Raw genomic sequence first — 144,179 nt, 5'->3', positions numbered from 1 at the left:
ATAGCATTGTGACTTCTGCTTAGATCTCAGATCCATTTTGAGACCACTTTTAAGGTGAGCGTAAGATATATTCCTCATTTCTTTTTTTTTATTATTTTTTTTGACTTTTTAAATATATGTTTATTTATTTATTCCTTTTTTTGTTTGTTTTTTTTGTTTTTTTTATTTTTTTATTTAAGAAAGGATTAATTAACAAAACCATAGGGTAGGAGGGGTACAACTCCACACAATTCCCACCGCCCAATCTCCATATCCCACCCCCTCCCCCGATAGCTTTCCCATTCTCTATCCCTCTGGGAGCATGGACCCAGGGTCATTGTGGGTTGCAGAAGGTAGAAGGTCTGGCTTCTGTAATTGCTTCCCCGCTGAACATGGGCGTTGACTGGTCGGTCCATACTCCCAGCCTGTCTCTCTCTTTCCCTAGTAGGGTGGGTCTCTGGGGAAGCTGAGCTCCAGGACATATTGGTGGGGTCTTCAATTCAGGGAAGTCTTGCCGGCATCCTGATGACACCTGGAACCTGGTGATGCAAACTCTAGTGTACTTCTGCTTTCTTACTTTGGTGCCATACTCCAAACTCAGTCAATTTCTGCTTTGCGTTTCTACTTCTTTTTTTTTTTTTACATGCATAACATTCCCCAGATGCCCATTTAACAATACAACCCCCACTATTTCATTAATCATTTTTCATGGACCTGTATTCTCCCCACCCACCCACCCACCCCAGAGTCTTTTACTTTGGTGTAATACTCCAATTCCATTTCAGGTTCGACTTGTGTTTTCTTTTCTAATCTTGTTTTTCAACTTCGGCCTGAGAGTGAGATCATCCCGTATTCATCCTTCTGTTTCTGACTTATTTCACTCAACATGATTTTTTCAAGGTCCATCCAAGATCGGCTGACTCCGGTCTTCAGGGAGTGGTCTCTTCCCCCGCCAGCGAAAGTACTAACATCTGCTGCTGTGGGGTGCAGCTCTAGACCTGCTGGGGTCCTGTCCAGATTTCCAGACAACTTGGGGAGAGGGGAGGAGCCCCAAGCTCCCAGCACAACACCCTGCGATGAGGGAGGTTGTGAGTGTGTGTGTTTCTGTTGACCAGCTTCTGTTTGGACACCTGCGCTGAGCTTTCTTCCCTTTTTTCCACTCTTTGTGTTTTTGGGAGTGGAACTGGATTTTCTGTATCTAAAATAAAAAAAAAGAAGTGCAAAAAAAAATATTCCTCATTTCTTTGCATGTGACTAGCCAGTTTTTCTAGTAGGATTTGTTGAAGAGCTAAGCTAATCTTTGCTTAATTATATCGTCTTTGCTGTTTTGTCAAAGATCAGTTGACTACATTTTAGGGTTGATACATGAAGTAATGGCTGATTCTGGGTTCCTTTGTTTCATTGACATATATTTTGTATTCTTCTACTGGTGACAAACTGTCTTGATTACTATAGCTTTATAATTGTAGTTGAAGTTGGGTAGAGGATTGACTCTACCCAACTATTCATATCTAGGCTGGGTTAGCTTATCTACCTATCTATCTATTATCTATCTATCTGCCTATCAATCTATCTCTCTATCTTACATAGAGGCAGAGAGATAGAGGCAATGAAGGAGATCATATCATTAAAGCCTCCTTTAATGGACTGGGGGCCAGACTTGAACTTGTGTTATGCACATGACAAAGAACAACACTATCCCAATGACTTATTTTGCTAACTCCAGCTTAGCTATTTTTAAACACAAAACTGAGGTGTTAATCACTGATCACTCTAACAAGCTGAGGATTCAGAGCTAATGGAAAGATAAAGAGGGTGAGAAAGTTGAGAAATGAGATTGAGATAGTTGATTTGGTTGAAGAATCAGTTTGGCTTTAGTACATTAGCTCTTGCTTCTGCCCTCTAAAAAAAAAAAAATGTGCTAATGATTATCCATTTATTTCCACAAACAATTTCTTCCTTCCATGGTTTATAGCTGGAGATAATGGGGACATGTTTCTCTCTTAGGCATGAATAATAAAATTACAGCCTCATTTTTATTACTGGTTCTCCTTTCTGAGGAACAGCAAGTAATACTTGTTTCATTTAGCCAGAAAACATCACATGTTATTAATGAGTGTGTCATTTTCTCCTTCAGATATAATATGTTTGGAACTTTTTCATTTCTATATAGGTTCTAGAAACATTTGCTTGGCAGAGGAAAATGCTTGCATTTTAGATGAATTTGTTTGAGCCTGGCCTTCACCATATTGAATGAAACTTCAGTGCTATAATTCCTTCACCCCCCTGCTCTATCTAAACAATAAATAAGAAAAGGATTTTGTGGGAGTTGGCCGGTAGCCCAGTGGGTTAAGAGCATGTGGCGCAAAGCGCAAGGACCCGCGGAAGGATTGCAGTTTGAGCCCGGCTCCCCATCTGCAGGGGCGTCGCTTCACAGGCAGTGAAGCAGGTCTGCAGGTGTCTCTCTTTCTCTCCCTCTCTCTGTCTTCCCCTCCTCTCTCCATTTCTCTCTGTCCTACCAACAACAACATCAATAACAATAATCACTGCAACAACAATAAAGAACAAGGACAACAAAAGAGAAAATAAATAAAATATTTTATAAAAAACAAAAGAAAAGGATTTTGTGATAGGGTTCTTTTTGGAGAACTTAACTCAAATGAACTGGAACATGTAGTCATTGCTAATCACACAAAACTGCTTCTTCTGCATCATTTTACTGAGAGGTTCATGGTCGACCACATAGTTGCTGACATGAGTACAGTTTCTCATCTACCTAAGATACTTAGTTACCTGCAAAACACGTTCACTCCCAACTTCTTAGGTTCTTTTCCTTTATTGCAGAAAGGAAACAAGTGACAACAGGAGTCAAGATGGCTGTGTAAAGAAAGACAGCACCTAGGCTGACTCTCCTGAAAAAAAAGAAACACTTCCAATCCTGGCAATTCTAAATGGAAGCAGGATTTCCAGGGCAGTAGGAGAGAAACTACAGAGGACAGGATGAAGAAAAAGCAGGGTGGGAAATTATAAACCATCTATGAATTGGCAAAAGGGTGGTGGAAAGGGCCAAGGAGAGCTGAGTGGTGCGTTCCCCACTGCAATCCCCAAAGCTATCTCCCTGCCAGGCCAGAGGTAGCTTCTCTGAGAAATAGGAGCAGCCAGAGAGAAAGAACACCACCCCACCATGGCTTCCTGGAGTCAAACTCCTCAAGCAAGATTCCAAGGCTGAACCGTTTGTCAGAATACTGAGGGGATCCATGTGACCTTTCCTGACTGGATCTGAGCTACAGACAATCTCAAGAAAGCTTCCAAACTGTTAAGTCTGTCCTCTTAAAAAAAACCTGGTATATATCTGCATATGTATCTTCTTCTTCTAGCGTTTGCCCTTCTTCCGTAGCCAGTCAACAGCGTCAGGTTGAGCCTGATGTAAAGTTTCGAGACCTCCTTTGAATCTGGAGAGGTGGCAGTCGTTGACTATGTGGGTCATAGTCTGTCTGGAGCCGCAGGGGCAGTTCGGGTCGTCTCTGGCTCCCCAGCGATGGAACATAGCGGCGCACCGGCCATGGCCTGTTCGATAGCGATTGAGGAGGGCCCAATCATAACGTGCTAGGGCAAAGCCGGGTTGACGCTTGCAGGGGTCTGTGATGAGGTGTTTGTTCTTTACCTCAGCTGACTGCCAACTCTGTTTCCAAGAGTCTGGAACAGAGAAGTTCAGTGTAGGCGTAGGGGACCAGATTGGGTGACGAGACGTCAAGCGTTGGACAGGGTGGGCGAAGATATCCGCGTATATTCTGTTAATCTGTTAATCCCTTCGCTGGTTTTCTGTGTATACCCTCTGTTGGCTGTCTTTTTTCCTTCTTTCTTCTTCTCCTTCTTTCTTCTTCTTCTCCTTCTTTCTTCTCCTTCTCCTTCTTTCTTCTCCTTCTTCTTCAATTTCTATTTAGTTTATGTTTTGTTTCATTTTTGTTGCTATTTGTTTTTCGTTTTGTATTGGGGGAGTTTTTTCTGTTTGGTTTGATGTGCAGGTTTTTTGTTGTTAGGTGTCCTCTCTCTCTCCTTTCTATTTTTTTAAACCTAGGTATCAGTTTAGATCTGGACTATAGGCAGTTCCAAGCAATTTGTCAGGCTGGAAGCTCTGCCTCATCAGACAAAGCTTCATCACCAACACACTGTAAGATTATATATATATTTTTTTTCTGTTAGCCTATTAATTTCTTCCCTGCTTCTCAGTGGATACACTTTCTGTTGACTGTAGTTGGCTGCCCTTTTTTTTTTTTTTGTCTTTGTTTTTGTTGTTGCTGTATTTGATGGGTGTTTTGTTTTGTGGTTGGAGTTTGATTTTGCCTTTTGGTTTGTTTTTTTTGTTTGTTTGTTTTGTAGCTGATTCAGTCATCTATCCCCCCATTTCAATTTGAACACAAGAGACACTTCCTCTCATCTTCCAAAGGCAGTGGCAGTGGTGTCACATCAACAGGCCCAACCACTCCTGAGACAGATCACAAGGTGACTGGCTTTAGTAGTCTAGGAACCAACAGACCAGAGGTCACCCCACACCATACCTGAACAGCAACAGCCAAGATACAGATGACCTCCACAGCAATGAACCAGGGCAGGAATCCAGGGAAAAAAACCAAAAAAAAAAAAAAAAAACAAAAAAAAAACAAGCTAGAAGCAACTACAAATGAGAAAGATATCCTAACATTAATCATAGGAGGAAAGCTTTTGAGGTAAATACTATCAGAAATAGGGAAATAACAAATGAGACACTGAAAGAAAACACAGACTATCTTGATGTAGTTAAAGAATGGAAAGCTTCTTCTTCTTCTAGCGTTTGCCGATGGAAAGCTGAAATAGCTGAGATAAGAGATCAACTAGCTAACACTATAAAAAAATAGCTGAAATATTTTTAATATAAAAATATTTTTATAACTAACACTATAAAAAATAGCTGAACTGAAGAATGATGCTGAGGAAACAAAGTGCAGAATAACAGAAGCAGAATCAGTCAGATCGAGGATGAATTATAGAAAACTAAGAATGAAGTAAGAGAGCTAAAAAAGAGTTTAAGACTCTGCAAACAACAACAGAGACATATAGGGTAGCCTCAAAAGAAGTAACAAACACAGAAATAAAGACCAAAATCTCCAATTGAATAAAAATTATTAAATTGTAGTTCAGAATCTACTGATATTAGCATATTAATTATGAAGGACAGACATTCAGAATCCAGGAATTCACTTAAACTCATTATACAATGTCCTTATTGAAAAATAAATAGACAAATAAATAAACTAAAGACCTTTTATCTAACCCTCTTAGCTAGCATCTTAGTGATTCTCTGCTACACAGAATCATACAGTTAACAGATAATCAATGACATTTATTTATTTAAAAGACGATTCCACATTCCTTTTATACCCTTATGCACTTAATGTTAAGAGGATGCATATATATATATATACATATATACATATATATACATATATATACATACATACATATATACATATATACATATATACACATATATACATATATACATATATATATATATATATGTCCTAAAATCTCCTCTATTTTCTTCTTTTTAAATATTCACAGGTCACATCAAAAATATGAGTGCAAACATTAAAAATTCTACTGTTCATTGGCAACTGTTATGAAGGTGTTGGTTCTTATGGCTGGGAGGCTATTCAAGAGGTAAAGTGAAAGACCTGACCGCATGAGGCCCTAGTTTTTCATTGTGGCACCATATGTACAGGAACTTTGCACTGGCCTGCATCTCTCTACTTGAACGCAAACATTTATTTATTTGTCTCTTTGTTTGTTTGGATAGAGATAGCCAGAAATAAAGAGGGAAGAGGGAAATAGGGAGAGAGATAGAGAGACACCTGCAGCCCTACTTCACTACTCGCAAAGTTTTCAACCTGTAGGTGGGGACCAGGATCTCCAACTCTGGCCCTTGTGTATTGTCACATGTGCGCTCAACCAGGTGTGCCACCATCGAGCCCAAAGCAAGTATTTTTAAATAGTAAAATAAAATAGTAGGTGTGTCAGGCGGTTGCACAGCAGGTTAAGCGCAGGTGGCGCAAAGCGCAAGGACCAGAATAAGGTTCCTGGTTCGAGCCCCCGGCTCCCTGCCTGCAGGGGAGTCACTTCATAGGTGGTGAAGCAGGTCTGCAGGTGTCTATCTTTCTCTCCCCCTCTCTGTCTTCCCCTCCTCTCTCCATTTCTCTCTGTCCCATCCAACAACAATGACATCAACAACAATAATAACCACAACAAGGCTACAACAACAAGGGCAACAAAAGGGGAAAAAAATGGCCTCCAGGAGCAGTAGATTCATGGTGCAGGTACTGAGCCCAGCAATAACCTTGGAGGCAAAAAAGAAAAATAAAAAAAAATTAAAAAAAAAAATTAGTTCTTCCTGATTTGTACATAAATATTTTACTCAATAAATTTTAAAACAAACTAAGAAATCAATCCCACTGTGCCTATTTTTATTTGGTCATCTTATGGATTGATTAATCTAACCTAATATTCTAATTTCACAGTCACACCACATTTATATGTTATATTTAACTTACTCTTACTAAAAAGTTGAAAGTTAAAATTGCTTCATTTACAAAAACATCTGAACAGTTATTGCTCTCTCTCTCTTTCTTTCTTTAGGATATATTTATAAAAGACAGATATCTTTTATTATTAATGTTTAAGTTTTCTCTTGGAAACAGAGTTGGCAGTCAGCTGAGGTAAAGAACAAACACCTCATCACAGACCCCTGCAAGCGTCAACCCGGCTTTGACCTAGCACGTTAGGATTGGGCCCTCCTCAATCGCTATCGAACAGGCCATGGCCGGTGCACCGCTATGTTCCATCGCTGGGGAGCCAGAGATGACCCGAACTGCCCCTGCGGCTCCAGACAGACTATGACCCACATAGTCAACGACTGCCACCTCTCCAGATTCAAAGGAGGTCTCGAGGCTTTGCATCAGGCTCAACCTGATGCTGTTGACTGGCTACGGAAGAAGGGCAAACGCTAGAAGAAGAAGAAGTTTGTGTTTTTTTATTTTTGGCATAGAGAGAGAGAGAAATCAACAGGGAAAGGAAAAATAGGAAACTGGAGAGAGAAGATGAGAGAGGGAGAGAGAGACCTGCTATACTACGTCACTGCTCATGAAGCTTCCCGATTGTAGGAAGGGACCAGGGGCTTGAACTGGAGTCACCGTGTAAGGTAAAATCTGTGCTCAACCAGGTCCACCGGAAGATAAATTTCTATACTGGATGGAAGACTCTGTAGCTTTTAATCACTGATAAATTTTATCAATTATTCTTTAACAGAACTATAGCAATTGCACTTCTCCTTAAGTTATGTAAAAGCACCTACCTACCCCATCTCATCATTGCCATACGTGTACTAATTTCCTTGTAAAGGATATTTTTTAATTGATACAAAACTGACATACAATATTATATTACAACATAATGATTCAATGTTAGTATACAGTGTTAATTCTTCAGTCTATCTAGCATCTGTGACCACGTGTACTTTCAAAAATCTTCTTCTTGTGGTAAAGGACATCTTTATATTGGGATATGGTCGATATAGGTTTAAACAAAACAAAGGAAAGAAGACAAATATCATTTAAAAAATATTTGTTTATTTATTCCCTTTTGTTGCCCTTGATGTTTTATGGTTGTTGTGGTTATTACTATTGTTGTCATCATTGTTGGGTAGCACAGAGAGAAATGGAGAGAGGAGGGGAAGAAAGAGAGAGGGGGGAGAAAGACAGACACCTGCAGACCTGCTTCACCGCCTGTGAAATGACCCCCCTGCAGGTGGGGAGCCAGGGCTGGAGCCAGAATCCTGATGCAGGTCCTTGCACTTTGCGCCACTTGCGCTTGACCTGCTGCACTACCGCCCGACTCCTGATAAGCATCATTTTTGTGAATCCAAAAGGAATCTTGGATGGTCCCCATTTACTGAACCACCATGGGATCTCACCTCAAATCTCCAACTATCTGAATGCAAATTCATATTTTAATCACTGCTGTGGTTAAATGAAATGCACTGACAATTGCTTGTTTTAACAAAGCCACATTAAACCTCAGAATGCTATTCCTTTTAAGATCTTGTAGATTTAAATCAGAAAATAACTTTTAAGCAAATACTTAAAACTGAATATTGACATTCCTTTGTAAAGGTTTAATGAGATAAATAACAACAACAACAAAGACCTAAAGTGGTTCACCTGCACAAACTTTACCGTGAACAAGGACCTGAGTTCAAACCCGCCAGTCCACACCTGCAGCGAAGATGCTTCATGATTGTTGGAGTGATGCTGCAGGTGTCTCTCCTCATCTCTCCCTCCTTCTCTTTCCTTCTTACCTCTATCAAGAAGAGGAGGAGAAGAAAAAGGAAGAAGGAGGGGGAGGAGATAGAGGAAGGAGGAGGGGGAGGGAGAAAAGAGGAGGAAGCAGTAAAGGAGGAGGAAGAGGAAGACGAAGAGAGGGATTTGTGCAGGTATGACCATGGATTAGATGCTGCTTCACATCGCTCCCCTGATAAACTGGTTAAAGCAATGAAAAAAATCACTCAAAAACTAAACCAAATTACAGCTGAGATTTTTTTTTTCCAGAAATTCACTAATTCACAGGTAAGTGACAGTGCCTACGGTCAGTGGATGGCCAAGCAGTGAAAGAGAGCATTTCAGGACTTAAGCAGCCATACTTAGTGGCCGTTGGTGTCTGTGCCATTTTAGTAGCTACTCAGTAGTTGGGGCGCTGGTTGTGTCAGTGGCAGGAAGTGAGCTAATTTCTGAATGCTCAACCTGTGAATTCAATGGCAATGGGATATTAAACTGGCCACACCAGTGTTTAAGGAAAAGACTTGAATGAGAGCTAAAGCCCTGTGGCCAGCTCAGAATGCTCCCCCGCCCCCCGCCCCATAATGGGCTAGGAAGCTAATCTCCATCAACTTCCTGACCAGCGGCCATAAAATAGCAGCTGCAGCACTTCTCTCCCTTGACCAACTAGTTAAAACAACGAAACAATCACCTGAAAACTCATCCGTTTATAACTGTGACCTTTTAAGAAACTTACTTAGCTACAAAAGAGAACGGTGGATGAGAACAGTGACACTGTACAGGCAGTGAGGTCCAGCTATGACCCAGATTGGAAAAAAAAATCAAAAAAACCCAATAACTGGTATTTCACATAGGAAAACTCTCACAGAGTTTAACTAAACTGGCAAAGAACAGACAGTAAGTAACAGAGTCCAGATTAGATATTTAGCAGTCTAACTTCAGATTGCATCAAGATCCATAGCTGAATATATATATATATATATTTAAATATTTTATTTACTTATTAATGAGAAAAATAGAGAGATAAAGAACCAGACATCATTCTGGTACATGTGCTGCCAGGGATTGAACTCGGGACCTCATGCTTGAGAGTTTAGTGCCTTAGCCACTGTGCCACCTCCTGGTCCACCATAGTTAAATATATTCACTAAAATTATAAAACTCAAATATCTGAAACTCTCCTTGGGTGGAAGATATAGGGAAGAACTCCTGGGAGCTTCAGGAATGGGGAGCAATCCGTTCTCCCTAGCACATGGCGTAAGGATATTGATGATTACCTGGGGGCTCTTGGTTTCTACTCATCATCTGAGGGTCAAACATCACATTTGCGGGAGTCGGGCAGTAGCGCAGCAGGTTAATTGCACGCAGCACGAAGTGCAAGGACCGGCGTAAGGATCCCGGTTCGAGCCCCCGGCTTCCCACCTGCAGAAGAGTTGCTTCACAGGCGGTGAAGCAGGTCTGCAGGTGTCTATCTTTCTCTCCCCCTCTGTCTTCTCCTCCTCCTCCTCTCCATTTCTCTCTGTCCTATCCAACAATGTTGACGTCAATGTTAACAATAACTACAACAATAAAACAACAAAGACAACAAAGGGAATAAATAAATAAATATAAAAAATAACACATTTGCCAAACTAAATCATAAGCCTCTTGAGAGGAGAGAAAGTGTAGTAATATATTTTGCATACGTTTACACACTTAAGACCCTAATGAGTTTCTATGGATGTTTACATAAGAACTTAATAGATCTTAAGGGAGAAAAGACAATTCTGATTTCCCTCTCTTGACTTTATGCTTAGGAGTTGTTGGATCTTATGAGAATTCTATTTTACATTTTTAAGGCTCCACTACACAGCTATATCATAGTGGTATATGCATCATTATACATTTCCACAGTACATAGAGATTCTGATTTCTCAACATCCTCACAAATACTTATCTTTTATTAAAAACCACCCTAGCAGATGTGCAGTGACATCTCATAGTGGAAGAAGGCACTCAAAAGAAGATGACAACCTTCTCAGCTTGCAAGCTACATCTAGGCGATTGGATGCTTCTTATTATCTTCCCCTGGGAATGCATGTTCCTGGAAGTTGTTGCAAGGATATAACCTTGAAACTATGAGTAACATTTGGTGTGTCATTGAAGCTATCTGGACTGCATACGTTATTGGATGCAGTTAAAAATCTTTTTAGAAGTTTATGAGATTTAGTGAAGTGTGTGGAAAGTCTCCAGGTGTGCATTAGCCCAAGATTATAAATTCCCTTAAGCTTATTAAAACTGGTGTTTTGTTCTGCTTTATATCTTAATGTTTTTTCAGACACCAAGTTACAAATGCTACCATGACGCCAACCTGACTTCCCTGGGCAGACGACCTCACTAATGTGTCCTGGAACCCCACCTCCCCAGAGCCCTGCCCTACTAGGGTAAGATAGAAGCAGGCTGGGAGTACAAATCCACCTGCCAACACCCATGTTCAGTGGAGAAGCAATTACAGAAGCCAGACCTTCTACCTTCTGCACCCCATAAAGATATTTGGTCCATGCTCCCAGCGGAATAAAGAACAGGAAAGCTTCCAATGAAGGGGGTGGGATACGGAACTCTAGTAGTGGAAATTGTGCGCAGTTGTACCCCTCTTATCCTATGGTCTTGTTGATATTTTTATTTTAGAAATAAAGTTTTTAAAAACCCGATATTTGGGGCTGGGATGTAGCACACTTCGCAAAACACAAATTATACTAAGCACGAGACCCTGAGTTTGAACCCTGGATCCACATGGGAGCACAATGGCACTGAGCAAAGCTCTGACATAGATCTCTGCACATGTTTGACCATCATGCACTTCTAAGGATAATGATGACCCAGGAACTGAAGGGAATTTAAGGGGAAGAGGATGATTTTTACTTAATTCTTTTGATCTATCCCTAATTCAAAATGGAGCTGTGGGGTCATACAGGAGTTCTATTTTTACATGCTTGAGGCACCATCACAGTTACACACAGAGGACTGACCATTTTACATTCCCACTGTGTATACAGAGGCTAGCTTTTCTACAGCTTTGCAAACACTTATTTGGCTCTAGTGATGACTTTTAAAAGAAGACTTTTCTTTTTTCAGCCACCAGGTGCCAGACGCTAACATGATGCCAACGGGACTTCCCTGGGCAGAAGACCCCACCAATGTGCCCTGGAGCTCCGCTTTCCCAGAGCCCTGCCCCACTAGGGAAAGAGAGAGACAGGCTGGGAGTATGGATCCACCTGTCAACACCCATGTTCAGTGGGGAAGCAATTACAGAAGCCAGACCTTCCACCTTCTGCATCCCACAATGACCCTGGGTCCATGCTCCCAGAGGGATAAAGAATAGGAAAGCTATCAGGGGAGGGGATGGGATACAGAGTTCTGGTGGTGGGAATTATATGTAGTTGTACTCGTCTATCCTATGGGTTTTGTCAGTGTTTCCTTTTTATACATAAAAATTTTTTAAAAAAGAAGAAGACTTTTACCACATAGGACAACATAGGTCAATCAAGAGGACATTATACTAAGTAAACTAATCCAGCACAGAAGATAAAATAATGCATAATTTCAGTGGGGTGAGAGGGAAGGGGTACAAAGTAGAAAGATATGGTTGTCAAGGACAGGGATCAAGAGAGATAGGAAGTCGCTGTTTTATGGACTCAAAGTTTCCATGACATAAGATGAGTAAGGTCTAAAGATCTACTCTACTATATCATGCATAAGCTTCAAAATCATGTGTTGTATACTTGAACTTTATTTTGAATTGCCAGCCAGATAGCCCAATTAGATACTGCACTGTTGTTGTTTTTTGTTTGTTTGTTTGTTTGTTTGCCTCCAGGGTTATTTCTGGGGCTCAGTGCCTTCAAGAATCCACTGCTCCAAGAGGCTATTATTTTCCCCTTTGTTGCCCTTGTTGTTTTATCGTTGTTGTTATTGATGTCGTTGTTGTTGGATAGGACAGAGAGAAATGGAGAGAGAAGGGGAAGACAGAAAGAGGGAGAGAAAGACAGACACCTGCAGACCTGCTTCACCGCCTGTGAAGCAACTCCACTGCAGGTGAGGATCCCGGAATCGGGATCTTATGCCGGTCCTTGTGCTTTGTGCCATGTGCGCTTAACCGGCTTCACTACCCCCTGACCCCCACCACACTGCTTTTCTGCCTACATGATTCAGTGTTGATTCCAGCCCTCATTGGGTTGAAGGAAGCTTCGGTGCTGTGGACTCTTTCACTCTCTCTCTGCCTTTGACTCTCTCTTAAAATAAATCATTAGGAGAGTACACTTCATGTTAAATATATCTGGCATAAGAAACGAAGACAGAAAGTGATAGTGCAGTGGATTAAGCACAAGTGGCACAAAGCACAAGGACCGGAGTAAGGATCCCCGTTTGAGCCCCCAACTCCCCACCTGCAGGGGAGTCGCTTCACAGGTGGTGAAGCAGGTCTGCAGATGTCTATCTTTCTCTCCCCTCTGTCTAACCCCTCCTCTCTCCGTTTCTCTCTGTCCTATCCAACAACAATGACATTAATAATAACTACAACAATAAAAACATCAAGGCAACAAAATGGAATAAATAAATTTTTTAAAATTTAAGAAATTAAAGGAAGAGGTAGTTGAACCCCCAAATAGAAGGTACTGAGTTCAGTCCCTGGCATTGCATATGCCAAGAAAGGAAGAAATACAAGAGGAAACTTTCGGATGATGTGATTATGACTTGGTGGCTATGGTCCCACAGGGATATAAATATATAAGAACATATTAAATTGCATATATTAAAATGTGAAATTTAATGTATAGATGATAAATCAATAATATTAAAATTTTAGGTAAAAAAATAAGAGTACAGGGAGTCGGGCAGTAGCACAGTGGGTTAAGCACAAATGGCACAAAACACAAAGACCAGCTTTAGGATCCTGGTTCAAACCCCAGGTTCCCCACCTGCAGAAAGTCGCTTCACAGGCTGTGAAGCAGATCTGCAGGTGTCTGTCTTTCTCTCCCCTCTCTGTCTTCCCCTCCTCTCTCCATTTCTCTCTGTCCTATCCAACAACGACAACATCAATAATAACAATAATAACTACTAGAACAACAAAAACAAGGGCGACAAAAGGGAAAGTAAATATTTAAAAAATTTTAAAATGAGTACATAACAAACTTTTTCTGTCAGTAATTCAAGCTTACTACAAGATAGATTTCCAGTGAAGTATAGTCTATTAACAACACAATATGATTTCTCCCACATATCTATTGCTTTGTGGGAGCTAATATTGACTATGGTATTGAGTGGAATTCGACAATTACTAAGCATCTATTATGAACCAGATGCTTTCGTTATAGATTATTAAAGAATTCTAGGAAGAAAGGCAATTAAGAGGTAATTATCATCTCCACTTGAGTAGTTTTTAGAAAGCTAGCACAGGTTAAGGCCTTTTCTTCATTAGACATTATTTCAATTTTAAAAGTAAGTCAATGATTGATACCAAAATGCTGTGTATTATTTATCTCCTTTTCAAATAACAGCACTAAGAGGTTAAAATAAAGTAACTTCCCCCAACATTTTGCCATTAAGACATGACAGAGCAGTAATTTAATCAGACAGTCTGGAGCAAAGCCCTCTCAAGGGTTCAACCGGTGAACTTCCTCACAGTGAATTAAACCGGAGTTCTGTTCACAATAGCTTTAACGTCTATGCCCTTCCCCAATTCACATGTTGAACACTATCACTGTCCAAGTATAGGTATATTATATAATATGTTACTGTCCATGGTAGTAAATAGAGGAGGCTCTGGGAATTTCTTAGACCATAAAAAAAAGGGGGGGAGGAGTCAGGCCATAGCACAGCGGGTTAAGCATACATGGTGTGAAGCCCAAGGACCAGCTGAAGGATCCCGGTTAGAGCCCCTGGCTCCCCACTTGCAGGGAAGTCCCTTCACTATCTTTCCCTCCTCTCTCCATTTCTCTCTGTCCTATCCAACAGTGATGACATCAATAACAACAATTTTAAAAAAACAGTAAGAGCAACAAAAGGGAAAATAATTTTTTTTTTAAAGGAGCCCTCATTAATAGGACTCCTGGTGTCCTTAAAGCAATTCTGTGGCGCCTCCTAACCCCTTTCATCCTATAAAGTCACAGTAATAAAGACAGTCATCTGGGAAGTGGACTCTTGCCGGAAGAAAAACTTTCTGCTTTTTGTAAACCGTTCAGTATGTGATATCTGATGTCAGAGGTAATCAACAAAGACACAGGGTATTTAAGTGCCTTTCTTAACTTCCTTCTACTCTACTCTAATGATTTAAAGGAGTCATTGCACTCTACCCTCCCCCAAGATGAGCATACAGTTCGATCCCTAAGTATCCTCTCTGGGATATCTAAGTTATCTTAGACACTGCAAGAACTCATTGGATCATTTTGTCCCTGTTCATATGCGAGTCAAAGTTGCTAAGGAACAGAATAAGAAATATTTAATGTTTCTTGGTCTTAAATACAAGAGAGAGTGTTTCGGTGTTCTGGGAAGAGAGCTCAGGTTCACAGTCCCATTCTTTACTCAACATCTACCTAGACTAGCAGTTGCTTCTGCTGATTGCAGAGCTAGCTCAAGGACTCAAGTCATGTTTCTTCTTTTTTTTTTAACTGAGTAAAAGAGAACCAAAGTGAGAGAGGGAAAGGAGGGTGAGTTTTCACAGCACTGCCCCACAATCCATTGAGCTCCCCGGCTGCTCTGCCCTTCATGGAGTGTTCCTGTGGTGCCAGGGCTCAAACCCAGGCCTTCAACCACAGTGAAACAAATGTTCTACTGGGTAAACTGTCTCCCACCATCCTAAACACATGGACCCAATTTTGTTTCAAAACTCAGCTTAAGGTTCAAGTCCCTGATACACACTTGGGGGGGAGAGGGGGGAGTTTCCCAAGTGGTGAAGCAGTGCTACAGTTGGCTCTCTTTCTCTCTACCTCTTTACCTTCCCCTTTTCATCTCAGTTTCTGTCTGTTCCTATCCAATAAATGAATAAACAAAATGTTAAAAAAATTGATATGCAAACCAGTAAGTCAGAACAGACTCCCAGCCAAACAGGATGGACTTCAGCTTCAATAGCTGAATATGATGACTGCATCCTCTCCTTGCCTACAGAGTTTCAGTACTATCTCCTCCTACTTACAGATAAGAACTCTAGAATTAGATCACCTGGGCTAAATCACGCCGTTGTTTAAGCGTTGCAGATTTTCTTTCCTTCTCTGCATTCAATCTCCTCTTTAAAAAGGAGTATAATAATAATAGTCCTTAATACTGTGGCTATGAATATTAACTCTTCTAGAGTAGGTAACATATTTACAATTATGCCCAGTATGTAAGTATTGGTTATGATTCTTGCTTTCCCCAAACTACAGTCTTCAACATGTGGAAGATACTAGGCTGAGGAGAAACATGTACACTGCCCATTAGCCAACTGTTATTAACACAAAGTCCCAACCAGTCAGTAAAATAACAGAATCCCAAGCCTAAGAATGAGGTCCCATTGTAATCGTTTAATAGGGGCTGGGGGGGGGGGGGTCACTGGGTCTTCAATGCTCTGCTCTGAGCAGACTTTTTCCAGATAGAAGCCAACAGTCTATGGGAAAGAAAGACACCATAGCAGAGAAGCTTCCTCTGGGGCTGTGGGAGCCTGGATCACTCACATGACCAAGCAGGCGCACTATCCAGGCAAGCTATCCTCAGGCCTCCAATTGGCATTTAATATTTTTTTAATGTTCATTTATTCCCTTTTGTTGCCCTTGTTTTATTGTTGCAGTTATTACTATTGTTGTTATTGATCTCATTGTTGGATAGGACAGAGAGAAATGGAGAGAGGAGGGGAAGACAGAGAGGGGGAGAGAAAGACAGACACCTGCAGACCTGCTTCACGGCTTGTGAATCGACTCCCCTGCAGGTGGGGAGCCCGGGGCTCAAACCAGGATCCTTATGTGGGTCCTTGCGCTTTGCACCACGTGCGCTTAACCCGCTGCACTACTGCCCGACTCCGGTATTTAATATTTAATGTTTGTTTGAATGTGTGAGCTCACATTCTCTCCTTCTGCCATTCTCCATCCTGATGATCACCTGTAGCAACCATTTTACTCAGCACCACGCTGCTTAGAATTTCCAGCACATTTGTTGTCAGGGCCCAAGCACATAGTTAGTATTAATAATATTTTTTTTTTTTAAGCAGAGCATATGTGTGCTGGGTGGTAGCAAAAGGAAACAACAGTCCCAGCATGACTGGGTCACTGAGTCCCTGCAGGCTGCCTTTGTGCTATCATTACCACTTTACCGCAAGTGGGAGGAAAAGGAAGTAAGAGACAGACTGCTTGCCGACCTGGGTGAGCCGAGAGCTGCTGATTAAAGCTGGAGATAAACCACTTTTCTCAGTTTCATCTTCTTGAACCTAATACCAGCTGTTTTGAGCTGAGAGGTACCATCCTCCTGCTGGGAAGCGGCCTGATGCTACGAAAATGACTTTTACTCCTTGGAGTGAAACAAGTGATCAGCTCTTTAAGAACCTAAAGGAAGAAAAAGAAAAAAAAAAAAAAGGCTTCAACTAGCCTTGTGCCTTTTACCCTCAGGCCAGTGGAAAAGTTAAAAGCAAAAGCACAGGAGACAGAGAGAGAGAGGAGAAAGGGAGAGGGGGAGAGTGAAAGAGAGAGAGAGTCTTGAGGTTCTGTTTTCAAAGCATCTATCACCGCAGGCTAATTCAATTTCACGAAATTGAAATGGCGGGTTCTGCACTGGCTCCTGAAGGTACTGCTGGCCAGAAGCCCTGGGGTCCTTTATCTTTCACCCCTCTGGCTCCATTTGGGAAAACTAGAATCCAGAAAGGAAGCGTAAACACTGCTTCAGCCTCCTCCACATTATTAAAAAGCATGATTTCTCACCTCAAAAGGACAGAGAGAATAAAGCTTCTCTTGACTGAGGCACAGCATGTTTACTTTCCAAGACCTTTTAGCCCTCACCCTGGAGAAAAAAGGATTCTGTGGGCTGTCCTTTTTTCTAAGGGGGAGGGGGGAGCAATGGGTGAATGTCGTATGCTTTACATTGGTTTGTTCTAGCCCCCCCCCCCCCCAAGAGAATTGGATCAGTCCTGTTAATTTCGCGGGCCTGCTTGGCCCGGCCCCAAGTAACCCCGGGAGAGGGTTCCTGAGTTGGAGAGTGCCAGAGTTCCGGAGTTCCTGAGTTCGAGAGTTTCAGGGTTACAGAGTAAGAGAGAGTTCCAGTGTGTCAGTTTCAGAGGGTTCTCAAGTACGAGAGTTTCAGAGTGCCAGAGTTGGAGGGTTCCCGAGTTACAGAGTAAGAGAGTGCTTGTGCCGTCGCAAAGAGACAGCCAAGTTCTGTTTGGTGATTAGTTTGTCTTAGTTTGTGAATCGTTGTTCCTGAATAAAGAAATACAGCTGCCCTGCCCAGCCGTTGTCTCTGCGTCTCTGTTACCCGCCTGTGAAGCAAGCCAGCCCGGCCAGAGCCTCCGAAATTTTAACAACAGGTGAAAATGGTTGTTTCTATTCAAACTTCGCTTATCACATCTGCTCTATATTCTAGGGAAAGAATCTTTATTGTATTTCTTCTTTGCAAAACTTCTCTTTATGATTTGAATTTACAGTTTTAGAACGTCCATGCTGCCTGTAGTTGACGGCTTTGGAGAACACGTTATGAAATTCATATTCTGAGATTTCTCAGCCTGGTTTCTAGGATACTAGCCAAACAAAGAGAACTTATCAGCTCCCCATCAAATCTAAATCATTAATCTTTCTTTCTTTCTCTTCCTCTCTTCCTCTCCCTCTCTCCCTCCCTCTCCCTCTCTCCCTTTCCCTCTCTTTCTTCCTGTTTATTTTTGTCACCACTAGGGCTTCACTGCTCCAAGGTGTTCCCAGACAGAGAGACATGGAGCTAGAAAGGCAGAGGGAGAGAAGGGAAAAAAACACAATACCAAAGCCTCTTCCAGTGAGGTAGAGCCTGGTTTAAGCAGGAGCACTATCCAGGAGAGCTCTCTTGCCAGCCTCTTGTTATTTCACCTCAGGTTTGATTTCAAGAGCATTAACTGTGGGAAGGCTTCACTACTCAAGCCAATTGTGTACAATTACCATCTTTTATTGGGAGGTAATCTCCTTAAAACAATACAGGCCCACGATTCAATCAGCAGAGAAGGGCAGAGGGAGGGGCCTTCCAGAAATCTCTCTGAAGAAAGCTGCTTTCATAAGGTCTCTTGGGTTTGCTTTCATCTGATGCCTAAATTTACAGCATATTTCAATGATATGTTATCAGGATGGCATGTGGACTAAATTTTGATAGGGCCTAGCTCACAGTTCTGGCCTCTCTCTTTCTCTCTTTCTTCCTTTCTTTTTAATCTTTATTTAATGGACAGAGACATCCTGAAATTGAGGGAGGAGGGGAAGATGGAGAGGGAGAGACACAGAGAGACGTCTGCTGCATTGCTTCACCACTCACAAAGCTTTCCCCCTGAAGGTGGGGACTGGGGGCTCAAACCTGGGTCCTTGCGCATTGTGACGTGAGTGCTCAACCAGGTGCACCACCACCCAGCCCCCCAATTCTGGTCTCTTTAGCAGGTCTGTGACTCCCAATTTTTTTTTCTAGCTTGGGGTGGGGGGGTTCCTATTTATCTGAGTGACTCCTACCTTTCCACCAGCTTGGGCGCCACTCTATCTATCTGAGGGGCTTCCTAAACTTTCACCAGCTGGAATTATTACAATGTCAACATGCATAATATTTTCACCTGTCAGGATTATAACAATGTATATGCCTAACACCATTTTCAGTGTAAGTTTGGGGGGATGAATACAATTTTTAAATGAACTAACAATGGTCCTGTTATCTGCCTCATAGAACATGCATTTGCACAGGGGTGGGGCAGAAAAAAATTCAAATGAATATAATCTTGGAATAGTGATCAGCATTGATAAAAAGAGAGAAATCTGCCAGAATGGGGGGGGGGGGGGGATTTGATCTTGCCGGGCGTCCTCTGGCCAGCAGAAAACATCAGCAACACGGGGAACCAGGAACCAGGCAGTGAGGGTAAGGTGCAGAGGAAAGGGCCTTTGGAATATAACTAAAATATGCCTACCAGCTATCTACAGAACAGAGAGCACCCCCCCCAACTCTTCATCTGCACTACTCCAGCCTTTAAGTTCATGATTAGTCAACAACTTGTTTGGCTTTATATGTCAGCCTGGAGTAGTTAGACCCCAGTGAGGACAAAAAAAAAAAAAAAAAAAAGAGAAGGTTGATGTGCTTAAGAAGTAATTCATGTGGTGTCGGGCAGTAGTGCAGCGGGTTAAGCTCACGTGGCACAAAGCCCAAGGACCGGTGTAAGGATCCTGGTTCGAGCCCCCGGATCCCCACCTGCAGGGGAGTCACTTCACAGGCGGTGAGAAGCAGGTCTGCAGGTGTCTATCTTTCTCTCCCCCTCTGTCTTCCCTTCCTCTCTCCATTTCTCTCTGTTCCTATCCAACAACAAATGACATCAACAACAATAATAATAGCCACAACAAAGCTACAACAACAAGTGCAACAAAAGGGGGAGAAAATGGTCTCCAGGAGCAGTGGATTCATGGTGCAGGCACCGAGCCCCAGCAATAACCCTGGAGGCAAAAAAAAAAAAGAAGTAATTCACTAAGCAGAGAAATGTTAGCTCAACTGGTAGAGAGCAGGACTCGCATGTCTGACACTTCTGGTTTTATCCCTGCACTGAATGTAAATGCACCATGCTCTGGCTTCTCTCTCTCTTCCATTCTCATGTGAAACTTTATCTCATGTGAAATGAAGAAAATAAATCTTTTTTTAAAAAAAAGAGAAGTGATTGATTTACTGTTTTGGATATGCAGGACGACTTAGATCATCACTATTGGCTCATTTATTCATCAGCTTATCAAACAATTTTATTTAACACCTGCTGTGTGCTGGACTGTAGACTAAGTACAAGTGATAATGATACAGTTCAAAGTGGGAAGTATTGCAAGGTTGCATCAAGAGAATAGATGAGAGTGTAGGCCTTAGAGACAGCTGTGTGAAAGGGTGGACAGGACCCTGTCAGCTGGCAGACTGTGTGACTGCCCTTCTCACCCATCTATCCACCACTCTGCCTAAGCCCTGATCCTCAGTAAAAGAGAAAGATGGTTTACTTGAGATATGAATCCACCATCTTCTTGGGTCCACTATCACCTGACAACAAGCTAGTTATCTTTGTACAACCCTTGTTCTATTTTATTTTTGAAATATGTTTTGTTTTATTTTAGTGAGGGAGAGAGAGAGAGAAATAGAGACAGGGAAGGCAAAACAGCTCACTTAAATAATGTGTTGCTTTGGCATATATGTAACATAGGTTTGGGCCCATTCCCATGGCACTGAGGAAGCTTTGGTGCTGTGGTCTCTTTCAACTACTCCTCTCTTGCTCTCTTCCTATCTATCTGAAAAATAAATAAAGCAAACTGCCAGGAGAGCCTGAGGGGGGCTTCTTCCCAAGCAAGTGCTCTCTGGGTTGGAGAGAATGCGACTGGAGCCAACCTAGGCTGCTGCGTGGGAGAGGGATCAGGAACCCGTCTTGGCAGGAGAGAGACTCTGGGACTCTCAGAGCTGGAAGGCAATCCCATGTGTCTTTAATCAGAAGAGCAGCTGTATTTATACTCGCCAAGAAGGAAATAGTAGGGTGTGAAAACAGGATGTGCTGTAGAGAGGGTGGAGCGAAAAGAGAGTGGTGGAAAACAGGGTGTGACTAGGAGAGGGGGCAGAGCCAAAAGAGAGTGCTAACCAGTGCGATGAAACCAGTTCCCTGCAGGCAGGATGGTTCTCAGGTAAAGAGTGATTATGTAAATAGACCACAGTGTTAAGCAGGGGGGAGCTGGTGTACTGCCCAACAGCAAACAATGAGAGAAAAAGACAAACAGAACTCGGGTTCTGTAATCAGCTTGCTTAGACATACACATTCTGAGGACATAACTACTTACCCACTGTGTGGTCGTGACAAGACACTTCATCTCAGAGTTTCAGTTATATTGTCTGTAAAACAGAAATATCATTTTCTACTTTCTATTTAGTTGAGTTAAAAATTAAATGAGACATTATATGCAACAAAAAAACTCAGAATAATGTGTTTCTTATAATAAGTATTCAAAGAAAAGTGACTGTGTGGTGGCATAAGCAGGTTATATAAGCCCTGTGAATTGGTGATAGTAAGTTGAATTTTAAATAAAGTCTGGGCTGGGCAATTATCTTTAATAGACAAAAAGGGAGTGTGATATTCCAAAAAGTGGGAATAGCATTTTAAATGTCCTAAGAAGGAAGATAGTGTCGTTTCTGTGACCAGCAACAATAGCCCATCCTAGCACGTAGGAATCACAGAAGAGTACCAATATAAAATGAACATTTCCCTGTAATTCCATCCTCCACAGATAATCACTGAGTAATTGCCAGTTTCCTTTTAAGCTATATCAAGCTCAAATATTAAAGCAATATCCCATAGTCTACTTTTTAGTTAGAAATTCATTATGAAAATTTTCACATTACTCTTCAGCAGAACATTTAAAAACTATTTCTTACTGCAGGCCACTCTGGGTTCCCCCCTCCCTCTGGCCACAAGGGGCAAGGGTCAGAGCATCTCCCCAGGGAGTCCCGGGGTAACTCTGCGTGTCAGGGGCAATGTGTGCAGAGAGAATCTCAGATTCATTCAACTCCGGGGGCAGTCTCAGAAAGGTGGGCAACCCATTTATTGAAAGAAAAGGCAGGCAGATATACCCCTAACTTGGCGGGTGTGGGGGGGCTGAGGTAACCATTAACCCAAACACAAAGCAATACAATGCATAGTCACATTTTGGCCAGCAGACTAATCATAAGTAAAAGGTTACCATACAAGGTTTGGTCACAAGCTTTACAATGTACATTTTTCTGGAGGTAGATTGCAGGCACTTTAGGGCAGCGGGGGAGGGGGGAGAAGGGAAGGCAGCTGAGCAATCAGGATGCTTTAAGGTTAACCGCACACAGTAATCCATGGCTTTTAATTAAAGAAGGAAAGGGGAGGGGTCGGGTGGTGGCACAGCGGGTTAAGCGCACATGGTGCAAGGTGCAAGGCCCAGCACAAGGATCCCGGTTTGAGTCCCCGGATCCCCACCTGCAGGGGAGTCGCTTCACAGGTGGTGAAGCAGATCTGCAGATGTCTCTCTTTCTCTCCCCTTCTGTCTTCCCCTCCTCTCTCCATTTCTCTCTGTCCTAGCCAACAACAAATGACATCAACAAAATAACCATAATAACCACAACAAGGCTACAACAACAAGGGCAACAAAAGGGGAAAAATGGCCTCCAGGAGCGGTGGATTCATGGTGCAGGCACCGAGCCCAGCAATAACCCTGGAGGAAAAAAGAAAAAGAAAAAAAGAAGAAGGAAAGGGGGGAGGTGGCACGCTCATGTCCAGGGGTCCAGCCATCCTAAATTACAGAGACGGGGGGGCGGGAGGGACCTGACATATCTCAATGCACAGGGGGGAGAGTTTGGGGTCAGACCCACTCAGACCTCATGGAAACTACAGCCTGGACTTTCCGGGACAGAGGGCCCATTCTCCAACATGTTATTAATAGAATATTACAAGATTTTACCATCACCATGTAGAGCCCCACACCACACTCACCACCAGAGTTCTGCATCATCACCCTTCCACCTCCCAAAGAGAACCACCATCATTCTCAAAAATCATAGAAGCAGTCTGCTTGCTTCTGAGCTTTTGTTGTTGTTATTATTTTTTTGGGGGGGCAAGTTCATGTGTATCAGATCTCTAGATTCCACATATGTGTGAAATCATCTGGTAGTTATCTTTTATCCCTTTACTTATTTCACTCAGCATAACTGCCTTCAGTTCTATCTATTATGTCCCAACGGACAAGATATTATATTTTTTGATTGCAGAGTAGTATTCCATGGAATATAGATCCCAACACTTTTTCAGCCAGTCACCTGTAGATGGGCATTTAGGCTGCTTCTACTCTTTGGCTAGTGTGAATAATGCAGCTATGAACATAGGGGTGTATATGTCCTTTCTAATTAGTACAGCAGAACATTTTTAGCAGTTCCATAAAGTTCCATTGCAAGTTTTAAGCAACATGCTCATTCATATATGGTTAGTATCTTTTAATTATTTCCCTTGAAAAATTTTGTAAAATTAAAACTTCTAAGTTAAAGTACATGCCCATTTTAAAGCTTCTGAGATGTATAAGAACAGTCTTCTTAAGGGCTTCCTGATTGCATATTTTAATTATGATAATGCAGATATTTAGTATGAGATAGAAGTCTATTCAGGAGTAATTTTTTAAAGATTATTCATTTATTTATTTGAAAGGTAGGAGGAAAGGCCAGGTGGTGGCGCACCTGGTTGAACACACATGTTACAACACACAAGGAGCCAGGTTCAAGCCCCTTGTCCCCACATGCAGGGAGAAAGCTTTGCAAGTGGTGAAGCAGTGTTGCAGGTGTGTGTCTCTGTCTCTCCTTCTCTATCACACCACTCCTTCTTGATTTCTGGCTGTCTCTATCCAATAAATAAAATAAAGATAAAAAATTTAAAAAGAAAGAAAGAAAGGTAGGAGGAGAAAGAGAAAGAACCAGGTATTACTCTGGTACATGTGCTGCCAGGGATCAAACTCAGGAACTCATGCTTCAGAGTCTAATTCTTTATCTATTGTGCCACCTCCCAGATCACAGGAGGAAATTTTTAGGGGTAAGCTCAACTGGGGACACAGTAGTCAATCCCATGTCCAGTTGGAAAGAAACCAGGAAGAGAGGAAAATGATGTTCAGTTTTGCCAGTTCTTAGACTTACAGTCTTATTTTTAAATGTCTTTGTTGAGGGATGCATTGTTTACAGTTGATAGTAAAATACAATAGTTTGTACATGTGTAATATTTCCCAGTTTTCCACATAACAATACAACCCCCACTAGGCCCTCCTCTGCCACCATGTTCCAGGACTTAACTTTTACCTATTCTTATTATTGGGGTTTTGTTGCTGTTTGTTTTGGTTTTTGATAGAGGCAGAGAAGCAGACAGAGAGTGAGAGACCACAGCATCAAGGCTCCCTTCCATATGGTAGGGGCAAGGTTTCAACCTGGGTTACACACATGGCAAAACAGTGCTGATTATTTCTTCTATAGAAAGGTATTCCTTTAAGCGCAGGTGGCACAAAGCGCAAGGATCGGCATGAGGATCCAGGTTCGAGTCCCCGGCTCTCCACTTGCAGGGGAGTCACTTTACAGGCGGTGAAGCAGGTCTGCAGGTGTCTATCTTTCTCTCCCCTTCTCTGTCTTCCCCTCCTCTCTCCATTTCTCTCTGTCCTATCTAACAAGGATGACATCATCAACAACAACAGTAATAACTAGAACAACAATGAAAAACAACAAGGGCAACAAAAAGGGAAAATAAATAAATATATAAAAAAAGAAAGGTATTCCTTTTGTCTAGTAAGTTAGTTTGCATCATGCTAAGTCTATTTCCTTTATTGACTATACTGTCTACTTCTTTCTTCCTTCCTTTCCTTCTCTCTTGTTGGAAATACATTGTCTACTGACCGTAAGCAAAAGGAATTATGGGCTATTTACATACTTAGCATATGGATGAGGTCACGAGCAAATGACAGATGCAAACTTGTGAGGGATTGTGGGTACTACAGACTATTTAATCAAACCTCTGGCATAGTCCAGCCCCCTCTTGCCTTTAGCTTTTCGTTTCTTCTTCACTCCCTCTGGTTTGTCCTTCACCTGGCTATCTCTGTCTTCTCCTGGGACCAGTCAGTGCCTGTTGCAGCTGACGCTGGGGAATAATGCTTAAGGACTGTGGCCCACACCTCCACACATGGCTGGCTGTTCTTATTTTGCTACTGCAGTTTTTATGTACCTAATAAACCTGCCACTTAATAAACATCAGAACTAAATCCCCCAGAAGTTTTGACTTTTTTAATTACAATCTCTTTTGGAGCGAGGCAAAGAGAAATTGATAGGGAAAGGGGGGAGATAGAGAGGGAGAGAAAAAGAGACAGACATGCAGCACTGCTTCACCATGCTTGTAAGAGAGGCCCAGGGGCTTGAACCAGGTACTTGCACATGGTATCATGTACATTCATCTGGGTGTACTGTGCCCAGCTCTCCCCATCCCATCTGCCTCCTATTTCATGTTCACTTCTCACTTCCTTCTTCAGTAGGACAGTAGGTGTTTGAGATTATTAGCAAATGAATTACGTCACACAGAGAAGGGAAGTTATAAAAGCAGGGACTTGGAGCAGCTGGCTCTCTCTTTGGCTGCTGCTTCTTCTCCTGGTCAGAAGCATCTCGATGGAGATGCTCCAGGTATCCGCCATGACTACTTCTCCTGGGAACTGAACACCTGTGACTCTGCTAGCCAGTAAATTTTTAGACCATGAGAAACCTATATACCTCAGCTGATAATTGTTTATCTTATGGGACTGAACTTTCTATACTCAGACTTTATGGGTCTAGCATACTCTTTTAAAAAAATATATTTGTTTATTTATTTATTCCCTTTGTTTTATTGTTGTAATTATTCTTGCCATCATTGTTGGATAGGACAGAGATAAATGGAGAGAGGAAGGGAAGACAGAGAGGGGGAGAGAAAGACAAACATCTGCAGACCTGCTTCATCGCCTGTGAAGCGACTCCCCTGCAGGTGGGGAGCCAGGGGCTTGAACCAGGATCCTTATGCTGGTCCTTGAGCTTTGTGCCACATACGTTTAATCCACTGCACTACTGCACGACTCCCAGGCCTAGCGTACTCTTTTTTTAAAAAACATATTTATTTATTTATTCCCTTTTGTTGCCCTTGTTCTTTTATTGTTGTAGTTATTATTGTCATCGTTGTTGGATAGGACAGAGAGAAATGAAGAGAGGAGGGGAAGACAGAGAAGGGGAGAGAAAGACAGACACCTGCAGAATTGCTTCACCACCTGTGAAGCGACTCTCCTGTAGGTGGGGAGCTGGGGGCTCGAACTGGGATCCTTACTCCTGTCCTTGCACTTTGCGCCATGTGCACATAACCCACTGCACTATAGCCCGACTCCCCCTAGCATACTCTTAACCCCTGATGATAATTGCTTATTTTGCCTTTTACCCATTTCACCCTAATAAAACCTTGTATTGTTACTATTCCCAGCTCTCCACTGTGACTCCTTAAGCACCAAAGTCCTATGTCTCTAGTTTATGTCTCTAGTTACAACACAGCCTCTAAGCCACCCCCTTTTTTATTTATTTTATTTTTGAAAGAGACGCACAGAGAGAAAGAGACAGAGAGAGAAACCTAAGCACCCCCTTTTTTAAGTTAAAGTTTCGACAAGTCTGCATGAAAGTGAATTTCACATTAGCTCCTGAAGCTTCTATCCTGAAGTGGGAACAGACCTAAACAGGGGTCTTCATACATGGTAATAAGTTCTCTCTATGGGGTGCGACACCACCCACAACTAACAATGTCCTTTTTTTTTTTTATTGGTTTTTCTTTGTCAAAAAATATTTATTTCCTTATTTTATGAGACAGCAAGATCACAGCATTTCTATTGCAAACAATATGCTGAGGCTGGAACCCAGAACTTCCCACAGACCAGTGCCTGCTGTCTGCGCACTGACCCACATTCCCAGCTTCCTCGTGTGTACTTGGAACATAATATATACACTTTTAAAGATTAAACGTTTTCTTTTCTTAACTCCATTAGCTTTTCATTTTTTTATTATCTGTATTTATTTATTGGATAGAGACAGCCAGAAATCGAGAGGGAAGGTGGAGACAGGGTAGACTGTCACTAAGGGAACAGTCATTGAGCTGGCCCGAGAGCAGCTAGATCACTGAGTGTAGAACTGTAGCGAAATGTCTGAACTAAAAAAAATAAATATCTATGTACCAGCTGAACAGACAATAATGTAAACTATGTAAATAGATCAGCTATTCCAGAAAAAAAAAATTAAAAAGTATGAAGACCAGCCAACCAAAAAGATTCATAAAGATAAAGGCAAAAGAGCCTTCATAAGATACTGAGAAGTAGGGGGGCTAGGTAGTGGCACAACTGGTAGAGTGCTCAAGGACCAGGGTTCAAGCCCTCAGTCCCACCTTCAGAGGGAGAGCTTTGTGAGTGGTGAAGCAGGGCTGTAGGTGTCCCTCTCCCTTTCTATCTCCCCCTTCCCTCTCAATTTCTGGCTGTCTCTATCCAATAAATAAATAAAGATAATACAAAAAAAAAGATACTGGGAAGACTGGCAAAAAAAAAAAGTGTATATATGTGGGCATGTGCAAAGGGGTAGTGATTCCATGAGGCTATGATGGGAGCCAGAATTATATCATGAGTAAAGACTAGGAGCATTGTCAAGAAAGTGAAATACTATCAGACAAAGAAAATAAGATCTGAAGCAAAGAGTTATGTTTCTGCTTAAATGCCTTCAAAGATTCTACTTCCCTGCAGAGAAATATTCACAAGCACAGTATGATAGTCAGAGACTGCTCAGGAAAGCCCAGGGCAGGTAATTTTTTTTTTTTAAGAGTGTATCTAACATCAGTAACTGGTTAGACAGTTCCCATATGGAGACTGAAAGAGCAAATGGAAGCTCTGTAGTAGTCTGAAGAATAAAAGTTGCAGGAAGCCATTGTTTTTTGTTTGTTTATTTGTTTTAATGGGGATCCTACAGAGAAAATATTGTATTTCTAGATTTGGGGAACTTGAGAGAAGTTCTGGGGGGTTTAGGATTCAGATTCCTTGAATGTAAACTGAGGCCAGAGAATCAGACCTTGGATTATGCAAAGACTTTCAAGACCCATCTGGAGAGACATGCTTAGCACAGCGGCCTCCTACATTGCCAAAAGGGTTGTCACTAATTACTGGCATCCACAGGACATAGAAAAGTTGAAAGCAGCTGTTTTGAAAATAAACTGCCCCACTCTCCGAAGGGAGGCTGGGTCAACATATTCAGTCACCCAAGGAAGATGGGTCCTGAAATGAGTGTAGCCTAGAATGTTCACAGCTATGACCCTGGAATGTGAGCTCAGGCCTATAGGGATGCAGAGGTTACACAGGCTCCTGTGCTGAATATGAATAAACATGGGCCCTAGGTCAGATGGATGGGGTTTATTTACAGTTAAAGGTACTTATATGCTTTCCCCACATTTGGGAGTTACTCTCTTCCCTGATGCAGCTTTCTAGTTCTATTCCCAACTCTGACATCATCTTTTCAGACGATATTTTTAGCTCACTTTCATGTTATCACTGGGGTTCAGGCAAAAATCAGTAAAGTCACAGCCCCCGTTGAATAAACCTAAAATAAACTTCCTAGCTTCTTCCAACATGAAGACCTCAAATTTCATCTGGTACATTCTTACCCTTTGGTTCCTGATTACTAAACAATTTGCTCTGCTTTGTATCTTAATGTTTTTCAGCCAGCAAGTTGCAGATGCTACCATGATGCCAACCTGACTTCCTGGGTAGACAACCCCACCAATATGTCCTGGAACCCCACCTCTCCAGAGCCCTGCTACACTAGGGAAAGAGAGAGACAGGCTGGGAGTGTGCTGAACCTGTCAACACCCATGTCCAGTGGAGAAACAATTACAGAAGCCAGAACTCCCACTTTCTGCATCCCATAAAGATCATTGGTCCATATTCCCAGAAGGATAAAGAACAAGGAACCTCCCAATGGAGGAGATGGGACACAGGACTCTGGTGGTGGGAGCTGTATGGATTATACCCCTCTTATTCCACAGTCTTGCCAATCATTATTCTTCCCTGATCCAGCTTTCTGGCCCTTTTTTCAACTATGACACCATCTCCCCAGACAATAACCTGTGTCCACCTAGATATCAGATGTCAGGCAAAGGCAAAAACTAGTAAAGGCATGGGCCCTTGGAGATGGCAAGAGGACAGAAGTCAACTCCCTTCCCTTTTCACTCTCCAGTCTTTTCCCAGGGTTTCCCACTAGCAAAAGCTGACAGGAAGGCAGCTGGAAAGGATACTGAGAAATGCAATTTGCAAAGTCTCAGGCCAGCATCACAGACTAGACATAAATGGCTGGCCTACTTGCAGAAACATGGCAGATTCAAAAAAAAAAAACAAACAGCCAGCCCACATGGCATGCAAGATCCTGTATAATCTGTATCCACAAAACAATGTAGCTTGAGCTTCAAGATCCAGCTTTACCACTTACCATCTGTGCAGAACCCAAGCAAGTTATATGTGTCTACGCTTCTCATTCCTCTTCTCTGAAATGAAAATTTGGAAGTGTATGTACTATTGTCTTATTGTACTCCATGTGCAACCCACAAGTGAAGTAGAGCCTGAAAATAATATATTTTTAAGATTAAGCATCAGTAACACACACAACCATTGGTAAGGGAAAGAAAAATAAAACTACTTAAAAAGAAAAAGGGAGAAAGTCATGGACTCAAATCAGGCCATTCCCTGACCCCCAGAGAAGACATGGAGAGCAGTTAACTCAAGTCGTCTCTAAAATCTAAACTCCCTCCCTCTCAGTGCGCTTTCAGTGTTTAATAAAGACTCCTCCCACTTCCTCTTACCAGTAGGACTTCAGTCAGTCAATATTTGGAAAGCTTGGGCCTTCTTTTCTTCAGTGTAGGATATATAAAAAGGCTTTAAGGAGAATTTTCTTCTTAACTTGGAGATCTTTTCTTAAAAGACAAGTGTTTTAATGGCTAACTAATGTCCTCTTGGTACAGACAGATACCTTAAACTTTTTATATATCGTTCTTTAAATTTTTATATATAGTTAGAATTGTAATCCTAATAGACATCTAGATTATAGGCTTTTCTTAACAATAATGTTATTTATACTAGAGTTCCTTTCCCTCCCCAACCAATAGGTGTAAAAATTTCTCTTTTTTAACAGTAACAATAATAGCTATAGGTCAAATTTTTCAGCTTAACAATAGTAATTGTTAACTAGAATTTTTTTACCAGGGTTATCACTAGAGCTCAGTGCCAGCACTATGAATCCATTGCTCCTGAAGGGAATTTTTCCCTTTTTCTAATTTTTTATTTTTTTTATTAGATAGGACAGAGAGAAATTGAGAGCAGGCAGAAAAATGGAAAGAGAGAGAGAGGGAGAGAAAAGATAGATACCTGCAAACTTGCTTCACCACTGCTGAAGTGGACCCCCTGCAAGGGGGAGGAGAGGGCTTGAACCCAGGTCCTTGCACTTGGTAATATCAGCTTAACCAGGTGCACCAATGCCAGGCCCCTTAACTAGAATTTCTTACCAATAACTTTTTATCTCCACTTACTCAGTTACAGGAGGATTTCATGTACAAAAGCACACAACAAAAATTAATGAATTGCTGGGGAAAAAAAAATCAGGCAACGCCCTACTCCCCCCCCCCCCCAAAGCTGTGAAATCTGCATCCAGAACACTAACAAAAGCAATAGTTAGAGGTCTGGCTAGATAGCTCACTAGCTCACCTTGGGCATGACTTCTTTGCCGTGCACACGGCCCATACTTGAGACCAGACTCCGCTGCACTTAAGAAAGCTTCTGCTGGGAGTTGGGCGGTAGCACAGCAGGTTAAGCGCAGGTGGCGCAAAGCACAAGGACCAGCATAAGGAAGAAAGCTTCTGCTGTGGCATAACTTTATAAATATGGCTTCCTTCCAGGCTGATGAAATGGCAACAACTCCAAGAGATAAGCCAGAGAAGCCACCCCCTCCCCTCACCTCCATCTTTAGAGTTTAGGGCTTTAATAAGCGAAAAGTTTGTGTCTTAACTGCTAGTCCCCTGATTTAAGAATCCCAATAAGGCTCCTTGTTCTACTCCAGGTAGAAAACATAAACAAACTCCTGTCTCCATACCTGGTAAATGAAGTAAGATAGGAAGCTACCCCCTGACACCACCTTGAAGGCAACAAATGTCTGTCTCTGCTCACCCAGCAGAGTCCAAATGGGAAATCCCAATAGAAATATGTAAGTAGTGAGCCCTTGTCCTTTGTCAATGTGCCTCCTGTCTCACTTTGTAGGCAGTTGTATCCTTTATCCTGTGTGCCCATTCCTTCCCTAGGTGACTGTTACTTAGCCTATTTAAGAAACTGTGTAACTTTTGCTTCCTGTTGATTTATTCTTTTGGGCCCCCTCACCCTTACTGACCAGAAGACTGCAAATATACTTTTCTCTAAAGAAATCTTCAGCTGCAGTGCTGTAATTAATGGCTCTTCCTCACTGTTTTCCATCTTTCTTGCTATTTGGAAAAGTCAGCTCAGAGTAGTGAGTGTCCAATGACAAAAATTCTTTTTAAAAAGTAACAGTCAGTCGGAATCTTGGGGAGACGATCGAGATGATACAGTCAGGCCATGACACATAGCTGGATGATACAGTCAGGCCATGACACATAGCTGAAGGCTGCTTCTGAGAATATTTTAAGGCATGAAATTATACAGTGAAAGTGCATTCATATAGGAGCATAGAAAATATAGAGGGACGCGGAGCTCTGAGCCAACCGATTGCAATGAGCATAGACAGTGAAGGAAATGTACCTGACAGGCACCAGAATACCCTTGAAGGCTGGGCTTTCCAGAGATCGAGCCTGAAACAGGCTCTCATTTCTAACTTCTTAAAAATAGAGCAGTAAGGACCCCAGCTTTAACCACAGTTGAGTTGAGAGCTTTCTCATTTCCTGCAGAAAGTTCTCATTTTACACCTAGTCTTTCGTTACCTTGTGTAGGAAAAAGCTGTGTCAGTACTAACTCAAATTTATTTGACTGAAACTATCCCTCATTATCTAATCAAGTGTGAGTTATCTGGAATTGTAAAAACACATATTGGAGCAGAACGATCTATACTGATGTCAGTGTCTTGTAGGAAATAAATAGGGAATAACAGGCAAAATGCTGTGTAGAATGGTTGGACCCTAGGAAAATGTTAACATTACTGCTGCTGTTCTGAGGTCTTCTCTTCAGCTGCTTTCCCTATGCTACCGAAACATATTTCCATTCCCACTCCAGCCAATCTAAGGCACGTATAGTAATAGCCTGTGTTGGAGTCTTACGATTCCATGCATGTGCTTGAGTTCTGCCTCTGCTTAATGTCCATCAACCACCTTGGTCCTTATCCTTACCCAAACCGACTAGTTCTCATGCCTATCTACCCGTGTGCTAAAGAAATATTTCCTGATGTTCTTTGGTCTGCACTCCTAGAGAGCCCTGAGCAGCCGTCTAGAGACTGACTCCTCTCTTTCTCACCAATGACTTAGAGCTGTGCCACAGAATTCTTGCTTACACTAGTATAGAAATTGTTGCAGGGGAGATGGAGGGAACAAGGCAAAGGGCACAGAGGTTCCCTTTAAGCTCCACTGATATGATTCATTCCCATGAATATCCATGTGGGAAAACCACAAGAGATGCTGTCAGTTTCAGAAAGACCAATGTTTACTGAAGCAGAGCAGAGATAGGAAAGGCAGAAAGGAAATAAATTCAAGGGCAAGTCACAGGATGAGGGCAGCCCAAGTTTCTGGGCTACCCAACTTAAATAGTGGATTCAGGGGATGTCGAATGAGACTCTGGGGTCATCATTTGTCCTTACTCAGCTTTTGCAGTCTTTTTCTCAGTCTGATAAGTGTAAACACATTTCCACACACTGCCCATGCCCAGAGCTCCATATCTAATCCCCTCCCCTGATAGCTTCCCTATTCTTTATCCCTCTGGGAGTATAAACCCAGGATCATTGTGGGGTACAGAAGGTGAAAAGGCTGGCTTCTATAACTGCTTTTCCACTGAACATGGTGAAGATAATATTTACCAGATGAGATTTAAAAAACGGTATAGAGGGGGTCAGGCAGTGGCGCACCAGGCTAAATGCATATAGTATTAAGTATAAGGACCCACACAAGGATTCCAGTTTGAGCCCCTGGCTCCCCACCTGCGGAAATGGGGAGGGGGAGGTCACTTCACAAGCGGTGAAGCAGGTCTGCAGATGTTTGTCTTTCTTTCTTCCTCTTTCTCTCCCCCTCCTCTCAATTTCTCTCTATCCTATCCAAATAATGTAAAAAATGGCTACCAGTAGCAGTGGATTTGTAGTGCATGCACCAAGGAATAGAACACTTTGTTCACTGTCTCTTATATAGTAAGAATTTAGCTGCCATCTTTCTGCCATTTTCCCTGGCTTCCAAGCTTACAGGGTCTAAGCTGAATCACAGAAGATTAATGACAAGTGCAGCATGCCCCTTGTATTGGTGGTGGTTGGCACTCAGGAGATAATCAGCATATATAAACAGAGATCTCATGCCTGCCTGGTTAAGAATTTAGTCAAATGGATTTTTAAACATCCTTTAGTCTTCATAAGAAGATCTGTATAATTCTGTTAAATAACAATGTCAAATTTGGTCAAAATAAAATTTTGGTCTAGCCTATCTCTAGTAGCACTACAATTCTATTTGTAAAAAATATATATATTTAAAATATTTTGTTCAGCAATTATGTCTTTTTAAATTCCAACATGCATTAAGTCCAAGCAATATTAAAGAGGGTATCTTGGGTGGAGGGTTGATAGCATAATGGTTATGCAAACAGACTCTCATGCCTGAGGCTCCAAATTCCCAGGTTCAATCCCCCGCACCACCATAAGCCAGAGCTGAACAGTGCTCTGGCTAAAAAAAAAAAAAAAAAAAAAATTAAAGAGGGTGTCTTATAAGTTAAACTCATTACCTTAAGCAGTCTGCCAGGGTTAAGAAATGTCCTAGGAGGGTAATTTTGGAGTAAAGTAAGTAAAACCCTTTACATTTTCAGTTTAAAATAATAATAATAATGAAACAGCTAAGCCACATACAACTTTGTGAAAACTCAAATCTGGGCTAGGAAGTTACGTTACCACTTGGAATTAAGAGTACTGACCTTTAACAGCCTAATATATATTGAAGAGATTACACTGACATTTGACTTAGCTTTTTCTTAAGGTTAAAACTGGAGCTTATAGAATTAATTAACATTTATTGACTTACTTAACCAAGGTAATAAACATTCTAAGATTAAAGCTTTTAGATAAAACGAAGTCTCATTTAGAAAGCTAGACATGTTTTGTGACAATGCTCCTCAAAATTTAAGATGCCAGGGGATTGAATTATGATGTGGAAAACTGTGAAATGTTATGCATGTACCAACTATTGTGTTTTGCTCTCAACTGTAAACCATTAATCCCCCAATAAGGAAATAAAAAAAAGAAAGAATGTAAGATGCCAAAAAAATCTGAATATGTGTGGGTTAAATTACTTCCTTTTTTTTTTACCAGAGCACTGCTCAGCTCTGGCTTATGGTGGTATGGTGGATTGAAACTAGAGCCTTGGAGTCTCAGCATGACAGTTTTTTTGTATAACCATTATGCCATCTCCACCTACCCTGGATTAATTTTCCACAGAGTTCTAATATTTTGTAGCCACTCAGAACATTCCAGATCTCTTACTGATTACACACTCTTTCAGTTTTAGAGATTCGAGGATGAAGAGCTGTCACATAACAAACATTTAAAATAATTTGATATTTGCTCTTAAAATGTTTTTATTTAGATTAACAGAAAGAACATTTTTGCCTTTATATTATCATAAATATGGGGTGGTGGTGCTTAAATTGCTTATAGCACCCTGATACATTGGATCAACCTTCTCGTGGTGCATCCCGTGAGTACCCATTCATTGGGGAAACTGACGATCCTTCCTAGCCGACTGAATCCACGTGGATCCCAGTCACTTTCAAAGCCAGCAACAAGCAGCTCCTGACAGCTTTCAACCTGACCTGTTGACTGGCTACGGAAGAAGGGCAAACACTAGAAGAAGGAGAAGCACCCTGAAGCCAAGGCAGGAGGCTCAAAGCTGACTCACATCACCACCACCACCACCACCAGCCCCCTATAGGGTGGCTATGGAGGAAGGGAGCCATGCTTGTTTCCCCAACATTTAAAAGTTTGTCACGCATTATCTCAACAAAGAATTGAGAGCATGATTTTCAGGAATTTTAAATTTTATTTGGAAAATTGAGGACATTCACATGCTAGGATGAGAGAGAGTGAGAGAGAAAAACAGAGGGAGAAAGAGAGAGAGAGACAGAGAGAGAGAGAGAGACCAGTACTCACATGATGACCTGAGCTGAGGACAAGCCATGCCCAGAGGTTTTTTAACACCCAAGCCCCGCCTTCACCTTTCTAAGCCACACCTGTCACCAATCCCATTTTCTGGCTGGTCCCCTCCAGGACCCTCCTGTCCCTCAACAGGGTAAGTGAAGGGCAGCCTAAGGAACGTATCCAACAGAATTTTTTTGTGGAAAGAAGCCAACAGTTGTGGGCGGGGGGGGGGGGGGGGGAGCCTAAAGCTTACCCTGGGGGTTCAAAGTTAAGTTACAGCTTTTTTTTTTATTATAAGAGCTGTTAAGACTAGAAGCAGGGAGTTGGGCGGTAGTGCAGCAGTGAAGCAAGTTTGCACGTGTCTATTTCTCTCTCCCCTCTCTGTCTTCCCCTCCTCTCTCCAGTTCTCTCTGTCCTATCTAATAATGACAACATCAATCACAACAACAATAATAACTACAACAACAATAAAACAAACAAGAGCAACAAAAGGGCAAATAAATAAAAAATAATTTTTTAAAAAAGACTAGAAGCAAAACCTAGTTGTATTTCATGCGGTGTGCCTACCAGAACCTTCTAGCCCTGACCTCAGCTGTGCAGATTTAAAATGACTGAGCCTCTTCCTTTTTTCCTCTGCTGTACATCCAAGGAACCTGGCCCTAAGGAAGAGAGAAGTGGTGGTGGCAATGAGGAAGAAAGTGAAGTGACGTGTTGCCTGTGAGGGGGGCAGCTGGAGGAGGGAATGTGAGCAGATTACAGAATTCGCCTACATGCTGTATTTGCCTATCTTTTCCCTCGCAGGAGCAGAAGAGATCTAATTGCAAAATTAGATCTTGAGGCCACACAACACTGCACCCAAAGGAAAGATAGAGGAAACTCCAGTTGGGAGAGCAGAGGAGGTAGCACTTATCAGATCACTCCAAAAGGAAGAAGGGTCCGGCACCTGCCCTCCCTGCGGAGCACCCAGAGCCGGGACTGCCCCACTCTCTGAAGGGAGGGGTCAGCTTTTCCTCAGTTGGTGCCATGTCAATGGACATAATGTTTATGAAAATACCTTTTATTATTTATTTATTTCATTTTAACAAGAGAGATACAGAGATAAAGATAGAGAGACACAGATGGGGTGGGGTGGAGGAGGGCACTGTTCACTTCTGGCTTATGACGGTACCAGGGTTTGATACTGGGACTTCAGAGTTTCAGGCATGAAACTGTTTTGCATAATCATGATGCTGTCTCCCCTACCCTAGACATGTTTTGATCTGTTAGGATTATTTTCTTTTTTATCAATACATATGATGAGAGAGTGAGAGAGTATTGTTATATGGAAAACTGGGAAATGTTATTCATGTACAAACTACTGTATTTACTGTCAAATGTAAAACATTAGAAATAAATAAATAAAATAATAAAAAATACATATGCTTTAATAAACCTCTTTGGCAGCAAAAAGAAAAAAGAAAACAAAATATATGAAAAAGAAAGAAAAGGTTCCTATTTTGTAAGTTTCTTTTTAAAAATATTTTATTTATTTTATTTTTGAGAGAGATGCAGAGAGAGAAACACACAGACAGAAATACCAGAGCACTGCTCAGCTCTGGCTTATGGTGGTGTGGGGGATTGAACCTGGGATGTCGGAGCCTCAGGCATGAGTCTGTTTGTATCACCATTATGCTATCTCCCCCGCACTAAATGTTTTTTAAATTTGTTTATTATCTTTATTTATTGGATAGAGACAGCCAGAAACTGAGAGGGTAAGGGGACACAGAGAGGAAGAGAGAAAGAGAGACCCCTGCAGCACTGCTTCACCATTGAAAATCTTTCCCCCTGCAGGCAGGGATGGTGAGCTTGAACCCTGGTTCTGCAAACTGTCATGTACCTCAACCAGGTGCACCACTACCCAGTCCCAAGAAGAGATTCTTGATGCCTTTCTCTCTCTGTCTCTCTCTCTCTCTCATACTGAATGAATAATACCTGATTCTAGCCACTTGCTGTGGTCTATCCCCTAACTTAAAAGGTGTATAATAATAAAGTGTAAATAAATAAGTGACCGTTTCTGTGGCAAATGGGAAGGAGACTGGAGTAAAAGAAGACAAGGGATGAGGGCCAGCGAGTGGGTGAGCTGAACAGAGAGCTGCCGGGAACCCAAGACCAGTTCCAGGGGCATGGAGGCCAGCAGTGCATCCCGCTGAAGGTACTGGAATCAGAGGACCCAAGCTCCTCAGAGCTGGTCTTCTCAAGATGCCCCTCTTAGAAATGCAGATTATTGTCAGCTGAGGACCATGGCAGCCCGGAAAGCTTCAGGACAGCCATTGTTCCCTCGCTTAGCAAAGTAAACTCTGCTTCCCAAACCATCATAAAAGTTAAACACTACTTCTCCAATCCTTGTGTTTTCCAGACTCTAAAAAGAATTCATTGTTACTTCTCAGGCTCCTGTAGATCTGACAGCCTGAGCCTCCTCACCTCTCAAAGTCCCGGATGCACTATTATTATTTTTCATTTGAAAAATGGCCCTTCTGCATCCTGCTGGGTGGCTGGACCCGCATAATTCATATAGCTCTCCCATGCCTGTTTTTGTAACATTTCCTTTACTTCTTCCCTTATCAATCTGCTTCATGTCTGATTGTTGGTCCAGTCTCTGTAGAGGCCAATAGCAGACAGAATAGTTATTCTCACCTGACTCAGCCAAGTTCGCTGTGACATCAGAGAAACCGAATAGCTCTGCCCACCGTCTCCACACAGCTGCCCAGAGTGGACAGCTATGCTGAAATATATTGTGAGAGACGGTCGGGTCTTCTCTTCAAATCAATATGAGTAGAACAACTGTTTAGTACAAAAATGCTTTTTATAAATTGTTATCTGTGACCACCTGTGGCCAGGAGTTCTGTATTCTTTAGGTCAGCTCCTTGCAGAGCTGCTAAGCCTCCAGCAGAGACCCTCAGACTCTTCCTCCTCTCCTTATTTAGGCAACAGGGAGACTGTGAGCTCTGAAGCCCAGCCCAGGGGTGGAGGAGACAGTTCCGCGTCAGGTTATAAAAGACTGGAGAAGGCTGAGGAGAAGGCTGAGGAGAAGGCTGAGGAGAAGGCTGAGGAGAAGGCTGAGGAGAAGGCTGAGGGCGGTGCACTGCTTCCTGACAGCCACTGTTGGTGACACACCCTTTTGCAAAAGAATAAATACCTTGCTTCAGCTCCTTATTTTTTGCCTTGACAAGTCATTTTAATTGGACGCCATTTACAGCAATATGCTGCCCCTGTTCATTGCACATTCATTTTTGGCCCTGACAACTCTGACCTGATCCTGCTGAAAACAAACGTCCCAGAACGTTTTTTTTTGTTGTTGTTGTTTTTATTTAAATTAAGCTTTCACTTTTAAGTAAAAAGATATTATTACACTAGGGGCCAGGCAGTGGTACACCCAGTTGAGCTCATATGTCATCATGCTCAAGGACCTGGGTTCAAGCCTCAGGGTCCCCACCAGCAGGAGGGAAGCTTCATGAGTGGTGAGGCAATGCTGAAAGTCACTTTCTTCCTCTCCTCTTATTAAAATGTATTTATTACATTTATTTATTGGATAGAGATAGCTAGAAATCGAAAGGGGGTTTGAGAGAGGGAGAGATACAAAGACACATACAACACTGCTTTACCAAGCACAAAGCTTTCCCCCTGCAGGTGAGGACCAGGGACTTGAACCTGGGTCCTTGTTCACTATAATGTGTGTGCTCAACCAGGTGCTTTACCACCTGGCCCCATCTCTTCTTCTCAATCTGCCCCATGCCTCAATTTCTTTCTGTCCTATCAAAGAAAGAAAAGATCAAGAAAGGAAGAGAGAGAGAGAGAGAGAGAGAGAAGGGGGTAAATGGCTGTCAGGAGTTGTGGATTTTTCACACAGTCACCGAGTCCTCAGCAATAATCATGGTGGCAATAAAAATAAAAGAAGGGGCCGGGTGGTGGCGCACCTAGTTGAGCACACATGTTACAATGCACAGGGTCCTGGGTTCAAGCCCCTGGTCCCCACCTGCAGGGGAAAGGCTTTGCTAATAGTGAAGCAGGGCTGCAGGGGTCTCTCTTTCTCCCTCTCTTATCACACCCATCCCTCTCCATTTCTGTCTCTATCAAATAAATAAAGATAATACAAGAGTCGGGCGGTAGCGCAGCGTGGCGCAAAGCGCAAGGACCAGCGTAAGGATCCTGGTTCAAGTCCTGGCTCCCCACCTGCAGGGGAGTCGCTTCACAGGCAGTGAAGCAGGTCTGCGGGTGTCTATCTCTTTCTCTCTGCCCTCTCTGTCTTCCCCTCCTCTCTTCATTTCTCTCTGTCCTGTCCGACAACGACAATAATAACTACTACAATAAAACAACAAGGGCAACAAAAGGAAATAAATATTTAAAAAAGATAATACAAATAAAACAAAATGTTATGTGTATGCACTTTATTTCTTACTACCAGCCCTCGCGCCGCCCAACACACACACAATGTGGCATGGAAAAATAGTAGACACTCATGGACACTTTCCAGTCCTGTCATGAACCTTAGCCAGGTACCACAGGAAAATCAAACATTGCTACAGCAGCTTTTACATCAAGGTATTGAAGGGCTGGGCGTGATGGGGGGAGGAGAGAGGTGAGGCTAACTTGGACATTTCCCAGCTCCACCTCGTTGGGTTCATCATGGAATCACTTGAGAAGATTATAAGTTAATACTCATGATAGGCATGCAGTTCCCAACCTCTTTTATTAAGTTATGCAGTAGATATGGTACAGAAATGAAATGAGAAGAAATAGAACTTGGGGATAGGACCGGAGGACCTGGGAAGATTCCTCTAAAGAAAAGCCCTCTCCATGTGTGTGTCCCCTTCTCTTGAATTCTACACACCTGGGCCAGTCTCCTACTGGCCTGTTGGAAACGCCAGGCAAGGTTACCTTACCAAAACTCCTCCCACAGTGAACATCCTTTTGTGCTTAAGTTCCAGCTTCCCATATGAACAGCGTCCTTGTGCTCAACTCCCATGTCCCATGTGTACAAATCGTCTGTGCCCTCAGGCTCTCTCTGTCCATTCCCTGACCTCAAGGAAGGGAACAATCATTGTTTAGGGCCACTGGAATCCACAATGTTGGCAAAGTTATTACTCAAATCAGCCACTAGCCTTGTTCTAAAGAGAGTGATCTTTTAAACTGTGATTAATAGTGGGTTACTGTTGTATGCTTTACATTGAGTTGTTCTAGCTCTCCCCCTGCCAAGAAAATTGGATCAGTCCTGCTAGTTTCGCGGCCCACTTGGCCCCGCCCCTAGGAACCCCGAGAGGGTTCCAGAGTTCCAGAGTTCGAGAGTGCTTGGCGCCGCTGTGGGGGTAAGAGGCAGCAGAGTTCTGTTTGGTGATTAGTTCAGTTTAGTTTATGAATCGTTGTTCTTGAATAAAGAAATACAGCTTCCCTGCCCAGCCGTATATCTCTGGTCGTCTCTGTTATCCGCCCGTGAAGCTAGCCCAGCCAGCTGGAGCCTCCGAATTTTAACAACAGGTTACAATATTTTAAGATGACGATGTCTAGTTTCACACCATACCCACCACCAAAGTTCTGTAACCCTACCCTCCCACTTTCCAGAGATAACCACCATCATTATCACAAGTCTTAGAAACAGTTTGGGGGCCAGGTGGTGATACACCTGGTTGAGCGCACATGTTATAGTGCACAAGAACCCAGGTTCGAGCCCCTGGTCCCCACCTGCAGGGGGAAAGCTTCACGGATGGTGAAGCAGTGTTGCAGGTATCTGTCTCTCTCCCTATCCCCCCCTCCCCTCTCAATTTCTGGCTGTCTCTATCCAATAAATAAAGATAATTTTTTTTTGCCTCCAGGGTTATTGCTGGGTCTCAGTGCCTGCACCATGAATCCACTGCTCCTGGAGGCCATCCCCCCCTTTTTTTGTTGTACCCTTGTTGTGGTTATTATTGTTATTGATGTCCTTCATTGTTGGATAGGACAGAGAGAAATGGAGAGAGGAGGGGAAGACAGAGAGGGGGAGAGAAAGACAGACACCTGCAGACCTGCTTCACCGCCTGTGAAGTGACTCCCCTGCAGGTGGGGAGCCCAGGGCTCGAACCGGAATCCTTACGCCGGTCCTTGCGCTTTGTGCCACCTGCACTTAACCCGCTGCACTACCGCCTGACCCCCAAATAAAGATAATTTAAAAATAAAAGCCTATATGGCAAGGAAAAAAATTCTAAAAAACACAAAACAAAAAAGTTTGCTTGTTTGTGTTTGCGTGTATGTTATAAGCTCATGTGTATCACTTCTTCAGATTCCACAAATGATAGAAACCTGGTAGTTGTCTTTCATCCCTTTACTTATTTTGCTAAGCATGCCCCCCTCCTGTTCTATCCATTTTGGTGCAAAAGACACATTGTTGTCTTCTTCTTATTATTATTACTATTATTATTATTAAGTAGCAGTCCACGGAATATATATCCTGTAATTTCTCAAGCTAGGGAGAAGAGGTTCCTCTCTGAAAAGATTTTCAGAAACACTTGAAAACACAAAAGCAAGCCAAAGATCTCAGAAAACAGGCTCCTTCAGAGCAACTGGAAGTAATCATTGAAGTCACTGCTGAACAAGATGGACTGTGGAAGTGTGAAACACTCGCCTGCCTTACCATAGACAACCAGCAGGTGCCAGCAGATCACAAGGAACGTTATATATTTCTCAGACTTGGCCAAGTCCAGAAGTCGGAACCATACTTTCCCTTTTTATTGATGGTCACTTCCTTTAACATATATATTAAAATATATATTACATATAGGTAAGTTAGTGAATTTTAATCTGTTACTCCATGGTTGTTTCTCCTTTCTTTCTTTTTTCTTCCTTTCTTTCTCTTTTAAATATGATGCAGAGTGAACTGAGTACTTCATGGATATGTAATAATATAACACCAAGAAAAACCTCTCTAGTTCAGTTTTCTTTCTTCCCCTTTCTCTCTCTCTCCCACCCCCTTTCCTTCCTTCTTTCCTTCCTTCCTGCCTTCCTGTCTTTCTTCCTTTCTCTCTTTCTCTTAACCCCTTGGAGAATTGAAATCTTGGAATCATCTATCCCCTCTCCTCACCCATATATTCAAGTTAGGGCTTTGATATTTATACTTTATACATAGATTCCTATAATATATTTATTCTGAAACCGACTAGTTCTGAGTTGTTGGAAGTTTCTCCCATTTATCTTGTTCAACAGCACTGAATAAAAATCTACAAAGAACCAAACACTATCACTGACTCCAGGTGCATAAGAAACCTCATGTCAAGTGTTTGGAAGTGATCGGATTAGCAGGAAAGCAACAGAACGAATGAAACAAACACAATCTTGCGATTTGGACTATGTGTACTTAACTCGGTGCGCCACCACCTGGCCCTGTGAAACATACATAAGCTTGTAAGAAAACTTTTCTCAACACTTAGCCATCCAGCAACTCTCTGAGAGTGAGTCTGAACTGGGCCAAGAGAGAGTGTTGTTGGCCCTCCTGATGACTACAAGAAACTGTAGTCCTCCTGTGTGACTTCCTCACCTGTCTTTACAGGTGTCTGTGCTCTGTGCGGAGGTCTACAAAAATGTCTTACAAAAACTATCACGTTGACAGTCACCTTGTGAGTGAGTGTCCAGCCTCTATATTCTTCCTTTCTTTATTTTGAGGAGGTCCCCTCCTAAGAAACGCACAGGCTGGTGTAGCAAGTTGAAATAGAACACAGATGCCTTATTTAGCATCAATAAAACGAACAGTATGGGAGTCAGGCGGTAGCGCAGCGGGTTAAGCACAGGTGGCGAAAAACGCAAGGACCGGCTTCAGGATCCGGTTCGAGCCCCGAGTTCCTGAGTTCCCCACCTGCAGGGGAGTTGCTTCACAGGCGGTGAAGCAGGTCTGCAGGTGTCTGTCTTTCTCTTCCCCTCTCTGTCAACACCCCCTCCCCTCTCCATTTCTCTCTGTCCTATCCAACAACAATGACATCAACAACAACAATAATAATAACCACAACAATGTTAAACAACAAGATCAAGAAAAGGGAAAATAAATAAATATAAAAAATTAAACAAAATCAGGGGAGGGGGTGGGATATGGAGATTGGGTGGTGGGAATTGTGTGGAATTGTACCCCTCCTACCCTATGGTTTTGTTAATTAATCCTTTCTTAAATAAAAAAGAAAAAAAAATTAAACAAAAAGAAACAATGTAATCATCTTGACCTCTGACCTCGGTCAAATCAAGTCTTTGCAAAGGTGAATTTTAGTTGCAGGTAACACTTTGCCATTACTGCAGTTCCAAAAGCTACATGTTCAACTTGCAAGTCCTAAGCACATATGTCCCCTAATGGCGAAAACACTAGTTTTTATTATATATATATATATATTACCAGAGAACTATTGAGTTCTAGTTTATAAAATGGTGCTGGGAAACTGATCCTGGGACTTTAAAGCCTCAGGCATGGAAGTCTCTTTGCATAACCATTATGCTATCTACCACCTCCCAAGATGTAACTCCTTAGCTGGCAAAAATTTAAAAGCAGGGCTGGGACTTGGGAAGGCAACATAATGGTTATGCAAAAAGACTTTCATCACTGAGGCACCAAAGTTTCCAAGCTCCATCCCCAACACCACCATAAACCAGAGCTGAGCAGTGCTGTGATTTAAAAAAAAAAAAAAAATAGGAAGAAAAAAAAAAAGAGCAAGAGAAAAGGGGAGGGGGAGAAAAAGGATTCTTTCATAATGGGGACCAAGGAGATAGCATAATTATTATGTAAATGACATTCAAGTCTGAGGCTCTGAGCTCCTAGCTTCAGTTCTCTCTGTATCTCTCATTAAATAAAATATTTCTTGGGGAGGAGGGGGAGACAGAGAGAGAGAGAAAGACAGACACCTGCAGACCTGCTTCACTGCTCATGAAACGAACCTCCTTCAGGTGGGGAGCCCGGGGCTAGAACCAGGATCCTTACCCCATCCTTGTGCTTCGCACCACAGTACATGTCTTTAAGAAACTTTTGAGAAAACTGTTGTTCTCATATGTGATGTTTTTCTGGGCAAATCTTTTTTTCTGGCTGACAAGTGTGTCTATTTCCAGCATCTCTTCTACTTCCTGGTAACATTCATTTTGGAGGCATCAACCTCTTGCTCCTGGGAGTCGGATGGTAGTGCCATGGGTTAAGCGCACGTGGCACAGAGTACAAGGACCGGCGTAAGGATCCCAGTTCAAGCCCCCACTCCCTACCACAAGTGGTGAAGCAGGTCTGCAGGTATCTATCTTTCTCTCCCCCTCTCTGTCTTCCCTTCCTCTCTCCATTTCTCTCTGTCCTATCCAACAACAACAACAATAATAACTATAACAATAATGACAAGGGCAACAAAAGGGAAAATAAATATTAAAAAAAAACAAAAACCTCTTGCTCTTAGACCTGATTGTTTTCTCTAAACACTTTCTGTCTTCAGCTCTACTCCCTACAGCCATTCAACCCCTGTTAACCCCCTTATCCAGCAGCACCCTTGGCTTCTGCATTTGGCTGAGTTACTGAATCCAACTGTAAATTTCAGCTGCAGGCAGCTGCTTTGCAAAAGCCACAGGACCAAGATGTGATGTGCGTGGCAGGCAAGCTTATGCCAAGTTATGCTGGGCACCAAGTGCTGATGTTGCTGAGAGTGAAATTCAGGGAATTCAAGGTGGGCGCTGAGCTCCAGAGACTCCAAATGGGCCAGCTGCCCTGGAGAAAACACATTCACCTTTCTCTATACTTTTGTGTCCAATGTCTCTCACCACTTAGGAAGCTTTCCCCTGGCAGGTGGGAACCAGGGCTTTGAATCTGGATTCTTGCATGTTAGAGACAGTTTTAAGTATAGTTGATTTTTGCCCTCCTGCCCAGTGAGGTGGAAAATTCCTTGCCCTTTTCCCCTTGACAAACAGGACCTAATCAGTGAAGGCCATCAGTTATTTTGCAAGTTGCTTGAAAGACCCTGCATTGGGCAAGCCTTATCAGGGCCTTTGTATAGGGTTTGAGGAATGCTGTTACCGAATAGTTACAGCAGATGGCTGGATAAAATTGCAAACAGATGGCCAGGTGGTCCCAGCAGATAGCAAAAGAATGTGGTGACCCCCGCTCTGGCCGGGTCCTATTGGTCTGGTTCATGGTATGATGTTTAGAACTAGCTCATGCTTTGCTTTGAATGGATCATGCTTTTGCTAAGTTTGAAATGATTGGATTTTGCATTTTCTATAACATGTTATTAGATGTAGGCTGATAAGGTGATGTGTTACCCCTCCCTGAGTGTAGTCTGAATTCCTATAAATTGTGTGGTTTGAGCCTTGTTCAGGGTCAAGCTGGTGGACTGCTGTCAGTCACCACTCGGCCCGGATTCGAATTCGTGAATAAACATCTTTTGCTTCCTTGCAGTGGATGGTGGTTTGATTTTAGCTCGCTAACATTGCACACTGTAATGTGAATGCTTAACCAGGTGCACCACTGCCTGGCCCCTGCTTTTTTTTTTTTTCTATCAGTAATACATTCTCCCTCCCCTCTTTGGTCCTTTAAGTTTCGTCACAAATCCTGGAATCAGGTTAACTTCTCCCATCCATCAGGATTAACCCTCAAATAATCTCCTCCCAGGCAACTCTTATCTACTTCACAAATATTTCATTTCCTTTCAGCTTTTTTTATTCCCAGTTTGAATCACATCTCTTGCCAGCTACGAATCATCCTAGCCCCTTGATGTTTTGAAAACATGAGGTGTCACAGAGGGATATTGCTACAGGTGGGTGGCACAAGATACTTTAGAGCACACAGTCCTCAAGGTGATTTTTCTTTTTACCTTCAGTTTCCTTTTGCCCCTCTTGTGTCCACTGTAACAGCAGGTGGTGGTGTCCATGATGGGCACATGGCCCAGGTGACCTGCCTCAAGCCTTAAGGACTGTGTGATGGACAATCATGTATCTGAAGAACATGGAGATGCTAATTCATAAACAATTGCACACACACTGGTTCACTGCAGCACTATTTTCACTAGCTTGGACATAGAAGCAACCCAAGGCCCGGTGACAGGTGCGTGAATTAGGAGGATGTGGTGTGTATTCCATATGGGACACCACTCAGCTATAAGAAAAGATACAATCTTGATTTTTTAAAAATATTTTTTCCTTTGGTACAAGAGGGATGAAATCAGAAGGGGTCATGCTAAATGAAATGACTCAGAAGGAGAAAGACAAATACAAGATGGTCCCACTTATAAGTGGGGTATAAAGAAACAAAGGAAGGAAACAGACAAAGGTTAGGGTTAGATACTGAAGTAAAGAAAAATAAATAAGACAAAATATTATTGAACAAAGTTAAAGAAAATCTAAATAAATGAATAGCTACACCATTTTCATGGCTTGAATGTGTGGACTTTTTTTTTAATCTTTATTTATTGGATAGAGACAGAAATTGAGATATGTGGATAAGAAAGGAAGAGAGAGACACCTGCAGCATTCTTCCCCTCTCATGAAGCTTCCCTCCTGCAGGTGGGCTTGAACCCAGGTCCTTGTGCATGATGATGTCTATGCTCAACTGGGTGTGCACTGCCCAGCCTATAAAATACATACACTTCACAGATTGATCTATAAAGTTAAGGGAGCCCCTCCCCCCCCAAATCCTGATTGATTGGAGAAGTCAACCTGATTCCAGGAATTGTGAGGAAATATAAAGGACCAAAGGGGGGGGATGTATTACTGAGAAAAAAAAGCAGAGGATAGGCAGTGGCGCACCTAGTTAAGCACTCATATTACAGTGTGCAAGAAACCAGGTTCAAAGCCCTGGTTCCCACCTGCCAGGGGAAAGCTTCCTAAGTGGTGAAGCAGGGCTGCAGGTGTCTCTCTGTCTCTTTCCCTCTCTCCTACCTCTCAATTTCTCTGTCTCTATCCAATAATAAATAAATAAAAGGGAGTGGGGCAGTAGCTCAGCGGGTTAAGCACAGGTGGCACAAAGTGCAAGGACCGGCATAAGGATTCTGGTTCGAGCCCCCGGGCTCCCCACCTGCAGGGGAGTCGCTTCACAGGCGGTGAAGCAGGTCTACAGGTGTCTGTCTTTCTCTGCAACCTCTGTCTTCCCCGCCTCTCTCCATTTCTCTCTGTCCTATCCAACAACGATAACATCAATAATAACAACAATAATAACTACAATAATAAAAAAAACAAGGGCAACAAAAAGCGCATAATAAATATATTTTTTAAATAAATAAATAAAATATTTATTTTAAAAAAGAACAAAGCAGAGGAGTTACAGTATCAGATTCTGTGACTTAAGATAGTTACAGTCAATAAGCAATATAGTATTGGCACTGGAGCAGACAAAGAGAAAACCAGGACAGAATAGTGTTCAGATGCAGACCCATATTGTTACGGCAAGATAATACTGCAACTCAGTGGAGGATGTGTTGCTTTAATGAGATAGACCTAGGCAAACTGTAAAAACAGGGAAAGAATCAAGTTTGTGGTGGAAAGAATCCTAAGATAGTCCCCTTCTGTCCCTGCTTCCTAGCATCCAAGCCTTTGTAAAGCTCCCTCCTCCTGAATGTTGGTAGGAACAGAAACGTGCTTTTAATCCACATACTACGGCAAATGTGAAGGATTCTTATACTTATTTATTTATTTACTTATTTATTTCGCTTCCAGGGTTATTGCTGGGGCTCAGTGCCTACACTAGGAATCCACTGCTCCTGGAGGCCATTTTCCCATTTTTGTTGCCCTTGTTGGAGAAGACAGAGAGAAATTGAGAGAAAGGGGAAGACAGAGAGAGGGAGAGCTGACCTGCTTCACCGCTTATGAAGTGACTCCCCTGCAGGTGGGGAGCCAGGGTCTCGAACCGGGATCCTTACACAGGTCCTTGAGCTTTGTACCATGTGCGCTTAACCCGCTGCACTACTGCCCAGCCCCCTCGAAGGATTATTTTTTTTAAGATATAATTAAGGTGCTAAAGGAATTGACTTTGAATTAACCCAGAGTTATGGGAACCATTTACAATAGATGCTAGAGCTAAGCAGTGCAGCGTAGCAAACTGTCTCTTTTTTTCCCCCTTGGTGGGTTTGAGTAAAAAGAAAAAAAAGAATAATAATCAGTGAGGTCACAGAGATGTTAAACTTATGCCACACCAAAATAAATAAATTAATTAAATAAATAAACAAATAAAACTCTGTGCTTACCATAATAATAACAAGACTATAATAACAATCCTAAAATAGATTACATTTCTTAAAGACTCAAGCACAATAACCATACAGAAAAGTCTTGAAGCCCAAGGACCCAGGCTCAAGAGCCCTTGCTCCTCACCTGCAGAGGGGAAGCTTTGTGAGTGGTAAAGCAGTGTTGTCTCTCTTCTTCTCTATCACCCCCTTCTCTCTTGATTTTTGGCTGTCCCTATTCAATAAAAATAATATTTAAAAAAAATAGAAAAATACCGTAACACATTTATATGCTGCTGTTAAGCAAAAGATTACATTAAAAATGTAGAAAAGCAAGCCCCAGAATGGTTAACTAGTTTTACAATTCATGCCTCTGACAAAGGATTGCCTTTTAAAACACAGGAGGAATTTTCACCTATAGTTTGGAAACAAAAGCAAAAACGTAATAGAATGAATGGAGCAAAAGACTTCATCATTTTACAAAGTGGCTATCTGTGTAACCAGAACATATCTAAAAAGATGTTTCAGCCCATTTCTCATCAGAGAAATGTCCAGCAGTTTACTCCCATCCTTACACACCCACTTGAATTCCTGAAAACAAAAGATAATCATTATCATCTAGTGAGGCATCATGGAGACCCAGACTAGAATGAGGACAGATGAGGTTGAAAGCTGTGGATAGGTAGCAGAGACACTCAAAAGGTCAATGTGGTAAGACGTACTGATATGTTGGGTAAAATAGTTAAGAGAAACAACAGAGTCCAAGTCCCTGGTCATGCCTCATACCATTAAAGCAAGAAGTTAATGACCCAGCAGTAGAAGTCAGTCAGCTGGCCACCATGGAGTATTTAAAAAGAGTCAGCCAGGGTGTTACTAAAATGTTTTTATTTTTGTTTACTAGCTCAGTAATTCTCCCTAACACCCTTTCAGTGAAATTTCAGAGTCTTGGTATATGGAAAATAGTTAAGATTATCATAAAGTGAGACCACTCGCATCTATTTGATTTACTCTGATGTCTTGGGTGGGGTGTGTGTGTCTTGCTTTGCAGGAATGTGTGTATAGCTACAGTTTTCACCCTTACATATCCTGGTGTGTTGTCAATAGAGCCTACGTGAAGTTGCAAGTAATTTCACCTGTTGCTAGCTCTAACTCCACCTACATTCAGCTGTTGATAGTTCCCATCAGTTCTAGCCACCTGAAGCTCCTTTCTCAGAGGCTGACACACATGTGAACCTTGTTCCAAAGCCTGGGAAGTGAGATTGCAGGAGAGGTCTTGAAATTAAAGTCAGCACAACAGAAAAGCCGACAGTATTGAGTCAAAAGTAAATAAACAAACAAATAAATAAAACACAACTGAAAGTGACCAGTAGCCACTAAGTCAACATCTATTTTTTTTTCTGTACTGTTAAGACTGATAGTCTCAGTCAAGGAAACCTATCTAATTAGATATATCACTCTATCTAATAGAAGAAAATGGAGATACTAAATATTCTTCAGCTATACTGCAGAGACATTTGTGCCATCTTTAAGACAGTGAGTTTCCTTCAATCTGAAATTGGTCTTTTTTTTTTCAGTTTAAAAGGACTGTTTCTCTGACACCAGAAACAGAATAATCATCCCTCCTTCTCCTGCAAATCAATGATATTATGTTGCCACTCTTATCCCAGTCACCCCATTTCCAAGTCTGTTCTTTTATTTCTCTATAAATTGAGATTTTTTCAGCTATAAATAGAAAAGTTAATCCAAATGGTTTATACCACAAGAAAAAAGAAATGTCTCAGGAGTTTAATCACAGATGTTCTAGGATTGATTCAGCAATTCACTTTATAGTTACCAGCCAACCTTTTCCATCCTCCTCAGAATTTGAAATCTGGGTCTGGTTGTAGACAGATTTTCCCAAAGGCTTTGCATTTGTTTCTGTGATGTACCTTAAAGACTCAGTCAATCTGAAACTCTTAAAACCCTTGTGTACTTCCACTGGGAATTCTGATCCAATATTCATATGAATGAAAACTCGAGGGGAGAAATCTGAATCAGTGTACAATACTGGAGAAAACTTCATCCTACTTAAAATGGAAAGTTCTTGAAAAGCACCTAGGAGATTCAGTTGTGACCCTAGAAAGGTCATGTTTAGGAACAACAGTAAAGACTATGGCCTGGGGTTGGATGAAACTGAACTATACTTTCCCTCAGAATCAAAGTGACCATCAATAATTTGGATGTGCACGGTATAAAATTCAACTTTGGAGGGATGGGGAAAATATAACATAACCCCCCCACACACACAAACACACACAATGCATTATTGATAATATCTGACATGTAAACAAAAGTAATTGAATATGTGAACAAACAAATATTGAGGTTTACCTCAATAGGTAAACCAAGAGAAGCAGACTCAGCAAAATTCACATAATGAAGTGAAGGGACAAGCATGTCCAAGATTAGAATTGACGAGTCATAGAAAGTAAAGTGGTCCGGGAGGTGGCACAGCGGATAGAGCATTGGATTCTCAAGCATGAGGTCCCAAGTTCAATCCCCGGCAGCACATGTACCAGAGTGATGTCTGGTTCTTTCTCTCTCCTCCTATCTTTCTCATTAATCAATAAATTCTTTTTAAAAAAAGAAAAAAGAAAGTAAAGAAAAACATAAGAAAAAAAAAGTATAGCACTTCATGAGATGAAGAAGACAAAAATTAAAAACAACAACAACTATATTATTAGAAGAATTTAGCTACTGATTGTTGAACTGGCATAACTGGTAACCTCAAATGTACATAAAGCAACCAAGCGATAGCTCAGTAGGGCTCATGCCTTACCATGCTCAAGGCCCTGAGTTTACTTTCCATCAACCCAGGGGAGCTCTATGGTTGAACCAGGACAGCTCCATGGATGGTGGAGTCATATGTTGGTTTTTTTCCTCTTAAGTAATGAAAAAGGACTGATACAGGGAGGTTTGCTCAGAAGTGGAATCATGCATGTGCAAGGCCAGGTGGTGGCTTACCAAGTTGAGCGCACATTATCATGCACAAGGACTTGGGTTCAATTCCTCCCCTGCTGGGGAGGGGAAGTTTCATGAGCAGTGAAGTAATTATGGTGTCTTTCTCTCTCTCTCCCTCTCTCTCTCTTCCTCTCTCTCTCTCTCTCTCTCACACACACACACACACACACACCTCCAGGGTTATGTTCCTGGAGGCCTTTTTTTTTTCTTCCTGTTTTGTTGTTGTTGGATAGGACAGAGAGAAATCAAGAGAGGACTGAAAGAGAAGTGGAGAGAAAGACACCTGCAGACCTGCTTCATGTCTTGCGAAGTGACCTCCTTGTCCCTGCAAATGGGGGTCCGGGGGCGCGAATCCGGAACCTTGCGCGGGTCCTTGCAGGTCGTATTATGTGCTCTTAACCGGGTGCACCACCGCCCAACACCCTTTCTCTTTCCTTCTCTACCTCTCCCTTCTCTTTCAGTTTCTCTCTTTCTCTACCCAATAAATACACAAGTAAATAAATCATTAAAACTTAAATATTAAGAGAAAAATCAAGGAACTGGGTAAGGTACCTGCCTTTTATGTGTGCATAGATCAGGTTCAAGTCCTGACGCCACATAGAAATGCCAAGATGCGAGTCAGGCAGCAAGTCTGCTGTCCTGGTGTTTTTTCCCTGTCTCTGCGTGTCTGTTTGTCGTGACCTGGGAAGGATGAAATGCTACAATTGGGGGGGGGGGGTCTTAAAGGGAACTAAGGAAACAGCCACTCTAGATGTTTAAAATGATTTTTTTTTTCATTGCAAGTGGTTATAATGCTGAAAGAAAGTTGGTGTGCATGATTTACTATATAACAGAGATAGTGAAAGAAAACGTTTGTAGTGGCCAAGTTCATAGCACAGTGGTCAGCGCATTGTGCTTAAAAGCATGAGGTCCTGGGAAGTCTGGTCCTCATCATGCTGGCGTCTGTAACCTGGTGGCTGAAAAGAGAGCTAAGATACAAAGCCAAACAAATTGCTGAACAATCATGAACCTAAAGGCTGGAATAGTGCAGATGAAGAGTTGGGGGGTCCTCCATTTTGTAGATGGCTAGTAGGCATATTTTAGTTATATTCCAAAGGGCCTGTGGCTATACTAGTTTTTTTGTTTTTCTTTCCCCTGAGCCTATGATATGCAGGTGGATCCAAGTTATTGTCTGGGGAGATGATGTCATGGCTGGAAAAGGAACAGCTGGATCAGGGAAGAGAGGAGCTCCCTAATGTGGGAAAGAGGTTTAAATATTGTTGACTGTAAACTGTGATTTGATTTGGTCTGGGGCCCATATTCAGCTTAGGAGCCTGTGTGACTTCTACATCCCTCTAGATCTGAGCTCACATTCTGTGGTCATGAGTAGGAACATTCCAAGCTGCCCCAATATCGACCCATCTTCCTCAGGTGTAGAATAGACTATATTGTCCATCCACCTACCAGACTTCCCTGGACAGATGACCCCACCAATATGTCCTGGAGCTCCGCTTCCCCAGAGCCCTGCCCAACTAGGGAAAGAGAGAGACAGGCTGGGAGTATGGATCCACCTGTCAACGCCCATGTTCAGCCGGGAAGCAATTACAGAAGCCAGACCTTCCACCTTCTGCAACCCACAATGACCCTGGGTCCATACTCCCAGAGGGTTAAATAGGAAAGCTATCAGGGGAGGGGATGGGATACGGAGTCCTGGTGGTGGGAATTGTGTGGAGTTATACCCCTCTTATCCTATGGTTTTGTCAGTATTTCCTTTTTATAAATAAAAAATAAAAATAATAATAAATAATTATAAAAGCACAAGGTCCTGCCTTTGATCCTGCATATCCCTTGTTAGTGATACTCTGCTTCTTTTTCTTTCTTCTCTCTTTCACATTAATAAATATATACACTTTTAAAAATGTCTTTAAACCCTTTCCCAAGACAAAGACAAGGCATTCTATTCATAGAAATTTGGAAGACAGGATTCGACTTCCGGAGGCGGAGCTACGAGCAGCAGATCGCTTTCTCTCCTCTCCTCTCCTCTCCTCTCCTCTCCTCTCCTCTCCTCTCCTCTCCTCTCCTCTCCCGGATCAACTAGGAATACCAAAGGAGACCACCCGGACCGAAACAAGACAGGACTAGAATGACCACAGAAACCCAGTAAATCACCCGTGAGTACAAACACGCGTGGCTGGTGACAGAGAGGAGAGAGGGGCCTAAGGAGAGATTAAGTGACTGCTAACAGTTCGACAGTTTGTCAGTGGAGACACCACCTCCAGTCTGCTCCACCAACAAGGGGACAGCTGAAGGGAGGAAAGGACTCCCCAGAGACTCACCAAGTACAACTCTGAGTCTCCATTGCTACTACCCTCAGAATCTGGAGCAGCAACAGGGAGGGCACAGAGATCTAACCGGGAAACTCAGGAGAAGACCTATACCTCGGTGGCATAGCTGAAGGGCTGTGAAAGTCTCTTTGCATAACCACTGGATTATGTCTGCCACACCCTGCTTTATCTCTTGGTCAGGAGTCATTGATTAAGCCAAGAAGCCTATTGATAGTTTAAAAGCCCTCAGGCTACCATAGCCTACAGGGGAAAAAAAAAAGGCTTTTACACCACTGAACTCCAACTCAGGGATTGAAAAAACTGTTAACTTATATAAAATGGTTAAAACAACAAGAAAAAAATAATGGAGACTCGAACCAGGACAAGAGTCCAGCTAAAAGTCCTCCAGAGGGCGAAGCACAAAACAACGAGTTCAACATCCAAACATTAGCTAAGGAAATAATAACAGGAGTGAGTAAAGAATTTGAAAAAATTGTAATCAGAACTGCAGGAACAACAAATGAGAATATGGAAGAAAATTCTAATAATCTCATGGTTAGTAGAGAGCTGAAAGCTGAAATTGCTGAGCTAAGAAGGCAACTAGTTGAACAAGCTAAAACAGTATCAGAGCAGGGCAACAAAATAGATGAACTCCAGAAAGCAGTAGAGGGCAGAGAGAATAGAATCAATGAGGCTGAAGACAGAATTAGCAAGATTGAGGATGAATTAGAGACAACTAAAGAAGAAGTAAGAGACCTCAAAAAGAGATTAAGAGATGCTGAAAACAACAACAGAGTCCTATGGGATGACTTCAAAAGAAACAATATACGCATTATTGGCTTACCAGAGGAAGAAAGAGAAGGGGAGGAAGAAAGCGTTCTCCAGGCCATAATAGCTGAAAATTTCTCTAGTCTGGACAACACCAAAGACATAAAGATTCAAGAAGCCCAGAGGGTCCCAAACAGAATTAACCCAGACCTAAAGACACCAAGACATGTCATACTTAGATTGGAAAGGAATAAGGATAAAGAAAGGATCCTCAAGGCTGCAAGAGAAAAACAAAGAGTCACCTACAAAGGAAAACCCATAAGATTAGCAGCAGACTTCTCCATACAAACACTACAGGCCAGAAGAGAATGGCAAGATATCTGTCGAGTGCTCAATGAGAAAGGCTTTCAGCCAAGAATACTATATCCTGCTAGATTGTCATTCAGACTAGATGGAAGCATCAAAACCTTCTCAGACAAGCAACAGTTGAAGGAAGCAACCATCACCAAGCCTGCCTTGAAAGAAGTTCTGAAAGGTTTCCTATAAACAACCAGACCACCACAAATAGAACATATATCAAAACACTCTAAAACTCTACAAGAATGGCGTTAAAATATCTTCAATCTTTGATATCAATAAATGTGAATGGCCTGAATTCACCTATTAAAAGACACAGAGTAGGAAGATGGATCAGAAAACACAACCCAACAATATGTTGTCTACAGGAAACTCACCTAACGCAACAAGACAAACACAGACTTAAAGTGAAAGGATGGAAAACTATCATTCAAGCCAATGGCCCACAAAAAAGGGCAGGAACAGCTATTCTCATATCTGACATGATAGACTTTAAAATACATAAGATTAAAAAAGATAGGAATGGACACTACTTAATGCTCAGAGGATCAGTCAATCAAGAGGACTTAACAATTATTAATATCTATGCACCCAATGAGAAGCCATCTAAATACATCAAACTTCTACTGAAAGAGCTACAGCAATATATTAACAGTAACACAATCATAGTAGGGGACTTCAACACCCCACTATCTCAACTTGACAGATCATCCAGGAAGAAAATCAGTAAAGACATAAGGGAGCTAAATGAAGAGATAGATAAACTAGAACTATTGGACATTTTCAGAGTCATTCATCCCAAAAAACTGGAATACACATTTTACTCAAATCCACATGGATCATTCTCAAGGATAGACGATATGTTAGGCCACAAAGACAGCATCAGCCTATTCAAGAGCACTGAAATCATCCCAAGCATCTTCTCAGACCACAGTGGAATTAAACTAACACTTAACAATCAACAAAAGATTAGTAACAGTGCCAAAATGTGGAAGCTAAACAGTACACTTCTTAACAACTTCTGGGTCAAAGAGGAAATCAAGGAAGAAATCAAAATGTTTCGAGAGTTCAATGAAAATGAAGACACAAGCTATCAAAATATTTGGGACACAGCTAAAGCAGTCCTAAGAGGGAAGTTCATAGCTATACAAGCACACATTAGGAAACAAGAAAAGGCACAAATAAACAGCCTGATTGCACATCTTAAAGACCTAGAAGAAGAACAACAAAGGAACCCTAAAGCAACCAGAAGGACAGAAATTACTAAAGTTAGGGCAGAAATAAATAACACTGAGAATAGGAAAACCATACAAAAGATCAATGAAAGTAAATGTTGGTTCTTCGAAAGAGTAAACAAAATCGACAAACCTTTAGCCAGACTCACAAAACAAAAAAGGGAGAAGACCCAAATAAATCGGATAGTAAATGAAAGAGGAGATATCACAACAGACACTGCAGAAATTCAACATATCATGCGAGGCTTCTATGAACAACTATATGCCACCAAGTTAGAGAACCTGGAAGAAATGAATGATTTCCTAGATACCTACCAACTTCCAAAACTAAGTAAAGAGGAAGTGGATAACATGAACAGGCCCATCACAGCTAATGAAATTGAAACAGTTATCAAAAATCTCCCCAAAAATAAAAGTCCTGGACCAGATGGTTTTACAAATGAATTCTACAAAACTTTCAAAGAAGAACTAATACCTCTACTTTTAAAAGTCTTCCAGAAGATTGAAGACACTGGAATACTCCCTGCCAGCTTCTATGAAGCCAACATCACCCTGATACCAAAAGCAGACAGGGACACAACCAAAAAAGAAAACTACAGACCAATATCTCTGATGAACATAGATGCGAAAATATTGAACAAAATTCTAGCCAACCGGATACAGCAGTATATCAAAAAGATTGTTCATCATGACCAAGTGGGGTTTATCCCAGGCATGCAAGGTTGGTTTAATATACGTAAATCAATCAATGTGATCCACCACATCAACAAAAGCAAGACCAAAAACCACATGGTCATATCAATAGATGCAGAGAAAGCCTTTGACAAAATACAACATCCCTTTATGATCAAAACACTACAAAAAATAGGAATAGATGGAAAATTCCTGAAGATAGTGGAGTCTATATATAGCAAACCTGCAGCCAACATCATACTCAATGGTGAAAAACTGGAAGCATTTCCCCTCAGATCAGGTACTAGACAGGGCTGCCCACTATCACCATTACTATTCAACATAGTGTTGGAAGTTCTTGCCATAGCAATCAGGCAGGAGCAAGGAATTAAAGGAATACAGATTGGAAGAGAAGAAGTCAAACTCTCCTTATTTGCAGATGACATGATAGTATACATGGAAAAACCTAAGGAATCTAGCAAGAAGCTTTTGGAAATCATCAGGCAATACAGTAATGTGTCAGGCTATAAAATTAACGTTCAAAAGTCAGTGGCATTCCTCTATGCAAACACTAAGTTAGAAGAAATTGAAATCCAGAAATCAGTTCCTTTTTCTATAGCAACAAAAACAATAAAATATCTAGGAATAAACCTAACCAAAGAAGTGAAAGACTTGTATACTGAAAATTATGAGTCACTACTCAAAGAAATTGAAAAAGACACAAAGAAGTGGAAAGATATTCCATGCTCATGGGTTGGAAGAATTAACATCATCAAAATGAATATATTACCCAGAGCCATCTACAAATTTAATGCTATCCCCATCAAGATCCCAAGCACATTTTTTAGGAGAATAGAACAAATGCTACAAATGTTTATCTGGAACCAGAAAAGACCTAGAATTGCCAAAACAATCTTGAGAAAAAAGAACAGAACCGGAGGCATCACACTGCCAGATCTCAAACTATATTATAGGGCCATTGTCATCAAAACTGCTTGGTACTGGAACATGAACAGACACACTGACCAGTGGAATAGAATTGAGAGCCCAGAAATGAGGCCCCACACCTATGGACATCTAATCTTTGACAAAGGGGCTCAGACTATTACATGGGGAAAGCAGAGTCTCTTCAACAAATGGTGTTGGAAACAATGGGTTGAAACATGCAGAAGAATGAAGCTGAATCACTGTATTTCACCAAATACAAAAGTAAATTCCAAGTGGATCAAGGACTTGGATGTTAGACCAGAAACTATCAGATACTTAGAGGAAAATATTGGCAGAACTTTTTTCCACATAAATTTTAAAGACATTTTCAATGAAACGAATCCAATTACAAGGAAGACTAAGGCAAGTATAAACCTATGGGACTACATCAAATTAAAAAGCTTCTACACAGCAAAAGAAACCACTACCCAAATCAAGAGACCCCTCACAGAATGGGAGAAGATCTTTACATGCCATACATCAGATAAGAGTTTAATAACCAACATATATAAAGAGCTTACCAGACTCAACAACAAGACAACAAATAACCCCATCCAAAAATGGGGGGAGGAATTGGACAGAATATTCACCACAGAAGAGATCCAAAAGGCCGAGAAACACATGAAAAAATGCTCCAAGTCTCTGATTGTCAGAGAAATGCAAATCAAGACAACAATGAGATATCACTTCACTCCTGTGAGAATGTCACACATCAGAAAAGGTAACAGCAGCAAATGCTGGAGAGGATGTGGGGTCAAAGGAACCCTCCTGCACTGCTGGTGGGAATGTCAATTGGTCCAACCTCTGTGGAGAACAGTCTGGAGAACTCTCAGAAGGCTAGAAATGGACCTACCCTATGACCCTGCAATTCCCCTCCTGGGGATATATCCTAAGGAACCCAACACATCCATCCAAAAAGATCTGTGTACACATATGTTCTTGGCAGCACAATTTGTAATAGCCAAAACCTGGAAGCAACCCAGGTGTCCAACAGCAGATGAGTGGCTGAGCAAGTTGTGGTATATATACACAATGGAATACTACTCAGCTGTAAAAAATGGTGACTTCACCGTTTTCCGCCGATCTTGGATGGACCTTGAAAAAATCATGTTGAGTGAAATAAGTCAGAAACAGAAGGATGAGTATGGGATGATCTCACTCTCAGGCCGAAGTTGAAAAACAAAATTAGAAAAGAAAACACAAGTCGAACCTGAAATGGAATTGGAGTATTACACCAAAGTAAAAGACTCTGGGGTGGGTGGGTGGGTGGGGAGAATACAGGTCCATGAAAAATGATGAATGAAATAGTGGGGGTTGTATTGCTAAATGGGAATCTGGGGAATGTTATGCATGTAAAAAAAAAAAAAAGAAGTAGAAACGCAAAGCAGAAATTGACTGAGTTTGGAGTATGGCACCAAAGTAAGAAAGCAGAAGTATACTAGAGTTAGCAGTGAGTACCTCCCTAATACTTCCTTTCCACTTTTCCAAGCTTTGGGTCCATGATTGCTCAACAATTTGTTTGGCTTTGTATGTTAACTCTCTTTTCAGTCACCAGGTTCCAGGTGTCATCAGGATGCCGGCCAGACTTCCCTGGATTGAAGACACCACCAATGTGTCCTGGAGCTCAGCTTCCCCAGAGACCCATCCTACTAGGGAAAGAGAGAGGCAGACTGGGAGTATGGACCGACCAGTCAACGCCCATGTTCAGCGAGGAAGCAATTACAGAAGCCAGACCTTCTACCTTCTGCAACCTTAAATGACCCTGGGTCCATGCTCCCAGAGGGATAGAGAATGGGAAAGCTATCGGGGGAGGGGGTGGGATATGGAGATTGGGCGGTGGGAATTGTGTGGAGTTGTACCCCTCCTACCCTATGGTTTTGTTAATTAATCCTTTCTTAAATAAAAAAAAATTAATTAATTAATTAAAAAAAAAAGAAATTTGGAAGACACAAAAGCAAACAATAAACAATTTTTTAAAATTTATTTGCATTAACTATAAGGGTTGTTTTCTTGAAGTTTTAACTGTTTCTTAAATGGAATAATTTTACAACAGAAGGGTAACCTCAAAGTAACTTAAATTCATAATAATTCTATTTGAACTTTCATTTTTCAGAATTCAATATAGAGTAATTCATAATGATGCAGGTAAAAATATTCAGTCTTAATTTACATACCTTTATGACTGGTGACAGAAGGTGTAATTAGGGATATTAAAATTTATAGAATAATCATTGATGCATTTTCCAATACTTGTATTTATAACATATACTAGCATAACAATTGTGACTAAGACAAAATGTTAATTGTGTACCAAACATCTAATAACATATTTCCAATATCTATAACATTGGTATTTTTACAAAATTAAATTTCTTCCATATTCTTTCTTAGTAGCAGTTATTTGAGTGAACATGTCATACTTAAAACATCCTGTTAAAAATCTCTATAAAATTAAAATTTACTACTCTGAAAAATAGATATCTTTAGCAGCTTCCCAAAATAAATATTGATAAGCTTTGTATAAAAATAATTCATTCAATATAAAAACCTACAGAAACCATTTCTTACTGCTCAAATATATGCAGTCAATATCTCAGTTTCAGTGCAGATCTTTGTATTATAAATTGCTTCCGACATCAGAATTAGGTATGGAGGGTTTTACTATTTTAAACTAATAATTCAACCAAGAGTAAAACCAGTGACTTCTCTAGTTTCCCTTTCTAAGTCTTTCTTCATACATACATATATATATATATATATATATATATATATTTGTTAAGTTTGAATTTTTTTTCTTCAAGGTGATTTCTTTTAATTATAGAAAGGTGGGTAATTTAAATTTTATGCTTTGGATTTGAGTTGGTTTTTTTTCCCCCCTAAATCATAAATACTTCAGGAGAATTCATTAAAGTAACTTAAAAGTGCTGGGAAGATGAACAAATTTCTTTGAAGAACTACAGGAAATGATTTTAAGAGAGGTCTTTTTGGATCTGGATCATGTCTGGGTGAAGTTAGCCTTTCTAATTCAGCTTCTCTTAACAGCAAGTTGGTTGAACAAGACCACATGCAAATACACAGGCACCAGCTCCACCCACCTAACCTGTATACTGTGAACTCCACCCATCTAACCTGTATACTGTGAACTCCACCCATCTAACCTGTTTACTGTGAACTCCACCCATCTAACCTGTATACTGTGAACTCCACCCATCTAACCTGTATACTGTGAACTCCACCCATCTAACCTGTATACTGTGAACTCCACCCATCTAACCTGTTTACTGTGAACTCCACCCATCTAACCTGTTTACTGTGAACTCCACCCATCTAACCTGTATACTGTGAACTCCACCCATCTAACCTGTATACTGTGAACTCCACCCATCTAACCTGTATACTGTGAACTCCACCCATCTAACCTGTATACTGTGAACTCCACCCATCTAACCTGTATACTGTGAACTCCACCCATCTAACCTGTATACTGTGAACTCCACCCATCTAACCTGTATACTGTGAATTCCACCCAATTAACTTTATACTTACCACCTGACATTGCTTTGGAATCTGCTATCAATTTACAGAGGAAGTTTGCCTTCACTCAGCCTTCAAGTAGTTAAAATAGATTTTCTTGGGGAAAGTGATCATATGTTTGGAAAAAGGGAGTTGGGTGTTTATTTTTTTAATTAATTAATTTGTTAATTTATTTATTTTGGGGAAAGATATGACAGAAAGGAAAAGACTGTCGTTAAAATAAATAAATAAATAATGAAGAAAAAACTTTTTTCTAGGTCCAGGATCACCCACTGATTTAAAACTTTCATCTAAGTCCTTTTACTACCTGAAACTGGGTTTTAAAATAAAGGACATTTGATTATTTTCTTCTTGTCACACCCAGCTCATATCAAAGCATAGAGATTTAATAGGTGGCCTTTGCTCTTAATAAAAAGTGTATCTCATTTTTTCTCTTTGTCTTTATTGTGGGGTGGGGAGTGAGCGAGGAAACCTATCATCTCATTAGCTCTGACCTACCTTCTTGCAATCTGTTTAAACTTTAAGCAGTCAACTGAATTATTAATTTATGAGTTTCTTTTCATCAAGTTCAGAATGAGAGAACCTGATTAGTAGATGGAAAAGACATAAGGCCTTCAAATGAAATAAAAATTCAGTTACCTTTTTTAAAAAAATCCCAAAATCAAATTTCAGTTTCTTCTTCCCCTAATAAAATGTTATTACAGAAACTCTGGAAAGATATGAAGACTATTGACAATTCTAAAGCATACAAGCATTCTAAATATTACTTACAGTCGAATGAAAACCCACTGCTTAATGAATGACATCTTCACAAAAACCCAACAGTATGATATTTCAAAAGTGAATATCAGAACCATAACATATAGACAATAAATATGTCCTAATCACTACATGCCAGCAGGCCAAGCTATGCCACTTCTACTCTGTCAGAGAAAGTCTCTTGGAATTTTACTATTTCTAAAATGATTGCTTGCTTTGAAGCTACACCAGACAAGTATCATTTATCTTGTGCTGATATACCATCTCAATACTTTTAACTCTAACCACAGCATATAGTGGTCCTGGGACTACTGAATCCACTACAATTTACACAGAATATGGTGAAACTTTGGACTTAATCAGAAAACTACCCAATTTCTTTCCTGACTTCTGGACTAAGGAGGATGTTATGTCTTAATGAACTTGCTTAGTGTTTTATCTCTAATTACATACAATTAGACAGATTTGATTCTCTAACTTCTCTCTTTTTAAAATATTTATTATTTATTTATTCCCTTTTGTTGCCCTTGTTGTTTGATTGTTGTAGTTATTAATGTCGTTGTTGTTGGATAGGACAGAGAGAAATGGAGAGAGGAGGGGAAGACAGAGAGGGGGAGAGAAAGATAGACACCTGCAGACCTGCTTCACCGCTTGTGAAGCGACTCCCCTGCAGGTGGGGAGCCAGGGGCTCGAACCGGGATCCTTATGCAGGTCCTTGCGCTTTGTGCCACCTGTGCTTAATCTGCAGCGCTACTGCCTGACTCCCGGTTCTCTAACATCTATACTGAACCCTTCAATAAAATATTTACTGTCTAGGGGTAGCATTAAATATAATGGTTTATTTGACCAAAAGAAACATGTATGTAATGATTTACCATTTGTTTCTGAATCATCTAACTTCATAAGAAATCAGTGAATTTTTCTCTAGATGCAGAGCTAAAGCTTTCCAACCACACCCATTATTCTGTGTAAACTCTACCTTTTGCTTTTAAAGGGTTATTAGTTGAATATGTAACATTTATGGCATGGACAACTATGATTTCCACATGTAAAATGGTCATGAAGTGTGAAAAAATACTTAGCACTGGGAGTCTGACAGCTTCATCCTTATTCCCAACTGCTCATTTTACATGGCCTCGACGAGAATAGATACAGAGTGTAATACTTCATGTACAGTAACAGTAGAAACAGTAGAATCTCTTTGTTAAGTCTAAGTATGAAACCCAAATGTCTACAGTTAGCATGTAGACACAATAATTTGAGAACTAAAGCATTTATTTTGATGACACTCATTATACTAAAATTCCTACAGATTGGCTCTGAACATCCATCTCTGCTTAATTTAGTTTGTTGCCCATTATATTGTTTTTGAATTTTATTGCCATACAAAAATATGAAATAAACTTTAAAGGCAAAGTTGACATACATGCAATTCTCACTTAATTTTCTTCCAGTATAATAATTATATTTTATAACTTTTTGTTCCGGGAAGTCATATTTTTGGATGGCAATGTAAGGTGGAAAAAACATATATGAAGCCATAGCAGGTTTAAACTTGAATTCTGGCTCTATCATCCATCCACCAACTTTAAAAGGTGTCTAATAACCAAATCATAATAATCAAATGAATAAAAGTATGGAAAGTTTTACTACTGAGTTTGGTTTGTCTGTAGAGAGAATTCTTAAGTGTAAATGTTAAGTGGAGTGGGGGAAGGCAAGAATACAAAAATGATAGTGACATTTGGCAATCTTATCTCAAAAATTGAATATTTTTCTAGAACATCTTTTATAGAGAAGAGTAAAGACAAATATTTTCTAAAAGTGTATTATTGTTGAGATACTTTCTGTGGTACTACCATTCTAGTGGGTGGCTTTATGTACACATCTAGTCTTGATACACTTGCCAATCTTCATAAATATGTGGTCTAGGGCAGTGCTAAATCTCTGATTTATCTGCAACTTTAGTGGAGTGTCTACTCTAGAGGAATGGCTCCAGGCAAGTTTGTTAAGTTTAAGTCTTCAAATCACAAGACACAGTAGTACAAATACAAATACATCACTTAATTGTAAAGTCCACAAAGATGTCTCATAGGTAGAAATTTGTGTGTGTGTGTGTGTGTGTAAATTAGTTTATAACAAAAAAAACTCAAGATAAAATAACCACACCTTTGGAATAAGAGTTATTTTTCACAAGTGCTAGTCTGAAGCCTTTTTCAGATGTAGGCATAATTAGAAAGAGTAGGTCTCTCTACGTGATGTAGTACTCACATGGTGATAGTAGTTGAACTTATTTCTACTAGAGAGAGAAACCTTTTCACTATAATTTGCAAGTAGAATCCTTGGACAATCCCTTTGCATTTATAGATTTGTGAAGGCTTCCTGACTTTTTCTTTCTTTTTTTTTATTACATGGTGAACACAAAGAATACATTTTCACTTGGGAGTAATCATTGTCAAAATTGCAAAGTTTTCCTTTTCTCTTCCACATCCATCACTACAGTGGAAAGTATTAAATTCTACTCTTTACAGCATACTCTTAACAGAGTTCCAGAACATAATTAAACAGTTAAGTCACACATCTTGTTTTCTGTTATCTTCTGAGTTTGAGTGGAACAGGTCTGGAACTGAGGCATGTAGGAAACAAATGGCTTCTGGCTGGAGGTTCCCAAAGTGTAGTTCTTCTCTACAAAGCGGGAGCAACTTTCCTGCAGAATTCTGATGTCGTTGAATAGACAGCGGGCTGGGAATGGGTTCAACATTCTTGATTCCTTAGTCACAAACACACTATTTTCTCTTTTTTTGATAGTGGTGACTCCTAAATAATAGACAGATCTTTCATCGTTCCTCTCTTCAGGAAAATGTCCCTCAAATTTCAAAAGTTCATCCAATTCTGAGAATGTAGAGTGTGGTGAGATTGTCTGAGAATGTTGATCAGATAACAGACAAAATTCCTGGGTTTCAGTCTCCCATGAGCTATTAGAGAAAGAGTCCTTTGTCAGAGAATTTTTGCTAGAGAAGCATTTGCTGATTGAACTATTTATGGACCCTGGCTCTTCAACAATTTCACTTGACTTAGAGGTACTGACCAGGGTGGCATATTTAACAGAAGGCTGTCTCCTGTCTTCCTCCTCACAGTTTTCCTCAGGACTGTCAGCCTCAGACAAGTTAGCCCTGTTATATTGGTCACTAATACAAGTAGAACCCTTTTCAAGATCTGAAGTGGTCAAAAGTAGAGGAGTCTCAGCTGCTGGGATCATCTCATCCTTACCATTCCAGGATGTATCAACACTGATATCTTCTGAAATGGTTTCAGGCTCCAGAAGAAGAGGGCCAGATGCCACTGATTCTGTATGCTTGCTAAAAAGATGCTCAAAGGTTTCTGGCTAAAAGAAAAGACAGAATTTAATCCTCAGGTTAGTTTATGTGTACTTTATTATGACATACTTTCAGAAACACAAATGTGAATGTTTAATACGAATGGACACATGTTGGTCACAAATTGTTTTTGTATTGGAATAGATAAGTAAATAGTCATAAAGGGGATGTTGGATAATGTAGTGTTGAGTAAAAGCTTTAGGAGACATGTTTTGAGTTTCATTTCTGTGACTGTGGACAAGTATAGGAATCTCTCTGCCTTTCATGTTCTAAGACAATTGTGCTCAATTCTTACTTTCTGGCAGTGCAGTGACAATCGGAAAGGGCTTAGACCTCAATAAAAGTCATTGTGATTGGGAGGTGCTGCTTTTGAATTCCCAATAGTTTACAGCATAGTCAATTTCCACAAGCAACTTCCAATTAAAAATAGTAAGTTGAAGTATAACCAGGTGAACACAACAGCTTGTATACAGACAGCTGATCCACAACATAAGATACTAAGGCAAGATATGTGTGACTAACTGGTAAAAACCTAGTTGCTTACATCAGAATAATAAGAGTGGTTGAAGCTCTAAAAATAAGAGCCAAGTACACTGATTGGTTAAAAAGAATGACAGTGAGAGTGATGACCATCAAACTTTCAGTTACTATTCCTTACAAACTCCTTCCTTTAAAGATACACGTGACACGACATGGGAAATGAAGACAAAGACACAAAACAAATGTGCACGATAATCTTTATAACAAGGGTGATTATATAATAACAGAAAGAAAGCTCTACCAAGCAACTACAAATCAAGAATCAGTATGCCAAAAGATCCAGCAATACAATGTAAACATATTGAAAGAAAAGTGTATCAGCAAAATATAATGGGGGTACATCACATCAAAAGATGAACAAAAGTCGATGCAGTACTAAAATCAATCTCTTCAGATTGCATGCTATACAAAAAGGTGAACATATGAAACACGGTTTTAAACTAATGGAATGTATTCAAATTTTTTTCTGAAATGATGGTACACCCAACTATTTTTTCACAATAACAAATATATCCATATAAAAACGCCATTGAAGTAGCATGATTTTGAACTTATAAATGGAATATATTGGTGACTGTAACTATAAAAGAATAAATATATCAAACACCAAATACATCATAATAGATTGTGATATCAAAATATTGCATCATGATAAATAACATGTCAATAAAATCTTTTTTATTATCCTATGAACATATATAAAAACTTTGCCTATGCCTGTTTCTTTCTGGCAGGAACTTATAACTAGGTGTATTATGATTTTTGCTAAAATGTTTGCTTTTTTCTTCTAGGTCACTACTATATGTGTTGAATATCTTAACATCTAAGTGAGCCTGGTAGTTAAGATAATCACATAAAGGAGATATTTTCTGTTCATTTGAAAATTTAAAATATACTCAAATAGCTTATAACATGACAGTCAAACCCACATAGGTTCTTTAAACTATGTGTTTGACAAAATTCATGCTCACTAAATTTTATAATTGATAACAGATTATTGACAGATGTTTTACGGTGTGTTCAGATAGAATATTTCCATGATAATTCAAAAGGAATCATATGCCCATATACTGCTGAAACATACTTTACCAGTATTCACAAACCTTTATTAAAACTATGGCCATTAATATCATTTTCAAGCATTACATGCATTTGATTATTTAAGACTTTAATATAGTCTTGGTCCCTGTGAAGTATGATAAAAGTTAAAGGAAATCTTCTCCTAATTTCACACTTGGATTTTACATTCCAGTGACCTTTGCTAATTGTCAGTGTTCTCTCTAATAATGCTTTTTTTTTCTTTTTACATTCCACTGAAAATTATGAACAGAATCTAAATGGGTGACCTATATAGCCTCATCTGGATATGATTTTGTTTGATCAGAAGCTTTGGTTTTGTTTCAATATGAGCTACTTAGAGTGCTGAATTCATGGTAGTAGCAGATGGTTTGTTTTCAGGATGAAAAGTCCCATCCGTCCTTGCTGTTTGTAGAAGAATCTCCCTTTTTTGTGTCGTCGCCCACTTCCCTGCCTGCTGAAGGGTCAGTAAGGGACTCAGTCTAAACAAATCAGATGGAGGCAAGAATTTTACAAGAAAGCTGGATTGGAAGCTGCTGTGTTCTTTTGAAATGGTCAACTCTAACTTGAATATGTTGGGCCATCCTGATATAAACTGCTACTTTTACTGGTTTGTGACCAACACAAACCACAATTTATGGCTTCCTTTGAACTGACATGGAAGTTCAAGTCATTCTTAAGGCTACTGAAAACTGAAATTTCTAGATTATCAAAGTTAGGAAGTAAAAAGACAAAGAATTTTCAAAAGAACACCCAGTGGGTCCATTTATGGGTTGAAGTGTCTATAAAAGAATGTAGGAGGTCAGTAGCGCAGTGGGTTAAGTGCACTTGGTGCAAAGCGCAAGGACTGGCGAAAGAATCTGGTTTGAGCCCCCGGCTCCCCAACTGCAGGGGAGTCGCTTCACAGGCGGTGAAGCAGCTCTGCAGGTGTCTATCTTTCTCTCTCCCTCTCTGTCTTCCTCTCCTCTCTCCATTTCTCTCTGCCCTATCCAACAACGAACAACATCAATAATGACGATAATAACCACAACAAGGCTAAAACAACAAGGGCAACAAAAAGGGAAAAAAATAAATGGCCTTCAGGAGCAGTGGATTCATGGTGCAGGCACTGAGCCCCAGTAATAATCCTGGAGGCAAAAAAAAAAAAAAAAGAATGTAAAAAGGAAAACTTTGGGGTATAAAAATATAATCTCATACTTTTGCAAAATTCTGTAGAGTGAAAGTATGTGTAAAGCTATATCAGAAGCTGCAGTGTTTTAGGTTGGTTATAGCATTGACTGCAATACATTTGATGGCATCAGATAGATATATAGCAACAATTACGGTCATACTTTTTAATGTTTTATGACCACACCCATGATAAATCAATAGCCAGAGGTCATTATAAATATTACTGTTTAAACTTTGTGTAAGTTGTCAGACATCCCAAATTAGTTGGACTCAGTTCTATCTCTTGACTCAAAATTTACTCATATACTTGAAGTTCTAAATCAATACAATCCATCATATTTTAGTTATTGATAGTTGAACCAATTGTTAAAGGTTTTCGCCCCTTCTTCAAAATGTAAAATTCTTCTAATATTCTATGCAATGTTTGGAGGTTGGTGCATTGGGTTCATCTGTAGTGATCATGATTAGACTTCAAAGAATGTCCGTTCTCTGTTTAGATAAAAATAAAAGAAAAATAAGAAAATAAAATAAAAAATTATTTAAAAGGCAAAAGATAAAATATTTCTAAAACATTTCCCTGTCAGGCATGGGTCTTGGACTGTAAATCTTTGTGTTGATTGTAGTAATTCCTTTTTCTTGGAAGGTGTAACATTCTTCACCATTTGTGAAAGGTGACCTCTTCCTTTTTCCCCACTCATTCCTAATATCACTTTCTAGGGACAGCCTTGACTACCCCTGAAAAGGACAAATATATATAATAGGATAGCCAGATAAGTAAAAGGAAGAATGAGCAACCACTGGGGTGTGGGGAAGAAAGGGTGATGGACAGTATTGGCAAATTTGGAATGAGAAAGAGTAGCAAAGTGAAAATAAAAAGTAAAATAAAATTAAGTTAAAGAAAAGCAGAAACAGTGAAGAACAGAATCACAGAATCATTTTCATAATTATTGCCTTGAAGAAAAAAAACAAGATTTGAGAATTTCCTAGTTACAGGGAAGATGTAAAGTTGATCCAGAGACATCATCTTATATGAACAATAAAGCTAATATAATTTCCCATTTTCCTTTAGAGTGTTTGACCAACTTATTCTGTCCTCATTTATTTTTTTCCTACTTTACTGGGTAATGGTTTAGAGTAATGTTTTTCTTTTAAATCGAAATAAGCAGCAATTTATGTTTGACTATGTTTCTTTTAACTTAAAAAAATTTTATTTATTCCTTTTTGTTGTGCTTGTTGTTTTATTGTTGTAGTTATTGTTATTGATGTCGTCTTTGTTGGATAGGACAGAGAGAAATGGAGAGAGGAAGGGAAGACAGAGAGGGGGAGAGAAAGATAGACACCTGCAGACCTGCTTCACCGCCTGTGAAGTGACTCCCCTGCAGGTGGAGAGCCGGGGCTCGAACCGGGATCCTTATGCCAGTCCTTGCGCTTTGTGTCACGTGCGCTTAACCCGCTGCGCTACCACCCAACTCCTGACTGTGTTTCTTTACTACCTACATATATGTACGATATAGCATTGGGATGGATTGTGGGAGTCTCTCGGTTGTTGAGCAGTCTAATGGAGTCTTTAAAATTTTTTTCCCTAAAACTTCATTTATCTAATTTGATAGGACACAGAGAAATTGAGTAGGGGAAGGGGATAGAGGGAGACACCCAGGACACTGCTTCACCATTTGTGAAGCTTTCCCCTTGTAGGTGGGGACCAGGAGCTTGAACCCAGGACCCTGTGTACTGTAAAGTGTGCACTACAGCAAGTGCAGAGCCAGCTGGTCCCCAGTCTTTATTTCTCATGAAGCTTTTAACATCTCTGCGAGGGGGAAGCTTCACAAGCAGTGGAACAGTGTTGTAGGTGTCTCTCTATCACTCCCTATATCCTTCGTACCTCTCAATTTCTCTCTGCCCTCTTGAATTAAACAGATAACTAAATATCATAGTTTCCAGGAATTGAAGCAGATAGACGATGAAAAATGGAATAATACCTATTTATTGGGGGGGGGGGGACAAAGAACAGGGAGCTCCAAGAGTCTCTGGTGATGAACTGGAGTTTAAGATCTTTCAGAAGCTGTAGGGTTTATTAGGTTGGGGAACTGAAAGTAATGACAAAGTAGTGTGTGGAAGAAACACGAGAAAAGAAGAGACAGTAAGGGAGCTGGGCAGTAGCGCAGCGGGTTAAGCACATATGGCGCCAAGAGCAAGGACAGGCTTAAGCATCCCGGTTCGAGCCCCCAGCTCCCCACCTGCAGGGGAGTCGCTTCACAGGTGGTGAAGCAGGTCTGCAGGTGTCTGTCTTTCTCTCTCCCTCTCTGTCTTCCCCTCCTCTCTCCATTTTTCTCTGTGCTATCCAGCAACAATGACATCAACAACAATAATAACTACAACAATAAAACAACAAGATCAACAAAAGGGAATAAATAATAAATATTTTTTAAAAAGAAGAGACAGTAAAAACATATTTGGTGAGGGGAGGGAAAGGGTCCGAGTAAATCCTCATAGTAAAAAAACAAAATACAACAGGTAATATCTGCATTTCATCAAAGAAGCATTTTCTCTTAGAAATATAAAGGTGACCTGCCAGAAAAGTGAAAAGCAAAGCAGATGGCAGGGGAGGGCCTAGACTGAGGGTGACAGTGTTTCATAGGAAATGGAGCGATTTTACCTTTGCACCACCGACTTTATCTACTGTAAACCATTAATCTCGCCAACTCAAAAAGGAATGGCAGCTGGGGAGCGAGGTTAAAGGCAGGAAGGCACAGCGAAACTACTTTGTAATGAGGTCCTTACACATTATTTCATTATTAAGCCCTAAGCATGGCAGCGCAAATCCTACTTTTTTAAGTAATGGTGAATATGAAACCAAATGTACCCAGAGAACAAAGAGACATATATACAGGCACATTTCCTGCAGCATTGCTTCTAAAAAAAAAAAAGGAGGGGGGAAAGAAACCATTTTCAAAGAACTTAAACATTAGTCAGTGGTGGAATGGATACTGAATTGTGGTGAATTCATAGGATGGAATATTATGGACCTGTCCAAGTGAGTGAAGTAGGCTGGCTGCAGAAACATGGAGAGATACAAAGATGCTGAGGGAAAAAAAAAGGTTCCTAAATTATATGTAAAGCATCTTAGTATGAATAACAAACATTACTAGAGTTCATGAATACACATGTGTAGGCGGAGGACAAAATAGACAAACACTATATTCGAGAAGGTGGGTGCTTTTACCAGGGGAAGGAAGGATCAAAACCAGTTAGGGAACCAAGTAGAGGACACATTTTACTGGTAACTTTCCTTAATGAAAACTGGAAGACACAAGAACATTTTCATGTACTGTTTTGGTCCACGCTCTGTCTGGAAAAGTAGGCCTAGAGTGGTGAAGCCCCAGAAAGCTTCAAATGAAATACAAACAAAAACTACTCATATTAATAGGGCAATAATTAAACCAAAAAAGTGCAGTATTTCTCTTCACTGCTATTTTTTTAAAATGCCACCAAGATAAAAAAAAAAAAAAACAGGGTGGGGGTTAGATAGCATAATGGTTATGTAAAGAGACTCTCATGCCTGAGGCTCCAAAGTCCCAGGTTCAGTCCCCCACACCACCATAAGCCAGAGCTAAGTAGTGCTCTAGTAAAAATAAAATAAAATAAAATAAAAAGTTCATATTGGTCCATGTGTGTTTTGACAATCCTTATTTAGTCTTAGTGTTTCAAAAATAACTTTAAAGAATAAAATAAACTGAAATATATAAAAAAAGGAAAAGAAGCAAAAGAGAATTATTTTTATTAGTCATGTCTGATGTATTGTAGTTTTAAAACTTATTTCTGTTGAGGAAATGTTTTACAAGACTATGATTGCATTTGTGACATACTGCAATTTGAAACAAATATTATCGCTTTTTTTTTTTTTTTACATTTATTTATTTATTTTCCTTTTTGTTGCCCTTGTTGTTTATCGTTGTTGTTGTCACTGCTGTCATTGTTGTTGGATAGGACAGAGAGAAATGGAGAGAGGAGGGGAAGACAGAGATGGGAAGAGAAAGACAGATACCTGCAGACCTGCTTCACCACCTGTGAAGCGACTCCCCTGCAGGTGGGGAGCTGGGGGCTCGAACCGGGTCGAACTGGGCCGGGATCCTTATGTCGGTCCTTGCGTTTTGTGCCACCTGCACTTAACCCGCTGAGCTACATCCGACTCCCAGCTTTGATTTTTTTTTTTTAAGTAATCTGAAAACAGTGGCTTATATATCACTTTATATAGATATTTGGGTGTGTAATATTAATTTTGGTTTGTTATAAACCAAAAGGATGGAGATTGGTGATAGCTTTAAAATGAAAAAATTAATGATTAGAAATTAGATTTGGTTTGTGAAAATTATAGGTATAAATTACTTTCTTGGAAACAATGCTCAAAATATAATTTGAAGAATAAATTAAGGGAAATGCTTTATACTAAATATTATCACCTCCTTGTATTTGAATTATCTTGATGCCTAGACACCTATCATGGAAAGATAAGAGGTCATACCTATGTGTCAACAAGTATACTATAAACTATTAGCCCACCAATACAGTATATTTAAAAAAAAACAAAAAATACCCCAAAAGGATAACTGTGTGCTGTTTAGTAATATTATGTTAACGATACTACAGTTCTTTGTCTTTCTAGGGAATTTTAATTACTTGGAATAAAGCAGAAGGTTAGATGAAAGCGTTTCTGAGCTTTAGATCTTTATCGGTAGTAAAGTCTTTGAAGTTATGTTCTCGGTCACTCTTCAAATATCCTTGTTATATTCCAAAAACAGTCTTATTCTTCGTTTTGTTATCTGTTTCTATTTTATTTTTTGCTAACTCCTAGTAATAAACAAAGAACTCAAAGGCTATTTGTGCTTCAATATCATCCAGTAATAAAATATAAAGAAGTTACAAAAAAAAAAAAAAAAAGGCCAGCATTACTATGAAAGCCATCACACGTTCTGTATGTATATTAAAAAATTCTTACATACTTGTTTAATTTCCAGAACCTGAGAAACTGATGAGACTTTGGTCTAACTCTTTAGACTGTCTGTCAGATGAGGGGCTGTGGCCTTACGTGAGGATAATGGAAACAGATTAAGAGAGTGACAGGGGGTAAGTTGACAAGAAGCCTTCACTGATTCAACCTACACCCACTGAGTTGTTACTCTGTGTCAGACCTTCTCTGGAAAAAGGAAAAACCATTTGGTGCAAGTTCAAACTGAATTTTACGGAGGAAGCCTTATCATTTCCTGCCTTGGTTTTTGAACGCTTTGGAACTGCCGTCATTTTGGGTCATAGAGGACACTTCAGAGTGTAGCATGTTCAAAAGAGTGTTTTAACTTCTCAGAAGGCAGTGAGATGGCTATTTTCCACACTCAAACCCACTAACAGTTTCATAAACTACTTTTGTTTGAAACAAATTATCTGCATAAAAGTAATTTTTGAGCTTTTCCAATTGTAACAGAGAACAGGGTCATAAATATATTTTAATTGGTTTAAATATTATGATGTACTTAATGTATTAAAAAATATTTGATTGGAGGGGGCTGGGCGGTGGCACACTGAGTGAGTAAGGATCCCAGTTCGAGCCCCTGACTCCCCATCTGCAGAGAGGTTGCTTCACAAGCGGTGAAGCAGGTTTGCAGGTGTCTTATCTTTCTCTCCCCCACCCCATCTTACCCACCCTAGCCAATAAAATGGGGGGGAAAAAAGGCCTCCAGGATCAGTGGATTCATAGTGCCGGGTGGGGCCTGGTGGTGGTGCAGCTGGTTAAGCGCACACATTACAGTGTGCAAGGACCCAGGTTCAAGCCCCTGGTCCCTACGTGCAGGGGAAAGCTTTAAAAGTGGTGAAGCAGGGCTGCAGGTGTCTCTTTGTCTCTTTCCCATTCTATTTCCCTTCTCTCAATTTCTCTGTCTCTGTCCAAAAATAAATAAATAAATAAAACATTTAAAAAGAACCACTAAAAACCAAAATAAATTTTTTTAGTTCAGTTGGTATCACATGTGAGGACACAAGTTCAATCCCCTGGCCCCCACATGAGGGCAACATACAAAGAGGAAGAGGCTTCATGAGTAGTGCAGTGGGGCTGTTGTGTTTTTCCTTATCATTCTGTTTCACTCTCCCTCTCTGCTTCTGACTTTTACCTGAAAGAATGGATAAAAATGTATGCTGGGAGTGGTGGAATTGTGCAGAAATGAAACTCAAGTGAAACCCTAGCGGTAAAATATATGTATGCATTGATTATGAACTTTTTCCCTAAAGACTGTTAATTATACTGTGACACAAAAGTGTGTAGATATACAGATATATAACTCAAATCATAAACTACCAATTAAATGTTGTTTCTTCCTGATGTGAAGTTCCTGCATTTTACTATTCTTGAAAATATGTAGTAGATTAAATAGACTTATGACAAAATTAATTGAATAAAATAAGAACATTTTAGCCTTAAAAATGCTTAAAGCCCTAGAAATCAAATACCATCTAAATAAAAACTATCTTAAATATTTTGGGTAAATAATTGAAAAATAAAGAAGAACCTTCTGAAAATTAAGCCCTTGTGCCCAGGAACAATTCTTGGGGTTTGGAACATCTTCCCAAAACAGCTTTTTCATCCTACAAAAGAGAAGCAAGATACTAGAATTAGTGAAAGACATCAATAGTAAAAATGTTGATAGCAGATGATAAGTGAAGAAACTAGAAATATATATTTTTTTGTTTTGTCAAAACACTTTTTTGGAGATGAATAGTAGTTCACAAGATTATATGATTACAAGGAATAACTCCACACTGTACTTACACAAAGCTCTGTGACCTCTCCCAATAATAACCACCATAGCCCACATTTTTTGGTTGGTTTGCTTTTTTGCACAAGTTCATGTGTTTCAGTTCTCTAGATTTCACATACGAGTGAAACTAAACTGTCTTTCACCTCATTCCAAATTTCACTAAGCATAATTATCTCCAGTTCCATCCACTGGAAATAGGGTCCAGTGGTGCCAACCATAGACATGAAAACACTAGATCCACGGGATCTCTATACCCCTGTGCTCACAGTTGTGTTAATCACAACAGCCAAAGAATGAAAAGTTCAAAAATGCCCATTGATAGATGACTGGCTAAAGAAGTTATAAGATTTATATACTCCATGGAATATTACTCTGCAAATAACAAAAGAGATAATACTGTTTCTTTGGGGACAAAATAGATGGAAAAGAAACCAGAAATGAATCTACCAAATAATCTTGCTATGCATCCAAAAGGTCAAATTCATCTTCACATGCTAGCCTATAATGATTTCTACCAAGGTTCGATAAACACCAAAATTAATAGCTATTATAATAATAAAAATAGCCCATCTTTACTGAAAGTGGTGTGTCAGGCACTAGGCTAACACTTTGCATAGGTCTTTCTGGGAGAAAACAAAGTATTGAAATGACTATCGAATGAACTTCAGAAATGATTCCACTTGTTATGACCTCATCAGTTCACCTGACTAATCCTCTCATCCGTCTGTCTTCCCCGTTGTTTTTTTTTTTAGCTAAAATAAATAAATAAAGCTGCTCTAATTATTCAGAATGTATTAAATAACCTCACTGAACTAGATGCCTCAATACTGAAGGATGTGGGGCCCCGTATAATCATCTAAGAAATTCAAGGTCATTGCCATATTAGACAGAGTGCTACCACACAGTGATGCTTTTTTTTAAAAAAAAAAAAAATTATTTCCTTTGGTTGCCCTTGTTGTTTTATTGTGGTAGTTATTGTTGTTGTTGTTGGATAGGACAGGGAGAAATGGAGAGAGGAGGGGAAGACAGAGAGGGGGAGAGAAAGATAGACACCTGCAGACCTGTTTCACCACTTGTGAAGCAACTCCCCTGCAGGTGGGGAGCCAGGGGCTCCAACCGGGATCATTCGCCGGTCCTTGCGCTTTGCACCGCGTGCGTTTAACCTGTTGCGCTACCGCTTGACTCCCAGTGATGCTTTCTTATAAATAAATAAATAAATAAATAAATAAATAAATAAATAAATAAATAAATAAATAAATGAGTGTTCTGCCAGAGGTGCAACCGTGCTGTTAGAGTCAACAGCTACTTAACCTCTCCTAGAAACAATAAATAAGAGCAAGGGGCTGGGGGTAGACAGCATAATGTTTTTTGCAAAGACTCCCATGCCTGAGGCTTCAAAGTCCCAGGCTCAATCCCCTACACCACCACAAACACGAGCTCAACAGTGTTCTGGTAAAATAAATAAAATAAAAACAAATAGCGTAGCGTGTTAAGCGCACGTGGCAAAGTGCAAGGACCCGCGTAAGGATTCCAGTTGGAGCCCCCGGCTCCAGGAGCAGTGGGTTCATGGTGCAGGCACTGAGTCCCAGCAATAACCCCGGAGGCAAAACAAACAAATAAAAGCACAAGATGAACTTCACCAGAAGTCAAGGAAAGCATTTGGGCTGACAAAATAGCTTGCCTTGTCAGTGCGCCAACTTTGCCCAGCTGCCTCCCTGATGGAATCCTGACCCCTCCTGCACTGCAGCAAGAAGCCCCAGTGCTGTGATGTTTTCCTTCTGCTAACTCTGTCTCTGTCTCTGTATTTCTCTCTATCTGAGAACTCATCCCAAATTGATGCAGCCTCAGAAATAACAAAAGAGAGAGAGAGAGAGACAGAGACAGACAGAGAGAGTATTTGTCAGAACCAAATGGTTTTTCATCTCAGGGATGCATAGATGGCTCGACTTCAGACATTTATTTATTTATTTTACCAGAGCACTGCTCAGCTGTGGCTTATGGGGGTGCAGAGGGATTGAACCTGGGACATCAGAACCTCAGGCATTAGAGTCTCTTTGCATAAGCATTATGCTATTTACCCCTGACCCATAGCTGACTCAAAATACATACATCAACCAATATAATATACCATAGCTACAAAAATCAATTTAAAAAACTCAAGTTGTTATCAATTAGCGCTGAAAGAGTATTTGAGAAGATTCAGTTTATGACTAAAAAAACACAAACCCTTAATTAATTGGGAGTAGAAGGAATATTCCTCATCACAGTTAAGACTGTCTGTGACAAACTTCATGGCCAATATCCTCAAAGTAGGACAACTGAAGCTTCCTTGTGGGGTCTACTACGATGCAGGCACTTCCACTCTCCCTGTGACTGCTCAACATAGATCTAGAAGATCTTTGCTAAAGCAGTCAGGGAAAAAAGATATTCAAGGAACCCACATTTGATTGTAGGAAGTTAAACAATCACTGTTTGCAGGTGGTATTCTAAATATATATACACACAACCATAAAGACGCCACCAAAAACTACTAAAAACTGTATATATTCAGTAAGATCCTTTAGACTTTATAAGAACTATAGTGACTATCAGAAGGAAGGGCTAAAGGACTACCAGGGTGGGTCTGGTAAACACACACACACACACACACATACACACACACACACACACACGTGGGTGAGACAGTGTAGTCCTCGAAACTGCAAACTGCTGTGGAATCACAAATAAAAACTATTAATTTTTGCCAAGTGCTTGTGCACCTGATGAAGTACACACATTACACTGCTCAAGGACCCAGGTTCAAACCCCTGGTCCCCAGCTGCAGGGGAAAGGCTTCATGAGTGTTCAGTAAAGCAGGGCTGCTCCCCTCTCCTCTCAACTTCTCTTTGTGCTATCCAAAAAAAAAAAAGTTAAAAAGAAAAAAAATGGCCATAGGAGCAGTGGATTCATAGTGTAGGCAACGAGCCCTAGGGATAACTAACCCTAGAGGCAAAAAAGAAAAAAGAAATGCCTTATGATCAAGAAATATCACTCTTAGATATTGATCCAAAAGGTATGAAAACATTTATGCATGTACAAACTATTGTATTTACTGTTGAATGTGAAACATTAATTCCCCAATAAAGAAATTTTTTAAAAGGCATGAAAACATTAATTTAAAGGGACATGTACACATGTTCATAGTTGCATCTTTCATAATAACCAAAATATAGAAACAACCTAAATGCATATTGACAGTTGGCTGGATAAATAAGTTATGGAAATATACTCCACAGAGCACTATTGGCCGACAGAGAAAGATGGGATGTGGGTGCTAGGTGGCGGCACACCTAGTCGAATGTGCAGGTTATATTGTGCAAGGACCTGAGTTCAAACCCCCGGGTCCCCACTTGCAGGGGGAAAACTTCAAGAGTGGTGAAGCAGAGCTGCTGTTGTCTCTCTGTCTCTCATCCTCTAGAGGGGATTATTCTCAGTTAATCAAGGAAGTGAGAGACGGCTACCAGGTTTCACTGACATGTGGAATACAGAGACATGAAACATATGAACTTGCAAAACAACAACAAAGTAGCCAGCTCACCTTAATGTCTTGAGGAAATGATGGTGGTTATGTTTGGAGGGGGATAAGGGTACAAGGAAGGCTTTGTGGTGTTGAACATGGTGGTTAGCTTATACATTTTTTAGAAGTAGTTTCTTTTTTAAAATTATATTTATTTATTTATTTGGATAGAGACAGCCAGAAATCGAGAGGGAAGGGGGTGGTAGAGAGGGAAGGGAGTGACAGAGAGGTAGAGAGACAGAGACACCTGCAGCCCTGCTTCACCACTCGTGAAGCTTTCCCCCTTGCAGGTGGGGGCCAGAGGCTTGAACCCAGGTCCTTGCGCACTGTAACATGTGCGCTCAACCAGATGCACTACCGTCCGGCCCCCAGCTTATAAATTTGTAAATCACTAATATAAAAGTAATAATATAAAAAATAAAACTTTCTTGAAACTTTTCTGTTTGTGTCACCTTAGATGCATATTGATAACAAGTAAAATATTAGAGCCGTTTACATTTCTAATTTGAGTTTTAAATCATAGCTTCAATAAGCTCAGGATTTTTTTTTTTTTTTAATATTTATTTATTTATTTTCCCTTTTGTTGCCCTTGTTTTTTATTGCTGTTGTAGTTACTATTGTTGCCATCATTGTTAGATAAGACAGAGAGAAGTGGAGAGAAGAGGGGAGGATAGAGAGGGGGACAGAAAGATAGACACCTGCAGACCTGCTTCACCGCCTGTGAAGTGATTCCCCTGCAGATGAGGAGCCGGGGGCTTGAACTGGGATCCTTATGCCGGTCCTTGCGTTTTGCACCACGTGCACTTAACCCGCTGCGCTATCGCCCGACTCCCCAAGCTCAGGATTCTTAACAATAAATGCAGTACCTTTGACGTGCTATTAATAATGTCCCAAGCAGTAAGACTGAAGAGGAAATAATTATTGCCACAATCACATAGAGACCTGCATCATTCTGGTGTGTCTCAATATCATCTGAAAAAGAAATCCAATTTACAAGGAAATAATATTTTTATATCCACATTCATATCTTACATTTTCAGAGTTCATAAATCTCCCTTACTTCTAAAAACATAGAGTTGGAAAAAACACAGAATAACATTAATAAAAATTGTTATTTTTGTCCTAAATTATGGTTCTGTTTTCAAAATCATTTCATTTCTAGTTCTTAGGACAACCATGGGGCCATGTACCCTTCTACAATCACTCCTGACCCACTTTTGTATGATGACAAACTCTTCTTTGATTTCACTAGAGAGAATAATCAGATGGCAGTATCACTGAATGTAGCAAACCACACATTTACATAAAAATGCAGTGTATGGAAAAGATTTACCTTGGGTAAAACTGTAAATTATCTTCGGGTTCCCTACTCCTTCCACAAATACCGGGTAAAGATTGAACTGGTATTTCTCAATCGGGATAAACTGATCTGAGAAGGAAAGTATATTAGTGGTTGTTGCTACCAGATAACTATCAATGTGTAAAATCTTCATGGAAAAAACTATAACTCTCCTGTATTACTAAACACAGAAATTACTTACTGTTTCCTACTTAAGCCTTACTTGGCATGAAGGCGCTGTATTATACAGTATATTACTGTCCCTCTGGGGGCAACTGGTGTTGGGCTACATAACTGTGCTCTATAGAGCCTCAAACCTTCAGCCCGTGGGATGTTCAACTACACCACAACCATCACCTGTGGTATTTATTTAAGTTGGTACACAGCTGGTGAAGAAAACTTGACGACAGACACCGAATAGCACTAAAAATGGCTTTCAAAATGGAAAGCTGGAAGCAATATAAACATTCTCAAGTAAATATTTTGAATAGATTTGGGGATAAAAGGTGATGTGACCATTAAAAAAATAGTTAACTTTATTGAAGAGGGAAATAGAGACATACTTGTGATTGTCAAAGGAAGAAGACCAGAGTGACAAATCACATGGTTAAAAGCATGTAAAATATTTAAATGGGGATGGATCAACTGAATTCAGTGTGGTAAGATGGCATAATTACATCTCTTGGATAATATTATTATCAATGTCTTTGATGTTTCCATAGAGTGTCTATATTATTTAAATTAAGAATTTGCAGTATACTAATCCATGAAAGAAATATAGTATAGTTCCATAAACTTACCATGGATATAATACTTCTTAACAGATGGAGGGATTCTAAGCCATTTTAGTTCACTGTCTTCACTGAGCATTTTCCACTCAACAATAAAATACATCAGATTGTAATCACTGGGTGATAACATCCAGGAAAGGACCACACAACTGCTGTTTAAAGGATAGGCACTGAGTGACTGCACAGTGTTTACTGAGGAGAAAAGGAGATTTATTTTTAAATTCAGCATTAATGAAAAGCGCTTATTCTCCTTGAAGAACATAGAAAGTAGGGGAGGAAGAGAAAGCATTTACACGGGCAAATATAACCCAGGACAACTGTTTCTGCATTATGACGGTGATATAAATAAAGAACCAGAAGGAAGCAAGACTTAACCTAAAATCCAAATAGGGGATATCTGGATATAGTTAAAAATATTTTTCTCGGGAGTCAGGAGGTAGCGCAGTAGGTTAAGCGCAGGTGGCGCAAAGCGCAAGGACCTGGCATAAGGATCCCGGTTTGAGCCCCGGCTCCCCACCTGCAGGGGGGTCGCTTCACAGATGGTGAAGCAGGTCTGCAGGTGTCTGTCTTTCTCTCCCCCTCTCTGTCTTCCCTCCTTTTTCCATTTCTCTCTGTCCTATCTAACAACGACATCAATAATAACTACGACAATAAAAAAACAATAAGGGCAACAAAAGGGAAAATAAATAAATAAATATATAAAATTTAAAATATATATATTTTTTCTCTGGGGCCCAGGTGGTGGTGCACCTGGTTAAGTACTCAAATTATAGTGTTCAGGGACCCAGGTTCAAGCCCCTGGTCTCCCCCTGCAGGGGGAAGGTTTCATGAGTGGTGAAGCAGGGTTGTAGGTGTCTTTCTCTATCTCTCCCTCCCCTCTAAATTTCTCTCTGTCTCTATCTAATAAATAAGTAAATAAAAGATTTTTTTTTTAAAGATTTTCTCCATGGAAGTATGACATAAGCTTGTTTTTGCCTCCAGGGTTATTACTGGGGCTCAGTGCCTGCACTATGAATCCACTGCTCTTGGAGACAATTTTTCTTTTTTTAAATTGGATAGGACAGAGAGAAATCGAGTGAGGAAGGCAAGATAGAGAAAGCGAGAGAAAGATAAACATCTGCAGACCTGCTTCACTGTTTGTGAGGCGACCCCCCCCCCCCCCCGCAGGTGGAGAGCCAGGGGCTTGAACCTGGATCCTTATGCTGGTCTTTGCGCTTTGTAACATGTACACTTAACATGTTGCACCACCGCCCAGCCCCTGACATACGCTTTTCATCCTAATTTCCTGCAAGCCCTTGCTACTGATGGAGTTGGGCTTTCAAAGTCCGATTCTGATCATTTTAACACTCTCTACACAGAGTTCCATGTAAACCCCCCGGTGGATTTCTACATACGTAGATAAAATTCCTACCATGCTGTGTTCTACTAGTACATCACCACTCAGCTTCTAAATGTGTTAAATTTTAGCAATGACGTCACATCATCACAGATATGTGTTATATAAGAGAGGTATGCCTATGTTTATCTTTACACATACTTTACATGCAATTTTACACATTTGCATGCATGTAAACAGAGACTGACTTCCAGTCTTCCCTGGTCTGCAGAAGGAAGTATTACATTTCCTGGAATACTTTCATCTACTCTAATACCATTTCAACGGTGTGCTACCACAAGAAAGACTAAGGACCATCCTACATGATCAAATATGATCTGACTTGTCATTTTGCAGATGAAGAAGAGATGAAAGGTGAGAGACTCAGATCCAGAAGACTCCGGGCTTTCTAGAAGAGTGACTAAGAATAGAAGTTTCCAACGATTAAATTTTAAAAGAAGCAATGGTTTACTCCCAGGTACCTTTTCTTACCTTTGCTCATAGACCGTGAGAATGTTAAATTAGAATTTGCCAAAGAAGCACCAATTGAATTGACAGCCAGAACTGTGATCGTATGTGCTGGCTCTGTCCAAAGAAAGGTGGACTTAGTGTGATTTCCCACATCTTCTGACCATGTTCTATTATGGAAGGTGTGATGCTTGATCACGTATTGTCGCACACTGCACAATGAGTCACTTTTCATAAGGGGCTGCAGCAAATACAAAAATGATTAGTCTAAGGGGTTGGGTGGTAGCACAGCAGGATAAGTGCACATGGCCCAAAGCGCAAGCACTGGTATATGGGTCCCAGTTTGAGCCCCTGGCTCCCCACCTGCAGAGGAGTCGCTTCACAGATGGTGAAGCGGGTCTGCAGGTGTCTGTCTTTCTCTCCCCCCTCTCTGTCTTCCCCTCCTCTCTCCTTTTCTCTCTGTCCTATCCAATGAAGATGACATCAACAACAACAACAATAATAACTACAACAATAATTTAAAAAAAACAAGGGCAACAAAAAGAAAAATAAATATTTTTTTAAAAATTATTTTAAAAATTACCATTCTAAGGCTACAATGCTTGTTATCCCAAATGAGCTCATGAATCTCTTAGCATACAGTGCCCACAAGGAAGCAAGGGTGAAAATCAGGGCTAACACCACTAACTTCAAGGATTAGGTGTGGGGAGGTAGACTAGGAGACGTTCTGCCATTGACCAGAGACTCAGCAGAACTATCTGGGTGGATATAAAGCAGAGGAACTGGTTTCCCCTTTTGGCTGTGTTTTCTTCTCAAGACTCAGAGAATAACTCATTTGAAGACATTAAAAAGTGGATGGCACGGGGCGGGGGGTGGCACATCTGATTTCGAGTAAGGATCCATGTTCAAGCCCCCCAGGTCCCCACTTGCAGGGGGGAAAGCTTTACGAATGGTAAAAGCAGGACTGCAGGTGTCTCTCTGCCTCTATAATCTCCTTCCCTCTCGATTTCTGGCTGTCTCTATCCAATAGATAACTAAATATAATAATTTTAAAAGAGTAGATATAATCAGGACATTGTCCTACCAGTAAATTTCACTCTAATTTGAAAGAAAAGAAAGACTGACAGAACTTCAAAATTTCTCACTGATGGGGCCAGGTGGTGGTGCAGCTGGTTAAGCACAGGTTACAATGTGCAATGACCTGGTTTGAGCCACTGGTCCTCAGCTGCAGGGGGAAAGCTTCCTGAGTGGTGAATCAGTGTTGCAGGTGTCTCTCTGTCTCTCTCCTCTATCTACCACCCCATTTCCCTCTGGATCTCTGGCTGTCTCTAGCCAATAAATTAATAAATAAATTAATTAATTAATTAAAAAGTTCTCACTGCAAAACAAAAATAAGAAAAATTAGTAATCATCCTCTGGTTCTGTAAAGCAGCAGGAAAGGGCTGAAAAGATGTTAATAATTATTTATGTTACTACCAACAAAAGTTATCATTTATTTTCCCTTCCTTTGATATTCTGCTACTTTAAGCAACAGAGATTATCGGGACTATGCATATGACACCCCCTCCATTTATGCCATAATATAAAAAAACCAGACAAAGGAATTGGTGATTCCGATGTAAAATGTATATTCTGTCCACTTCTTCCATTCTACATAGCCTAACAATACAGCCCACGTCTCCGTCACTTTCACTTACTGTGAGGAAGAGGAAGAGCTATCAATCTCCTGCAAACCCACAGAAAGCTCAACTCTAAACAGTGCCATTGAGATTCCTCTAAGCCAGAAACCGTTAAAATAAGCACATACAGTGATCCCTGTAGCACTGAGAATAATCTTGTTAGTTCAGGGAGTAAGAGTTTAAGAGCCACCATAAAAAAAGAAAAGTCACACCAATATTGCACCTTGTTTGGAAAGATCTATGTCAGTCCTAGGTTAGCTATAAGGCTAAAGTATGGACATCTGACAAGAATTTCTAATTTGCATACATTAAGATTTGTTCTTTGTGGACAGAAGAACTAGCATAATGGTTATGCAAACAAACTCTCATGCCTGATGCTCTGAGGTCCCAGGTTCAATTCCTGGTACTACCATAAACCAGAGGTGAGCTATGCTCTGGCAAAAAAAAAAAAAAAAGGTTTGCTCTTTGTGCCAATGTTCAGTTTTGCACAGTGTTATCTACTCACCAGGATAGTATTATACAGAATAGTTTCACCATCATAAAAATATATCTTGTACTTTACCATTTCAAATCTTTTTTCCACCAACCCAAATCCTCAAAACGACAAATCTCTTTCTAATTAATTTTTTATTTTTATAAGTGATTGAATATTGATTTATAAAATTATGAAATAACAGGGTCTGAATTTTTTTTTTTATTCAAGCAGTGGCACACCTGGTTAAGTGCACGTAGTACTAAGTGCAAGGATCCAGGTTCAAGCCCCTGGCTCTCCACCTCCAGGGAGGCTGCTTAACAAGCAGTGAAGCAGGTCTGCAGGTGTCTTTCCCTATCTATCTCCCCCTTCTCCATCTCTCTCTGTCCTATCTAATAAAAAAATGAAATAATGGCCACCAGGAGCAGTGGATTCTTAGTGCTGGCACTGAGCCCCAGTGATAATAACCCTGGGGGGAAAATATATGTAATATAAAATTTAAATTAAAAAAAAAGATCTTATGGCTATGTCATTTTTAGAATCTCATATAGTTAGAATTACAGTGTAAACTTCAGACAGAAATCTCATCCTTAGCAGAAATCATTTGACATTAATCCGATTTACTTTTACCGCTGAGTGATATTCCATTTTCTGGATGTACCTGAATATATTTATCTACTCTTCTCAGAAAAATATCTTGATTGCTTCCATTCATGTGACAATTAGGAGTAAAATGGGTATGCATATTCATGCTCAACTTTTTCTTGGAATGTAAGTAAGTAGCGGATGATAGTGTAGATGGCCTTATATATATAATATATCAGCTTGGTAGTCATAGATATTGTAGACAGCCTTATATATACAATACATCAGCTTGATAGTCATAGATATTGGGAAGTAATGACCACAATAAATTTCATTAACAGCCATCACCACATATAATTACAAATCTTCTGTTTAGTTGTGTGAGGTCTCATAAAATCTAATTTCAGAACAATTTTTAAATAAACAGTATCTATTGTTAATTACAGCTACCATGTTGTACATTAAAACTATGGAACTTATTTATTTACTTTTAATAGTTATTTATTTATTTAATGTTTTATTTCTTACTGCATAGAGACAGAGAGGAATTGAGAGGGGTGGGGGAGACAGAGAGACAGAGAGACACCTGCAGTACTGCTCCACTACTCCTGAAGCTTTCCCCCTGCAGGTGGGGACCAGGGGCTTGAACCCGCAACCTTACACACTATAATGTGTGCACTTAACCAGGTGCACCACCATCTGGTCCCCTTTATTTATTTATTATTGGACAGTGACAGAGAGAAACTGAGAGGGGAGGGGGAACTAGAGAGGGAAAGAGACCGAGAAACACCTGCTGCCCTGCTTCACCACTTGTGAAGCTTTCCTCTTGCAGGCGGGGACCAGGGGCTTGAACCTATTGACAATGGATTGGGGAGACAGCACAATGGTTATGCAAAAGATGTTTTGCACCTGGTTTAATCTCCAGCACCACCATAAACCAGAGCTGGTCAGTAATTTGATCTCTCTCTTTCTGTATCTCTGTATCTCTGTATCTAGTTATTTCTGCTTTCACACTAGATGGAGGCAATGGCTTCACTAAAAATTAAAAAATAATAATATTACGCAGTAGTCATTTAAAGACTAGTACATTTTAAAATGTGATTAAATGTATATATTAAAATGAATATAGTATATTTTTAAAAGAAGTTCTAGGTGAATATCCAATATTTTGGGAAAGACCTACTGTTTATATGACATCAACAAATAGAAAACCTTTTATTTCAGGCACTTTGGTAAGTGTGAGGAACACTACATTTATGAAATAGAATGGTTGGGGACTCAAAGGGACACTAGATATTATTTAGTCTATTCTTATATCTATAGTAAAAATGAAGGTCTAATGTATCAAAGTGACTCTGCCACAAAAAAAAAAAGAGTAAAGTATGATGTGTTAAGCTGAGAACAGAAATGTCAAACCACATGCTAGACTCTCTCCACTAGCATCTGAGCTATCTGCCATCACATCTCAAAGCTACAGTGAAATGTGTAAACAAATGACAAGATTATGAGCAACAAAGTAAATCCTTTTGGAATGTAAAGATAAAACTTAACAACAACAACAACAACAAAAAGCCAGGAATACCTTCCAAAGTAAAGTGACATTTCTCTCCTTGTTATTGGTATCTTCCGGCGTTATTCTCCAAAAGTCAGGGCCTCTTGTCGGAACTATGTAACAATAAGAAAACCAAATACTTCAGTTCTTGGATAGCCTTTTTCTTTTTTGGTCATATTTCAAACAGACACAAATGTACATTCAGGACACACTGACAAACGCTCTGCAGACCTCTTATGTCCATGACGACTGTGTAGACTGGAGTGCTCCAATCACTCCAGTATCCCCGTCCGTCCAGCCTCTTACAGCGCATCTGGACAGCATGGACTGCACACAGCTCTGGCACGGCAAGACTGGCTGATTTGGATTTTGCATCATAGACTTCAAATATCTGTAAAATAAGCCACAGCAAAGGATTGATCATCACAAAAACAGTTGTGCCAAATGCTAGGAGTATCTCATTTTAAATATAACCACTATTCCAAAATTAAGAATGAACTGACTATGCTTCCTGGCTTTAGTAAATTTCATATTTGGCATAAGTTACACGCACCATTGATGAAAGAATCTCTTAGCCTCGTTTCTTTACTTATAAGACTTTGGGGAGGGGTGGAGGGGCTGGATCGTTTACAACCTCACTTCCCAATCATTTTCTCAGCCTACAACTAATGTTACATTTCTGAAAAACTTTATTTATTTTACTTACTCGGATAGATAGAAGTTGAGAGTGAAAAGGGAATAGAGAAGGGGAGAGAGAGAGAGAGAGAGACCAAAACATAATAACAATACACCTACAGCATTGCTTCACTGCTCATGGAGATTTCCCTTTGTAGCTGGGGACTGGGGCTTGACCTGGAACCTTGTGCATGGAAATGTGTGCACTCAACCAGGTGTACCACCGCCCAGCCCAGTTACTACTTATGCACAAACACAAAAACCTAATACTCTGTCCACAAAAATTAAAAAAAAAAAAAAAAGTAAACCCAGTGGTGTGATAGATCCTGCAGCAGAGAAATCTCTGTTCTTCAGTCTCTTCCAGGAGCAGGCAATGGCTTCACAAAAAGTTTTAAAAATAATATTATGCAGAAGTAATTTAAAGAGCAGTACATGTTTCCATTAGCAGGTTATGTGAACTTTAGCAGAGATCCTTCTAGTTAAGAGACAAAGTCAGGGTTCCTGATCGTCCTAGGTTTTTGCAGATTGTGATTATAAAACTGACATAGTATACCACTATGGGAATGATTCTGGCTGTTTGATAAAAGCAACTTCTTCTAAAATGTACGTCCTATTGAACATGAGTATACTAAGCGATGCTATTAGATGTCAAGAGGGAAAAAGTTCTTTTGGTAAAGTGAGTCTGAGAAGCATAAGTTGAAATGAAGTCAAAATGTTTCTTGAATGCAGGATTTCTCTAAATCTTTCCCCTGTAATATGCACTGAGACTATACACTAAGGACACACAGGGAGACAAGGTTTCTTATACTTACTTAGGCACAGGGATCTTTGTCAAGGGACCAATGTTCTGTAACTCACTTGGGGAACTGATGGGTTGCAGAAATTTTCCTTCCTTGAAAGGGTGGGATTTTCATCAATCTATTTTTAAAATAGCTACAGAATACAGGAGCATGTACTTTTATGCTGATAAAGTTAATTTATGCAAAAACATTCTTCAGCATTATAAAAAATAGTATTCAGTGAAGCAAGACGCAGAACTTTGCAGGTAAACAGTACCTTCCATTGTATGTCTTTCCCATTTAAGCCATAGCGAATCTGGAATTGAAGCTTATTCTCTGGGAATACTGGTTTTTCCCAAGATATTTTCAATAGTCCAATTTTTACAGTTATTTCTGCTTTCACGCTAGATGGAGGCAATGGCTTCACTAAAAATTTAAAAAATAATAATAATATGCAGTAGTAATTTAAAGAGCAGTACATTTTAAACAGGATGTTACAATCCTTCATACCTTAAATCTATTTAAAAAATCTTTTTCAAAAAACTTTCTATTCTGGGGAGTCAGGTGGTAGTGAGTTAAGCGCATGTGGCACAAAGCGCAAGGACTGGCATAAGGATCCCGGTTCGAGCCCCCAGCTCCCCACCTGCAGGGAGAGTCGCTGCACAGGCTGTGAAGCAGGTCTGCAGGTGTCTATCTTTCTCTCCCCCTCTCTGTCTTCCCCTCCTCTCTCCATTTCTCTCTGTCCTGTCCAACAACGACGACATCAATAACAACAATAATAACTACAACAACAATAAAAAACAACAAGGGCAACACAAGGGAAAATAAATAAATAAATATAATTTTTTTTTTAAGATTTAAAAAAACTTTCTATTCTGGATCTCATTTGATCCTCTAAGAACATTATATAACACACAGAAAGGTACTAGCTTTTTTTTTTTTAAATACGGAAATACATTGAAAAATAATAATAATAATATAGTTCTTGTGCCGCACTGCAGGCTAGTAGTGAGACCTGATTAGAACTGAGTCTTTGGTTCTGCCTTCCAAAAGTTCCGCACTGTGTACATTGTAACTATCAATAATGGGCTGTTCCGCTTGGAGCAGATCCACTCCCATATCTGTATCAGATACTTCTGCTGTCTGTAGCTTTCTAGGTCAAGTGCAGAGACAGTCTTGTGGTATCGAAGCTTCTCTAGAATCAGAGGAAAATGAACTTTAAAAGAATAGAAGCAAAATCACCAAAAATGGTTAAGAGCTTAAAAAAAAATAGTAAAAGACCAGTTGCTAAAATGGTTTTCCTGAGAAGGCACCTGCTTTGTTAAAATACGGGAGTCAAGTTCAAGTTAGGCCCCCATGTCAGTGGTGGGGAAGTTTTCAAGCTGTCTGTTTGTCTGTGTGTCTGTCTGTCTGTCTACCTGAAAAAGCTGACCTGGAGAGGTAGGTCCCCAGCCAGGAATGAAAACCAAAAACAAAACCTTAACATTTAATTCAATTTCTACAACAATATGGGTAATATCATTTTTTTTTTAACAAATGAGAGAAAAATCAAGACAGAAAGAAATTAAACTGACCCAATTCACACAGGGGAAAAAAAAAAAAAAGACACCAGACTTAAACAATGCCATTAATCCCTCTTACGTCCTTGTTCTCTCAGTAATGAGTCTTGGATCCAGAATTTTTTCCTTCTTCTCTGCTTGAGGCTGTGCTAAGAATTTAAATGAATGAAAGCTAGAATCCTCTCTTTTTTTTTTTAGACATTTATTTATTCCCTTTTGTTGCCCTTGTTTTATTATTGTAGTAATTATTGTCACTGTTATTGATGTCCTTGTTGTTGGATAGGACAGACAGAAATGGAAAGAGGAGGGCAAGACAGAGAGGAGAGAAAGACAGACACCTGCAGACCTGCTTCATCACCTATGAAGTGACTCCCCTGCAGGTGGGGAGTCCGGGGCTCGAACCCGGATCCTTATGCTTTGCGCCACGTGCACTTAACCCACTGCACTACCATCTTACTCCCTAGAATACCCTCTTATCAAATAAGAATTCTCATAGTGAAGTGTTAAATCACATTTTTTTCTTTATTTGTTATTATTTTTTGTTTAGGACATTATAAGATTACAGAGTATAGTTCCACATTTCACCCACCACCAAAATTCTACTATCAAATACCATAAAGTACTATTAGCTATCTTTATGTAAAACACTAAGTCATAATTAATTATACATGATGATCTCTGTTATCCAGAGATATATATATGCACATATACATATAAATACACACAGATGCACAAATGCTAATTATGTAAGCTAGAAGGTTGTTTTTTTTTAATAGACATAGAAAGACAGAGAATGTGTGTGAAAGGCACCACTGGGGAAGCCAGGTGGTGGTTCACCTGCTTAAGCGCACATGGTACTAAGCACAGGGACACAAAGATCTGGGTTGGAGCCCCAGGCTCTCCACCTGCAGAGGAGAAGCTTCACAAGCAGTGAAGCAAGTCTACAGGTGTCTTTCTCTCCTTCTCTGTCTCCCTCTCATCTCCCAATTTCTTTCTGTCCTATCCAACAATGGGGTGGGGGGGGCGGGGAATGGAGATACCGAGAGCAGTGGATTCATCGTGCTGGCACGGAGCCTTAGTGATGATTGGAGGCAAAAGAAAAAGAGAGAGAGAGAGAGAGAGAAGAGAGAGAAAAGAGAGGAGAGAGAGAAAGAAGAGAGAGATAGAATTAAAATAAAGCAAAACAAACAAAACCTCCCACAAATAATCCTTAGACTTTCACAACAAACTACTGGTTGCTATTATGGAAGAGGGTGAGAAGATAAGATGATTTTAAAGGTTCAGTTTTACAGTAGTGAATGGTGACTGTGATGTATCAGATACAGACGTTCAAGCAGTAGCTATACACCTCAAATGTATCACTTTATACCATATTAACTCTAGAGAACATTGCGCTAAAATAATTTAAAATAAAACCAAGACCATCCAATTAATTCAGGAGATAATCTTCTCCATTTGACTATGCACAGGGTGAAATTTAAACCTGGTAAATCCTGACGCCATCTACTAATAAAAACAAAGACACACAATGCAGCTGGACTTACCCAGAGTCTCGGGAATGACACATGTTGGTGGAGAATCAAGTGACCCCAAAGAGTGGTTGATGTGGATCCACATTGTGTAGCCAGATAACAGAAAGATTGGCTGAAATACACATTCATATACACCATCTCTCTGCAAGTGGCAATCTTGGGGTTCAGATACGGGGTGGATAGATGGTGCATCAGAACAGTAAAGGCTGCTCCTTAAAAGATAACAGAAACAGTCCATTAACAAGCAATCTCGACAAGACAAGATATTTAAGAACGCTGCTTTGTGTTTTGGTTTTTATTTTTTAAAAATATTTATCTACTCCCTTTTGTTGCCCTTGTTTTATTGTTGTAGTTATTGATGTCGTGGTTGTTGGATAGGACAGAGAGAAATGGAGAGAGGAGGGGAAGACGGAGAGAGGTAGAAAAAGATAGACACCTGCAGACCTGCTTCACCACCTGTGAAGCTACTCCTCTGCAGGTGGGGAGCCCCGGGGGCTCAAAACGGGATCCTTATGCCAGTCCTCATGCTTTGCACCATGTGTGCTTAACCCGCTGTGCTACCGCCCAACTCCCAAAACTCTGCTTTGTTTAGACGAGCTGCTTTTGTTTCATAGAAAGTAGGTTTCTAGGGAAATGAATAACATCGCGCAAACAAGAAGATAATAAAATAATGAGAGGCAGAGCTATAAAACTTCGAAAGCTAAGTGATACAATTTTTTTAAATTTTTAAAAAGTATTTATCAAAAGTAGGAATGGGGCATTCTTAGTATAAAAGGAAGGCCATTCCCTATGTTTTAATAGGGATTAAACTCAATAAGAGATTATTGACAGAAAAGATAATTGATAGGATAGTAAATAAGAGTTGGTGGTAAACAACGCTTAATTACAATGTCTCCGTAGGTTCCAATCACAGCAGTGATCTTTAACGCTACCTATCCCTAAATAAGTAACATAGTCATGTCTATCACTCAGTTTATTAAAGATGAAAACTAAGAAAAAATGTGTAACTGTCTCCTAGTCTACTCTCCACCTCAGATCATCCAAAGTGTCTTTTTGACATCTTTGGCACTATTTACTCTGAAGGGGGAAAAAAAACCTTTCTAAGCATCTGGGTGGTGCACATGTTACAACGCTCAAGGACTCAGGTTTGAGCCCCAGTTCCCACCTGCAGGGGGAAGCTCTGTGAGTGGTGAAGCAGAGCTGCAGGTGTCTCTCTGTCTTTCTCTTTATATATTTCCCCCCTACCCTCTCAATTTCTGGCTGTCTCTATCCAATAAATAAATATTTTTGTGACACATTCCCCCACTTTCAGTTCCTTAAAATCACAACCTTGGCGGGGGGGGGGGGGGAGAGGAGAGAGGCGAGAGGAGGAAGAGAGGAGGGAGACAGGAGAGAAAAAGAAAGGAAGGAGGGAGGGGAAGAATGAATGATGGAAGGAAATGAGCTGGATGAGGGAGGGGTCATCTGTCATCTATGCATAAAAAGCCAGAAGCATGACTTTCTATAGAGGCACAATTACAGTACAACTGGAACTAAAAGGTTATCTTCACTTTCATCGTAACAGCAATAACCACTTACTGAGAGCTGCTACCAGGAAAAAGTATACAATCTAATTATAAGTCAAGTAGTATGTTATTAATTCTTACAGAAACCCTACAGATTCTACTATTCCCTCCATTTTACAGAAAAGGAAAGTGAAGCATAAAGTGTTTCAGATAAGTAAATTAAAGTCACCCAGGTATGTGCAAAATATCTCATGGTAATCCTGCAAATGTTACTAAGAAAAATGCGGGAGTCGGGCTGTAGCGCAGCGGGTTAAGCGCAGGTGGCGCAAAGCACAAGGACCAGCATAAGGATCCCGGATCGAACCCCAGCTCCCCACCTGCAGGGGAGTTACTTCACAGGCGGTGAAGCAGGTCTGCAGGTGTCTATCTTTCTCTCCCCCTCTCTGTCTTCCCCTCCTCTCTCCATTTCTCTCTGTCCTATCCAACAACGACGACAACAACAATAATAACTACAACAATAAAACAACAAGGGCAACAAAAGGGAATAAATAAATAAAATAAAAAATAAATAAAATAAAATAAAAAAAAAAGAAAAATGCGTCACTGAGATTAAGTAACAGCCACCTAAGAACATCCTTTTTACGGTAAAGTGTCAGGGAAAAAAATGCAAAGACAGATTACAAGACTAAAACAGCCCATGATGACCATTCTGTTGATTTTAACACACTAGTATCATTTAATTACATCTATATTATTGAGGTGCTCCTGTAAGAAATCTAGACATTTTGGGGCTGAGTGGCGGCACACCAGTTTAAGTGCACATGTTACCAAGAGCAAGGACCCAGGTTCAAGCCCTCGGTCCCCCACCTGCAGACGGAAAGACTCACGAGTGGTGAAGCAGTGTTGCAGGCGTCTCTCTATCTCTCTCCCTCTCTCTCCCCCTCTTCCCTCTCAAATTCTGGTTGTCTCTATCCAGTAAATAAATAAGGACAATCTAAAAGAGAGAGAAAGAGAGAGAAATCTCGACATATTCTTTTTTTCCTAATTCTACATACGAGTTGACTGTTGATACTAGGATTACATAAATCACAGTGATCAAGGAAGGAAGGGAGGTGATCAGAAATTTCTAAGTATAAATGAGAATGAGTCACGCAAATCGAAAGTCATCAACACAAATACAAATAGGAACTGAGACAGTGAACAAGAGCAGAGCATATATTTGAAAACTATCATGGGCATTGCAAAAATAAAACCAATCTTATAATCAAGAGTATTATTTTAGGTGATATTCTTTTTCGGGAAAAGGCAAGTATTACAGGAAGACAATGCCTGATACTTTATTAAACAGGAGGGTAAAAATAAGCAAACATCAATTACTCTTTATTTAAAAAAAATGTTGAGTTCCTTTTAAAATAATCTTACTACTTCAAAAAGGCATTCACATTATACCTTACAATCTATTTTCAACAATTTCTTACTTAAACAAAATAAACTCTCAAACAAAAGTAAAATGAAAAGCATTAATAATTTCAAAATAATATCAGAGTTTTATACTTTCCTCCTATTAGTGATTCAATAATGTTTTATAATTCTAGAAGATTACAGGGGCATGAATTTTCAATATTCTTCCTAGTCAATTCTCTAAGTCCAATTAAAATGTATTGAAATAAATTTTTCTTGAACTTCATCCAATAATTAAAATAGGATCATATAGAACTGATTATTAGAAAAAGTGATTTGAGGTAAAAAGAAAACAAATTGAAATTTTAATTCGTATGTTTTGCTTTTCAAGAATCACCAATTTATTTAATCTCTCAAAATTCTCCTGGTTAAGGCAATTCTACTTCCCTTTTCAGAGAGAAACTATACAAGACTATTACTATAATGTATGTCTATAGGAAAAAAATCATCTTGCTACATATTCACAGAGAAATAAAATAACCCAAGGGAGTCGGGCTGTAGCGCAGTGGGTTAAGCGCAGGTGGCGCAAAGCACAAGGACCGGCCTAAGGATCCCAGTTCGAACCCCCCCCCCCCCACCTGCAGGGGAGTCGCTTCACAGGTGGTGAAGCAGGTCTGCAGGTGTCTGTCTTTCTCTCCCCCTCTCTGTCTTCCCCTCCTCTCTCCATTTCTCTCTGTCCTATCCAACAACAACATCAATAATAACTACAACAATAAAACAAGGGCAACAAAAAGGAATAAATAATAAATAAATAAATAAATAAGAAATAAAATAACCCAAATAATACATACCTGTGATACCTCAGCTGCAAAGAACTTCCCACAAGTGATTGGAGTGCATTGGTTGACCATCTGCAAGTCATTTTAGTTAAGTACCCATCAGTTTCACATGATATATTGATATTGACATCTATTTAAAACACATTAAAATATTAATAAAAAGCAAAAGACACCAAAAAATGATTAATGAAAATAAACGTTCATCACAACTCCATTGGGGCTCTAATGTAAGATCCATAATTAAAAAAACTTATCTTGCAAAACAAAAATGAAGAAAACCTCAGTCTTCTTACCAATCACATATAATTCAGCGTAGCGGTGGTGGCATTCATATTCATCGCAACAGTACACGGCGTCGTAGGTGAACTTCCCGCGAGGTTTCGTTGCATTCAGATTGAGGAAAGTAACTTTGCTCACATGGTCACCCAGAGAATTATACTGGCTTGGAGGAATTTGCTCAGCTAGATTCATCCACCATATAATTTTCTTCGAGGGAACGATCTTATTTTCACTTTTGTAGATGCAGTGAAAAGAAACATTTGACCCAACACTTGTCAGAATTTTAGGTGGAAAGTATATGATATCTGTAATGAGGAAAGAAAGGTAGGGTATCAACTGAAGATATGAAACAAGTATACAATATGCCATGGGGGAAAAAAGATTCATATTGCATTGAAAATTACAGGACACAATAATGAGAACAACAAGAGACTAAATAACTGCCTCTTTGTATATTTGGCCTAATATCCCACATACTCTCATTTTCAGGTTACCTGAGAATCCATAAAATGTCCAGTATCTTCTAAACATTGAGCATATTGATTATGGGACAGGGGAGATAGAATAATGGTTATGCAAAAAAAAAGACTTCTGCATCTGAGGCTGAAAAGTTCCAAATTCTACCCCCAGCACCATTATAAGCCACAGCTGAGCAGCACTCTGGATACACATATGAAATATGCATATAGTCATAATATGACTCAGTAATGTCAGCTGCTAACTGATAGGCAACTAATAATAGTGAAATAAAACATAAATATGTCGCTACTTCCACAGCGACATGTCTACCTTTGGACTGCTTTCAGAATCAGTGACATCTGTGGTGAAATATTAAATACAGTTACTATAAAACAAAATGGCAGGGTGGGGGTGGGGTCAGGGGGAAGACAGCATAATGGTTATGCAAACAGACTCTCATGCCTGAGGCTCCTAATTCCCAGGCTCAATCCCCCGCACCACCATAAACCAGAGCTGAGCACTGCTCTGGTGTTTCTCTTTCTGTCTCTCTCTCTCTCTCTCTCTCTCTCTCTGCATCGCTCTCAAAAAAATAAAATAAAGTCTAAAAAAAAAGAACAAGATGGCAATGAAAAAATGGTGCCTGCATATTGTCTTTCTTCTTCGCAAACAAAATGTTCAAATAAGCAGCGAAAGCTGAAAACAAACAAACAAAGCTTTAAATAAGAAAACTAGGAAATGCAAAACTAATAATCCAACAATAAAAAACGGGATAACTAAAAGTATTTGCCTGTAACATCTTTTTTTTTTTTTTTTGTGACAGTTTCCTGTGCTTGAAGACTAGGGAAAGCACTATTTTTCTAAAATATTATTGTCTCCGTGGCTACCACTAGCCCATGCTTTTTTTTTTTTTTTAGCTCCATATTGTTGGGAAGAAAGTTTGCTTATATTTTTAATTAAAAACACAAAAAAGCAAGAAATTATTTATACAACAGTTTATTTAAAAAAAAAAATCCATGCTTTTGATTGTATAGATTAAGGTATGGTGTCAACTGCTGATAGAATATGAATATCCACTTATAAACACATATCTCTTCTGGGTTTCAAAAAAATTATTATTATTTAAGTTTTCTCCTTCCTATAATAGCATGCTAAATTTCAATGCTTATTTACTTATAATTCACAAAAGATATTTGTGATTTGTACATCTGTAACCAAACATAAACAGGAAAAAAAAACCCTAGCAGAATGAAGCTTCTGGGCAGAAGCCAGCCCGTCAGACTTACAATCTAGCAAACATTCACTGTTGCATTCACTGCTTACAGCACCCAAGAACCTAGCACCACCAACCTTAACTATGGCCCTCATCTCATTACTCCATTATCCTGAGTCTCAGAATAATTCACTGAAAACAAACAAACAAACAAAAACTGCAGGGCCTTGAGTGTACAAGCTTCCGACTCCAAGGACCTGGGTTCAAGCCCCTGTTCCCCATGTGCAATAGCAGGGGTGAGGATAAGCTTCTCAAACTGTGAAGCAGGGATCTCTCTTTTTTCTTCCCTTTCTGCCCCTCTCCACCCCTCTCAATTTCTCCATATCTAATAAAAATAAAAAGGGGGAAAAAAGAAATAAAAAAGAGAGAAAGAAAGGAAGGAAGGAAGGAAGGAAGGAAGGAAGGAAGGAAGGAAGGAAGAAAGGCCAAAGGAGGTGGGGGTAGCCGGCAGTAGAGTCATGCAGGTACTAAGCTCCAGCAATAACCCTGGTGGAAAAAAACATTCAAAATGATTTTTTTTAGTTTAATTTTATTTATAGTGTATTTCTTATTATTATTATTATTATTATTATTTTGGATAGAGACAGCCAGAAATTGAGAGGGTAGGAAGAGATAGAGAAGGAAAGAGACAGAGAAACACACCTGCAGCCCTGCTTCACCACTCATAAAGCTTTCTCCCAGGGGCTTGAACCCAGGTCCTTATTTATTGATTTATTGTAACAGGTACACTCAACCAGGTGAGCCACCACCCAACCCCTTCAAAATGATTTTATTAAAGTGCATGTAATATTCAATTCAATTTTTAATATTAAAGATTTATGTCATATAAATATATTTTTTTTATTATTTTGGATTTTATTTATTTGTGAGAAAGATAGGAGGAGAGAGAGGAAGAACCAGACCTGTGCTGCCAGGGATTGAACTCAGGAACTCACACTTGAGAGTCCAATGCTTTTTCCACTGCGCCACCTCCCAGACCACCTAATGTAATTTACAGGGACACCAGTACAGTGTTGTCAATTGAGGCAAAGTCACTCACTAGGACAGAGCTCAACTTTGCCCTGTGTACAGCCCATGTTCCAGCCTGTCCCACGTCACACTGAAGGAAGCTTCATTGTTGTGGTTTCTCTCTGTCTTGTCTCTCTGTCTCTATTTGAAAACTTCGGTCCAGAGTAGTAAAGTCCCAGAAAGGGGTTATATACATATTTCTGAATTTGTCAGTTTGGCATTCTCATATTAACTAGCTTTCAAATAAGAACACTGTTTGCCAGGGTACTGTTTTGAGGGATCAGAAACTCAAAAACTCTTCTGCATTTTCCTATTAACAAATGAACTTGTTTAAAACCTAAAATTAATATTGTATCTCTCTTGGTTTCACGGACAAGATGTATACTTATAACATGGCAGAGGCGGCACTGGTAAATATGTCTCCCTGTCAACAGAAGGTACTCTCACCCCACCTACCTTTTGTGGTAAAGGTAAATGGACTGCTCCAATCACTCCAAAATCCCGGGCCATCCATTCGACAGCTCCTCACCTGAACCTCGTATGAAGAGCCAGGAAGCACACCCTTCACTATCAGAGATGTAGCTGAGACTGTCTTGGTAGCCTGTCAAATATCATTTGAAAACACCAGAACATTAGGTCAGTGGGAACCTTTGTCAGAAATTATAAAATGTTCACACATTTAAAAAAAAAAATCAAAATTTTAGAGTGGAGTTAAACAGAACTCAATGATCAAATAACAAATGCTTATACACTAGTCAATAAAAATTTTAAAACAATCAGTAAAGATTTTTAACTGAGTTATAATGAGTATCGACTTCTCAAAAATTTCAGCAGAAAGCTACAAGTTACTGCTCACATCTGTAATGTACATATTATAGAAAACCTGAGTGTGGATAGTTAGAAAAATGGAAGTTCTTAGATGAAATAATACCTGGGAGCAAGTATAATTTTAAGAACTTTAGCCTGATGATAAGCTACATTGAATTAAAATATAATTTATAAACTGAAGGGGAAAAAAACATCTAAGACATTTAATCCTATACTACTAGCTAAACTACCAGTAGGAAAGAACTTTCTAGTTAAATTAACTCAGTTTCCCAATGATGCAAAACAATGGGACTAATGGGTCTCTGAAAAGGTGGAAAGACAGAGACTGAAATGGTTGAAAAATCTATTAGGGGACCAATTAAATCAGAGAGTTTATGGACTCCGTTTTTAAACAAATGGGAAGCCAAGGTTCGGAGAGCCTAAACCTGCTTTTCCACACATAATACTAATTATTTTCATCCTGCTTTTTTTGGGAAAAAAAATTAAGATTCAAACAACTATCCCAGGAGCTGGCAGGATAGCACACTTAGCTTATGAGCTTATTCTGTCATGGGGATGTCCTAATTAAACTCCCTGCACTGAAGGGAGCTTCAATTTTGTGGAGTCTCTGTCTCTGCTTTCTATCTCTTGTCTCTCGTCTGAAAAAAAGAGCCCAGCTTTAAAAACAATAAATTACATAGTAATTAGTTTCATAAAAAGCCAGTCACGAGGCCCTCAGTCTCTTGGTGATCACCATCTTGTTTCCCAACTTCTATATGATTCATCTACTTGGTTTTTGTTGTGGTGGTTGTTTTGTTTTGTTTTGTTATTGTTCTTTCTTTGCCTCCAGGGTTATTGCTCGGGCTTGGTGCTGGTACTGTGAATTCCACCATTCCGGATATTTTTTCTTTTTTTTTTTAAATTATTTTTTAACTTATAGGACAGAGATAAATTGAGAGGAGAGAGAGAAAGGGAGAGAGAAAGACACCTGCAGAACTGCTTCAGCACTCATGAAATGTCCCTGATTAAGGTGGGGAGCTGGGGGTCCACTCCAGATCCTTGTGTGGGTCTTTGCACATAGTGAATGAGGTGCTCTCATCTGGGTGTGTCACGGCCCAGCGCGGATTCATCGACTTCTATACCACAATCTCCTACAAGTCCTTTTGAATGAGCTCTTTCTTCATCTCCATTTATTGTTACAACCTACTCACACTACCAACTATTATTTTTTCCCCAACTATTCTTATCCTCATGGAAGAACTATCCCAATGTAACCCAAAGGAAACTGAACCATTGCAGACTATGAATAAGTGTTCAATAAGTATTAACAGATGGAAAAAGATTTGATATTTGCAACATAGAGACACACACCATAGTACAGTTATACAAATATACTGAGTAGTAAAAATAAGTACTAAATGTGAAGCCAGAAAAGGTCTGAAAAAGTTAGTTACAAATTCAAGTTGTTGTAATTACACTTTCTATTTCCTTTTACTTGAGTATGTATATGTGTGTGTGTGTGTGTGTGAATGAGAGGATGAGAGAGGTTTTAGAAATATAGAGTAATATAAATTTGAGAATAACAGGAACTAAATTCTTTTTTAATATTTATTTTCCCTTTTGTTGCCCTTGTTTTATTGTTGTAGTTATTATTGCTGTTGCTGTTATTGTAGTTATGATTATTGTTGTTGTTATTGATATCATCATTGTTGGACAGGACAGAGAGGAGTGGAGAGAGGAGGGGAAGACAGAGAGGGGGAGAGAAAGGTAAGACACCTGCAGACCTGCTTCACTGCCTGTGAAGTGACTCCCCTGCAGGTGGGGAGCTAGGGCTCCAACCGGGATCCTTACATCTGGTCCTTGCGCATGGTACCACATGCACTTAACCCGCTGCACTACCGCCGGAGTTCCCTCTAGAACTAAACTCTAGAGATAATGAATCGTGATGTTCAATATATAATACAGATCCATGGAAAGAGATCTCAATTAACAACAAGTAAAGAAAAGCACGAGACAGGTCTATCAGCAGATATGTGGTCATTTTCTTTTTTTTTTTCTTTTTTTTGCTGGGCTCAGTGCCTGCACCATGAATCCACCGCTCCTGGAGGCCATTTTTCCCCCCTTTTGTTGCGCTTTGCGCCACATGCGCTTAACCCACTGCGCCACCGCCCGACCCCCATGTGGTCATTTTCTATGCTGATCTAAATGAGAGCAGCGATATAACATTAAATTCTAACCTAACTGTTCTAGAAGATTCACACTGAGGAGAGAAGGACATTTTCTATGGCACTTTCTAGGGGACTCACCTTTACTTTAGTTGCTTTTCATTTTACTCCCTAAAATAATACTCACTTGTCTCTGACTTGTTGTAGATTTCTCTGAATACTTCACTTGATATTTAAGTTGAAAAGGTACCAATGTTGAGCTGGACCAAGAAATCATTAAATTACCAGTGTCTGTGATTTTCATAAGTAGATCAAATGGTGGATCAGGCTTCACTTAAGAAAAGAAGAGAATACTTTTAAACCAAGCAATTTTGACAGTAAACATTAAGATGATAACAGAGTACATTTTTTGCCTGCCTTCTGCTTCAGTGTAAGAGGTCGCCTTGTCAAAGGTTAATTACAAAACCAAAGTGTGACGTCTACTCTGTGGATATTATCATAGCAATCTACATATTTTTTTTCTTTTGGATAGTAAAAATTATAAATTAGCAAATAGAATTATTTTATAACTGTGAATTCTTGTTATAAAATAAGCCTGCTTAATTATATCTAACCAAATATTTCTTGAACATATTTGAAACTTCCCCACTTGCACCACACACAGACTGCATTATGGGTAACAGGAAGCCAAAAGCATTTCCTAGGGTCAGCTTATCACTTGAAAAATGCATACAGCTTTCCAAACAGATAGGCAGCATTCAGCAAATCTAGTAGTTCTGAAATATTCCAATCCAGATAAAACTAGTCATGTACTTTATGGCACTATGAGTTACACGTATTAATTCAGCATAACCAGACCATATCTTGTCACCGGAAATGGAGATGGATTTTCTTAGCTTAAGAAGTTGTTTAACTTAGTATGTTAATTCTGTATTCACATGGGTAATTGTGTACTTATATATGTAGATGCATGAATATGAATATATATATATATATGTATATATATATACACATATATATATATATATATATATATATGGAGGTGGGTATGCATGCCAGGGTGTGTAGTGATACAACAAATCTTTATTTGTAGAAACAATAAAAATAGAGAGACAGGCTGGGAGTATGGATCGACCTGTCAGCACCCATGTTCAGCGGGGAAGCAATGACAGAAGCCAGACCTTCCACCTTCTGCATCCCACAATGACCTTGGGTCCATACTCCCAGAGGGATAAAGAATTGGAAAGCCATCAGGGGAGGGAAGGGGATGCAGAGTTCTGGTGGTGAGAACTGTGTGGAGTTGTACCCCTCTTATCCTATGGTTTAGTTAATGTTTCCTTTTTATAAATAAAAAAATTTTTTTAATTATATAACAAAGTATTTGTTGAACAAATTATGGGTTATTTATAGGAGGAAAAAACTATATATTACTAAAAAACATATTAGAGAACTATCTCACTGGGTAGAGCACATGTCTTATCAAACACTAAGCCCAGGAACTGGGCCCCAGAATTGCATAGCCATCAGATTCTTTGGGGTCTCTCCTCTCCCCTCTCCTCTCCTCTCCTCTCCTCTCCTCTCCTCTCCTCTCCTCTCCTCTCTCTCTCTCTCTCTCTCTCTGTCTGAATAAATAAATGAAAAAGTAGCTTGAACGGGTAAAGTCAATCATGTGTGAGGTCCCAGGTATGCCTAAAAAAATGTACTGGGGAAGAACATTGCAAATACTTAATATATTTATTTTAATTGCATTAAGCAATAACTACCTTTAGATTTCACTTATTAAAACTGACAAGTATAAAAATATATATAAATATATTTTTAAATGAGGATAATGTCCAAATGAACAAAAGTAGATGATGCCTTTTTCTTCTTTGTTTTTAAGACTTTCATAATTGTGTCACTTCATGTACAAATAAATATTAATTACATTAAAATATCTGCTGATTTAAATTTATTTTTGAGAAATAAAATGTCACATTAGCATGTTCCACATTCTACATTTTCAGAAATTTGGATATAATTTTGTTTTTTCTATGAGTCAAAAAATCACAAAGTTTTTACTTTATATGATATTTGACAAATTTTAGCTATATCAAAGCAGGGTCAAACATACACTAAAATCTTGAAATAACATATAAAACTAAGTCCTCATTACAAGAAAGACAGAAGTGAAGAAAAGAAGCATAGACATTTTCATCTGCATACCAATATTAGAAATGACAAAAATAAATAGATCTTTCCTTGAGTCTTTTACTTTCACAATACCAGATACAACCAATCTATCTGCTTCGTTCAAAACAAGCTACTATTACTGACCCATTTTGCATGCCATTTTCCAAGACAACCTATTATAAATAGGCCACCTTCTTGTTCAGTTCACTGAAATGGCCGCTAAATTGCTAACTCCCAACACCAAATTTCTGACTCACTGTTCTCTCGCAGCAGCATTCATTCCCTCTGAGTAGCTGACATTCATTTCCCACTTAACTTCCAGACCACACTCTTCTACCACTTTTCTCTCCCATTACCCCTTTGTCTTTCTCACTCAACTCCAATCTCATCCAACTCCATAAACATCTATATGCTAATGAGACTCCCATATATTTTATCTGAACTCCAAGTCTTTCTACTCAACGGCCTACTTAATAGTTTTGATAGTCATCTCAAATACAACATGTCAATATATACTGCCTCAAAGTTCCCCATCTCAGCATTTCACCCTTACTGGCTAACTCAATTCCAAATCTTAAGTGTTATCTAGATTTCCTCTTTGTTATTTGCAAATCACACCAAACCCACTAGACATTCCATTCAATACTAACTTCTACATAAATCCCAGAAATGTTTTTTTCTTCTTTCTCCTTCACTGACAGAACATCAAACCACTTGGACAACAATTCCAACAGCCTCCTATCTTGATTTCTCTGTTGTCATTCAACTATCTTTCACATCCTCATCAATTTCATTTTCCACATGAAAAACTTATTGTATTCAACACACACACACACACACACACACACACACACACGTGCGCGTGCGCACACGTACTTTAACAAATTCATTTTCCTATTTCAAAGGGTTTCACTGAAAGGAAACTAAAGCTAAAGATCTGTATCCCTGGCTTATGGTGTGATCTGGACATTGAAGACTACTTGACCATCTGTAACTATTCTCCTGCCTCATTCATTTTAAGCATAAGGGTCACTTTTAGGTCCGACACTGATCAAGCTCATTTCACTATGTGATTTCGCTAGTGTTATTCTTACTTCTTGGACCACCCATTGCTCTGGATATTATTATTATTATTATTTTTGAATTGAGGGAATTAACGGTTTACAGTTGTGGGACTATGTGAAAGCTTGGTAGAGCTTAGGGAAGCTCTCCCATCCTCAGATGGAGGTTTGGAAAGACACCCCACTTGTTAGCCTCTCTTCTCATAGAGATGAGCCAAGAGGGAAAAGTCTCCCAGAATCAGCTTTCCCTTGTTAGTCAGTCTCTCAGGCTCACAGAAATCCACTGCAGAATACTGTGCCCCAGTATGGTTCCGTAGCCCCCATGTCCACTTGGTCGATTCCAAATTATACTCCTCCATGAGGATAATTTCTGGAACCATCCGTTCCACCCCGGTTCCATGGCTGCCAGTTCTTAGCAACATCACCCCGCCAGATATTTGTCAGGATGCGGCATCATCTAAGTTCATTTCCCACGTCTACGCTCGACCGGACCTGCCAATATACGCGGATATCTTCGCCCACCCTGTCCAACGCTTGACGTCTCGTCACCCAATCTGGTCCCCTACGCCTACACTGAACTTCTCTGTTCCAGACTCTTGGAAACAGAGTTGGCAGTCAGCTGAGGTAAAGAACAAACACCTCATCACAGACCCCTGCAAGCGTCAACCCGGCTTTGACCTAGCACGTTATGATCGGGCCCTCCTCAATCGCTATCGAACAGGCCATGGCCGGTGCGCCGCTATGTTCCATCTCTGGGGAGCCAGAGACGACCTGAACTGCCCCTGCGGCTCCAGACAGACTATGACCCACATAGTCAACGACTGCCACCTCTCCAGATTCAAAGGAGGTCTCAAAACTTTACATCAGGCTCAACCTGATGCTGTTGACTGGCTACGGAAGAAGGGCAAATGCTAGAAGAAGAACAGAAATCCTATAGGCCTCTTACACTTAGTTTCTCCCTGCTAGCAGCAGGCCACATGGCTGCCTGCTTTAAGGTTCATTCAAAGTTTGTATAGTCACTCAAAGCTCACACATCCACCCCACCTTTTTGATCACAAAGGAGAACACACTCTATCATATACCTCCCCAACACCAGACAGTTGCCTCAAAATGTTATTTCCTTCTTTTCTTTGATATCTATAATTTACATCAATTCTTGTTTATCTTCTCTCTATCTCACCTTACTGGTTTAACCCCTATGCTTCTCTCAAATGCCTTTAGATAATTAACCTGCTTGCATCATGGAGACTAATTGTCTTGACCTTTATGTATCGCATCAATTCTTGTCATACCAGCCCCCTACCATAGGGGCAAGCTGACCTTTAAGAAACTTAGAATTTCTGATGTATTTGAAAAATGTTCTTTGTTTAACTTTCTATATAAGCCCAAGCCCCTCAAATAAATGAGTGTTTATACCAAGATACTCCCTGAGTCCTCTTTCTTTATCATGCAGTCTCTAGAGATGGTGAGAGAGCCTCGGTAAGCTTGCCTCCTGGCTGGAGCCACCCCACGTGAGCCCTCGCATACAGTAAATACAATTGTTGGTACATTTGTAAAATGTCTCAGTTTTCTGCAAAACACTCTCACCCCCAGCCTAGGTCCTCCTCTACCATCATGCACCAAGACATGAAAGACATCTGGGCTGGCCAGAGTCCTTATCTTTGGTACAACACACCAAATCCAATGCAGGTTCTATTTTGTGTCTCCCTTTGCTTTACTTATTTCTCAACTTCTGTCCATGAAGTGAGATCATCCCATGTTCACCCTTGGTTTCAGTGGCCTCTATAGCTGAAAATAGTAGCTCCCTCCTCTGATACTCTACATTTCATCACCTGTCTTGCTTTGTCCTTTAATAATCTTTGGCATCACACATGTCCAAATATAAGCAAAGATTCCCCCCCCCAAAAAAAATCACTGAAGAATGACAAGATTATTTTTAAGGCTTTAGTAAAACTTATCACCACATTTTCTAACTACTTCATTTTAAAAGATCTTTTCTTTTTTATTTCATTTTTTAAATTGATTATCTTTATTTATTTATTGGAGAAAGAAAGCCAGAAATCGAGAGGGGAGGGTGGGATAAAGAGAAAGAAAGACAGACACCTGCAGCACTGCTTCATCACTTGTGAAATTATCCCCCTGCAGGTGGGGATCAGGGATTCAAACATGGGTCCTTACACATCATTACATGTGTGCTTAACAAGGTGCACCACCACCCACCCACTTCATTTTTAAAACACTGCTTTTTTGTTTTTCCCCAAAAGAAGATGATTCCATTCAGGATAGATCTTGGTATTTTTTTCTTTTTGATGTGACTTCATGACTGAATTGCTTAGAAATCCTTTGGTTGTGGAAACACAAATACATCTTCGAGGGTCGATAACTTGAAGTCCTAATGCTAGAGTATGTGTCATATTTAGATTCAAAAATCTGATGTCTGCAGTAACTATGAAAGGAGGGAAAGTGACTTTGTGTGAAAAATTAAGTCAGTGATCTAGACAACTACTTCTAGTAATGCAAAAAGAAAAAAAAAAACACCCCCAGAAGAGCAAGGATGCCTATAAAGAACCTGTATATAACTGTTTCTGAGAATCTACGTGGAAAATAGCAGAGCTTTGGAATGGTAGACCATATACATTGTGTGATTTCACACACACACACACACACACACACACACACACACACACAGCTGCATAAAGAAATTATTGTGTCAGTATTTGCTTATCTTATTCACATTTGTCATTATATATTCCAGTTGATTAAAAACTGGGAGGGTCTTGGCAATAAACAGATTTTTTGTTTATTTTTCTTTTTTTTAAATTGTTTAATTTTTTTTTTTACTATTTATTTATTTATTCCCTTTCGTTGCCCTTATTGTTTTATTGTTGTAGTTATTATTATTGTTGTTGTCATTGTTGGATAGGACAGAGAGAAATGGAGAGAGAAGGGGAAGACAGAGACGGGGAGAGAAAGACAGACACCTGCAGACCTGCTTCACCGCCTGTGAAGCGACACCCCTGCAGGTGGGGAGCCAGGGGCTCGAACCAAGATCCCTACGCTTGTCCTTGCGCTTTGCGCCACGTGCACTTAACCTGCTCTGCTACCGCCGACTCCCTGTTTTTCTTATAAACCGATTTATATAGCGAGTCACTTATTTGTTTACTTTGCATTGCTTATCTTTGTACATTTTTCCCTGCTTTGAGATAGAAGCTTGATTTCATTTACCACTGTTGCCACATGAGCCTCTAACATGTTTTTACTGAAGAAGTACATGTAGGTAAAACATCATGTTTTGTATAAATAGTTATCTGTGAAATGTGATAGCCAAAGAGTACATATCATCAACCTATCTAACAACAGCCAGGGAAACAGCTCAGTTGGTAGAGAGCAGGACTTGCAAACTATTTTACACTACTTCTAAGAAATGTGCACACTGCCAGATTTATTACAGCATTTTTCATAAATACCCAAGAGCTAGAAATCATCTAAGTGCCCGGTGGCTTATAAACAGATAAGGGAGATGTGAAATACTATTTAGCTGTAAAAAGTACGGAATGTTGCGATTTGCAACAGCATGGGTGGGTCTAAAGGAGGTAATATACTAAGTGAGATCAGTCTGAAGGAAAAATACAAACCCTAAGAATTCATTCACACACAGTCATAGAGAAAACAGATGAAGAGATGACAAATAAACTTCAAAAAAAAGCAATCAAGTTATCAAGAAAAAAGTAAGTCATAATGGCAGCAGTCGACAGTCTTATGAAATCATCCCAGAAGCTTCTCTTAAATTCTCCTTAGCACTACAGTTAACACCATAGCAGGATTGGCTAAAACAAAATAAGCATATATTGGCTTGCTGGAAAAAATCATAACATTATCTTTTCTATGTTACTGTATGCAAAAATGTGTCAGGATTTCTCCAACAGCCCATTAATTCCATAGGCATCGTTTGGTTTCTATTTATGGGTGAAGTTCACATTTGGCATATTTCTATGTGGATGCATAACTTACCGACATTTATGGGCTGAACAGACATTAGAGGGGACTGAAAAATGACTCCACCAGACACTATTTTCAAATACATAAGAAGAGTATCGTTGAGTCTGGCGGCTGGCACAGGCACCTGGCATTCACAACATTCATGAGCACTGCAGTTGCACTGGACAGGCTGAAAATTGCCTTCCTGGGAGGTCGGAAGTGACTCTTCTAAGACTTGAAGCCTGTAAAAAAGGATGAAAGGCTAAATATTAGCATCAGTGTTAAGGACTGGAAGGATTTATAATGTAGGAAACAAAATCCAAATTTAGCTATGCTAGTCTGGGTGCATTGCTTACAGGGATCTAGAGGAAAAACAGATCAAGAAACAAAGGATTAAAACAGGGTTTCTGATATCAGAAATAATGTAAAAAAAAAAGAAAGTTCTGAAAGGGAAAAAAAAAGTGTTCCTAGAACCCTCAATCCTGTGAAAATAGCTGTCATAATATAGATGGCAGATCAAACCTAAAAGCATTCATCACTATGCATCTACACTATGAAAGTAGCTAGTGGAAGTCCTTCAAGCAGTAATAATTAGAGATGAATAAATAACAGGTTCCAACAAAAGAAACGAAATCTAAATAAAAGAATAAATACGTATTGACTATATAATACATTTGTAATATTTAGGTAATGTAAGGTTTAGAGTATGGAAGTATAATAAAGGGGCAGAGGGTACATAGCATAATGGTTATGCAAAGAGACTCTCATGCCAGAGGCTCCAAAGTCCAATCCTCTGCACCACCCACCATCAGCCAGAGCTGAACAGTGCTCTGGTTAAAAAAAAAAGAAAAAATGAAGAAGTATAATGAAGGATATTAGCACCAACCTTGAGAGAAAGGAGAAGTGAACACAGTATGTGTTTATAATTTATAATGATCTCACACTGTACATTAAGAGATGTTGATGTCACTTTGAGGTATTATATCAGAAAAGAAGTTAAAGACCTGTGTTTAAATTCTAAAGCAGCCATTAAATCATGAAATTGGATGTCTAAGTTAATAAGCTGTAGTGATCAAATCAATAATGTGTTAAAAAAGAGAAAATTAATGAAATAGCGTCTAGAGCAACACCTGAACTGACAGCTGACATCCTACAAAAGTATAAAAAGCAATCCCTGGGAAAAGAATAATTTCTAATAATTCCTATATTAAAAATGGGAGATTTATAAGGAAAATAAGCTAACAAACCAAAAGAAAACAGCTAATTCTTAGTATCACAATTTAAAAATTAATTAAAACAAGTTCATCAATCCCAATATAAAACAAATCTCTCCCCAGACAATAACTTGGGTCCACCTGTATATTAGATATCAGGCTCAGAAAAAAAAAAAAAAGAAAGAAAAGAAAACACTAGTATAGTCATGGGCCCTTTAGAATATAACTAAAAAAAGGCCTACCAACTATCTACTAAAGGGAGACGCCCAAATCTTCATCTGCACCATTCCAGACTTTAGGTTCATGATTAATCAATAATTTGTTTGGCTTTATATTGTTAACTCTTCTTTCAGCCACCAGGTTCCAGATGCTAAGATAATGCCAAGTGGACTTCCCTGGGCAGACAACCTCACAAATATGTCTTGGAGCCCTGCTTCCCCAGAGCCCCACCCACCAGGGAAAGGGAGAGACAGGCTGGGAGTATGGATCGACCTGTCAATGTCCATGCTCAACGGGGAAGCAATTACAGAAGCCAGACCTTCTACCCTCTGCACCCCATAACATCCTTTGGTCCATACTCCCAGAGGGATAAAGAATAGGAAAGTTATCAGGGGAGGGGAGAGGATATGGAGTTCTGGTGGTGGGAATTGTGTGGAGCTGTACCCCTCTTATCCTATGGTTTTTGTCAGTGTTTCCTTTTTTATAAATAAAATTATAAAAAAACCCAAAAAAGTGGCATTAAGTTAGATAAAATTTTCTTAGCTACAACACCAAAAGCATAGTCCATAGGATAATAAATTAATAAATTAACCTCTCAAGATCAGGGGAGACAGAGAGGGAGAAAGAGAGAAACCTGCAGAACTGCTTCAGTACTTGTAAAACTTCCCCCCTATAGGTGGGAACTGGGGGCTTGAACCCAAGTCCTTGTTGACTGCAATATGTGTATGCTATGGACTGTGCCACTGCCTGGCCCCACTCCTACATATTTGAATGATAGTCTTGAAAAACATTCACAGATGGTAGTTGTCTTTATAAAACTTTGAATATACTACTCCACTCTCTCCTAGCCTCCACGGTTCCTACAGAAAAATCTGATGCCAGTCTGATTATGCTGCCTTGATAAGTCACTTTCTTATTTTCCCTGGTAGCTTGTAAGCTTTTTTTAAAAAAAATATTTATTTATTCCCTTTTGTTGCCCTTGTTGTTTTATTGTTGTAGTTACTGTTGTCGTTCTTGGACAGGGTAGAGAGAAATGAACAAAGGAGGGGAAGACGGAGAGGGGGAGAGAAAGACACCTGCAGACCTGCTTCACCACCACCTAGCGACTCCCCTACAGGTGGGGAGCCAGGGACTCAAACCGGGATCCTTACACCAGTCCTTGCACTTTTCACCACATGCGCTTAACCTGCTGTGCTGCAGACCGACTCCCTGTAAGCTTTTTTCTTTGTCCTTGACTTTTGATAGTTTCACAATGATGATGTTCTTTGGTGTAGGTCTATTTGGGTTTAGGAATTTGGAAGTTCTCTCTGCCTCTTGAATATCTACATACTGATCAAATGTCCATTTGAAAACTTTCTATTATTTCTTAGAAAATGTGAATATGGTTTCTGCTTCTCTCTCTCTTTCTCCTCTCCTTCTGGAACCCTTATAATTCTGATACTTGCTTTTCTAATGAAGTCTTCAATCTCCCTCTACGTTGAAGTAAAAAAATATAGCCAGTTTGCTTTCTATTTCTGATGTTTCCTTGACTTGCTATTTAAGACTGTAATGCATTCAAAGTGTCCTTCATACCCTGTGACTCTGTTTTCAATCTTCCTATTTCCCTATCAAGTGAATCTTAGAAATCATGAATTTCTTTTTTAATCCACTTCTCCATATTAAATTGAGAGCCTTGTATTTCTTCAAATTTCCTGATAATGTCTTTCCTATGTTCTTTCTCTGATAGCTTTTCTAGATTTTCCTCATTAAGTTTCTAGCCCTCATCTTGGTTTTGTAGACCAGCACTTTCTTAATTTTACCAGTCAGTTTCGGTTTCTGTTATTGGCCACAGGTGATGCTGGGTTTAGCTTTGTATGTCAGCTTCAGAGGGAGGGAAAGAGCTTCAAAGGAGTAAAGTGGTATTATGACACCTGATGTTTCTTCAACAAGGTCCTAGTAAGGGGGAGTGGTGAGGAGGAAGAGATCCCATACTGCCTTCTTTTCCCTGAATGATTCCTAAAAGCAGGAACTCTGCTACTAAGTCATTTTCATGCAGGGCAGTATAACCACAATGACCAGGATCTTGGCAGCGGGAACAGGCTTGACAGGCTTATCTGATGGTACGAAGGTAAAGTGTTCAGTTCCCTGGTTCCTCTGAATTGTTCTCTGAGGTTTGTTCAGGAGCATGTGGCTTCTACAGCTCTAAACAGCAGTCCTGAATTCCTTTGTTTAGGCCACTTGGTCCCTGAGTGGTTCCAGTTGGGCCCTTTAAATTCAATACATGAATTTGAAGTAATTGCAAATATAGCACCCACTGGCAATGCAGTGCCATGCTTCTTCTTGATTATTTATCTCCTTTCCCTCATGATCCTCCTTGTCCATGTGCAATCACTAACCTTCAAATAGTGATGTTCTTTTATTTACCAAAATACCAGCAGTTCTCTGATGGAATTCATTGAGTTATTTTGTTGTTGTAATATTTGCTTTCCTGGTTCGAGCCAACTTCCCATGACTAGTTCACCATAGCTCACTGTATATAGTTTTTAATATACTCATATATTTTTCCCTGGGAAGAAAGTATCCAAAATTTAGAGTATGCTTTCTATAAATATTGTCATTACCAGGGATCAAATTTCAGGACCAAATACATTCTCTAACTTCATAGTGGAAAAAACTGCCTAAATGGTAAAATTTACAAAGAAGGCAGAAGGATGCTGAGTGGTAGTGTACCGGGTTAAGTGCATATAGTACTACACAGAAGGCAGTTTTAAAGTTTATTTGATAAATATTTTTGAGATATTTCCCCTGTTAAATAAAGTTACATACACACACACACACACACACACACACACACACACACACACACACGTGCTGCCAAGGCAGAAAATTTTTGTTGCTTAAAATTTTTAAGGAGTTCTCTTTTCTTTCTTTCTTTCTTTTCTTTTCTTTTCTTTTTTTTTTTTTTTGCCTCCAGGGTTATCTCTGGGGCTTGATAACTGCACTATGAATCCATTGCTGCTGAAAGCCATTATTATTGGATAGGTCAGAGAGAAATTGAGAGAGAAGGGGGAGATAGAGAGGGGAAGAGAAAGATAGGCATCTGTAGACCTGCTTCCCTGCTTGTGATGTGACCCCACTCTGCTTGTGGAAAGCCAGGAGCTGGAACCATGATCCTTGTGCCGGTCCGTAATCCCATGTACCACCACCCAGCCCCTTAAAGAGTTTTCTTAAAGAAATCCTTAATGTTAGATTATTTTCAGCAAATATATATATACATATATTTTTTCTGATTTTAAAAATTATTATTCAAAACCTCATACTTACAGTTATCAGTACTTAGAGTGTTATTTGCTATTCATAAATACCTAAAGCTTTAAAAGTCTTTTGGAAAGTAATTTTTAAAATATTTTATTTCTTTATGAGAAAGATAGAAGGAGAGATATAGAAAGAATCAGATGTCACTCTGGTACATGTGCTGCCAGAAATTGAACTTGGGACCTCATGCTTGAGAGTCCATTGTTTTATCCACTGCACAATTTCCCAGACCATGGAATGTAATTTTTTTCTTTTCTTTTTTTCTTTTTATTGTTGTTACCGAGAAAATGTTTTACAGTCTGTTGTCTCAAGAGTACCATTTTATACCTCACCCAAAGAGTTATTGGCATACCATTCCCACTACAAAAATTTCACTTCCCCTCCAATGCAGGGTAATTACCTCCCTTGCAAGTCCTTCTCCTCTCTGAGTAACTTTGTATCTGTAGTCATGAGCCAAGGGTTTATTTATATTTCACCCTGTCCCCTTACATTGTCTGGAAGTAAAAAATTTCTTTTCCTATAAGTTTTTATTGGGCAGGGGTTAATGGTTCATAGGACAGCTGTTGACACATCGATAAAACATCTCATTTCCCTGCGACAGGTGTCTGCAAAGAACTCTCACACAGCATCATGCACCAGGATCATATAGCCTTTCCCCTCAAACTCCTCTCTCCCCTCCCTCCTCAGAGTCCTTTGCTTTGGTGCAATATACTAAATACACTATCAGGTACCCAGAAGTAGGCTCCAGGCACTCCTTTTTGTCACAACTCTCTCCCTCTTAAGGCAAAAGTATGAAACCTGTCAGAGAGTTGCAGTGGCAGTCCACAGGCTTTTGAGATTTTGCAAAATGTTTATCTGTAACTCTAACCTCTGACTGTTTGCCTGAAGGGTTTTGGATTTACACACAATAGAGTGCCCTGAATATTCTTGAGGCCTCAGAAATGATGGCAGCTAGGCCATGCTCCCACTCAGAACACTGGTCCAAATGAAAACTTGCACAAAAGAGTGACTTGAAGATTTACCCATGGTAGATACCATCTGGCAACCAGAACTGGACGTAGAAATTATGACCAGAGGGATATTTCACATCCAGATATGACATCAGCAAGACTACAGCACATGGGGATGAGTTCAAGAAGGATTTCAGTTTTCTCACATAAATGATGAATCAGCACAGAAATGGTAGTAGCAGCTCTGCATATTTCTTTCCTTCTAGTGTCTGTCTGCATATATTAGTTTCTGGCCAATCTCCTCCTCTTTACTATTTTTCTTAAGAATTCTTGGTGATATTAACCTTATAGCTTAGTATCTAATTTTACAGAATATTCATTCTGAAGGGACTGTCATTGAATGTGATTAGTAATTGTTTTTTAACTAGAGATCCTTTAACTGTTACCAGAAATGCATAAAATAACAATTGGGACATAGTACCCTCCCATTTTAGGGAGAAACAACTGCCATATGCCTTCTCAGACTTGACACTGCCCTCTGGATATATGCCCATGCACACCTTAGCCAATAGGAGAAAGAGTGAAATCAGATGGACAATAAATCTCTTTTAGAAAAGACCAAGTGCAAGTTTTCCTCCTCAAAATGATATAAACATTGATATAAACGATAAATAGAAATATAGGGGTAGGAGAGGTATCACAACTTATTTCTGTGTAGGGTAGTCCATGCATTAAAAAATAATTGACATGGAAATGTTGACATTACTTTATTTAGTACTTACAGAGCAGCAAAGATATGACCTTCAAGGCCATAGTTCTTGAAAGGATTCTTAAATCTGGATTCCATATAACAAATGAATAATTTCAAGTCCTCTTTCATCCAGCACTGTATGTTCCAGTTTGCGCCTAAATTAAAATAAACTACATTAAATCTGAAAAACATTTTGAACAACTCAGAAAGAGAAGAGCTAAATTGAATTTACCAGTGCTCTAATATAACTTCCACTGCCCATTCTGAGAGGAAAAGGGCACACTCTGACTCGTGCTATGTGTTTGCCCAAGTCATTTAGTCTGTTTGGCTCCAAGTTGCCCTTTTTGGTAGCTAAAAAAATTAAAGTCAATTCTGTGGCTCAAACTTAAAAAAAAAAATCACCCATCTCAGTGCTTTCCTACTTTCTGAAAGAAAAGAGAACATTAAATATCAAAGTTCAGACAATTTGGACGTGTCTGCTTTACCGATAAGGTATAGTGACTCACGCTGCAACTATGATGTTTATCTTGAACTCTTTCTACTGTAGCATCACAGGCCTCAACTACAGCCTTACAGGCACGCTGAAATATTTCACCTGCTAATGATAAACTGTTGGTGTTTTGCTATATGAAAGCAAAAACGGCAACAACTGAGTATCATGACTAACTTTGAAAGCTTTCTGTTGAGTCCTATCAAGTAAACAGCTTCCTTGGCGTCATTATGGATGGGAATACTCAGTAAGCACCACTTAACCTAGCAGACGTAGTTACAAAAATTCAGATTCACTTAGAAGTAGTTAGCAGCCTGTCTAAGGAAGCTTCTGTGTTGTGTTGTGTTGTGTTGTGTTGTGTTGTGTTGTGTTGTGTTGTGTTCGCTCTCTCCCTCTCTCTCTCTCAACAAAAATAAAACTCTGATCTGATTGATATTTACACTTTATTCTATTCCTAAACTGATTTTGATGCACTGAATTCTTTCTTTCATCTTATTAGTGGTACTGAAAACCAGAGGAGCATCTGCCCTCTATGGGACTTCTGGCAAAGTTAGGAGACTGTATTTTAATTTTGTCTTCTTTGGGAAATAATGATTTGCAAAACAGTTATTATCACACTCACAGAATTTGTTACCATATCTTTGTTCTTCTTTGAGGATTTTTGACTGTCTTTGATTACTTTCTTTTACTCTATTTTTTCCACTTTAGGGGGAGATTAATGGTAGTCACAGTGAATGCTACTGACAACTAGTGGATGAAAGTCAAGGCTGCTGCCAAACATTCTGCATTAACTGCATTAACAGCACCCTATCGCCAAGAACCACCCTGCCCAGAATGTCAACAGGTCGAGGGTGAGAAATTCTGACTATCCCACATGAAATAAAGACCTTCTGTATGCTTTTATAGGTTTCTTTATATTGTCAAATCAATATGACTGACTTATGCCTGGAAATATGTTTGGTTTTTTGACATCCAAATGCAGATTTGACAGTGATACAAGCTACGTTCAGTTTACATTATACTTAAACAACCAAAAATCATTGATGTGAACCTATTGATCACAGGAATAGTCCTTGCTTAAACAAATATTGCTATTCATAAATGTGTTAAATGTTAACAATTTCAGTTCTTAATTAGCAATTTGATATTTCAGCTATTTAATTTAAAAATGTGTTTTTTTCTGTTTCAAGCATATTTAGAATACTTTAAGAAATGTATTTAGAAATAAAGAGGGGGGGAGTCGGGCTGTAGCGCAGCGGGTTAAGCACATGTGGCGCAAAGCACAAGGACCGGCATAAGGATCCCGGTTCGAACCCCGGCCCCCCACCTGCAGGGGAGTTGCTTCACAGGCGGTGAAGCAGGTCTGCAGGTGTCTATCTTTCTCTCCTCCTCTCTGTCTTCCCCTCCTCTCTCCATTTCTCTCTGTCCTATCCAACAACGACAACAACAATAATAACTACAACAGTAAAACAACAAGGGGAACAAAAGGGAATAAATAAATAAAATAAATATAAAAAAACAATAAAAAAAAAAGAAATAAAGAGGGATCCTCCATTACATTTTAATTTTACTTTGATAAGCTATAAAAACAATTTAGGCCTTAGTAGTCTGGTTATATGAAGAATCTTAACTGTATAATGTAAAATAGAATGATATATATTATATATATATATATAATGATTATATTTCATATAATCTCAAAAAATTATAAATTTAGTCCATACAATTAATAGTTATGCCTACAACATTAAAGGGTTAAGGAGATAGCTCCAACTGTTACAGCAACAAGTTGCATATGTGAAGCCCTAGAGTCTGCAGGTTCAAATCCTAGCACCACCTTATACCAGAACTAAGCAGTGCTCTGGTCTTTCTCCTCTCTTATTCTCTCACTCTCTCATAATAAATAACTCTTTTTAAAAAGAACACTTCAAAAGCTTACCTATTTGTTGAAAAACTAAAGAATTAACTGTGGAGATAAACGTCTTCCCTTCAGTGTTGTCTGCATGGACAGAACAGATGTTGTCTTCCTCATTTTCAAAGCAACAGTGGAAAGTTGGTTTCGGTGACAAGTTAGAAACGTAGGTATTACTTGAATTCAACTTGGCTTCAACAAGGGCCTCATAATGTCCATTCCTATTTGAACTGTGATTTGAGATTCCATCAGGTAAGAGGGAACTGTAGGTTGTCTTGGGTGGTATACAAGACAATTTAAATTTCCAGGAGGTAATTGGATATGTTGCATTAAGTGCAGTGATCACATAGATAAATTCTGTCAGAACATTAAAAAGAGATATAGAAAACAAACATTGTGACACCAGTCAAAAAGGAAACATCTAAGATTAAATTCTGGAGTACCCAATAGCATTATCTAACTTTCTTTCTTTTTTTTTTTTCATCAGTTTATGGTTCTTTTTTTTTTAATTTTTATTTATAAAATGGAAACACTGACAAGACCATAGGATAAGAGGGGTACAACTCCACACAATTCCCACCACCAGAACTCTGTATCCCATCCCCTCCCCTGATAGCTTCCCTGTTCTTTATCCCTCTGGAAGCATGGACCCAGGGTCATTATGGGATGCAGAAGGTGGAAGGTCTGGCTTCTATAAGCTTCCCCGCCCGCTGAACAACTTTCTAAGTGCTAGTCAAAACCTAAGCCATAGCTCTGTGCTTTCACTAGAATACTTCAGGATACATAGATTTTTAGAATAATAATAAGAAGAAGATTATATTCTAGTACCTTTCTTGAAAGTTCCCACTTATTTTCCTACTTGATCTGACATATTTATATTTATTGAGCTAACCATAACTAAATATTTCAATGTCCTTTTAATAAATACTTCAATGAACTTTCATTATATACCTAGGCAATATTAAAGCACTGTTTGAGTGTTTCATAAAGAGAATGGCAGTAAAATGCTAATTTTAATCCTTCAGAATGATTTTATGGAGTTTGTCTAGAATATTAAATCAGCTGGATGACACCCTAATGCTACCTATGAGCCTGCAGATAAATAGTATCATATAAGACAGACCTGTAATAGTCTATCTAACAGTAGATGCACAAGAATAGACATCTTACAGAAAACTTTCACTACTGGTTAAAAACAATTATCATTTTAACACATAAAAACTAAGAACAATAACATAATCTTGTTATGTTATTGTTATAACATTATAACATTATCTTATGTTATAATGTTATAACATTATCTTCAATTTTTACATATTTATAAATTTCTACAATAAGAAACTACTTAAAATAAAATCACAATTAATTCTGATTAATAATAAGATAAAAAATGATTTATTTTACAAGTTACTGAAATGATCTAATATCTGTGTTCCCATAGATAGACTAAAGTAAAATTAGAATTGTGACATTTTTGCATGGAATTTTATGGAATGATCATTCTGAAGGGTTAAGATAAGTCTTAAAAAAAGAAATTTTAAAAACTCAGTTTACAAAACTATCATTTTAACTTAAAAAATTAATACATGTGGGGCAGGTGGTGGCACACCTGGTTGAGTGCATATGTTACAATACGCAAGAACCCAGGTTCAAGCTCCCAGTGTCCACATGCAGAGGGAACGCTTCGCGAGTGGTGAAGCAATGCTGCAGGTATCTGTCTCTCTCTTTCTTCTCTATTTATCTCTTCCTACTCTCTCGATTTCTGATTGTTTCTATCCAATAAATAAAGATTAAAAAGTAATACATGGCAAACCCTAACAAAAGGACTTTTCAAAGTTAACCCATTTACCAAATAATGTGATGATAACATTAACTATCGATTGTCTTTTGGAACCCTAAGACAGCAGGAACCTCACATCTCCCCTATAGAGCCTCTACTTCCCCCAGTCCTGGAACCCTTGGATAGGGCCCACTTTCCCGTATGCCTCTCCCAATCAGTATCAAATAATGTTGCATCTGCCGATCACAACCTAACCAACACAACGATTGCCACCTCAACATGCTTCACTTCAGACTGTGTCCAGAGACTTCAGGTGTGGAATGACAACCCTTCAGCTTCATTACTTGGGTGAGACCTTTCCTTTCATAGTATACTCTAATTCCATCCCAGGTGGTTCACTTTCTAACAAAGTCCCAAAACCTAGATATAGACCAGGTTCTGTGAGACAGAGCATATGTTCACACGTATCCATAAACTACTGCAAAATATATACCTGAAAGCAGAAGTACACTAGAGTTTGCAGTGAGTACCCCCCTAACACTTCCTCTCCACTATTCCAAGCTTTGGGTCCATGATTGCTCAACAATTTGCTTGGCTTTGTATGTTAACTCTCTTTTCAGTCACCAGGTTCCAGATGTCATCAGGATGCCGGCCAGGCTTCCCTGGACTGAAGACCCCACCAATATGTCCTGTAGCTCCACTTTCCCAGAGACCCACCCTACTAGGGAAAGAGAGAAGCAGACTAGGAGTATGGACCAACCAGTCAACGCCCATGTTCAGCGGGGAACAATTACAGAAGCCAGACCTTCCACCTTCTGCAACCCACAAAGACCCTGGGTCCATGCTCCCAGAGGGAGAATGGGAAAGCTATCAGGGGAGGGGATGGGATACGGAGATTGGGTGGTGGGAATTGTGTGGAGTTGTACCCCTCCTACCCTATGGTTTTGTTAATTTATCCTTTCTTAAATAAATTTTAAAAAAGTAATACATGTAACAGTATTCACATAATACAAAAATCATCTCATGTCAATAAAAATCAGCAATAAAATGGTCAAAGCATATGACTTAGAAAATCGCATACACTATAAATAACTGATAAACAATAAAATTGTATTTACAAAAAATAAATGAAATTGAAATGAGATACTTGTCAAACAAGAGAAATGGTACAAAAAAATCTTAATATGCCATCTTTGAGATTCTTATACTAGAATAGCACAACACATTAGTGGTGAGCCTGCAAACTAGCATAAAACTTTGAAGAGACATTGCAGCTATCCAAATTTTTAAGATGCACGCTATTTAACATAGAAATTTGTCTTGAGGAATTAGTCAACAGAAACGTGTTTCCCAAATACTCAAAAATGTATATGTTGATGGATTTCAATGCAGCACTATGTCTAATAACAAAAAAAGTAGTCAAATGATTTAGTAATTTAAGGAATAGTCATAATGTTCATTAGCATGCAGCCAACAAGTCAATAAGCACATTTGTAAATGTCTACAAGAGAAATCTTCATAATGAATTCAATAGATGTTAAGTGAAAGAATAAAAGCTAAAAACAATATATATGTATACATATATATTAATTCTATTTTTTGAAACTAGATGAAAATATCTATGCATGTACCCTCGTGAACATGTATATTACAATTCTGAAGATATAATTGTTTCCAAGAGGTTATGCATTATTTTCACTTTCACACCATTTCCAAAACTTTCTACTTTGTTTAGTTAGCATTTTCATTTGAATTAGATAACAAAGAACTGATAACAAGTGTAAAGAGGCTACCCGTAAACCTGGAAGAGACTGCTTCCACAGCCTCTATGTGGAGTTATGTAATGCTACACTCTGTTGAGCGGGACACAGATACAAAGATAAATATTTCCACACACCCATTCAATTGATGAAACCCACCAAATTTCTAACTGGAAATTAGAATTTTTTTTTTTACATAGTAAAAGAAGCAACATCCCTAGGGGCAAATATCTTATAAATAAGCTTTTAAAAAGCAAATACTGAGGGTCTGACGGTAGCGCAGCGGGTTAAGCGCACGTGGTGCAAAGTGCAGGGACCTGCATAAGGATCCCGGTTCGAACCCCGGCTCCCCACCTGCAGGGGAGTCCCTTCACAGGCAGTGAAGCAGGTCTGCAGGTGTCCATCTTTCTCTCCCCCTCTCTGTCTTCCTCTCCTCTCTCCATTTCTCTCTGCCCTATCCAACAACGAATAACATCAACAATAACAATAATGACCACAGCAAGGCTACAACAACAAGGGCAACAAAAGGGAGAAAAAATGGCCTCCAGGTGCAGTGGATTCATGGTGCAGGCACTGAGCCCCAGCAATAACCCTGGAGGCAGGAAAAAAAAAAAAAAAGCAAGTACTTACCCCAGTGTAACAAAGCCACATATAGTTTTGGATAAGTCATCTTACTTCAGAGCAGCACACCTGAAAAATAGTAAAGTTGAAACAAGTACATGCACACATAGAAACACAAAATAAAATGTCATATAGACCAGCTATCTGTGGAAAATGTAAACATAAAAGCTACTTTATTCACATGAATTGCCGAGGAGTAAAAGCAACCTAAATGCTCATCAAGGAATGAATGAATAATGAAGTAGTGGAGGGTAGCGGTGGTGAACCTGGTTAAGTGTACATGTTACCATGTGTAAGGAACCGGGTTCAAGCCCCTGGGCCCCCACTTGCAGGGGGGCAGCTTCATGAGCAGTGAAGCAGTGCTATAGGTGCCTCTGCCTCTCTCTCTCTCTCTCTCTCTCTCTCTCTCTCCCTCTCTCTCTCTCCCCCTCTCTGTCCGCCTTCCCTCTCCATTTCTCTCTTTCTTATCAAATAAAATAGAAAAAGGGGGTAAAGTTCATTGTGCTGGCACCAAGCCCCCGTGATAACCCTGGTGGCAATAAAAAATAAAATAAAATAAGGTCATGGGCCATATAGCCAATGGAACCTTATTTTGCAGTTTAAGAAGATGGTGTGTGTCTCTTGGGACATAAGTAAAAACAGAAACACATGTGCTTGCAAAGAGAGAAAAAGAACTATGGTGTTCAAGCTGAAAACTATGATAGTGATTATCTTTGGGGGAATGGGAGGGTCACAGAATTTTGTTGGTGGATGTTATGTGGGTCTATACACCTGTAATATTATAATGCTATAAACCACTATCAAATAATTAATACAAATATGACCAAAAGGCAGTAGAACCCTGAGAAAATGAAGAAGCAGTACAAGTATAACCAGATAAGATTAAATTTTTAATTAAACAAAACTGTTCAGAATGTCAAATACATACAAGTAAATAAATCTACCCATGTCACTGGCTTCATTGTTGTTTTTTTTTTGTATTTATCTAATTTTCCAAAAGCACTGATCTTACTACAAAGTCAAATATTCACAGCATAAGTAATCTACATTTTTTTTTTCCAATGAAGTGGGGAAGTTTTGCTAAAAGGCTTTTGAAAAGTCATTGTTTACTTGCAGATGAAGAAGTATTCACAGTGGAAAGTGATTCAAGGAAAATCTGATGAACCAATAAAATAAATTATAGGGATGACTTCAGAGACATGCTTTGTCATGAAATCTACCCAATTTAGAAGCATCATGAAGCAGGTTCTTTGTATTATTTGCCCATCATGAATTAAAATGGATGTCTAACTCAAATGTTAGATTTTGATTTGTAATGAAATGGTAAAAACTTTGGAGGAGAAGCGGAACGAAGAGGAGGAGGGGGAAAAAAAAAGAATTTATCTGGAACCAGAAAATAACTAGAATTGCAAAAAGAATCTTCAGAAAAAAAAACAGAACGGGAAGCATCACATTCCCAAATCTCAAATTGTGTTAAAGGGTCAGTGTAATCAAAACTGTGTCGTGCTCTAACAAAAACAGACACAGGGGCACAGAGTGGATACCCTAGAGAATCTGCTGAGGAGCTGTGAAATGGGGGTTGAGCAGGACTAGGCTGATTGAATGCCGTGACTCAGCAAAATGGCACAGGGATACCATGAGAGAACAGTCCTCTTTCAAGTAGCTTTAGGGATCCCAACGGAGGTGAGACAGAAAGTTTAAGGCAGTCAGGGCACTTAGTGGAATAGAATTAAGACCCCAGAAATGAGCCCCCACACCTAGGAATATCTAATCTTTGATAAAGGTGCCCAGACTATTAAATGGGGAAAGGGGAGTTTCTTATACAAATGGTGCTGGAAAAATTGGGTTGAAACATAAGGAAGAATGAAACTGAAACACTGTATTTCACCAGACATTAAAGTAAACTCTAAATAGATCAAGGACTTGGATGTCACATCAGAAACTAGCAAATACTTAAGAGGGAAATATTGGCAGCACTGTTTTCCATGTAAAATTTTTTAAATATTTGTTTATTTTCCCTTTTGTTGCCCTTGTTGTTTTATTGTAGTTATAATTGTTGTTGTTATTGATGCCACTGTTGTTGGATAGGACAGAGAGAAATGGAGAGAGGAGGGGAAGACAAAGAGAGTGAGAGAAAGATAGACACCTGCAGACCTGCTTCACCGCCTGTGAAGGGACTCCACTGCAGGTGGGGAGCTGGGGGCCTGAACCTGGATCCTTACAGGTCCACCATGAGCACTTAACCTGCTGCGTTATCACCCGACCCCCTTCCATCCCCTTTCATCTAAATTTTATAGGCATCTTCAATGATACAGATTTAGCTGCGTGGAAGACTAAAACAAAAATAAACCAGTAAGATGACATTAAATTAAAAAGTTTCTGCATAGCAAAAGAAACCACCAACCAAAACAAACAATGAGATCCCTTACAGAATGGGAGAAGATCTTTACATGCCATACATCAAATCAAGAGGCTAATTACCAAAATATATAAAGAAGTCACAAAACTCAGCAGCAACAACAAAAACAAAATGACCCCATTCAAAAATGAGGAGAGGATATGAAAATGCTCGAGTCATTGATTGCCAGAGAAATACAAATAAAGACAACAATGAGATACCACTTCCTTCCTGTAAGAATGTCACACACCAGAAACCATACCAACGACAAATGCTGGAGAAGTTGTTTATTCTACTGAGTTACCATATTACAAGACTGTTTAACTTCTACCATGGAGAATTTCTTTGTGTAATTTTTTTTGAATTCTACTTACATATAAACAATAATTTCAAGTAGTGTTTGAATAATTGGGAAGACAATACATTATTTTCAACTTGTTCCAATTAACTCAAAAAAAAAAAAACCTCTAGATTTGTAGAAAGACATATGAATAAGAAAAGCAATTCTGACAATTCCATTGCTTTGATTAGCAAACTCAGCGAGTGCCATCTGCCACTAATTTTTGCCTTCGCTTTCTTACAGAGAAACCTTCATCTATCTTTCACTTAAATAGCATCCACATATATTTATTTAAATATGAAAGAAAACTTTATTTCTTCAAGTGTCATTAATTAAAAAAAGATTTTGGCGAGTCGGGCGGTAGCGCAATAGGTTAAGCGCACATTGCGCAAAGCGCAAGGACTTGCTTAAGGATCCCTGTTTGAGCCCACGGCTCCCCAACTGCAGGGGGGGGTCACTTCACAGGCGGTGAAGCAGGTCTGTGTCTATCTTTCTCTCCCCCCCTCTGTTTTCCCCACCTCTCTACATTTCTCTGTCCTATCCAACAACAACATCAATAACAGCAACAATAATAACAACAACGATAAAACAACAAGGGCAACAAAAGGGAAAATAAATAAATATTTAAAAAATAAAATTTAAAAAATCTGTATGTAAACTAACTCACTTCAATATTGATTAAATATTTAGTAAAATGAAATTGTATACAGTGATAGAAAAACAGAGAAATTAAGAAGAAACGTCCTTGGTTTACTGCACCAAAGTAAAAGACTCAGGAGTTAGGGGGAGGGTTCAAGTCTTGGAATATGATGGCAGAGGGGGATTTGTATAGTTGGAGGAAGTTGGGCGAAGTTGGGTGAAGCAGGTCTGCAGGTGTCTATCTTTATCTCCCCCTCTCTGTCTTCCCCTCCTCTCTCCATTTCTCTCTGTCCTATCTAACAACAATGACATCAATAACTATAACAACAATAAAAAAAATAAACAAGGGCAACAAAAAAATGTATAGTTGGAAAAATTCTTTCAATGGGAAAAGTAGAGGTTAAGAGGATACATTTAAATATTTAATCCCACCCTCCAAGGTCAATAGCTTCATAGAAAAATGGTATTTATATACTTTTCCCATATTTGGAAGCTTCTCTCTGGCCTTATTCAGCTTTCTAGTCCTATCCTCAACTCTGACACCATCTTCCCAGACAATACTCCTAGCCCACCTGCATGTTAGCTGTTGGGCTCAGGCAAAAATCAGTAAAGTTATGGGCCCCTTGGAATAGACCTAAAATAGACTTCCTAGCTCCTTCTAATATGAATACCCTAAATCTCACCTGCTCTATTCTTACCTTTAGGCTTCTGATTATTAAACAATTTGTTCTGCTTTTATATTTTAATGCTTTTCAGCCACCAAGTTGTAGATGCTACCATGACACCAACCTGGACAGACGACCTCACCAATGAGTCCTGAAACCCCACCTCTCCAGAGCCCTACCCCAGTAGGGAAAGGTAGAAACAGGTTGGAAGTATAGATCAACCTGCCAACATCCATGTCCAGTGGAGAAGCAATTACAGAAGCCAGACCTCCCACCTTCTGCTCCCCATAAAGTTCTATAGTCCATACTCCCAGAGGGATAAAGAATAGGGAAACTTCTAATGGAGGGGAAGGGATTTGGAACTCTGGTGGTGGGTGCTAAATGGAATTGTACCCCTGTTATACCACAATCATTATTAAACCACTAATAAAAAAATTGAAAAAGTATTTCTTTTTAAAAAGTCAAGACATTGGTCTTAGGAATAGTTATCATGGGGTTTAACTTTCAGAGTAAGGGGGAAAATAAAGTTGTTAAAAGTTGGAAAGCGGGAGTCGGGCTGTAGTACAGCGGGCTAAGCGCAGGTGGCACAAAGCACAAAGACCGGCATAAGGATCCCGGTTCAAACCCTGGCTCCCCACCTGCAGGGGGGTCACTTCACAGGCGGTGAAGCAGGTCTGCAGGTGTCTATCTTTCTCTCCTCCTCTGTCTTCCCCTCCCTCTCTCCATTTCTCTCTGTCCTATCCAACAACAACAATAATAACTACAACAATAAAACAACAAGGGCAACAAAAGGGAAAAAATAAATAAAATAAATATAAAAAAAGTATTTAAAAAAAAGTAAAAAGTTGGAAAGCATAATTAATTACATAAAAAGATAACAGAAAGGCAAGAAATGTATAAATTATATGAAAGAGTCACATGAAAGACATAAATTATATTAAAAAAAAAAGACTTCCTATTTCCTATCAATTGCACCAACACAGACCTTGAAGGCAATATGCTAATTAAAATAAGTCAGAGAAAGATCCAGGGGTCAGGTGGTACACTTGGTTGAGTGAGCACAGAAGTAAAAGTTTAGTTAAATTTCAACAACCATAAAGAGAGCAGTGGTGAATTTTTTTTTCTATTTTAAGATTTACAATGCTTTAACACCTCTGACATCAGGATCTCTGTTTAAAATCAATACCATTTTACAGTTACTAATGGCTTGGTAGCAGCTATAATCTGGTTGTTATTGATTACATACGTACAATCGGGGTCACTTTTCTAATAAGACTGAACAATTTTCACCCATCAATACTCCAGCTAATAAACTATTTTGAAGCCCATTTGAGAAAAGAATATGAGCCCTGAGTGTTGACTGAAACCTTATGTTGACATCTTATGGTAAGACCAGCGTAAAAATTATAAACTATACAAGAGTCATTTTTATGTAGTGCTATATCACAGATATTCTTAATAATTTAGAATGTGACATTGTTCAGAAAAAAAAGGTACATCAATAGCACTGAATTGAAAAAGCTGGTAGGAAAAAAAAATCTGAATATTAAAAGGAATTTCTTTGAGGGCCTAATGATGGTGCACACAATTGAGTGCATACATTCCTGCAGGTAAAGTCTGGGGTTCAAGGCCTCTACCCCTGTCTGTAAGAAAGGAGGTTCCACGAATTGTGAAACAATGTCTTTCTCTTCTCCTCCATCTGCTTTCTCAATTTCTCTCTCTCCTATCAAGTAAAAGAAAGAAAAAAAATTTTTAAAGTGGTTGTTGGGAGCACTGGATTCATTCTGCAGGCACCAAGCCCCAGTGGTGGCTTAAATAGAAAAAAAAAAAAAAAAAGGAAGAGAAAAAAAGAACTTCTTTGATTTATATTTTCCTTATGAATATGATATGAGTTCAGCAGAAAAAAAACTTTAAACAGAATTAGTAGAATAGTTTATCTAGGGGTATGGCCACCTGCTTTGTCTCATACCCCACCCAAGTTTAAATCCCTGGTCCACTATATGGGAGTAAAACACATTGTGGGAAGGTTAAAAGCTATGTTGTCTCCCTGTCTCCCTTCACTCTGTCTGTCTGTCTTTCTGTCTGAAAAAGTTGACCAGGAGCAATGACCAAAAAAAAAAAAAAAAAAACCCTTTAAATAATTCTAAAATACGGATAAAACATTAAATTTAAATTAATTACAAATTAAAAACAGATTTCTTAGTGATACAGAAATGATAGTATGTCTTTATGAATCTATGATGTCAAGATTTTTTTAAAAAATAGCAATTATCTAGGATGAGTGGGGATTAGAATAAATCTTCAGGGCTTCTTTTAGTCTGGAGAAATCGTAACAATTCATAGTAGATCTTACTGTCCCTTAGAGGATGGGAAGGATGTGAATCATTAAGTCTGATAATAGAATTTCTACAGAACTTCTGGCCAGTATAAACAACTAGCAACCAGAAGGTAGGAACAAATGTCAAAAAGAAACTCTTGTGTGAGTACATACTTGTAAGTTTGAGATCAAAAGTGAAACAACTGGTAGTTGGGCAGTAGCGCAACAGGTTAAGTGCACGTGGCACAAAGCGCAAGGACCAGCACATAAGGATCCGGGTTCAAGCCCCTGGCTCCTCACCTGCAGGGGAATCGCTCCACAGGCGTTGGAGCAGGTCTGCAGGTGTCTGTCTTTCTCTCCCCCTCTCTGTCTTCCCCTCCCCTCTCCATTTCTCTTTGGCCTATCCAACAACGACATCAATAACAACAACAATACAATAACAAGGGCAACAAAAGGAAATAAATAAAAATGATAAAAAAAAATTTTTTTTAAAAAGAGCAACAACTTGCCCAAAGGACCTCAAGAAAGGGAATTTCTGCAGCATGTTTGTTTTGTGCAAAGGAAAAAAAAAAAAATCTCCATTGAATGAGACCAGTGATTTGGAAGAGTTGTAAGGCAGCCAAGAAAATGAACACTTACCTCTGGGCAGGTCTAGCATGACAGTGCATCACCATGCTAAGACACAGCATTGGAGTAATCCAATAGCGACTACCATCACTGGGATTTGCTGGCTCTGTGTATGATTTTGTTTTCTGTGTTTACACGCACCTGCTGTGTATGTGTTCACCCATGTATGACAAGAATTACGTTTTCAATTCCATCTCCTTGACACTGACAAGTTTGGTTCGCAACTTTTTCTTGTGCATGCAGAAATATAATTGTTTGATTAGTTCCTGTTTATAGTTTCTTAATTTTCATAGGTTTAGACACCCAAATAACAGCCGCTAGTTAAAGTAAAATGAGAAAGTATAATTCTGAGAAAAACGAAATTGTCCTACGCCTCCACAAAACAGTTATTTGGTAACAGCTGTTCTTGAACATGAGTTCACATTTGTAGAGCTTATTATAATACCATTACAGAAGGTCCTGAGTTTCTCTGTTTGACTCAGATTTTTATCTATTACCTACTACAAACAAATGAAATACACAAATTCCCATAAACTTTGTAGAAATCATCAACTCAGGAGAGTAGCATCTCGATCCATCGATCTACCATCTATTTATGTATCTATAATCTATCATCTTTTCTTGTGATGTCCTCTTCCTTCCTTCCTTCCTTCCTTCCTTCCTTCCTTCCTTCCTCAACACTTCTCTCTCTGTGTCTCTCTCATTCACTACTTTTCACATATGAATACACATTTATAAATCTATATTATTTCTGGATTTTCTTCTACTAATTATAAGCAATGACTTTTAAATTAATATCAATACCACTATGTCTCTCTTTTCAGAGTGTTTCTGGGTTGTAGGAGAGTGCACGTGTTACCATTCACAAGGACCCGAGTTCAAGCCTCCAGTCCCCCAACTGCAAGGGGGAAACTTTATGAGAGTGAAGGTCTATGTATCTTTCTCTTTGGTTCTGTATCTCCTCTTCCCCCTCAATTTCTCTCTGTTCTAGCAAATAAAATAGAAGGAAAATAAAATTTTATTTTGAGTGTCAGCACTCAACCCCACTGATAACTCTGGTGGCAATAAAAAAAATTAAAATGTGAGTTAAGCACACGTGGCACTAAGCACAAGGACTGGTATAAGGATCCCTGTTCGAGCCCCCGGCTCCCCACCTGCAGGGGAGTCGCTTCACAGGCAGTGAAGCAGGTCTGGAGGTGTCCGTCTTTCTCTCCCCCTCTGTCTTCCCTTCTCTCTCTATTTCTCTCTGTCCTATCTAACAATGACATCAATAATAACTACAACAACAATAAAAAACAAGGGCAACAAAAGGGAAAATAAATTTAAAAAAATAAAAATGTAAGTGGTTCAAGGTAATTTATTTTCACTCACATCACAGAATCCTAATTTGATTTGAGGAGGCCCACAGTGTACCACAATACCTTTCAATCATTCACAATTACATGAATGACGGTCTCTTTCAAGACCATTCAGGGGTGCTGGTGGTAGCACAGCCAGTTAAGTGATCATAGTACTAAGCTCAAGGACCCATGCAAGGACCCAGGTCCAAGCCCCCTGCTCCCCACCTGCATCAGGAACGCTTTATAAGTGGTGAAGCAGGTCTGCAGGTGTTTCTATTTATCTCCCTAACTCCCACTCCCCTCTCAAATTCTTTCTGTCCTATCAAGTAAAACAGAAAAAAGAAAAGAAAAATATGAACACCAGGAGCAGTGGATTCATAGTATCAACAATGAGCCCTAGCAAAAAACAAAACAAAAATTTGTTCAAGCAGTGCCCTAGCTAAGTGGCTTACCTTAAGATCTTACATCCAAATTGGAAGAGAAGTAAATTATCTCTATATGCAGATGACATGATAAGTATATATAGAATTCAGTAGAAAACTTTTACAAATGATTAGGCAATAAGGTATCTGCCTATAAAATATTCAGGAACCTGAAACATTCTTTTCTGAAAGCAGCAAACTAAAAGACATCAAGGCAATCCTATTTACAATTGTATCAACAAGAAGTAGATCTCTACAAATAAATTTTCCAAAGGAAGATGTGACATACTTGCACAATGAAAATGATGTATTACTAGGAGATGAAATACAAGGAAAAGAACAGATACCCCTGCCATGGGTTGAAAGGCTTAATATGACTAAAATAATCCCAAGCAATATAATGCAGATGCAATGTAATAATCCCTGTCAGAAAGTCAATGAACCTCTTTAAAGGAACAGAGCAAATGCTACAGAAATTTATCTGGTACCATAAAAGACCTCGAATTACCAAAATAATCCTGAGGGTGGGTTGTGGGGGGAAACACACACTTATTGACGCATTACACTCCTTGACTATATTACAGAGCTAGAGTCATCAAAACTCTGTGGCACCATAGCAAAAATTGATACTCAGATGGATGGAAAAGAATTGAGAGTATATCTAGTAGAGGTGTGTGTGTGTGCGTGCGTGGGGGGTGGGGGTCCTTTCAGGTAAAGTGCAAAGATGTCTCTACTCAAGGATAATTAACAAAGAGGTGTGGTTAGAACTGAATTAAGTGAGAAGAGCAGGAGACAAAGCTATCAGAGGGGTAAAGGGTAGGGCCTTGCAGGCAATCCTAAGGACTTAGACTTTTACAGTGTGGATTGGAAAGACACTGGAGATTTTTGTGCTGAAAAATGATGTGATGGGGGCCAGGTGGTGGCGCACCTGGTTGAGTGCACATGTTACAATGTGCAAGGACCATGGTTCAAGCCCCCAGTCCCCACCTACAAGGGGAAAGCTTCACGAGAGGTGAAGAAGTGCTGCCAAGTCTCTTTCTCTCTCTCTCTCTCTCTCTCTCTTCCCCTTCCTCTCAATTTCTGGCTACCTCTACCCAATAAATGAATAAATAAAGATAATTTAATTTTTTTTTAATTTTTTATTTATAAAAAGGAAACATTGACTAAATGATAGTATAGGAGGGGTACAACTTCACACAATTCCCACCACCAGAACTCTGTATCCCATCCCCTCCCCTGATAGCTTTCTATTGTTTAACCCTCTGGGAGTATGGACCCAAGGTCCTTGTGGGATGCAGAAGGTGGAAGGTCTGGCTTCTGTAATTGCTTCCCCGCAATTACAGAACATAGGCGTTGACAGGTCGATCCATACTCCAAGCCTGTCTCTCTTTTTCCCTGTTGGGGAAGGGATCTGGGGAATCAAAGCTCCAGGACACATTGGTGGGGTTGTCTGTCCAGGGAAGTCTAGTTGGCATCCTGCTAGTATCTGGAACCTGGTGGCTGAAAAGAGAGTTAACATATAAAGCCAAACAAATAGCTGACCAATCATGGACCTAAAGGCTGGAATAGTGCAGGTGAAGAGTTGGGGGAGGTGGTCTCTGTTTTATAGATACCTCATAGGCATATTTTAGTTATATTCCAAGGGGCCTGTGGCTATACTAGTATTTTTGTTTTTGTGTGTGTGGTTTTTGTTTGTTTGTTTGTTTTGTTTTCCCTGAGCCTGAAATCTGATATGCAGGTGGATCCTAATTATTGTCTGAGGAGATGATGTCATGGCTGGAAAAAAGGACTAGAAAGCTGGATCAGGGAAGAGAGTAGCTCCCTAATATGGGAAAGGGGTATAAATATTGTTGACTGTAAACCCCACCAATTTGATGTGATCTGGGGCCCATATTCAACTTAGGAGCCTATGTGACCTCTGCATCCCTGTAGATCTGAGTTCACATTCTGTGGACATAAGTTGGAAGGTTCCAAGCTGTCCCAATTTCAGGACCCATCTTCCTCAGGTGTAGTATAGAGTATATTGTCCAGCCTCCCTTCGGAGGATGGAACATTCTCTACCATTGTTGATCCAAGTTGATGACAAGGTCCTATGGGGGCCCACAAAGGGGTCCATTGTGTTGTTCCTGATAGAGATAACCAATAACAATGGAAAGAGGGGTTTATTCGAGATCTAGGCCCATCATATCTATTTGGGAATCTCAGGACTCCCCAATTAGGGCCCCAGCTGATGGGGTGGCCTGATAGTGACTAAAGAGTCATTGTTAAAGTATGCCAGTCTCTTGCCCTTATTCAGCTTTTGCAGTCCTTGCTTTGATGAGGTTAGCTTTGGAGTGAGTGAGAGAACTGTAACAGGAAGTAGGTGAGGAGGGTATCTAAGTCTAAGTAGATGCTATTTCATTATGAACTTGATACTGACTCACTCAGACTTTTGTGTATTTTTGCTTTCAGGTATATATATTTGCCCTAATTTATGGATACATGTGAACATATGCTCTATCTTATGGGACCTGGTCTATACCTAGGTTTTGGGACTTTGTTAGGAGGTGAACCTCCTGGAATGCAATTAGAGAATCCTATGAAAGGAAAGGTCTCACCCGAGTAATGAGTGTGAAGGGTTGACATTCCATGCCTAATGTCTCTGGACACAGTCTGAAGTGAAGCATGCTGAGGTGGTACTCCTTGCGCTGATTAGGTTGGGATTGACGGATGCACTATCATTTGATATGAATTGAGAGAAGCATGCAGGAAAGTGAGCCCCACCCTAGAGGTTCCAGGACTGGGGGAAATATAGGCTCTACTGAGGAAGTGGGAGGTTCCTGCTGTCTTAGGGTTTAAGAAGACAATAGATAGTTATTGCTATAATCACATTTTTTGGCAGTTGGGTTAACTTTGGGTTAACTCTAACCCTTTGTTAGAGTTTGCTGTATCATACACAACATCATCATAATTCATGTCCTTTGACATTATTTGTATATAACTGTGCCACCAGTTGCTTCTGTTCTCCCTGGTCTAAGCTTTTAAGAGAATCAACATATCAAAGACTCAGCCTATGTATTAAAAAGACTCAGTCTGTGCTTTAAAAAGTTTGAGACATATAATCAATTTTTCCCCTCTCATATTAATTAAATAGTGACTTATCTGACTACAAATTGATAGCAGTGTACATAAACACCATTCCTACCACCAAAAGACTGTGTCCCATCCCATCCCTCCTTCCTTTCCCCATCCCACCCCATGAAGCTGAACATCCACCCTCACCCTCAAAATTAGAAAAAATTTTAATGATATGATCTGCTATATGTCCCCAAAGAGAGGTTTGCTTGTAATTTGGGGAACTGATTATGGAAATTAAGGAATCAAAACAGGGAGACCAGTTCTGAGATTCTCACAATACTTGACGTGGGAGATGATGGCATCTCAGACAGCTGGGGCAGCCCTGGAGGCGATGAGACGCAGTAATATGATGACTTTATTTTGAAGTAGAGCAAACAGATTTTTCTGATACGTTGCCTCTGAGACATGAGGGAGCAGAAGACATCCCACATTTGAGACTCGAGTATGAATTTAAGAAAAATGAAATCTGGACATGCTCAAGTTCAAGATTCCTACTAGTAGCAGTACTAGTAGCAGTATTACTAGTAGTATTACTAGTAGTATTAGTAGTAGTACTAGTAGAGGTACTGAGTAGAACAGCTAGTTTGAGAGGTCTGAAGTTCAGGGGAAGAATTCAAACCTTGAGCTTTGATTTTTGGACTAATCAGTATACAAATAGAGACTGCAGAAAGTCACCAAGGAGTGTAGTAGACAAAAGAAGAGTTCCCAGGAAAAGAAACTTTAAGAATTTGTAAAGTTCAAAAAAAAAAAAAAAACTCTAAGAGAAGAAAACAGCAGTGGTCTTGAGATATAAGGTAGCAGCAGCCAAAGGAGGAAAATCTACACTGGGTATTGCCCTGGAAGTCCACACGAAAAGGATTACAAAGATGGGTGGGGGTTATGCAAAGAAACTTTAATGCCTGAGACTCAAGTCCCAGGTTCAATTCCCCACACCGCCATAAGTCAGAGCTGAGTAGTGCTCTGGATATATATGTAACAAGGAACAGAGAGAGATACCGTGACAGTGCTGCCAAGGGGTCAAGATCAACACTGACTAAGAATTGGATTTAGGAAAGGTGATATCAGTGGTAACCCTGACAGGAACAGTAGTGACAGAGTACTGAAAACAGATGATTTATAAGCATGGACTAGAAGGAGGATATAAAGAAGTGAATTGATGACAAGGAATATAAACAATTGTTAAAATCTTTTTTTTTCCCTTTCTTTTTGGCTTTAAAGGAGAAAAAAGAAATGGCTTAAGCTCATCAATACAATACTAGGAAAAAGAGACTACAAGAGAATGCCTCCTAGTGTGGTCCGGGAGGTGGTGCAGTGGATAAAGCATCGGACTCTCAAGCGTGAGGTCCTGAGTTCAGTCCCCGGCAGCACATATACCAGAGTGATGTCTGGTTCTTTCTCTCTCTCCATCTATCTTTCTCATTAATAAATAAGTAAAATCGGGAGTCGGGTGGTAGTGCAGTGGGTTAAGCGCACGTGGTGCAAAGCACATGGACTGGCAAAAGGATCCTGGTTCGAGCCCCCGGCTCCCCACCTGCAGGGGAGTCACTTCACAGGTGGTGAAGCAGGTCTGCAGGTGTCTGTCTTTCTCTCCCCCTCTCTGTCTTTCCCTCCTCTCTCCATTTCTCTCTGTCCTATCCAACAATGATGACATCAATAACAACAACAACAATAACTACAACAACAATAAAAAGACAACAAGGGTGATAAAAGGGAAAAATAAATAAAGAAAAGAAATATCTATATAAGTAAAATCTTTTAAAAAAAAGAATGCCTCCTATATTCATATTAAAAAATAAAGGAGGTAAAACTGAACATGATCAGGAAGCCAGGAGCAAAAGATTTCAGGGGATTGGTGTGCCCTCTCTTTCTTGCAGAATGATCAGCAGAATATCTGCATTATAATGATGACACAACGATTTGTTATACCATATGCCAACTAGCATTTCTTCCTACATGCAATACAGTTTACATTTTTTAAAGATTAGTAAGACTGCCTGTGAAAAGACAGCAGGCTGTAGTACTTTTGTGTCACAAGAGTTTCAATAAGTATTTGAGAAAGAATATTCCAAATGATCAGTCAGCTAAATATGAATTGAAACCATCAAAAGTTTATACATACTAAGACTATCCCATGGAGAACATTTGTGCTTTTCTGACTTAATTACAGATGGAATTTATAATTCAGATCAAATCTTAAGAATTAGAACAGACCATAAGCCCTTTTCTTTTCTTTTTAACTCCACAGGACATAATCTCTGAGTGTGTGTGTTTAGTTTTCAATATGAAAAATGCAGTACAAAAGTGACCAGGATAATCTTTTTTTTTCTGGGGTATTTTTTTAAGTTTCATTTCCAAGACCACCCCTGAGACACTGCACTTCATAAACACCCAACTATTTGGTTACATAATGTTGGTCTAAGTGTGAAGACACTATGAGTTTTTCCTGGTAAATTCGCAGGAGACTGAGACCACACATTTCAGAAGAGAATCTGAGCCTCAAGCCAACCATGATGACGTTCCCAAACCATGAATGAATTGGCCACAGGCAGTGGGGGAGCCAGCCAATGTTTTTACTTGTTTTCCAACAATGAACTAAGAAGCCAGGGTTTTTGAGTTTACTACTCCCTGTTCATTCAGCAACCAATTTACTTAACTCTGAGCATCTGGTTCAAAGGATATACTCACCTACCTTCCCCAGAGAACATAAAAAGAGTACAGGTCCCTTAGTGATTGACAACTCTTTCAGCCAAACGCCACAAGACATTGAAAATAAGTTAAGGGAGTTGGGCGGTAGTGCAGAGGTTAAGTGCAGGTGATGCAAAGCATAAGGATGGGCGAAAGGATTCCGGTTCAAGCCCCTGCCTCCCCACTTGCAGGGGAGTCCTTCACAAGCGGTGAAGCAGGTCTGCAGGTGTCTGTCTTTCTCTCCCCCTCTCTGTCTCCCCCTCCTCTCTCCGTTTCTCTCTGTCCTATCCAACAACGAAGACATCAATAATAACTACAACAATAAAACAACAGGGGCAAAAAACAAAGGGAAAATGGATAAATATTAAAAAAAGATAAGTTAAAATATGTTCATGAAAGAATACTTCAAATAAATTATCCAGTCTCCCCAACTACATACAAACACATGTTGGGTGGGAACACAGTACTTGGTTTTAGATCAAAACTGCCAAAAAGAACCAGAGACACTTCTAAAATAATCCTGATTTACATTATGACTATGTTTCAAATTATGTTGACTTATAGCAACAACAAACTCTAACATTCTTTGCTAAAACAAGCCAACAGATATTTGCTGTTGTTATTTAATCTATGAAAAAATAAATAAATAAAAGGTTCACTGACACTTATAGTACACATTTTCCTGTACAACTTTGTGTCTGTGCCTGTGTCAATTTTTAATTTATGGTTTACCTGTTTAGTTAACCTCTGCCATTTCCTGGGATTTGTTCCAAGACAACTAAAATGCATTATTAAAATTAGCATCTCTGCAATAGAACTTAATTTCATAGAAGTTCCAAAGTGGTCTCAAACCACTTTTTTATTATTCTGTGCACAACCTTATGCCAAAACAAAACAAAACAAAACAAAAAGAAAAAAACACCACCACACTATTTAGAAGCAGTAATTAAAAGGAAAGGTGCAGTTTTTCTTTTCCTCTAAAACAATTTTTACTCTCCCAAGTAAGCAATACCCAGAGAGTATTATCCAAAAGTCAGATATTTTGTTATGAACTTATAAACACTAGGTAAAAGTTAGACAGGATTCTTTAGGGACGAGTGAGAAAAGACCCAAGTGTTTATCTATCAATTATACACCTCAGAGTTATTTTATAAATGTTATTCTCTTTAATACTTCTTGGAAATACCTAAAAGCAAAAATGATAAATGCCTAAGTGTCAAAATCAGTATAGATATTTTGATTTCATGAATTTAGAATACAGTAAAGCTTCAACATGTGAAAGGCGACAGGTAGCCTGTGCACTCAACCAGAGACGCCACCCACCACCACCTGGCGCCTAAACGACACGTTTTTAATCTGGGGTACAACTCAGATGGCATTGCAAGGTCCTTCCATCTTAATCCACCCCAGTAATTTTGTCAGATAGGAAAAAGTCCCAGAGACCTTTCCAGAACCATACTCAAACGACAAATCTTACCAAGTTCATATATTTTTACTTCAAGTCCCAAGTTCTGAAAAGTTTCAATATACTTTCCACTTGTGGACAGACAGCTTACATAACCCCTCAATGGAGGAAACTCCCTTGGGCTTACAAGAGTCACTCTCATTTATTTGCAAACACATGTCCCGCAAAAAAGAACCCATGAGAGCTGGTTCCTAGCCAGATCATACCTTTATTGCCAAAGTGATTCCACAGCTGGATCCTGTTTTGTTTTGTTCCCCCCACCACCACCTCTATAAATCCCGTTCAATTATTTCTCTGGTTGGGACTGAGCTGTCTCACTTTGTTTTTCTTTTTTAGTTTGCTGGGGGAGGGGAGTGTCTAAGGAAGTGCTGGAAAGCTGAAGCAAATATCTAAACCTGCCCCTACAACATCAACAAACAAACCAAACCCTTCCACCAGGCCCTGGGGCTCCTGTTGCCGGCGCCTTTAGTTTTTACAAGTAATAAAAAGACTTTTTGTTTTTTAAAAAAGTTGACAATCCTTCCAGTGCCGCCTGGCAGGTGTGCGCCCGGCTGAGCCCCGGGGGTTTCCCCAGCCCTCCTCCCCGCGATGCCCCCGCTGCTGGCGCGGCTCCCGCCGTCCCCGGCCACCACCCCCTCCGGGGCGCACAGACTGGGACCCTCAGGCTCCTGCCTCCAAGTGCGCCCCAATGCCCCATCGCCTGCAGTTGCCTGGAAAGAAAGAGGTGGGGAGTCCAGCAGCCAGGGTGAAAGAGGAGAGCAGTGGGTCCCACCTCAAGCCGGGGTGCAGTCCAGGTGTCAGGCAGAGCTGGCGATGGCGCCAGAGCTGGGTCACCTGCGTGGCCCGCGCAGGACGCGCCCTGGATCGTGCGGGGAAGAGGTTCCCAACTCCTCTTCCGAGCAGGGCAACTCTCCCGATAGAGGACTGCGGCGGAGACTGAGCGAGGAGGGGCGGAGGGAAGCGGGTGGGGTGGGGTGGGGTGGGGTGGAGGGAGGGGACAACAGGGCTTTGGGGAGGGGGGGCGCCCGCGCGCGCCCCGCGCCCCCGGTGACAAGCGGCAACAAGCGCCTGCGAGGGCGGGCTGGCAGGTGATCCGGGACCGCGGCTGGGAAGGCGGCTGCGCGTCTCCAAGGCACCGACGAGTCTCGGGCTGCACTGGGGGACCCGGGGCCTTCCGTGAGGCCGAGAGCTGGGACGAAAGCAGTAGGAAGGTGGAGCCAAGAGTCGGAGAATACGCACCCACCCCAACCGGAGCCAGGGGTCCGCAGAGGCTGACCTAAGCCCTGCGGAGTGCCCCGCCCGACCCATCTAGACTAGATCCGACCTATACTTGTGTCTGGGGGTGCAAATGGCTTCAATGGAAAGCGAGATGGAAAGGTGGGGGAGTGGGGGAATAGTGAAGTAATTCAGCGCCCTGTCTCCAAAGACATTTCAACCAAATGTTTGGGGGTTTTGCATCTCTTGGAGGGTGGGGGTGGGGGTGGGGTCCCATCTGTAGACTAAAAGATCACTTGTTTTTCTTTACTCTTGAAATTCGAACAGGTCTGACAGCGAAATTGGTTTTATCTCACTTAACATGATTTCTTCAAGCTCCATCTACAATGAGGTGAAGAAGATAAAATTCATCCTCCTTAATAGCTGAATAGTATTCCATTGTGTCTATATATAACTTGCTCAGCCACTCATCTGTTGTTGGACAGCTGGGTTGCTTCCAGGTTTTGGCTATTACAAATTGTGCTGCTATGAACATAGGTATGCACAGATCTCTTTAGATGAGTGTGTTTGATCCTTAGGATATATCCCCAGGAGAGGAATTGCAGGGTCATAGGGTAGGTCCATTTCTAGCCTTCTGAGAGTTCTCCAGACTGTTCTCCACAGGAGTTGAACCAATTGACATTCCCATCAGCAGTGCAGGAGGGTTCCTTTGTCTCCACCACCTCTCCAGCATTTGTTGTTGCTATCCTTACTGATGTATGACATTCTCACAGGGGTGAAATCGTGTCTCATTGTTGTCTTTATTTTCATTCTCTGACAATTGGAGCATATTTTCATGTGTCTGTTGGCCTTTTGGATCTCTTCTTCGGTGAATATTCTTTTCATAACCTCTCCCCATTTTTTGGATGGGATCATTTGGTTTTTTTTTTGTTGTTGTTGCTAAGTTTGGCGAGCTCTTTATATATGGTTCAATATTTAATGTGTGCTAATTGCAAAGCTTTGAATGAGAAGCTCCTATAAAGCTTTCGTGCTAGGCTACGCTACACCTTGAATCTCATTCTCTCTAGCACAATGCCAGCTACATATCTGAAGCCTGATATGGCACTGCTGAACAAGGGCATGAGTAACAAGAAACCACTAGAAATGAGCAAGGCAATTATTACCACACTGGAGGGGAAAAAATCCTCTGTAAAAAGAAGATAGAATTTACTAGAGCAAAATAGATTCACACTGTGACTCATTCAACATTTTCTTGAGTGAGAGAAAAATCCCTAAAAAGAAACTGTTGATTTAAAAAAGAAAATAAGGAGATTACCTGTCTTCTCTTTTTAAAAAAAATCAATAAGATGTCTATTTACACAGACACAGATCCTGCTGGCAACAAAGTCATGACTAAAGTTAGTTACTGAAAGTGAGTAAAATATGTTGTCCCAGTAGTTGGTTGTTATTTTCAAAAATGTAATTATCTGTCCCCTAGTAATTTCATAATGTTGATAGGTCATTTCTTGAGACCCGATACAATGATATGAATGACTCTGCTCTCTCCCAGTTTACCTGATCCCTCTTCACCATTCATATTCTTCCGCTCCTACAATTTTTTAATTTAATTTTTTATTTATATAAAAGAAACATTGACTAAACCATAGGATAAGAGGGGTACAACTTCACACAATAAGCCCTCGCTCTTACAATTTTAAGCCATCAACTAGTGTACGCCTTCCTCAATGAACTGCTTAAGTCAGGGACCCTTGAAACCAACTGTGGCAGTAAGTGACTTGGAATAAGATTATCGGAATAGGACCAGCTGTGAGTCATCTGTGAACTCCTGGTAAGTAGGGGGTGGGAAAAGAAGTAGCCTTACACTGACCAAATAACTTAAAGAGGCAGGAAAGTGATACCTCCAAATAAAATGAGGTACTATTATTGAAAGGGAAGGGACATACAGCACTGAGGTCCACTACAGAACCCACAAAAAAGGTTTGTTGTTAACTGAATGCAGTTTTAATTAAAGCAATACTTACTCCTTCTATGGTGTTCCAAATCTTTTCCAGTAACTTCTCTTCAATGAAATTATAGCTATTGACTATATGTCTGATTGTTACAAAATGCTTAGAAGTTTATATTTGTAAAGTATTTTGAAAGACTTTCAAATTTTTTAAAAATATTTTATTTATTTATTCCCTTTTGTTGCCCTTGTTGTTTTATTGTTGTAGTTATTATTGATGTCGTTGTTGTTGGATAGGACAGAAAGAAATAGAGAAAGGAGGGGAAGACAGAGAGGGTGAGAGAAAGATACCCGCAGACCTGCTTCACCACCTATGAAGTGACTCCCCTGCAGGTGGGGAGCCTGGGGTTCAAACCCAGATCCTTAAGCTGGTCCTTGTGCTTTACGCCACCTGCGCTTAACCCGCTGCGCTACCTCCAGGTTGCCAAGACGTTTTTTTTTTTTTTTTTTCTATGCAGTGGAGACAGAGTAGTCAAGCATGTGGACTATGAAATTTGATTGCCTCAGTATTTGATGCACACTTACCATGAAAATTTGAATAACCTCTTTGCCCTCTTTCTGTCTTAAGTTTCCCCATTCTTTGCAAAACGGAAATGGTTATAATTAGCTCTCTGAAATGTTATGATGGAATAATAGCCATACCTTTAAAATAGTACTTGTTGCCTACTATATATTTTTTAAATCTCAGTCATCACAGCAATCTTAGAAATCATTTTGACTCATTTTACTTTGATTAGTTCCTTTTCCTTTAGAAAATAACCAGTATTTATTATGTAGCAAACACAGTTATCAAGAAAACAGGCATGACTCCTTTACACCCAGTGAAATGAAGATCCCCATAGTTCAGCCAGGTGCATGTTAGACATTATATACACGGGGAACAGAGTGAGAAAGACACAAAGGAGAAAAGGCATACTTTAGGGAACCAAAAACACATAAATGTCTAATAAGAACTTGGTAGTTGATGTACAGTTTAGAAGTCATGGGGGTTGGGCGGTAGCGCAGCGGGTTAAGCGCACGTGGTGCAAAGCACAAGGACCAGCGTTAGGATTCCAGTTCGAGTCCCTGGCTCCCCACCTGCAGGGGAGTCGCTTCACAGGCGGTGAAGCAGATCTGAGGGTGTCTGTCTTTCTCTTCCCCACTCTGTCTTCCCCTCCTCTCTCCATTTCTCTCTGTCCTATCCAACAACAGAGACATCAACAACAACAATAACAACAAGGCTACAACAACAAGGGCAACAAAAAAAAGGGGGGGGAATGACATCCAGGAGCAGTGGATTCATGGTGCAGGCACTGAGCCCCAGCAATAACCCTGGAGGCAAAAAAAAAGTCATTTAGAGTTTATCCTCTATGTATGGTAAAGTATTTAAAAGTTTTAAGGCTAATAAAATAAAAGTTTGCCAAAGAACTAAATAGCCAATTTTCTAAAGAGGTACACATGGCTCACAAACATCTAAAGAAATACTCCACTTATCATTTGAGAAATATTACCTTGAAATATCATCTTACACCTGTGAACATGGCCTACAAAAACAAAACAGAAAATGACAGGTGTTGGAGAAGTTGTGGAAAAAAAGAAACCGCTCCACTGCTGGTGGGAATGCAAACTGAGGCAGCATCTTTTTGCAAGACTGTATGGACAGTTCTTAAATAAAAATGGAATTACATTATGAGCCAGCAAGACCTCTTTTAGACATTTTATCCAATGGACACTCAAGCACTAGTTAGAAAGGACATATGCACCCCCTGTGTTCATAGCTGCATTATTCACAACAGCCAAAGAGTGGAGGCAGCCTAAATGCCCATCAACAGATGACTGGCTAAAGAAATTATGGGATATTTACTCCAAGAAATACTACTGTGCAGTAAAAAAAAAAAAAGATGATTTTGTGTCTTTGGAACAAAAAGGGATGAAACTAAAAGTGATTATGCTTAGTAAAATTAGTGAAGAGATGAGAGACAACTACTGGATGGCTTCATGCATATAACGGATCTAGAGAACTCAGACCCATGAATTTGAAAACAAAACAAAAGCAAACAAAGGGCTTCTAAGGCATTGTGAGAACTGGTGCTTTTCATTGGGAGGTAGGAAGGTGGAGGTACAGCACCTCGGTGAAGCAGGTCTGCAGGTGTCTGTCTTTCTCTCCCCCTCTGTCTTCCCTTCCTCTTTCCATTTCTCTGTCCTATCCAAAAATGACAACCACAATAATAACTACAACAATAAAACAACAAGGGCAACAAAAGGGAATAAGTAAATAAATATTAAAAGAAATTTAAAAATAAAATAAATAAAATAAAATTTTTTATAAAAAACCATTTCTTCCTACCACAAAGCAATTAATTTCTTCAAGAGTTCATTTTTTAAATAAAAGAAAGAATTAATTTGCAAAAAATCTTTGTGTCCTCAACTAAACAAGAAGGGTCATGAGAATATATGCAATGAAAAGTGGTTTTTGATCAATTTTTATTTGTGATTTCATAAAGACTTACAGCATTATAATATTACAGAGGAATAGTTCCACCTGACAGCCACCACCAGCCACAATTTCCAAGGAGTGAAACAACCCAAATGTCATCAATGGATAACTGAATAAAGAAACAAAGAAGAGTTTTAAAAAATGTGTGTGTGTGTGTGTGTGTGTGTGTGTGTGTGTGTGTGTGTGTGTTAATGTTTTTGCAGTCAAAATTCAATGCAAGTTGACATAGCAAAAAAGAATTAAGCAATTAAGTCATGGAGACTGAATCATGATACATAAGTATCTTATGTTCTCTATCCTGCCTAAGAATAGGGCACTTAAAAAAATTTTGTCTCAATTATAGATTGGCTGTACTTGACATTATGAAACACATTCAATTTCAAGCATCAATAAACACAAATACCCAGTGTGTGTTGCTTAGTAATAGATTCATCCATAAACGAGCCTCTATAATTATTTAAATAGAATAAATGAATAACTTGGAATAGTGCAAATATCATGCAAATATGGTCCTGGGAGTTCTAAGACATTAATCATAGCCATTCCCCACCCATCTTCAGGCAAAATTCAACTTCTCACAGGTGTGCATTTTTATTCTTCCTCTATCTCTTCACCCATCAGCTCTCCAATGAAATACAACACTGGAAGGGGAAAAACTGTTTAATTTTATAATGCCTTCTATTTTCTTCTCTTACTATTTCCCTTTTTTTCAGGGGTGGGGCAATAAGTTATGCAAACAGCATAGCGCCAGTAACTTGAGAGCTGGCCAACAACTTTCCCATTGGCAACTTTGAGTAAGCTTGTAAAATTCTTGTGGTAAAATGATTTCAGTTGAATTCCCTTAATGTCTCACAGTTAAAGACTTATTTCATTCTATGATCCCCAGGCCATGGACTTTAAAAATGAAAATTTAAAAATGTGTTTTGGAGAACAAGCAAAGGGTTGCCAACTTTCTCTTCTGCCAAGTAGG

At 39.8% G+C, this 144,179-nt stretch overlaps 1 protein-coding gene and 1 long non-coding RNA gene across 8 annotated transcripts; both read right to left on the bottom strand.

Annotated features, from left to right (window-relative positions):
- Positions 1–16,367: 16,367 nt before the first annotated feature.
- Positions 16,368–30,946, bottom strand: LOC132542564 (uncharacterized). The gene is made up of 4 exons (XR_009553563.1): positions 30,827–30,946; positions 29,559–29,688; positions 21,338–21,389; positions 16,368–16,888 (listed from the first exon to the last, which is right to left on the bottom strand). It is a non-coding gene; the product is annotated as an uncharacterized LOC132542564 (long non-coding RNA).
- A 32,109-nt stretch (positions 30,947–63,055) lies between these two features.
- Positions 63,056–138,464, bottom strand: LEPR (leptin receptor). 7 transcript variants are annotated; one of them, XM_060206359.1, is made up of 19 exons: positions 138,286–138,464; positions 121,508–121,567; positions 117,365–117,694; positions 114,967–115,090; positions 108,541–108,749; positions 101,484–101,629; positions 98,781–98,925; positions 95,602–95,892; positions 95,321–95,438; positions 91,576–91,775; positions 88,750–88,898; positions 87,235–87,409; positions 87,049–87,131; positions 82,755–82,971; positions 80,897–81,079; positions 80,091–80,186; positions 79,624–79,729; positions 74,953–75,028; positions 63,056–65,619 (listed from the first exon to the last, which is right to left on the bottom strand). In XM_060206359.1, the coding sequence occupies exons 2-19, from the start codon at positions 121,545–121,547 to the stop codon at positions 64,795–64,797; spliced, it is 3,513 nt and encodes a 1,170-aa protein (XP_060062342.1). In that variant the 5' UTR covers positions 121,548–121,567; positions 138,286–138,464; the 3' UTR covers positions 63,056–64,794. The 7 variants fall into 7 exon arrangements, with proteins under 7 accessions (XP_060062342.1, XP_007528295.1, XP_016045963.1 ...); XM_007528233.3 differs by having other exon boundaries at positions 87,250–87,409; XM_016190477.2 differs by having other exon boundaries at positions 87,325–87,409.
- Positions 138,465–144,179: the final 5,715 nt, after the last annotated feature.

Source organism: Erinaceus europaeus, chromosome 13 (assembly GCF_950295315.1).
Source record: "Erinaceus europaeus chromosome 13, mEriEur2.1, whole genome shotgun sequence".
NCBI lineage: Eukaryota > Metazoa > Chordata > Mammalia > Eulipotyphla > Erinaceidae > Erinaceus > Erinaceus europaeus.
Note: the sequence above shows the minus strand (reverse complement) of the source record. Positions and strands in the feature narration are given on the sequence as shown.

Excerpts from the sequence above, each read along its gene's own strand:
- LEPR (XM_060206359.1), bottom strand. The coding sequence starts at position 121,547 with ATGACTTATCCAAAACTATATGTGGCTTTGTTACACTGGG. Across the intron at positions 95,893-98,780 it reads ATTTACCTTTACCACAAAAG|ATATCATATACTTTCCACCT; the intron begins GTAGGTGGGGTG and ends TCCTCATTACAG. Across the intron at positions 88,899-91,575 it reads TGTCATTCCCGAGACTCTGG|TGAAGCCATTGCCTCCATCT; the intron begins GTAAGTCCAGCT and ends TTAAATTTTTAG.